This window comes from Periplaneta americana, chromosome 3 (genome assembly GCF_040183065.1).
Source record: "Periplaneta americana isolate PAMFEO1 chromosome 3, P.americana_PAMFEO1_priV1, whole genome shotgun sequence".
NCBI classification, from domain to species: domain Eukaryota; kingdom Metazoa; phylum Arthropoda; class Insecta; order Blattodea; family Blattidae; genus Periplaneta; species Periplaneta americana.
The window spans coordinates 60,134,783-60,278,961 of NC_091119.1; the positions used below are offsets into that span (position 1 = coordinate 60,134,783).

At 36.3% G+C, this 144,179-nt stretch overlaps 1 protein-coding gene and 1 non-coding gene across 2 annotated transcripts; both read right to left on the minus strand.

Moving 5' to 3' along the window:
- Positions 1 to 11,952: 11,952 nt before the first annotated feature.
- Positions 11,953 to 86,768, minus strand: LOC138696070 (lipase 3-like). The gene is made up of 8 exons (XM_069820595.1): positions 86,242 to 86,768; positions 46,023 to 46,221; positions 41,563 to 41,677; positions 36,277 to 36,523; positions 21,045 to 21,203; positions 15,923 to 16,007; positions 13,813 to 13,955; positions 11,953 to 12,440 (listed from the first exon to the last, which is right to left on the minus strand). The coding sequence occupies exons 1-8, from the start codon at positions 86,389 to 86,391 to the stop codon at positions 12,291 to 12,293; spliced, it is 1,248 nt and encodes a 415-aa protein (XP_069676696.1). The 5' UTR covers positions 86,392 to 86,768; the 3' UTR covers positions 11,953 to 12,290.
- TRNAS-GGA (transfer RNA serine (anticodon GGA)) lies at positions 31,100 to 31,172 on the minus strand. Its single transcript has one exon. It is a non-coding gene; the product is annotated as a tRNA-Ser (tRNA).
- Positions 86,769 to 144,179: the final 57,411 nt, after the last annotated feature.

Below are 144,179 nucleotides of genomic sequence, written 5' to 3' on the forward strand. Positions count from 1 at the left end.
TTACAAAAACTTGCAAACTCTACTTTGGCTGTCCGCTAAGTGATCAGGACATGCTTTTTTTTTTACTTGGTTGTTTAACGACGCTGTATCAATTACGAAATTATTTAGCGTCGATGGAATTGATGATAGCGAGATGATATTTGGCGTGGTGAGGCTGATGATACGCCTCATGTCCGAGAATGGGAGACAAAAAAAATAACTACTACGTCAGAAGAAGAATCAATTACTTCCAAAATTCCGATTCTCTCTACGCTCCGTCCCCTCTCAAAACATCCCGAATAATTGACTTTGAAGAAAAATGTAAGGATTAATAGAGTATTGGATTCTGCCAGGTGCACCGACGTACAAAGAAAAGTTTAAACATAGGTCATGGAGAAGTATGAAACATAAATTCACATGGCTAACACACAAAAGTTAACTTCACAAAATGAAGCAAGCTGTTGAACAATAAGACAATGTTATGAATAAAATTAAAGAAGTACACCGAAGAACACTTTGAGGAATTCTGTCTGCGGCGGTCGCCAAATGAAATTGTAAAAGAAAGTTACATAAAAAATTGCACTGACAACAGCTCGTGATTTATTAGGCATAGATAAAAAAGCTTCGACTCAAGTCCTTTCTGGTTAGGCCTACATCGCATTAAAAAGCATTATAAAATTGTCAGCCGCAAAATATCATTGTAACAAAGCGTCAGGTACACGACAGGACGCTCTTGAACAATCAATCCAAACTTTGTCTCGAGTGCACGTCACTCGTTGACACATACAAATTGATCATGTATTTAATGCAGATGAATGTGGATTCCTTGACGAAATGCCTTTCAGCAGAACCTTATAACGTCAAGGAACCAGTAACATAAATGGTGAAGTGCAATCCAAAGTGGCAACAGCACATTACTACACTATAATTTCTAAAACTGGAAAACTGATGCCAAAGTTACTACTGATTCTCCAAGAACCAAAAGGTATAAGTGTAAGATTTGCGGAACACATTTTACAGACTGATAACTTTGTAGAAAAATGGACTTCGTTAGGAAAAATTACCAAAAAAATATGGACAGAATTCTTATGAGAAATATTCCTTCCTAATTCTGCAACATGCAGTCTTCTGCTGTTGGACTCGTATGGTGCCACTACGACGAAAATACAATTAAGCAACTGTTAGTTTTAGAATATGACTATGGTCTTGAAAAACTAATGGTGAAAATCATATCGCCAAATACGATTTATGAGTTGTAACCTTTGGACAGGTATTTTTCTCGAATGTACAAGCATATGATTCGACACATTTCCAATAATGTAATTTTGACGATTGATCTGATACAATAACAACACAATATATTGAAACTACAGTCGCTTGTTCACCAGCAGTTTCTTTCTCCAGAATTCCTACAGGTACATCGGTATGGTTGAGCGTTAGCTGAATTGGCATCAGGAGTGAACAAGGTTTTCAGAACACAACGGAGTACTGTATCCGAAATGTACAAGGAATATGTATGACCTGTGTAAGATCAGCTTTTATAAAGTGCGGATGATGTACTGACAGTTTGTTTCCAACATTTTCTTATTAGCTGTCACTGTTGTGCGACATTGTTCCCGGATAAAAACAAACACAGATTCTGGAAATATGATGCATTAAGTAACATCATGACCATATCATCGTTTTCCTTTTTATGTATTAATCACTAGTTAAAGATATGTTCTTTACTGCTGAATGCTTCGTGTTCTGCGCGTGTATCGCACTTAATAATTGCAGTCGAGTTACGAAATTTGAGGATTGTTCATATTTTCTTATGCTGATTCCAATAATATTACTTTCATTTCCTTTGTTTTTTTACCTCAGGTGAAAGTTTATTTGTAAGTTATTCTATACAGCGAGTCACAGTTCGAGCTGAGAGGTTGATCATGTTCGGTTTTGTGGCTAGCTAGAACAGCAACTTGATTCCGAACATTGAGTGTCCTGCTTGAACCGTTAAAAAATATATAACGTACAAAAGTAAACGGTTGAGCTACTAAATCTACAATTTAAAATACGCTAAATCAGGGATGCAGAACTGGGGAAGAGAGGGGTGGAAGCATGGGGAAACAGTTTATTCCCCAGTCCACAATTGTCCGGTCTTCAATGGACATATTTGTGATGTTTGGCAAGCACACTGAGTACATATCACTTCTCTCCCTACTATGTCCAATGACGCGAGGGTTGAAGGAAAGGGATGAGTTACATGTTCCGGCTTGTGACTTCTGCCATAATTGTATATAGCACAGTTTCGCATCCCTGGGGAAAATCAAAGTTGGCTTAAGTAAACATTTCAAGAAATCAATACATTATAATGAATCAATATCATAATTATCATAAGAATATGACCATAAAAAAACTCCTTTCGATGACATTAGATCTTTCAACATCTGCAAACGTTCTCTCTCAGCTAGTTCATCATACGTGTCTAGCTTTGTAGTGTCTTCAATATTATATTTGCTTGACATGTATTACACAGTAGACATGTTGTACGGTCGTTTGTATATAAAAAGTATCTATCATGCCACGGACTACCAGATCGGATCTCCTTATCCCTTCTTTTGCTAGATTTCACGCGGTAGATGAACCCGCCACTGATCCAGTTTTCCTGAGAGGCCTATTTAGTCAAGACACGGAGCAAGCAGCGGGTACCCACACACCGAATGTGCTCTTATGCCGACCTCTCATCTATCCAGATCTTAATGGAGAAGCCTTAAATTTTTAATATAACCTGCCTTCTTCCTGATGTATTTTAAATGTATAACTAATTTTAAGTAGGATATGAGTGTGTTTAACCCACAATTCCTATATAATTTTTTGGGCGATCAGTACTCCAGCCTCTTTTCAGCAATCTATTCCTTGAAATTTAATTTATTCTGTTATGTTGTTGTTGTTTAGTCAACTGTCAGAAGACAGATCTGAACCTGACACGTGATACCAACATGACACCAGTTATGAGGCAACTAGGCCAGGAGATAATTTGGTAGGGTATGTATTGTTTCCCCCATGTATTGTTTCTATTCTCTTAATACGAATTTACCTTTCATTCTTTCTGTTCTTCCAGTCGCTGATGGCGTTTAATTTGTTCCAGTCCTTGCTATTGTAGTTGCTAATGCGCTCTCTTCTAGTTTTATGTGTTCTTAATTAAATTAATATTAATATTGTTCCTGCTACTTATCTAATCCTTCTAATGTCTGAACTAGTTTCATCAGCTTGCATTATATTTTCTAATCTTATATATTTGCAAAGCAAAGTGAAAAGACAAAGCATTAGCATTTGTAGAGGTGTATCAACCTTTGGCAAAGATCTGCGAAAACGCAAACTTGTATTTTCAAGAGTGTAAACGCATTTTATTGCTTTGCGTTTTCTCTTCAATTCGCTTCTTCAGCTAAGTGTGATGATAAAAATTCTGTCGATCACTGCTCTAGGACAGAGTGGAGAAGGAAAGATCTCTAACGAGAAATTCCAAATTGTAGAATCATATATATATATATATATATATATATATATATATATATATATATATATATTTATATGTTGTTCTCAGTGTTAAACGTGAACAAAACATGAGGAGTTATTTCTTGTATTACTATTTTGACGAAATTACAGAGGACGGAGGAATGTTACATGGATTCTGACTGACTGCAAATCGGTAACACACAAATTTCATCATTGTAAATAATATAATAATAGTAGTAGTAGAAGCAGTAGTGGTAGGGGTAGTAGCAGAAGCAAGAGTAGGAGTAGGGTAGGAGTAATAGCAGCAGTCGTTATACATGTCTGATATAATATACGATTGTGCTTCTAATGTATACGATTACACAGTTTATAATACATATTCAGCCCTAATTCAAACATGGTAACTGATCGCAGATTAGTGGCTTCATTTGTGTTGAAAACATTCTATATTGAAGGAACAGTGTCCTAAAATTAATTTCTTCATTTTATTTCTGCAGTTTTTAACTAATTTACGTGCCAGTGCATGAAAATTGCTACTACTTGATTGTTACACCGAGGGAACGCATTTTGACAAAATTAATGAAGAGTCTGAAACATTAATTTTCATGTTAGTTTCAGACTAAAAATTGCGGCATTTATATGCGAATATTTATGACAGTGATCAGCGAAATGTCTGTGTGTCTAGTTTGAAATGGAAAATTTGCGTAATGGTATATATTTGACTTGTTACTTCTAGTAAAACAGGTCTTACATGGGATTTTATTGAAGTTTTCGATGAACTGTGTTAAAAAATTTGATTTACACAGACGTGAGCTTCAACAATGTGGATAAGCCAGTAATCGCATTACATCTGTGCCTCACTCTTATTGGAATTCGTGGGACTGTAGGATTGTTGACACTTATGTGCTAGAGCCAGAAACATCCTCGTTACTTTCTCGTTTGTAGTTCGTCAGTGATATTCTTCCGGAATTGTTAAAATACATTTTTAGAGTTCCTTGGCGCAAGTAAAATAAAGTAACATAAAAGTGGCGTAAATAGTTTTAGAAGTATTAAAGCAAACTATTGAAAATTAAATTTGTAGATCTCATAAATGTTTTGCTACTACAAGCGTTATTTCTTCGCTGCACTCCTGCGAAACTAATGACGTAATCTGACTGTGCAGACAAAATAAGTCCACAGTACGTATTACGTAAGTTATTGTTCTAGCTATTTTGTTTTTAAATGCGTTAATATATTCAAAATATGAGGTCTACTGCAATTAGTGTCAACTAAAATAAACAAAAATAAATTTGATTTATATGAAGGTGCATTGTTTCTGCAGTGTGTCATTTTAGAGTCGTAACAAATATAATGTATCATAGTCGGCCATAAAATAAATTTATTTTGTAAAGCTTATCTCTCGAAAAGGAAGTATATCTGCTTCTAGTCATATTAAACCTTTGTTGTAACTCATCGCGTTGAGTATACTTGTTACGATATTTTCATTACAATATCAGACTTTGAAATTGTTGAAGATTCATCTTTTCGTGTTCATAGCTTGCTAGTTTAATGATGGAAAAAAGAATATGTGAAAAATATTACTATAAAGAAATTTTGATATAATAATATCAGCATTGTTTCAATTGAATTTGTGTGTAAGAAATTATAGGAGAAGCGGTTATGTTTCTATATAAAACAGCTCAATTAGTTCGATATGCAGATGATATTAATTTGATGAGAAGAACAACACGAATAGTTAAAGAAATATTTGAAGATTTAAGTAGAGAAGGTAAGGAGATTGGTCTTAAAATCAACGAACAAAAGACGAAGGTAATGGTACAGGCTCGGAGAAGGAAATATACAGACGAACAGCTCGTCCCAGAAGGATCCAAAGTGGAGATAGTGAATGAATTTAAATATCTCGGCATACATCTAACCAAAAAAATGAGGAAATGGTAGAAATACAAGCAAGAATACAGACTGCCAATAAAGCATATTTCTCAGTATTGTACTTCCCATCTTCAGAAACAGGGACATAAACCAGAGATTAAGGGGATGCGCTACTGAAAAATGACCGTTTTTGAAGAAAAGTCATGTTTTTTTTTTTATTTTACTCTTCATATGCTAAATTCCAATGCTCCATTACCACAACTATAATATGCACTATAAAAAACATAGAAAACTCTTGTCTTAGATTCCAAAAAACGGTTTCCAAAATAAACGTGTTATTTTCAAATTTTATTTTTAAAAGAGTTATTTCTTGACTTAGATCATTGAAATTTTCTTGATTAATTCATAATAATGATCATAATATGCTGTTAAAATTTCAATACATTATCTCTTAAAATGTAGAAATTAGAAAATTCAGTAGCGCATCCCCTTAAAGGTAATGCTATACAAAACACTTATTCGGAGTATAGTGATGAATGGAAATGAAACGTGAACCCTCTCAAAGAAAGCCGTGGAAAAGATGATTCCTTCGAAAGGAAAATCCTGAGGAGAATTTATGGACCTGTATGCGTGCAAGGGGAAGGGCGAATTAGATATAATAACGAATTATACTCCTTGTATGGAGAACTACCCTTGTCGCATGTTACTCGGATTAAGAGACTCAAATGGGCAGGTCATCTAATTAGGATGGAAGAACATCGAGTCCCAAAGAAGGTATTTTTAGGAGACTTCGGAGGAGGAAGACCGTAATAGATGGGAAGATGGTGTTTGCCAGGATGCACTACAAATCCCCAAAATCCGAAATTGGAGAGCAACTGGGAAGGCCATGACCCGAAAACGGGGCGGCGCGCCATAGAAGAAGAAGAAGAAGAAGAGGAAGCGGTTATGTTTAAAAATAATCTCACGAACAAGTTCTCTTATTTCACCATCTGAAAGAAAGAGGAATTATTCAGAATTAAATCGCAATTCACCATAAAGTAAAATAGAAGTTGCCCATTTTAATCTCGCGGATGTAGAGCGACGCGGCAATGCACAACGTAGCTCCACATATGCGAGTGTGGAAGAATAAACTGTATGCACTTTACTAGTGGATGTGTAACTTTTATTTCTTCATCTTAAAAAGATGTAGGAATGAAGTATTTTTTGTGCTTACTTTACAGAAATAAATAATTTGGTAATAATAATTACTAGTCTTAGGGATTCGTAGTCCCTTTCCGTCAGGTTGACTGCACACAAACCATGCAGTCCTTGCAAAGACTCAATGCAAAATAGTTTCGAAGCAGGTTCTTGGAGAAATGTACAGCTGTCAAAAAAAAAAAAATAAAAGTGGCCGCACTCGTGAACAGCGAACATTTTCAAAGTCCACTTCGGGTCGCGGCGATGTTACACGATGCATGTGCTTGTACAAGCAGTTCCGGAACTATGAAAGTGTTCCATATCTGTTCCTCGCAGACCAGCGGTAGGGTGCTTATTTAATGATTCAAAGGTTCTGGATTCGGGCCTTCTTCAAGTTTTCATTTTATTTTTTAATCGTTCTTTAGCGATGTAAATGATATTCAAATTATCATTTATATCCAGTTATCGTTCTTGATGGATATCACGTTATTTATATTTTGTTATCGTTCTTTAGAGATATGAATAAAATTCAGGTAATCATTTGTATTCTGTTATCGTATTATAACGATATGAATAATAATTATTATTGTATCTCCAATGGGGGTTAGCCCTATTTTACAGATGTATGTTAGGGCTATAGTTTTATAAATAAAAAAGATAAGCATAAAGAGAAACGGAAAAGGAAATTAAATTAGCTTACGCGATGTAAACAAAACATAAACAATCCGTAAATTAGGCATTGCGATTGCAAAACAAATATCAGTTATCAATTTGAAACATACAAAAACATTAACAACACACATACGTAACACTTCTATAACACAAATATGCAGCTTTCCGTACCATACATCATAAATTAATACACAATAGTCACACAGACACAATCAAACTATAATTACGACATTGCGACGACATCATGCATCCCATAACTGACTCACATACATAACAAATCAAGCATCCGTTGCAACAAATACACTTCAACATAGTAACCACACTTTTAAAAGTTACAAATTTGGCTCCAAGAAGAATAAATAGGACACTGTTACTAATTACTATTCTTCTACAATTTCTTAAATATATCTCTAATAAATCTGTGAAATTCCGATATGAATAATATTCACGTTTTTTATATTGTTATAGTTCTTTAGCGATATAAATAATATTCAAGTTATCATTTATATTGTTTTCCTTCATTAGCATTATAAAATAATATTCAAGTTATTAATGTTGTTATTGTTCTTCCGCAATATAAATAATCTGTATTTTATGTAAGTAATTATTATAACACAAATAAACATATTTCTTTGTAAAATAGGTTATTTTATTTAGATAATTAAATACGTATTATATAATATCTTATATTAATTAAACAAACCGATATTTATCATTCATATTTTGTTATCGTTCTTTAGTGATACTGTATAAATAATATTCAAGTTATTTATATTGTAATCGTTCTTCAGCGATATAAATAACATAAATTTAATATTAGGTTTGGAAAAATCCAGTTGCATAATACTGGTATTAGTTTTTCTTTTTGTATTATTACATTATACTATCTTGAACCACAATAAAATGAAAAGGAGTAACGAGGAATTGAACCTGAGACGTTGACATCTAAATTCCGACGTTCGTCGTACGAGGCCAAAAGTGTGGGAACATTTTCGGAAAAATTGGCCCAATCACACTCTAAGATTTTCTGATGATTCGTAGAAGCTAGTCCAGGATGCGGAGGGCAAAGGCTAATTGAGATTTCCCGATCTCTGATAGGGTCAAACATCCTGATAGAATTAATATTTAACCCTTGCCGTGAACTTTCGGTGAAGTCCGGAGGGCCCAATTAGTCAAATCCACTCTCCTCATCTCCACGCTTGGGCCCCCTGGAATTTAATAAGATGCGAAAGAGAGAGTGGTGTGCGGAAAGTAACGGGATGTTACCGCATTTAGGCCTGTCCTTCCCAAGAAAAACTGCAAACATGAACAAAGGAAGCTTTTAATAGAAGAAGAAGGATCTTCTGCGGACCTCTGGAAAAATAACTAAGGAAGAGACTAGTGAAGTGGTTTGTGTGGAGTGTGGCATTGTATGGGGCAGGAACATGGACATTACGACGAAATGAAGAGAAACGAATTGAAGCATTTGAAATGTGGATGTGGAGAAGAACGGTGCGTGTGAAGTGGACAGATAGAATAAGAAATAAAATTGTGTTTGAAAAAGTGAGTGAAGAAAGAATGATGCTGAAACTGATTAGAAAGATAAAAAGTAATTGGTTGGGTCTCTGGTTGAAAAGAATAATAGACGACATTAGGATATGTGGATCATATGCGGAGACTAAGAGGAAGGCAGAAAATAGGGAAGATTGGAGATTGCTGGGTTTGCAATGAAAGACCTGCCCATGGACAGAACACTTATGTATGTATGTTCAGAATGCCTGGAATATCGTGTCTAAAAACAATCGCTATTTGCAAAGACTAGTCAATTCCATGCCCACTCGACTGCAAGATGATCGAGATAAGAGGAAGATAGACTAATTAATATTGAATTGTGGCTTTTTGTTTTGTATTTTGAACGCTTAATTGTTTGAATGTTTTAAGGCCGACGCCAGTAAATTTGTTTTGTTTATGCCACGAAAGATATTTTTATTGAGAATAAAATCTTGTTTCTTTCCATTTGCAGCCACAATATCATAATGATAAAGTCATGGCATAATATATTAATGAACCTGATGTTAATTACTAAAATAATCGTAAAAGAGAAAGGAGCCATTATATATAGTTTGTCTCTCTCAAAAACAGAACAAAAAAGAACATAAAAAGCACGTGGTTGTAGTCGAACGCAGGACCTCGTGAATAAGAGGCCTGAACGCTACCATTATGCTATCGATAACACACAGAATACTTCAATTATAACTGTAGATATCAGGCAACGTGGTCCAACAACATGTAACATCGCCTGTCTCCGAATTGTAGCGAAGATACCCGAAGGGAACTTTGTTTCAGGAGAGCGGCCACTTTTTCTTTTGACAGCTGTACGTACAATATAACAACCTGCACTTGGCGACAGCGACATCTGAGGTTACTTGTACGTGCACTGAACTCTGTGACGTATCTTTCACAACCCATACAGCACAACTTCATTTCCTTCATTCTGAGTTAGGGACTACGAATTCCTAAGACTAATAATTACTCATACATAATGCAAACTGCCTGTTCACTTAATGTCTTGTAGCCCACATTGATAGTTTGGATGAACAATTTCGTTTCTTACACTCCTTTTGAGTTCATCTACGATGTTAAGAAGCTCGTTGCATTATTTCAGAATAGCTCTGTGTATACAAGGTGATTCACGAGGAAAGGTAAAAAAAAATAGGATACGATATCTTAGGCCATTTTGAGTGAAAAAGTTCATATGAACATAGGTCCGTTTTCGAACGATGGCGGAGCTAGATACATTTTGTTGATAAAACGTCTCGCGCCAATGTGAATCAGACGTTACCATATGCTGCTGACGTAAGACGTGAGACAAGTCACCGATCGCAATGAATGACGTAACATTGGACACTGTGAGCGATGTTGTGAGAGAAGTTTATTCACCTCACAAACCGGGTGGTGGAGCATTACAAATGTCCAATCGCCTGCCCTTGTCTGATGTAATGATATAGAACCTGCACATAATACAGGGACATCATTTTATTTTTACTAACATTTTTAATATTAACCTGTCTATACCTTTAGAGAACCGGAAACACCGTTCGCTACCCCCTTCCATTACTGGAGTTCGATGATACTGGCGTAAAACACAAACACATCACTTTACTTAGGCATAGGAGGTAAGAAAAGTAGTTCGTCCATTTACGTAAACTAGGAAATATCGCAATTTTGAATTCGATGATTTTCATTAGGTGTTTGTTTAATCAAAATGCAGTACTGTAGTAAGAATAAGTGTTTTTACTCACGAACTGAGTTATCCATGCGAACGTATTCCTTATGCAGTGTATATTATAATTATACTGTCTACAGCACATTAGCGTACAATATAAAGAATGAAGTTCAATTGAAAAATAATCATAATATGGATATTTAAACACATTTTTGAAAATGGTGGCCGTTCATTTCGATACAGGCTTCAGTTCTTTTGTGCATGTTATCGCACTATAGACTATTGCATCTAATTCTAACTGCCAGTTTTGTCCTTCGTACTAGTAACTCATGTTGAAATAATTCTGTACCTACTCTATACAAGAGTACCTTACGTACAGTAAATTCAATCTTCACTTCTGCCCGACCCACACAGATAAAATTACTCAGACATGCTATCTACTGTCCGTCCAAGTGGTTATGTCGCAGGATCGTTGAAAGGGGGGGGAAATCACGTGATAGTTAATTACTTAACGAGGCCCTTTTGTTTAAGTTATTTTAAACAGTTGTATAATATTACGTAAACGTCCAATTCCTAACAGAAATTAATATTTTCAGAAAAGAGCTAAGACAGCCCAGCTTTTACAGAGGGGCGTGCAAAAGCTGGTGGGGGAAATCGGGATGCGACGTACGCAAACGAACAATACCTGTACGAAAATATGGTTAAATATTGAAGCTCTTTCGTCACTGGAAAACGCGAACATATTTCTGGAACGTACCCTACTTATTAACTCAGTGTTGTTTACTATATGCAGCCCTGATTCTGTCTGGAGGACAGTTGGAACTTCATTAGTAGAAGGGGTGGGAGTGAAGTACATTAAAAAACTCAGGTACAATAAAAATTGAAGTAAAAATAAAATGATGTCCCTGTACAAATTAATACACTATCACTTATCAGTTCACAGCAGTTCAGTCAACTACCCACAGTACAGTAGTTATACAGGTACAGTTATCGGAAGTGTTAAGTCGTGTTTTTCAAAATGCCTTATAAATTTTCGATTGCGGAATACGCCGATATTATGTATGTTTATGGTTTGTGCGATGGAAGTTCCTTGCGTGCCGTCGCTGAATATGAACGACGCTTTCCAAACAGAAGGATATTAGATCGAAGAGTATTTATTTTCTATTGGATTGGATAAAAGACTTGGTATAGCAAAGGAAGGGGAAACCAGAGAGGCGCTAATCGACCGTATTTTGGATGCTGCACGCCGCATAAAGAACAGCCACGAGCAATTCCCCCGAGCGACGAGCGCGATTCACGCCCGAGTGCAACAGTGCATTGAAGCAGAAGGAGGTACAGTAACTTTGAAAATGTGCGGAAACATTGACCCAGACGTCTAGAATATTAGATATGTATGCATATGTGAATATAAACTTTAAATTTGTCCGTTATCCGTCTCTAAATGCGAGTTAGTACAATGGAATCTCAGAAGTTTTTGTGAAATCAAAGAGCCATATCTTCGTAACCGTTCGAAAACGGACCCATAATATTCATATGAACTTTTTGACTCAGAATGACTTCAGAATTCACATCCTAAATTTTTTACCTTTCCTTGTGAATCACTCTGTATGTATATGTCTAAACTATGGGATAAAATTCCATATTTTATGTTCACTTCTTCTTGAACTCGCAGTTTTTCTGCTAACACTATGTATTACAATTACTATATATTATAATATGAATAGGCTTAAATATTTTTATTAATATAGTTGAAACCGTTGTTTTTGAGGTTATTTTGTTGCTTTTCCGTCTTAGGGCAGTCTTGCACATCTCCGCCTGAGTTCATCGGTTTCATCACTGCTTGATAATCACCATGAAGTAATTTTCATCCCTTCCCTGTTATTGCGTACAACTGTTAGTATATTTCCGTGAGTTTCAGAATGCGGTCGAACACCAGTGGTCTGCCTTCATTAGCCAGTACGAGATCTATATGATTGAATTTGCGTGGTAGATCTTGACTTATGGCCGCCACGTTGGGTAACTGCTTAGACAGATATTTGACTCCCTGTAATCAAGAAACAAGAACAAAATAAGTTTAATATTAACCTGTCGTTCTAAACTGAAAGGATGGCGGAGACTGGTCGTCAGGGTGTTAGCGCTTAGGTCGGTGGGTCGTATAATCTTTTCGCTGTAAAAAAAATCCTAATATAAACAATAGCACGTTACTGAAGTGAGGCTTCATTGGCAGCTGTTTGGCGCCATAGATTCTCAGTACGTGTTTCCGCCTACTGTTGTACATTCTGTTTCATGTTAAACATTTCCCGTTACTCGTCAAGTAGGCCTAACCTCACTACTACTCATTCGTTTGCTTGGGAAACATTTACTTTATAATTACTATAATTAAAATTCACTTTAACTTATTATATACATTAAGGACTATTTCTTTTTCTCCGCTTTTGAGAGGGTTTCCACTCTTATGTTTAATAACCACACACACCGAGGATGCAGAAGCCATACTTCAGTACCACGTGCTTACGTAAACAACTACGATCTCAAGTGACGCCAGCTTGTTACAAGAACAGACTACCTCGCTATTACTGTTGGTATTCACCCTCGTTCATAGTACGTAACAAAATATAAAAGTAGCTTTTCTTTTACATAGCGTTTTACATATAAGTGAAGTTATATGTTTCATCGTATTTAACAAATAGAATTCAATTTTTTATTTTCAAATAATACAAGATTATGGTTTCCAAATCGAACTATATTTCCCTGCGTCATGTGAGTGTTTCGATGAGGAGCCAATCACGGGTATGACAGCAGCGTGCTTATGTTTACATTAGGATTTTTCTTACAGCGAAAACAGTATAGGTGTAGTCGGTGGGCATGCAACTCATCCCAGGGGGCGTGCAATAGACCTCAGGGATGTTTCCCTCCCTCCCTCACAGAGAGAGAGGGAGAGAGGGGAGAGGGGAGGGTGGAAGGGGGAGAGGGAGAGGGAGAGAGACACTCTAGAAAAGCCCCTTGTAACAACTGCTTAATTCATCACGAATGATTTTCAAACCCGGCCACATGGATGGAACATCGCAGGCGCGACGTTGAATTCGTCACAAATACACGCGACTACCCGACAACAGTAAACTGAAGGCGGGATATTTTGCTTGTATCTCTGTATCAGATACAGGGTTCCTTTATGTGCCGTAAATCTACGACACTAGCCTCCCAACTTCAGTGCGCTGCGGAGAAAATCATATTAAGGATTTTGTCATTATTTAAAATTCATTACCTCCGGCCGGTATTAAACCCACGAATTTCTCGTCCAAAGGCTAACATGTTTTAGCAGAATAATATAGTATCTGCATTTGTTAAACATTTATATAAAATGATGCGATGTAGTTATCTGTAGTTGCCTTCATATTTGCATGTGTGTAACTCACCTCTGGATTTAGAACCAAGTCGCTTTCACCGTAATGCAAAGATACAGGAGTCGTTATCTTCTTGAGGTCATAATCTGGAGCTGACGGCTGCCCGTAGTAAGCTTTATTCTTGATAGGTCCGTAATCAAATTGCTGGAATTTACCTAAAATATATGTTAGAAAATATTTTAGTTAACCGTGTTGGCAATTTAGTTGTTTTAAGTCAGTCTCATTTAATATTTTCAATTTTTATTTTATTTTATAATAATAATAATAATAATTGCATGAGGAGAAAAAAACTCACATCCAACATCTAAAAACATGTGATTTATAATGTAATAGTGATAGTAGACCTAACACTCTTGAAAACAGTTCATTGTAGATATGAGATGGAACAGACCTGTCAATATAACTGTAAGACAATGGATTATTTTCGTGATAAACTGAGTTATTTTTTGGCTGTGAATAGTTCTCATTTTAAGCGTCTGTGATAATTTGTAGTTAATTATAGTTAGGGGCGGATGTTGATGGAAAGTCATCTTATTTTTCACATTGGACGATGCCTATTAATATATAAATCATTTCTATGTTAATATCAATGTAAAAAAGTAATTCCTTATATTGCATTTTTTGAAATTTTTTGACGTTTTTGAACTAATAGGTCATTTTAATTTTTTTTTCGGAATTTTTGTCACTTTTAATACTTTGAAGAACTTTTAAATCATTTGGAATGCATTTTACTTTCTTCTTTACCGATAGGTCTGTTAAATCATTTCCTAACCAAATAAGTTAGTAGTAATTACCAACTGAATATTTGAATAACAGTGAAGTTTGAGTTTTATAATTTGGAATAGACTGTAAAGTCCATCCCTCATTCTACTGAAGGCTTCACTTCACACAACGGAAGTAATATAAAATGCTTGACAACAGCTTAGTTTAAGTGAGGACTTTGCCAGCTACTGTTATTTTGTTGGTACAAGGGTGTCTTTAGAGTTTATGTTTGGAAGGGGGGACACTTTCACCACGTCCTGGATAGGACGTTGTGTCCTCAACATGGTTCGATCGAAAGGGGTGTCTACTCTAGTAGACGGTATTTTTAACACAAAGATTGCAAGAATTCACGCTGTGCTTACAATTTGTTTTGTCATTCACACTCCCTCATCTGGAAGATCTGGTAACAAAAGTGAAGCACGGAAGGAGGAAATGGAGAATGAAAGCACTGACATGGACCACTCCTATTTGAAACACATTGTAAACTCTCATTGAAATCTATATCTTTCATTAAAAACCTTCATTTTGTTGCATGTTCTTTTCTTTATCTTAGCCAAATTCCAGAAAGTTGCCTCCTCTCTCCGAGTTGTGCAGGGCAGTCATTGAAACAAGGTGATTAATTTTTAAGAAGTTGCGGTGCGAGTACGGTGAATAATATTTAAATGTCATTTTCTTTTAATATTGTCATTTTTTTTCATTATTTTAATGGCATTTTAATGATCATTTTAAGTATATTTTTAGGTCATCAACATCCGCCTAGACTTATAGTGTTTTGTTTAGTTTTGTGGCTTACTCAACATGATTGTACATACTTATTTGTCTCAAGTTTTAAGTCCACGAAACAAGTTTAATAAATTGTTAAAAGACATGAATGTGAATGGGTAACGTTTCTACGCATTTATACGTAAAATTTAATGCAGATTCGGAATATGTAAATTCTAATATAGGTTGTCATTAAAAAAATTAGTTTACTGTCACACCCTGTATGTCTGAATAACTGTTTTCGAACACTGTCATAATATTGTATGGTTTATCTTCAACATTTTTTGTATAAAACTTTTTTGTAAAATTAAAATTTAAGAAGTTATTAACAAGACTCCATACTTATCGTTCACTCTGTATAATAAAATAGCTATAAGAATTCATTTGGATATGGGTTTGATTTTCGTTTACGTATTTGAAGGAAATATTCACTTTTAACAATATGAGAAAATTGTTTGCAGTTTTTGCTTGGATCTAATCGCTAACACTGCCATTGGTCAGTCTGTAGCGATAATTAAGTTTCTTAATAAATTATATATAGGCCAGTAATTTTCTATAGGAAAGTAGATTGAAGAGATTGTCTACTATCTATTCTCACCTGATTCTATGATCTGTGAATAGTGAATCACAGTCTTAGTAGAGCCTCCAGCAAGAAGGTGGGCTACATAAACAGGTAGCAAAGTCTGTGGATAAAACAAAGAATCGTGAGTAATCAATTTAATGTATGCAGTTTTGCAGTTCATTTTGAAGAAGTTTTTCAGATAAGTCTTTGAAATACTATAAATAAATTTAATGATATTCCGCCAATGACTTAACATGTTATACTTAAGGTATAGAACCTTTATATTTTATTTATTTAATTCAGGGCTGTAGAGTTTATCTTTAGCCGTGATAATGGCAACATACAATATTCAAAAGTGAACGCCCATAAGGACCACCTACAAAACAAATAAACAAATATACAAATAAACAAACAAACAGTGAGAAGAGTACATAAATAGATATATAACATGAAAGGAAGAGTAACAAATTTTATATTTGGAGGGCCATCGTCTTCTCTCTTGCTTTCCAATACTTCTCTACCAGTGTTGTTGAGGACAGATTGGGACAATCCATTAGATGGTCTGAGTCCATTACGATGTTCTGGTTGCAGAGTGGGCAGTTAGGATTCTGGAGTAAACCAATTCGGCATAGATGTTTACCCAAGCAATCATGTCCAGTTGCTAATCGGAATTTGACAACTGCTTCCCTCCTTGGCCAATCTGGTACCGAAGTTACATTGTCTTTCCATTCAGAGGTGCTTATAATGATAATAATGATGATTTATTTTAGCTGGCAGAGTTAAGGTCGTAAGGCCTTCTCTTCCACTCAACCAGCAAAAAGTATATGTTATCTTGCAGAGATTTTTTTATGAGTGTCGTTTACCTTCTGTCGTATGATGGTTGATGCTCGATTGTAGGGTACTTCACAAACATAGGGCAGGATTTTAGTGCCTTTTTTGCAAGATAATCAGCTATTTCATTCCCAGGGATACCACAATGGCATGGTATCCACTGCAGGACCACTTTTTTGTTTTGCTCAGTAAGGTTCCTAATTATTTTTCTGCATTCGTGTATATCAGGACAAGGTGGATGGTTAGAGTTGTTGCTGGTGGCGGAAATTGCAGCTTGGGAGTCACACAGAATTATAGAATTTGAAAATGTTGATAACCGAGGCAATAATTGTTGGAGAGCAGTTTTTATGGCTCTCACTTCTCCATCAAAGGCAATGTTGTTTCTGCCCAGAGATAGATATGTTGAGAAGAGCCTACAGTATATGCCACTTCCAGCAGTGCCATCTCTTTCTGTGACCCGTCTGTGTATGTGTGTTGCCATGGATACCAGCGAATAGGGATTATAAAGAATGGACACTTCGCGTCGGTACCTTTGATGTAGCCGGACTGATTTCAATTACCTTCAAGCCAGCTAAAGCGTCAGATTCTGCTTTCTCCCTAGAGTTGGCGCTGACATCACACCAGCTAGCAGTCGACACAGCGGAAATATAACACGTACAATTAATACATCTAGATACATTATGTACTCAAATAAAATAAATTGGATCCATAAAATAATAAATCCTTCATTAACTGCAATGTTTAGACTCTAGAGTTCCTTTATAATGAGAGTTGAGACGTTGACCCCAACAACAATTAAAATGTGTAATGATTTGATAGCGCTGAAAATGGAAAAATAAAACTCTTACGAGAAGTAAAACCATATACCTATATTATATTATTATACAAATATTAAACGAATTCGATACTTAATTTTATAATGTATTATATTATTTTATAATATAATGTATTATATCTGAAATATAAAATATTATTATTACAACTAGTTTGTCACTGAGAAATAAGGAAAAGCTGTTAACTTGAATTTATTTGAAACAAAGCGTTACTGGATTATGCAATAAGGTAGGCGATGTTTGGATCCTGTGCCTCAACTCTATTCTCAATTATTATCTTAGCATATGCTCGATTACACTACCTCTAGCGCTTGAAAGTGGAACTAACCGCTGGCGCACAGAGAAACAAAACACAGGAAAATTCGCTCAGTGTCCATTCTTTATAATCCCTATTCGCTGTGGATACCTCGTCAGAATAGTTTCTGTGGCGACGGCTCGTAGAATGTCTCGAGGAGTATCATTTTTGTTACAGTCCTGAGCTAGGTCAAGAATGTAGTCTATATCATCCTGTTCTAATGGGTTTTCTGGGAGCAATAATGGGCATAGTTTAAAGGATATATCTAGTTTTTTTCTTTTTCCTTCATAACTTTTTGTAGAAATCCCTCTTGCGTCTTTAATATTCGGGGTCCTTGCATATTCCTGGGGTAGTCAACACCGGGTAGGCGGATTAGTTTTTCATGGATTTTAAGTGCAGATTGGACAATATCAGTCTTCATATCCTGGTTGTTTGAGAGTACAGAACCTTTATATTACATATTTAATTGTTGGTATTAACGTTTTCGTCACTTTTACTTGCGACATCATCAGATTCCATATTTTTTACATTCATAATTATTATAGCCCAGAATTTTAGGTGCTAAAAGTTACGGATGGCATTGAGTGTAGATGAATGGATGTGATGCCCGTGAGGAAGGTTTTAAGCCTAGTTCACAGGAGTTCGATATGAAATAATAGACAACAGAGTCACAAGGGCTGGATGATGGATCTTGTAAACCGTGCGCTAATTTGTAAGTGGTGGTTAAGGGGATTAGAGACCTTTAACGGTACCAAAAGGAAAATACTGAATCACAAGAATGACGTGTCAAAGAAGTGGGGGCATCGCTTCTATTTTATAAACTATACTGAGGAACAATATTAACTTTTAGCACCTAAAATTCCGGGCTCTATTCATAATATAATAACCTCTGTTTTTGTGTAGTACCATTGATATCAATAAAGTTAAAAGCTTAAAATAAATATACACAGTTTAATATAAAATTACAAATCTTCATTATTTAAACTAAATTAAAATTTTTTGTGAGAAATATCATATTAAATTATGAAGGTAGTTAGGTAGGTAGGAAGTTAGATAGGCACGTCGGTAGACACGTAGATTGATATGTAGATATGTAGCCAGGTAGGTTAGATAGGTAGGTACTTAGGTAGGTAGATACGTACAGCTGTCAAAAAATGGCCGTACTCATGAACAGCGAATATATTTTAAGTCCACTTCAGATCTCGAAGATGTTACACGATGCATGCGCTTGTAGAATTGCACTTGAGCAGTTTCAGATCATACATACATGCATACATGCATGCATACATACATACATACATACATACATACATACATACATACATACATACATAGAGACATACATTACTCCATTTAAAATATCAACTGTCCCCCCATGTCCCATGAGTAGGGTCCAACGGAATGCAATCCATGATGCAATTTGAAAGGCCCATTCTCTAATGTGATTTGGATAAATCAAAATGTAGTTTTATTGATCCATTGAAGAGAAACTAACTTGTAACAACTTATGTGGGCCACCTTGTATATGCCTATGCAGCGTGACGCACTGAAAATTGCCACTTTATTATATTCTAATTGCCGATATCGACGAGTTGTTTTCACTACAATTAAGGACACATAAGAGCTAACAAAATCTAGTGTTAAAGAATGAATATTAACCAGATAAAATACTATTTTCAGCAGAAAGTTTTATTTTTTAATGGAACAAGAGTCATAAGTGTAGCAGAAATTGAACTAAATAAAGTTAGAATGATAATAACTTTTACCGTGTGTTTCTAATGACAATAGTTAAGGAAAAATCGGAATTAAACTTTTATCCTTTAGATGAAATGCCTGTATGATACAAGAAAAACAAATAAACGGTAACAAAAAGTGACAAGGTTATTTTGTTTACTGCAATAACAATATAACGTCATTGTAATGTTCTTATATTAGTATTCTGTTTACTCATCATTTTACTTTTATTGAATTAATGTGTGGTTGATATTTATAAAATCTGGTACTTGCCAATGAAAAAATTGACATGATTCTGGTGTATGGTGAATATAGGAAAAATGCAATGCTATCTTGCGAATTGTAGAATTGTACAGTCAGAAATATTCTGAGAGACGTCAATCATCTCGAAGAATATCAGCAATCCTATTATTTTTTAATAATCTTTAAATATTTTGTATTATTAGAACTTTCTACAATTTGTATGTCGCCTAATCTGACAAAGTGTAACGTACATAACAAGACTTAATAAAGATGGATAGCTAGAACGTGATTCAGTGAAGGAAAAAGTTGCATCAGTAATATAATTCATAGGTTTATATACTGTAGGTCTATGAATGATTTCTTAAGATCTGTAAATATCTTTTAATGGCCTTTTTAGGGATCCCTAGCGTTTTCAATAAATCAACTACAAATTTTGGAATTGTCCTACTTCCTCCTATGAGAAGTCCTTTTACTTTAATCCAAGAGATTTTGTATTTCTCTTTGAAGTAGGCAATCATTGGATCGTAAATCGCCCGTTTTTCTTGATCTGCTCCTTCTGATTGACTAGAGTGGCCTGAATTCTAATAGTGGAGTCCAAAATATAGGCTACGCGATGTCCTATGTATAGTTAATGTAAATTATGTTAGTCTTTCTAGTCCCTTCTTGCTAAGCTATGCATCGGGCTTTCCCGAGAAAAACTTCTCGCACCCGCTTTGTTCATCACAAATTCCTTCATGACCCAGACGGGGATCGAATTTGGGTCTCTACGGCAGAAGGCAGAGAGACTAACTCGGTCACAGGCTCATCACGGAAACTCTGCTTACCCGCCGTATACTAGAATTGAAGGGTTCAGAGCCATAGTGGGCCAAGTGCCATTATTAAAAACGCAGATAGCAAGGGTTCAAGTTAAGCGAATACCATAGTTTAATGAAGATTGTCATATCATTTAGTTTTAATGTGTATACTTAATATTACTTGCTATATGTTTCCATTGAATTATGGTAATAAATTCATTTTAACCCTTGTTTTCTATGGTTTTAGTAAATGGCTCTTGGCCCACTATGGTTCTGAACCCTTCAATTCTGTATCATCATTGAACATGTAGCTTACTGGCTGTCATAGTTATTCTAACCGCTGATCAGGAAGAAAAAAATGTTCGAAGTACAATAGTCTCCCTCTATAAAATACACTGTTTTAGTTAATGAAATTCACCATTACATACCTTATTCAGTTGTTGGCTGTCGTCTCCATAAGCTATGTAGTAGGCGAGGACACAGAGTTCATGTGTCGGCGCCCCCACACGACACATGTTACCAGTGAGGTTCGCAAATCTCTTGTTGTATGGAAACAATTCCCATATACCTGCAGACGTCAGCATTCTCTGTTAAGAACAAACAATATTATTATTTATTTTAATAATAATAATAATAATAATAATAATAATAATAATAATACTTTATTGATGGAACAAATATACATATTGATTTTTTATATAAAACACTAGCACCCCAGAAAGAGTAAGTTACATACTCGTGCTCAGGGGGCATTCCACATAATGTTAAGATATTTTATTAAATAACAGAGTAGAAAGTAAAAAAAGAAGAAGAAAGGAAAAAAGAAAAAAAGGAGAAGAAAAAACACAGATATCACAATAATTGAACTTTAAATTTTCTCTGTTAACAGCAATTTTTAATTATTTTTTTTTAAATAAGGAGCATTAGCAAAATGTACGGTTTTGCATTTCATTTATTTAATACTATACACTTGAGCTACATTAGGCATTGCAGTCCGAAAGAGCACACAAAATTAAGAGTGTTCATTGAGCACAATAACATCAATAAGTGGTAAAATACATACAGCATGTAATAATAGGGTCTATATACAAATAGAAAATACAAAAGTACACGAATATTAGAGTATCAATTTTTAACTCAATTAGCTTAAACAATTAAATAATTAATCTGATTTGTTTCTTAAATCTATGCGTGTTAAGTGTACTTAGCTCAGGGTAAGCTCTAATTAATGCATTATAAATTTTGGGTCCAAAATTTCTGCTGTGTTTTAATTCAGCAGTTGTGTGGCATTTGGGAGTATTTAGAAAGAAACTGTAGTTTTGTCTCGTATGGTATTCATGAGGATCAAATTTAAATTTATTGTAGTTTTTATGGAAGTAAATCAGCAATGTTTGTTTATAAATTTGTTCTAGTTTTGACACACCAAATTCCTGAAAAATTTAATTTTTTTGGGTAATCAAAAGGTTTATGTAGACAAAGTATGTTTGGGAATTTAGCTATTACCATGTTATAAAACCTTGGGCCGAAGTTGCTACTGTGATTATTTGCTACAGTTGTAGTACATTTAGGAACTGTCAGCATATGTTTTCTGATCTTTTGGTTTTATATTTGTGTGAATGTTCTTGTATTTAGTATTTAATATTTATTGTTAATAGTTCACAAAAGGTCATAAACTTTATAATTTAAAATTGATCTATATACAAATAGTAATTAAACATAATAAATATACAATATAACATCTTATTTTCTTACCATGTATCTATTTATGTGAATATAAATTAAATATATTTCGGTTTTTATGTACGAAATTCAATAATACATTGTTATAAATTTGATGGAGTCAAATACTTTAAATTCTGAATAAATCAGCTCTGAAGGATAATCAAGAGGTATATTAAGGCAATGTTGAAAGACTTTACACAGATCGATACAAGTGGCATTTTGAATAATTTCAAGGAAAAATTGTTCCGGGGCCGGATATCGATCCCGGGACCTCTGATTGAACGTACCAACGCTCTACCAACTGAGCTACCCGGTAACTTCACCCGACACGGTCTCAACTTTTCCCTTTATATTCACACAACTCGCGTGGGCTGACGAAACGCCAGAGACCCACATCGAGTGCACACAATCTCTGTGTGACTTGGAATTGTGGTTCTTTTTTAACGTACACAGTGACGTATATATTATACAAGTGGTATTTTACTTTAACCTTGTTAAAATATGCATCAGGCACTTGATACATATAAAATACTGTGAAATTTCTGGTAAAATACAGTAGGCCTAGTTGTTGTAAGGCACATTTCCCCCCAGTACTTAAGTTTTTGTCGACTTCTTGATCAGAGAATTAGAGTACCTAGATTTTGACCTTCGTAGGGGATTGTAAAAGATAGAAGATGAGACAAACCTATCCTCTGTTAGGTCACTCATATGGGCCCATTGTGCCACTCCTTAGTAACTCCTCAGTAACTTGTTTATCACTAAAGCCATCCAAAATGCTAGACGAAATTTAAAGTGCTAGAAAAGTGAGTGTTACTGATGATGGCCATGACAGTCAAACATTTCCCAGTGCAGAGCATCCTAATGACTCAGTGACAGAAGATGTTTCACTTTTTGCTTTTCGACTTGAACTCACGAGCCAAGATTCACAGCATAAACTCGTTATATTATGCAAGTGCATCTTCATTGTACTACGACATGCTAGAATTTGTACAATTGAAGCGTTGGGTCGAATAACGGTCTATGTTACAATCTGCTAATTGTGCAGGAGGAACAAAAATGTTAGAGTAAACATTGGTAATTTCGTGATAATTTCATGAAAATTAATTTAAAATGCAAATGTGTAAATATATCCTTATTCCGATTTTTTCATCTAAAAGACGATAATTTGCTGTACAAATCTGGAGGCATAAAAGATTGGACACGTTCTTGAACAAGTGCCAAAAGCCACTTTTAGAACTGAAGCTAAAAGGTTGGTTATTTCGTGATAACCTTGGTAATTTCGTGATATTACATTGATAATTTCGTGAGAGGTAGAAGAATTGTGGAAAAATTCATTAAAGTCAAATGAAATTCTCATTTATTGTTACAAGACTTCAAACATAGTAATTCCGTCTAATATTCATAGCAAGAAAACAGAAATACGTATTAACACATAATAAGAATGAAATCAAAGTAAAAATTGAAATTGAAGAGGGATCTTCTTTGCCCTGAAAGGGTAAACACTTTTATTACGGACTTTACTATAGCCTATTTTACTAGGGTAACTCCAAAAGTAATGCATAACGTTTGTTTAAAAATTATATTTTTATCCTACAGCTTTGCTGTTTTCACAGAATGTGGATACATCCTTTAGGAACAAAATGTCACTTTTCCACATAATCCCCGTCCCTTTCTTATCTTCATATTTCTAAAATTCGTATTGTAATACAATTTTTAAAATAGTATAAAATGTAATGCTTAATGCTCAACAAAATTTCGCCTCAAGCAGCTAAGATTTCTATCAGTAAAACTAAGCCTATATGGCGACTACAGCTGTATCTAAAATTCCAAAAACATTTCCTAAAATTTCATTAAGCTATAATAAATCATTGTACCAAATATAATAGGTTTACCTTTAGTAATAAGCCTGTAATGTAATTACAAACATCTACAAAATTTGTACGCCTGAGAAGTTGACGCTAACTTGCTCTCTCCAAATATAAAAGCTCACTGAAGCAGCTACAATAGTCACTCAAAGCGTAGCTGTATGTTTCTGGAAACCGGACAACATATGCAATCCCTTGGCGGAAATTTGAACCTCGTAACACCATTGGTTAGTTCACGATAACTCAGGGAATTAAAATATCATGTGCTAGAAAAAGGAATCTATATTTAATGAGTAGGAATAGTGATGATCCTCATGTTCTTAATTACTATAAGAATTACTGTAAAACTTTGACAAAAGTTATAAAAGATGCAAAGAAAATGTATCTGAATGAAAAAATACAAAATTCAGATAATAAGATTAAAACTATTTGGGATATTATTAAAAATGAAACTAATCGATATTCAAAGAGTGAAAATATTACTTGCATTAAAATCAATGATAGTAAAATAGATAACCCAAAATCAATTGCAAATCATTTTAACGACTTCTATATAAATATTATTCAGAACTTAAACATTCAAGATTGTGCAGAAGATGCTGCACTTGGTTACCTAACTGATGCATTTAACACTGAGTTTTTAGGTCTCAAATTTATTCCCACTACCGCAGCAGAAATCATGCATGTGATAAAACAACTAAAAACAAAATATTCCTCTGGATATGATGAAATTCCAAGTAAAGTTCTGAAAGCTTGTTCTGAATATTATCCCCTCCTTTAAGCTATCTATGCAATTTGTCAATGCAATGTGGTATTTTTCCAGAAAGACTCAAATATTCAATAGTAAAACCAATATACAAAAAGGGAGATAAATGTACTATTGCTAATTATAGACCCATATCATTATTAACAACATTTTCAAAAGTGTTTGAGAAAGTTATGTATAATAGATTATATCATTACCTGGAGTCCAACAATATATTAGTTTTAGAACAGTTTGGATTTAGAAAACAAAAATCGACAGAGAATGCTGCTTTTAGTTTGGTGGATGAAATACTAAATTCATTAAATTCGAAACTACATGTAGGTGGGATTTTTTGTGACTTGGCTAAAGCATTTGATTGTGTAGACCATAGTATATTAGTAAAAAAAATTGAAGTTTTATGGTATTAAAGATGAGATGTTGGGTTGGTTTACATCGTACTTATCAAATAGAAAACAAAAAGTAGAAATAAATGTACCAAATAGTCATAAAGTTACTTATTCAGAATTTAGAAATATTAAACATGGTGTTCCGCTGGGGTCAATTTTAGGTCCATTGTTGTTTCTAGTTTATATTAATGATTTAGCCTTGACCATAAACAATTCATCCCATGTAATTTTATTTGCAGATGATAGAAGTGTAATTATTTCAAGCAAACAATACGATCATTTTATAAACACTTCTAATACAGTGCTGAATCTAATGAATGAATGGTTCCATGCAAATAAACTAGCACTTAATGTTGATAAAACCAGTGCAGTCAAATTTAGTACACACAATAGTGCTCAGGTTTCCTACAGTGTTCGATTAAATGGAACTCATCTCAAAGAATCTATAAGCACAAAGTTTCTTGGTTTAGAATTGGATAATCACTTGAACTGGAAAACGCATATAGAATGTATTACTCGTAAATTGAGCTCTGCCTGTTATGCATTAAGATCCTTATCTACTATTGGTGATATAAACTTACTTAAAATGTCATACTTTGCATATTTTCACTCTGTAATGAAATATGGATCAATATTCTGGGGTAACTCGCCTGAAGCTAAACACTTCTTTTGTTTTACATAAGAAAGCTATAAGAATAATGGCCGGTGTGCATAAAAGGACCTCGTGTAAAAATATTTTCCGAAACTTAGAAATCTTGACTTTACCTTGTGAATATATTCTTTCCCTAATGATGCTGTATATTAAGAACCAAGATAAATTCAGTACTAATCAAGACATTCATCATTTTAATACAAGACATAAATCAGATCTTCATCTGCCTTCTGTTAGTCTAAGCTGTTTTAAAAAAGGAGTTCGCTATTCATGTATAACAGTCTTCAACGCACTGCCTAATTATCTTAAAGATTTGAAGAACCACGAGAAAAGGTTCAGAAAAGAATTAACCAAATTTCTACTTACTCATACCTTCTACACAATTGATGAATTGTTTATGCTTGTGAATTGAATTATTCTACTTAAATGACATGTACAATTTTATGTAGCTCAACTAAAATATGTTTTTATATTGACTTAATCTGTTTACTATGTATTGTATTTTTTTGTTTAGCATAACTGACGAATTGTACGAGTATGTACTGTAAATTGAATAGTATACTGTATAGGTCAACTGATGAATTGTTTAAGCTTATAAATTGAATTAATCTACTTCATATGAATTGTATAGCTTAACGAAAATAAGTTTGTAAATTGAACTAAATTGATTGTATATGTTTGTATAGTTTGGCTGATGAATTGTATATGTTCTTAAAATGATTACTAGTCTGTGTAGCTCTACTGATGAATTGTATATAGACCTACTGTAAATTGAATGGTAATATGTATAGCTCAACTGATGAATTGTTTATGATTATAAATTGAATTAATCTACTTGATATTAATTGCACAAATTTGTATAGCTTAATGAAAGTATGCTACTTTGTATTGTATATATTTGTATAGTTTTGGCCGATGAATTGTATATGCTTTAAATTGAATAGTAATCTATAAAGCTCTACTGATAAATTGTTTGTGTTTGTAATTTGAAGTAGTTTGCATGATATGTATTATCAGTTTCTGTATATCACAACTGGTTGAATTGTTTATGCATTAAATTTAATTAACTTGTTTTGTATTATACATATAGCTCAACTTATGAATGATCGTTTGCGTTTGTAAATTTAATAATCTGATTGGCTATGTATTGTATACTTTTAGTAGAGCCATCGATGTAGCTCAGTCGGCAGACTCGCTGGGCTGCTGATCAGGAGCTGCGTTCGGGCTTGGGTTGGATCCCCCTTTGGTCTTTGGTTTCTTCCGAGGTTTTCCCCAGTCGTGGGACTGAAGCCGGATGGTCTATGGCGAGTCCTTGGCATCAACCCCTTTGATTTGATTACCCCCCTTTGATTTGATTACCTGGTTGGGGTTTTCCGAGGTTTCCCCCACCAAAAGGCAAATGCCGGGTAATATTTTGGCGAATCCTCGGACCTCATCTCATCTCACTACAAAAAAAAAAAATGCACAAAATTGTAAAAATTGTAGATAATTACTAAATTGTAAAACTATAAAAAATTGTAATTGTAATATTGTAAAATGTTGACTTGTTCCACATCTCAAAGCTTCATTGCTCATGTAAGATCTATGGAATAAAATAAATGAATGAATGAATGAATGAACGAAAGAGCAAAGAAGAAGTATCACGAAATAACCACTGCCACGAAATTACCAATGTTTACCCTACAACGTAATTCCGCTCATAAATTTACTATCGGACGAGCAACATAGACCGTTATTCCATCAATATGTTTTGTACACTAGCGAAGTATACGATTGTAGCTATTGAAAGTCATATTACACATCATAGACGTTTGTAACATTTTTAACTCCACAGAAATGCTACTGGGGAATACAGATAAACAGTTTTATGCAATCAGAATATTATGAACTATACAAAATCAATGAAAAGGTTAAATTATGAACAAAATGTTTATGACATTTATTTTTAATTGCTATATATTAATATGAATTAAGACCATGTAATTTATTAAAGTTACACTCAATGTTTTATTATGAATAAATATGCAATATTGATCAAATAATGACACTATCATTAGAAAATAACTGCAATATTGAGATGTACGGACACCTTAAATTAATGAAAGTTGTAACAATAACAAATGAATAAAGAAAATTAAGTATTACAGTTGATAAATTCTTGGGGGATGGAATTTGAAATCCTATCCCGGATATGCAGTACCCATCTCAACAGAAGGCTTATCTGTTAAGTATAAATTTTTATTAATAATGAAGACCATAATAATCACAGTTTTTAAATGATGACTGTAAGAAAGTAATACATTTTAAACAGCGTCTTTCTGACATCAAGAGCAAGCTGTGAGCACATCTCCTTACAAGAATTTCCACAAATCTGTTCCTGAAACGAAATGTTTTAAAATTCCAAGATAAACTATAGTGACAAAACACAACATAGACAAACTAACACTAGGTAAAGTGTAAATTAAAATAACATCTAATAAAATACTTCAAAAATAATAGACAGGAACTTACATTACTTGGGGGATCTTTCGCATTAACTTGCGACTTCGTCTTCCTTCTTGTATACTCAAGACCACTATCTCTCAGCGACTTTCGTGACACTTCATTCCACTCATTAATATTAATTTTTCTGGATCCCTTTTTTTTTTCTAGATTTATTTAGCAGGTCAATATCTACCGTAGAAATCGTCATTGTCTTGCAGTCACCCATTCTACGTAATAGTTCAACTGAAACCTGATACACAGAGTTCAAGTACCCAGTATTTGTAAAGAGAACACATTCCAGTGCAGCAACTCCCGATACGATGTAAACAACTTAATACGCTAGAAGTGACTAGTCACATACTGTAGAACGTTGTTTCAACCAAGAAATTCATGGTTGTAACTCGTGTAGAAACGCTTCTGATACAGATATTGAGAAATAATTTTTGTTATAGCTGTATAAGACTGTGCAGAGCATTATTCCATTAAAAACTCGATTTTTAAAAATTGTAACATAACCGTTATTCGGCCTAACGCAACGCTTCAATTTATAGATCGTAGGATTTTACGAGACAAATAAATGCAAGGATTTTTTATCTGTCTTTGGAGAGATTCTGATGTAAACGACCTTCCTTTACATCAAACTATGTTGTTTACCTAATATTAGGTGAATTTTGTGCAAGTATTGTTGGGTAACATTATGTTGATTGGTGTCAGAGAGAAGATGCGAAGATTTTTGCTGTCTCATATGTCTTTTTATTAGTCTGATTATCATTATATTCGTTTAGTCACATAATGTCGATAGTGATATCAATAGATTGGTTAGTCATTTTGTTCAAGTAGGCTATTGAATTTACATCGTGCATTATTTGTACTAGACCCCACTTTCGTTTACAAAACTTGCTCATTTGCCTAGTCACGTATTTAGGCATATTTGTAGGTAATGAGAGGAAAATCAAACACGTGCTATGCCTTGAATTGAACCATCAGCTGTCTCTCGAGGTTCAATGCAGTGGTTAGAGTAGAACCACTCGGCACTCAATTTTTGTTTTGTTTACGGCAGCGGTTCCCAAACTTTTTCAGTCACGGAGCCCTTTTTGAAGCAAAAGTTTCTCGTGGAGCCCCAAGAAATGTTTACTTTTTAGTTTTATCTGTCTACGTTCTATGAAGCATATTTCACACGATACATAAACGGAAGCATGAATATGAATATATATAGTAAAAAGGTACTGGATATAATTTATTTAAATCTACAAAATGATATTAACAAGTAGTTAAGATATTTAAAAAATGTTACAATTTTACATGTACATCCGAAGTTAATGTGAAGAATGTGCCTGTTTCTTGCGACAGAGTTTGTCAATGTCCGATGTCATAGAAGTCAGTTGAAGACGTATACCGTCTTCTGTGTCCAAACAAGTTCGATATTTTGTTTTTGTAGCCGTGTACCTCGAAAAGGTCGTTTCACTCAGGTACACAGTATCAAAAGGCAGTGAGAGAAATTTAGCTTTTGAGCTTAATTGATATTAAAAATCCTCCCCTAACTTAGCCCAAAATTTGGGAAATGGTTTGCTTTTAAATTATGCCTGACAGTGGCTGTTCGAAACCATGTCTATAAGGACCTCATATTTGAAGCAGTGAGGGCTGCTGATTTTGACATCATTGGAAATGCATCTACAATCCACTCATACTTCTTTAGAATCGATTCCTGAGCGTCCCTTGGAAAGTATGAATTGATATTTTGAAGGAAATTGTCAATGTGTTCTTTCATTATTGCTATGAATGAGACATTCATTGTTATGTTAATTTCTGTTATAAAGTTTGAAGTCAATGAGAAACGTAAGATTCTTATTGTCGACGCTTTCTATGTAGAACGCTATCTTTTTCTTCAGTGCGACAATCTCGTCATCAGCATCGAATATAGTCTTCCGTTTATCTTGTATGTATGTGCTGAATTCATTTTTGAAAAATGTCTGCCAAGTAACAAAATTTGTACAACCATTCCTGATCATTCAAATAATCTGCTAGCAAACTGTTCTGGTAATTCAAAAGTGAAAAAAATTCCGTTCGAAGTTCATGTAATCGGGACAACGCTTTACCGCGCGACAACCATCGCAGTTCTGTGTGTAATATTACTAACAATGACTAGTGTATACTACCCATATCTTCACACAGGATTGTAAGTAGCCTACAATGCGAAGGTCGTGGCTTAACAAAGTTGATAATTTTGACGGCTTGTCTAGTACCTGTTTTAATAACGCTGGCATTTTTCGTTGCGAGGCGTGTTGATGTAGTACACAGTGTTTACTTGTGCAGTTTTTAAAACTTCCTTGAGCCTTGTAACACCGCCAGCAACAGGACCTACTATGGCCTTTGCGCCATCTGTGCACACGTCAATGCAATTGTCCCACGGTATCGAGTTTTCAATAAAGAAGGAAAAAAATTCAGTATCGCTTGTAGAGGATGGCAATGGCTGCAGAACAAAATATTTCATGAAAAAACCTGAAAATTCATATTGCACAAACATCATTAACATATTATAGATTTATTAATTTGTCCTACAGAATAATATCTGTAATATTGACAATTAATATTTGAGGAGAAAAATTCGCTCCGGCGCCGGGGATCGAACCCGGGTCCTTGGTTCTCCGTACCAAGCGCTCTGACCACTGAGCTACGCCGAATTCAATCCACAGCACCGGACCGAATCGTCCTCCTTCAATGTTTCCCTTTGTGGCCTGACTCCAAGTTAGGCATATATGTTGACGTATATGTCCAATGTCAACTGCCATTATATTAGGAGCGCACTCAGTTGAGTGACTTGTTTGGCCGGGATTCCGCAGTTAAGTGCACAGTAATCTGTACATACATATGCACTGCAGCTATGAAAATATTATAGATTTATTAATTTGTCCTACAGAATAATATCTGTAATATTGACAATTAATATTTGAGGAGAAAAAATTGGATTAAATTCGGCGTAGCTCAGTGGTCAGAGCGCTTGGTACGTAGAACCAAGGACCCGGGTTCGATCCCCGGCGCCGGAGCGAATTTTTCTCCTCAAATATTAATTGTCAATATTACAGATATTATTCTGTAGGACACATTAATAAATCAATAATATTCTCATAGCTGCAGTGCATATGTCTGTACAGATTACTGTGCACTTAACTGCGGAATCCCGGCCAAACAAGTCACTCAGCTGAGTGCGCTCCTAGTATAATGGCAGTTGACACTGGACATATACGTCAACATATATGCCTAACTTGGAGCCAGGCCACAAAGGAAAACATTGAAGGAGGAGGATTCGGTCCGGTGCTGTGGATTGAATTCGGCGTAGCTCAGTGGTCGGAGCGCTTGGCACGTAGAATCAATGACTCGGGTTCGATCCCCACCGCCGGAGCGAATTTTTCTCCTCAAATATTAATTATCATTAACATAGCTAATCCGGCAAAGACCGTGGATTTGTCAAGTTGTAACGAAAATTTCATTTAACTGATGCGGGAAATCATGATTTTTTTTTTTTACGTATTTTCATATATTCTGGATTCGATTATGCACAGTGTTATTTGATAAGGGCACACTGGAAATCAAGTTTGCAGTTTTCTCGTCCACCGTGCACTTCATTACCTTCACTAATAGTGGTTTCATAAGAGTTTCAGCAAGGGTGAGGTTTACCAGCAAGAGCCTGGTCATGACTAACCAAGTACGACGTTTTCAGTGCTTTCTCGCTGTTTGTTTTTACACGAGGTGAAATTTTGTCTGAACTGCATGTAGTTCGTCTCTTTTTCTTTCGAAGTAGTCTGCAGTTTTATTTGTGAATTTTTGAATTGAGAAATGCCGTCTAAGCTTGGCAGGGAACATAGAATTATTGGAAAAAACTTTGTTACATATCACACACTGTGGACGTTCATCAGCAAACTCAGCGAATCCCATGTCCAAATATAAATCACAATATTTTCGTTTGTTACTTTCAATACCTCTACACTAGGCATCGTAGACTCTGAGACAGGATCATGTTCAACATATTCCGAACTCAATTTCCAGGAATTCGCACTATCTTCTTTGAAATTAAGGTTATAGCTGTTGTTATCTCCCTTTGACTGAGCACTGGTTGATGGCTAATGACTCTTAGGTCTTAGGGAGCCCGTCTTAAGCCGCAGTTCCTGTTCAACGAAAGTTTAGCTAACACATCTGGTATCAAATTAACATGCAGATATACAGTATATATATTTTTGAGGTACGTAACGGTCAATAGATGTAGATTCCACGTACCACGAATAACAAACGCTGCCTGCCCAGTATATATATAAAAAAAAAAACAAATAAATTTCTAGAATCACTGAGTACTTGGCAAGCAAGAAAGATCGAGATAGTTTCAGTGACGAGTAGATCTAATATTAAAGCTTCCATGTAGCAAGAAGAACGCAAACTACTTTCTCAGAAAGTATTTTTCGCTTGATGGAAGTAGTTTCCCTTTTCCCGCTAGAGATTAGATGGAAGCAGCAATTTTTGTCATCTTCATAACTTCTGCGGACGGAGCCCCTGAGAATCAATCGCGGAGCCCTAAGGGCTCCGCGGAGCATACTTTGGGAACCGCTGGTTTACGGTATAGTGGGCGCCAGCGATTTTGGCAGATTGGTTTTGTTAATGTGAACTCGAGAGCGAGTTACTCACCGCTGCAATATCGGTTGTTATCTCCGTCCTAGCTGGAATGGGTAGGACATAGGAGTAAACATGCACGCCCGAGTATTCTATTGGACTCTGGACAGTCATCTCCAAAAACGAACAAATATTACACGTACTGGGAGACGTACTGTAAAACCATTGCGAACGAAAGTCGCTTGCGGCACGCTACAAATTATCCACTTGGACTGTACTGTGGTCCGTTTGTATGTTTCATAACAATGATACTAGTGGAGGAAAGCGTTATCGCCAACTCATTCATGTAGGGCAACAAATAGCTCATCAACTGGCAATGTCAGCAAGGTCATTCGCCAGAATCGATGGTTCCAACTGTATAGGTCTCGCAAGCACGGATTACCGACGGAAAGAATGCGAATCAAACACTGCGATAAGGAAGAGCGGGCGACAGGAAAGGTCACGAGATAGCTTGAATGATATTCAAGAGTACAGTCGAAAGAGAAATGACATCGATAGAATCAATCTTGCGTTGTGATAGTTACATTACGACTTTAGTTTGTTCCATTGCATGTGAATACGTGTCTTGTATCGCACGGTATTATTATTTCATTCGTAAACATGTGTCGCGCGTTTAATTAGCTTCGAATTTTTCTCTTGCTACGTTCTTTATTTCCACAGCGATGTCCTCATTTGTTCATCTTCTTGGAAGAGACAGTACTTCCATCGGCTCGCACCTCTCCTCCCTCGGCGTGCCTACATACACACGTCAAAACAGACAGCAACGACACCATTGGTTTTCGGTAATCGTTTATTGCTCGAGCTATAATACTTATGAGTCGACTAGAAGCCAAGTACGTAATATAGTTCCTTACTTTTCAAAGGGAATCTGCAAGAACAAAATACTGTACGCACTGTATGGTATGCCGGGCTTTGTTACACATTTACGCATGAAAAAAAAATGCTGCTAATTAACAAAACTATGGATTTAACTTCATAAAATGTACCTGAAATATAACATATTCTGTCTGTTTTCTTCTGCTATTGCAGTTATATGCAGCACATACAGGAGGAATGTTTGTTTTTTGTTTTTTCGTAGATCCTACCTCCGTATACATAAAGTTGTACGTAGACGAAATTATACAGAATGTTTTCGGGCTAGTGTTACAAACTTTCAGGGATGATGGGGAAGGGCACATGTACCAATTTGAGATCAGGAACCCCGGTCCGGAAATGACTGAGTCGAAATTTATAAACAAAAATAGTTTTGTGGAAATGGAATTGTAATTTGGCACCACGTGCCCTCCTTCCCTTAACGTTTGGAACAGTCGTGGAAAGATGGTATGGGCCGGATGTCTTCTACGTGGGTAGTTTGACGGATACAATCTGTGAGCTTGTCTACTGTTCCCATTAGCTCATACACTGCTGTCTACAGACGTGCATATCAGGACCGATTATGTCCGTTACACATTATGTCATCTGCATTGCTTTAGTGTAGTTTCCTGTCCCCACCCCTCAGATACCGCACTGAATGGAATGCTGTGAGACAACGTAAACAACGTCAGATGAATACAGTATGTGTAAGATATACAGATAAATACACATAAATAAGGTGTACAGAGGAATAAAATTATTTAATTTCCACACCACTATTTTTGGTTGTAAATTTCGACTCACTCATTTCCGGACCAGGGCTCCTTATCTCAAATTGATACATCTGCCCTTCCCCATCATCCCTGAAAGTTTGTAACACTAGCCCGGAAACACTCTGTATAACTGAGGGCGCTTATTTTATTACTGCCGTATTTCGCCGCGGCACCGCTAAGAGCGCTGTACAAGCCAACTTGGCCAATCTATAATCTCTTTTCTAACTCGTTGGTATATAGACAACCAGAAGGGGTGGAAGGACAGAATAAGAGAAATAAAGAAGGTATAGTGACAAGACGAATCTGTGTCGGTGGGCTTTATATTATATTTGTGTACTTATTGTAAAATATACTGTTAAGGTTTAATTTGTGTGACCATTATTTACGCTAACCATTCTCGACAGATTCATTTTTAGATTAAATCAGGCTTTTAGTTCATACGAAATTGCTGAACACAGAGACACAATATACAAAAATCTATTCCTTGTATAGTTGCAAAATCATATTTTAGTGAAACTTCTGAACTAGCTCGCAGTATGACAGTGTAGAGCCCGATCGCAAACTCACCTGCGTGGCACCTGCGCGAAAGACAAATTGGCATCCACTTACATGGACTCTTGGAGTCTTGCTCGGGGGGTGTTTGAATAGTACGCTCTATTAGTAAGCAATCGCTTGCACACACAGAAACTCCCCCCCCCCCCACAGAAGCCTCAGAAAGAAGTTCGCGCAAGTTGGTGCCACGAGTTTGCAATTGGGCTCTACTTTGTACGTGGGGTGTAACTTTAATAGTGGCAACACTGCTGTAAAAGCGAAACGAGACGGAGTTAATTGTTGTCACTTCTACCACATGTTAGTCTGTCTTCCCTCTTCCCCCCGTAAAAGGACTCTTCCGTCCGACTCACAGCGCATGCGCTGTGGAGAGTTGAAGTTGATGTCCTGTTAGTTACAGCTCTAAGCGGTTGTGTTTCGCCATGTTTACAAAGCAGGAGCAGCGATTTTGGCTGAATGTTAATGCACAGTATTTCCGTAAATTTTTAGCATAATCTGAGACCAGCTTTGCGAAGAAAGCGACCACACGTTTTTGCAGAACCCTCCCATCATCATTTTGCAGGATAACGCAGGGGCGCACACGGCACAGCCTATAGCTGATTTGTACTGTCGCTGGGCGTGGGAAGTGCTTTTCCATCCACCACATTCACACCGGACTTAAGCCCCTGTGGTTACGACTTAATCCCAAAGATGAAGAAACCACTTCGTGACGTTCGATTCCGGACTGTTCCCGATATTCTGCAGGCAGTAGGGTGGTCCATCGGAAACATCAACAGAACAGGAGCTGCTACAGGGATACTACGACTTCCACATCGCTGGCAACACGTTGTAGACAATACTGGTTACTACATTGAAGGATTGTAGAAGTTTCATAGATATATTTCTTGTATATTCGTAATAAATAAATAGTTGCCATTATTAAAATTACAACTTGTGAATAATGTGAACCCACCGCTATTTGTCTTCGAGCGGGAATAGTGGCTTGTAACAACTGGTGGCTGGGCTTCCACAGAAAGGCAACAGGAGCGAGGGCGATTCCCAGCCTCAACTTGTCGTTGTACTCCGGCCGCATGGACGTCATCACGAAGAACATAGTAGTCCCCATCGAGTGTCCGACGTAGTACAAGCGCTTCTGTCCTGTGGTGGCTAAGATGTGGTCGATCGTGGCCGGCATATCATACACTCCCATTTCATGCCAACTGAAAAATAAAATTCAGTTAACTTTCTTCGCTTATAGATTGTCTTCATCATAACTTCCCCAATCATCGTCACCGCCTTCATTATCGTTGTCATCATGATCCTCGTCATTGCAACTGCCGTCATAGCAACTGTCATGATGATCGTCATTGTCACCATAGTCTAATTGTCATCATGATCATCGTCGTAATCACATCAAGATTGTTTTGAGCGTGATCGTCTTTATCTTAAATTTCCATTTTGATCGTCGTTGTTGTGTTACCAGAATGACCATTTTGTAATCGCCATCATGATTGTTGTAATCGTAATAGCCGTCTTAAACTTCAGCCTCGCGATCATATTAAGATTACATCATCGTTTCTGCACCATAATACTCTTTACCACAAACTTCATCACGATCGTCGTTATCGTAATGGTCGTCTTGATTGTTGTTGTAATCTGACCACATCCTAGCCACCTAAGGACAGAAGCGCTCGTACTACTTTGACTCTCACTTTGAGAGAGGAACAGAGGTTAAGAGTGGAATAATTTCAAGGGAAAAATTGTTCCGAGACCGGGTATCGATCCCGGGACCCTTCGCTTAGCGCACGTATGCTCTACCGACTGAGCTACCCAGGAACTACTACATCCGACATCGTTCCAATTTTTACATTTATATCCATACAACTCAAGTGGCCTGAGAAGCCGCCAGAAACCCAACTTTGAGTGCACACAAACTCTGTGTGACTTGAATTGTGGTTTTCTGTTAACGTACCTACATTATCCAAATCTGGTTTTCAGGTGAAGCTCTCTGTGAAGCAGGCTTCAATAATTTTAAGGGTCCCGGGATCGATACCCGGCTCCGGAATAATTTTTCCCTTGAAATTATTCAAATTTGCTTCACAGGGAGCTTTATCTGTAAGTCAGATTTTCAGAGGTTAAGAGTGTTTGAGAATAAGGTGATTAGAAAAATATTTGAGGCTAACATATGAAGTTACAGGAGAATGGAGAAAGTTGCAGAACATAGAACTGCACGCATTGTATTCATCATCTGACATAATTAGGAACGTTAAATCCAGACGTTTGTGATGGGCAGGGCATGTAGCACGTATGAGCGAATCCAGAAATGCATATAGAGTGTTAGTTGGAAGGCCGGTGGGAAAAAAGGTCTTTGGGGAGGCAGAGATGTATATGGGAAGATAATATAAAAATGGATTTAAGGGAGGTGGGATATGATGGTATAGACTGGATTAATCTTGTTCAGGATAGGGACCTATGGCGGGCTTATGTGAGGACGGCATTGAACCTCCGGGTTCCTTAAAAGCCATTTGTAAGTAAGTAAATAATAATAATAATAATAATAATAATAATAATAATAATAATAATAATAATAATAATAATGGTTTATTTTAACTGGCAGAGTTAAGGCCATTCGGACTTCTCTTCCACTCAACCAGTATGATACATAATTACTACATTACTATAAACAAATCATAATGAATATAATACAATAACAATTCCTTCTATCTTGACAACACACCAATAAAATAATAATAATAATAATAATAATAATAATAATAATAATAATAATAATAATAATAATTATAATAATATAATAATAATAATAATATAATATCATAGACGACATTAAGATATATGAATCATAATTAGGAAACGAAAAGAATGGCAGAAAATAGGAAAGATTGAAAGACCTGCCCTTGGACAGAACACCGAATGAATGAGTAATAATAATGTCATACCTAAATATAATGAAATTATTATTAAACTCGGTCATGATTACAATTTAATTAATTAATTCATTAATTCATTCAGTGTTCTGCCCAAGGGCAGATCTTTCATTGCAAACCCAGTTTTCTCCAGTCTTTCCTATTTTCTGCCTTCCTCTTTGTTTCCTCATAAGATCTATATAATTATCTTAATGTCGTCTAGTTTGCAGTTTTTCTTGCGAAAGATAAATGCGGTAGCTTCTCCTTGCTTTCCGCACACCACTCTCTCTTTCGCATCTTAGAAAGATCTCAGGGGGCCCCAGCGTAGAGGTGAGGAGAGTAGATTTGACTAGGCCCTCCGGACTTCACCGAAATTCACCGCAAGGGTTAAATATCCGTTCTATTAGGGTTTTTGACCCAATCAGAGACAGGGAAATCCCAATTAGCCTTTGCCATCCATGATTATAATGATAGCTTTAATTTGACGGCGCCCGTAGGAAGTCGTTTAGCCTTTCTTGAATGTATGATAATTATTATCTGGCGGCCCCTAATCTTGTGAGATAGAGAATTCCATTCACGGGGGACTAAGAGGATGAATAGTGGGATGTTCTATGAGAAGAAATTGCTAGGATTATCGTAATCGTCATATGGCTCGTAGTAATTAGCCTACCATAAATTACTCTTGTAATCGTAAATGTCGTCATAATCGATATAATCCTAATCGCCATCACGATCGTTGTAATCGTAATAGCCAATTTAATAGCCAACAAACCTCCTACATCTACATTAAGTATTAAATTCCATAACTCTAATTGTTGCCTTATACAGTGTAAATGTCCGATTATTGAGAAGTCCTCTGAAGTTAAATATTTAAGCATAATTTTCGACAGTAATTTAAAATGGAACCAACACATTAATTATCTTTGTAATAAATTACGTAAAATAATATATTATTTTGCTTTATTGAGGAATTACTGTGTCAATAAGTTTATTACCCACAACATACTTAACTTTATTTCAGTCAGTAATTATGTATGGAATTATAGAATGGGGTAGCTCATTTAAATCCAATTTTAATCCACTTTATTTATTATAGAAGAAAATAATTAAAATATGTCTTCATAAACCTATTGATTTTCCATCTCAAAAATTGTTTTTAGACTTTAATGTTCTTAATATAAGACAAATTTATTATATTGTATTAATAAAATTCATACATAAAAATTGAAATAATTTTGAATTGTATTCGCATAGTTATGAAACGAAAAGTAAGAATTGTTTAAGATTGTTTGGACCAAAATGCAACACTGCTACATTATTTAATCATAAGTGTAATTTAGGCCCAAGAATATATAACAAATTTATATTTAAATATCCTAATCTTGCCAATTCTAATAGTTCTAGTATTAAATTAAAAAAAGTTATGTATGGATTTTATAAAAATTGAAAGATTGTGAATTTAAATTTATATATTCTTATTGCATAGTAGACATTGTATTATATACATCTTAATTTAAATTCAGGAATCCGCCCCTGAGCACGAGTTCTACTCTTTTAGGGGCGAGCTAAAGTTTTTCTATTTATATTATATTTTGTTACAATTATTAGCAAAACAAATAAATAAATAAATAAATAAATAAATAAATAAATAAATAAACAAAAAATAAAAAATTGTCAGCATCGCGATCACATCAAGATTACATCATTATAATCATAACCAAGATCGTCTTTACCGCAATCATCATGATCATTGTTATCGTAATAGTAACCAGAATTGTTTTTTTAGTTAGTTGTTTAACGACGCTGTACCAACTACTAGGTTATTTAGCGTCGATGGAATTGGCAGTAGCGAGATGGTATTTCGCGAGATGATGCCGAGAATTCACCATAGATTATCTGACATTCGCCTTATAGTTGGAGAAAACCTCGGGAAAACCAACCAGTAAATCAGCCCAATCGGGAATCGAACCCGCGCCCTAGCGCAACTCCGTATCGGCAGGCAAGCGTCTTAGCCGACTAAGCTAACGCCGATGATCGTCATTATCGTAATCGTCATATAGTTCGCCGTTGTAATCATCATCATCATCATCATCATCATAGTCACATCATGACTGTCATGATAATGGACATCCTCAGTGTCCTTCAGAAACAGAATTTTGGGTATGCCTATTCTGCCGTTCTACAGGCACTTAACATTTCCAACGTTCCGGAATCGCATAGAAGTTCCATCTTCAGAGTAAATTGGTAACGAAGTAAAGGATCGCATAGAATGTTGGAACCATTAGGCCTGATTCGGCCAAAGGACTGGGTATAGGGCTCTGTCTGTTTCTCAACACCATCACCATGAAAGCCTGAAAATTTACATAATATTTGTCATTGTAATCATCATGATGATCATCTTTGTCATCGCAATTATCATGATCGTAGTCGTATTTATTGTCATAGGACTATATTAGTTAAAAAAATACCTGTAAGTAATAAGTTCATGTTTTCTTCAAATACATCCCTTGCCTCTTAATGCCGTGGTCACAATTACTTAGAAATTTCATATCTGCGCCTTCTATTAATATCTCACGGTCACCACCATCCCTATCTAAGTACGAGTACAACACTAATCGTTTTCGAAATAATCAGCTGTATATCTGACTGCCTTTTAGTTTTGCTAGGCCTCCTGGCATGTTTACCCGGACATGGTGATTTTTAATCGAAAACCGGACAGTTATCAACCCCATGAACGGGAATTTTGTCTTTTTTAAGCCAACTGTGAGACTTGTAAGACTTAAGAAGTTGAAGAAATAAACGTTTATTAACTGCTAATCACTGATTACTTCCTTTAATTGCTCGAATATGATCGGTTAGAGGTTACCGTAGTTAACCTCCTGTTTAAGTTCTAACCGAGGTCGATGTACCGTAAAAATGCTTAACTAGTGATTAGGTGACAGTTTTAACCGGTTGTTACACTAATCGACGTTGATGCATGTGGCCAACAGTGTCTTCTTTTTAGCGCCTATACCTACATTCGACGTCTATTAATGATCCTGTATGTTTTTGTGGGTATAGCGTACATGTTAAGCAAACTTGGCGACGTATTGTATCATACATACTCGTATTTAAAAATGTGTATCTCTGTTCGTAATTCAATTATTTATCAGTGTTTTTAATTTAAATAAATTATTTTAAGCACATAAATCTATTGTTGAAGAAATGTTTATTTATAAATAATAAAAATTTTGTATCGATTAAAATTCGAGTGAATTTGTAGCTATTAATTTAACTACTAAAATATTTAGTTCATTGTTTGTTGCTTACTATGGCGATATTAAAACACAACGTACCTGAAGTTCCAAAACTGGGCGGAATTTGTTGACAGCCTCACATGTTTGTGCGAATGTCTGTTTCCTCTGATGTTCGTTAACCAAACGTCAAACCCAGCATCTGCCAGGATTAATCCTGCAGCAGAAGGAATTAAAATGAATCCAAAGTCCTTTCAGGATGAGCAGCAAAGTCATTTGTATTTCTTTTCATTGGAATGAAGTAGATTTCTTAAAAATTAGTGCTGTGTGACTGGAAAGAAATACAAATTTGTACAGATCAAGAAGGTGTGAAGACAACATGTGTCATTGTAATTGTAGTTATCACGAAGTAAATCAATAATTCAGTCTGTGAATAAATTTCTTTCTCAAATATTTACTTAATATTTTTTGTCGGTAAGTATGCAGTTATATAAAGTATTATTTATTATATAAGCTCGCACATTTATCGTGTTTCGTGACATCTTCCTCTTTAACTTGAGTACAATTTCTCTACAATTTGTCTAACTGCAGCTATAAGAAGAATTAGTTTTCTTGTGAAATAAGTTCCGAAACTATTTTTTAACTTCACTTAATTGTTTTAATATTTCGGCACCATAGCAATCAGAGCAATATGTGTAACGACACACCATTCCTAGTAGAAACCTGTTGATGAAATTTTTGTCGTATTATACCTACTACTATTTTGAGTAGCTAGACATATTGATTTCATGTTGTATGATTTATCCGATGAGCAGGTTGTAATACAATGTTAAAATTGAAAAATACCGTCTAGTACACTAGATAAGTATAGACGGTATAGACGGTATTTTTCAATTTTAACATTGTATAGACATATTGAGCACAACAAAGCAGATGACCTATCGGGTAATATTATATAAACCTGCATGTAGTTCCCAACGTTGGGGATCTTAATTCCCAGCACGCCCAAAAGTCTTCTTTTATACACTAGTGTCGTGCAATGTTCGAATATGAGAGGAGATATATTAATATACTACAAACGTCGCCCTGCTCCTTAGGCATCCAGTAATACGTAGAAGTGAAGCATGTAAACTAAAATAATCGAGTCCGTTGAAAACCGGTAAAGCCTTGGTTTTTCTGAACCGACGCATGCGACGTGCGAGGTGCGAGGCCCGCCACGCACAAATCCGGACTACACGAGAGATAGTGAGTGGTTTCTATGGCTGCGAGGCGCGCAGACCTCGCATCTCGCAGTTATAGAAACCACTCACTATCTCGCGTATAGTCCGGATTTGTGCGAGGCGGGTCTCGCACCTCGCATGTAGCATGTGTCGGTTCAGAAAAACCAAGGCTTAAGGGGCCTTATGTTCGGTTCATGTTTGCAGAGTCTCTGTACAGCTTCTCCCTTCGCGTTTGTTTAATCTTTTCCTTTTCTTACATATGTCCGATGCCTTTCTCCTTAGTTTCTCCTCTCCCTGCGCCTTTATGTGTCAACTGCGTCAGGATGTCAGGCACGTGTCTTGTGACGTTACGCATAGTAATGACTAATGAAGTAATGAGTATAGGTAAATTTTATTGTATTAATGTGAATAAACATTCATAAAACTATATGTATAAATAAATCATTCAAAATATATTTAAAAAACTCGTATGTTCATAGTACCGACTAGTACTGTGCAATCTTCGAACATGAGAGAGGAAACCAAGACATTATAGACTTTGTCCTATTCCATATGAAAACCTAATCGCAAGATATGTGCTCATATCTTTACGCAGTTTAAAATAGTGTCCTGCAACCAAGACATTACTAGCTTTGTCTTATTTCATATAAAAAAAAACTAATCGCAAGTTCTTTGCTAAAATCCTTAAACGGTTAAAACATGGGAGTGGAGGATAGCGAATATTTTTATGACAAGGTGAAACAAACACGACATACCACCTTCTGCAGAGCGAACGTCGGCGAATATCGAACTTTGTCATACGTACTGTCGCTAATATGTTCATCATCCGTATAGTCACACAAACATTGTTACAGAGAAACTGTGATTTATTTGAATATTATATGAAGAATGTAATTATGTCTAATTTCTGTCAGTAATTGATATGGTAACAACTGTCGTGTATTTTTTTTTAATATAATGTGATTTACTTATATATACGTATATTTCTGTAGATAATACAAATTACCTGCCCCTACATCTAACTAAAACTTCACAAGATTTGTTCTAAATCCTTATGCATCTAAAATCATGAAGGGATGGAAGGGGAGAATAGAACAGGCTAGAGTATTTGAAGGGGCAAGTTTGAGCGAGCTGGACAGATGCGCTTGTTCAAAGTAGACTTTAGTTCTTGTCACGCTTGACGAACAGGAACCGAACATAGCTCTTGAAATGCACGACACTAGTGTACACAATCATCGTGAAAACCTAAAATTTCACTCGAATTTACTAATTAGAGATGTTAAACTATTTCCCGATGGGCATACGACGGCATCCTAATTATAGTCTCCCTTGTTGGTACGGAAACTTACGAAATATATTATTGTGTCCCCTTGTTTCATTTTAGCAAGGTGCTATAGGGCTGTACTTGTTTTGTGACGATCTGAATCTCTTTCACTCACATACAGTGTCTTCGATTTATTTGTTACAAGGTTCGGGAGGCGATAAAAAATGTCACAAGAAACAGCTTTTACCATAGTCAGCATAGCCCCAATGCGATACCACTGACCTTTCACGACATGTTAGACAAGTCTTTTTACATGTGCCCAAGACGGATTGCATATTCATTAAGAACTTCTTTTAAGTATCATGTTCAGCCGATGTTGGCTGTCATTTCATAGAATTTATTTCTGTTGTCAGAAAGTCAAAAACGTCGTTGAGGTCACAATATTCCCGTTCAGCTATTTCTGTTCTTCAACCATGATTGCCTTTACATTTTGTCTTGCCCTTCATAATCAGTTGTAGAGCACGACAACCATAATTACGCAGAATGTCCCGGATATGAAATCTTTCCATATTAGTAGCTCTTAATAATTCACTATCTATGTTCGCTTTTCTAGCACTTCTATATTAGATTTTCTGGCAACCTAACCGGATGCATACGAAGATCTTTTCGAGTAACCACATTATAGCAGCTTCAAGTAGATTTCTGATATTTATCTAGAGTCCGACCACGAAGATAGCTTACATAAATTTTCAGTCACTACTTAAAAGTTACGATATATGTACACTGACGTTCAAAGATATCTGACCTACGATTTTATGATCGAGTAAGCGAAATTTCTAACCATGGGATAAGATAGGACTAAAGAATTAACAAATTGATAAACTTAGAAATAGTTCCGTTAGTTCTCAATAAGTGACACCATTATTGGGACAATTAAAATGTGTCGAGGGGGGGAAGTGATGTAGATTAAGCATAAATTATTCTAATAATTTTATTGACAATATCAGCGGTTTGCAGCTAAAGCCAGTTTTACAATTAGCAGAAGGGGATGAAATATTGAATTCTATAATGTGCGTATGTTTATGTACGATTGGCGACACTGACTATTATCTTAGCCATCTATTCATAGAAGTAATAACTGAAGAAGCCACACTTACACCAACAAATTATCGATCACTATCGATTAGTAGTCGCCCTCGGTAGCGTAGTTGATATAGCACTGACCTTCTATACTCGAGGTTGCGGTTTCGATCCCGGCATTTAAGTGTCGATGGCATTTAAGTGTGTTTAAATGCGACAGGCTCATATCAGTAGATTTTACTGGCATGTAAAAGACTCCTGTGAGACAAAATTCCGGCACACCGGCGACGCTGATATAACCTCTGCAGTTGCTAGCGTCGTTAAATAAACCTTAATTTAATTTAATTTAATTTAATCGATTAGTAGGGCCAGATATCTTTGGACGCCAGTGTACAAAGTGATGGAGTGGTTAGCCTCTCTACTTTTCACCGTGGCGACACGGATTCGATCCCCGTCTGAGTCAAACGTCTCATCCCGAAATTTCCCATTTAGAACGTCACATGTTTTTTCAAAGCTCTTTTGAATTTTTTAAGGAGATCTTTCAGTATTTATAGTCGTACACTCATGTTAATATCTATACCAATAAAAATCTCTAATTCAATAAGAAAAGATGAAATGCATTTTTGGTGAAAGCATTATCTTCTTCTCAATCGAACAATAATGTATTCAGAAACCCAACAACGGTGGATTTTTTTCGTTATTCTTCGTCAAGTGGTTCAAGATGTTTCAACCAGCCAGGCAGAAATTCTAAATAATTCAAAACACTCAAATCAAATTTCTTTTGGAAGATACGAAAGCCTGCAATTTCCCTACCAGGAATCGAATTAGGACCTACTGGATTTGTATCCAGAAAACATTACACTACACTAAAACATGCACGCGGTTGTTAGGACATCGTTCTGGGAGACTTTCTAGAACAGATTTGTTCTGTATGTTGAAGAGTAAAAAATAGTTTTATACGTTGCAGAAGATTGCGACCAGTAATTGTGATGTCTTACCCAAGGATTTCTCTCGTCCCATCAGGATCCACAGATCAGACGCGCCGAGCAGACCGTGCTGCAAGATGATTGGGCGTCTTCCTCTCGTAGTGGAGTTTGTGCGTCCATGAGGAATACGGAAGTGGGTGAGTAAGTAACCATCCTCTGTTTGCACTGTGTGCTCCTCCACTGGATATCCATATTTTCGGACAAGTTCTGGCTGGAAAGAAAAGAGTGAAATGAATGTACTGTTTTTTAAATTATTTTTCTTTTTGCACTTAGATTAAGCACAGAGGTAGAAATGGGAGGGAGATTTGGAGACAGATATACAATACAGAGATTCAAACAATGATATGCAAAGACTTAGATATAGATATTCAGACACAGATACAGCATTCATATATACAAAAATTCAGACAGAGACAGGTATAGAGATTCAGATTTGGATAAGAAATTTCGATATACTGTACATAAATTCAGACAGATACAAAAATTCAAAGAGTTACATACAGATATATATATATACAGAGTGTAAGGGGAATAAGTGCCATTATTTTAACTGATGCTTATTCATGTTATAAGGAAGAAAAAAAGTCTTTACAATTTTTTTCTAATTGATATATTTAACTTATTAAAGTTAATAATAATAGACGTTTTGCAACGTTGCTGGTTGGGGAGGAGGGAGTTCAGGAAGTACACAGTACAGCTCAAACGGGGAGGAGGGGTTTTAGAAGTACGCAGTACAGCTCAAGCGAGGAAGAGGGGGTTTACAAGTACACAGTACAGCTCAAACGGGGAGGAGGGGTTTTAGAAGTACGCAGTACAGCTCAAGCGAGGAAGAGGGGGTTTACAAGTACACAGTACAGCTTAAGAGGGTGCAGACATGCCGGTACAAAACAAATGCTCTGTTCTAATGCAGGAGCGACCATGATAATACTATTGTTTACATAAAACGAGCAGCAATTACAAACTTTCAATCTCATTAATAGAACATTTATGGTAAATTTACATTTTATGTAACAATATTGCTCCATTTTTTATTGTACGCCTAAAAAAATAAACAATAATGGTTTTCTGCACAAAATCACAAGAACTTTTTTTCTAATGCAACATTTTAATCTCTCTCGCTTCCGTAAAGCAGTATCATTTTTAAACAAATTTCTGGTTGTGTGATTTTCAAAACGGGTTAAGACACTTCTAGTTTCTAAAAATCGTTGAGAAACTGCTACAAAAGTTCGCTGAATAGGTATCCTTCTTTGAGGAAAACGTTGACGATAAATTCTTCTTGCCTCATTTGAATTACACGACTTTCTCCATAAATTAATAACATATAATATTCCTGAACTGTAAATGACATTGTAAGTTGTTTATCGAATACCCTGTACTGAACTGTCATCAACTCTGCAGCAGAGAAATTTAAGCATGTATTTTTATTTAATTTCACGAAAACGTAATAAAACACACAAATATTTATTTAAACTAATATTAACTCTTTGCTAGATATACCTACTAATGTAATTGTTCTCGTAATTTTACTAACGATATAAGCAGTATAACGAAAATAAAATAAAAAATACATTTTTTTAGGAAAACTATCAAGTTTTGATCCAATGTTGTATGGAGATTTTTTGATCCTGTAGACCGTCCCCGACGACTGTGAAAAGGACGGCACTTATACCCCTTACACCCTGTGTAAGTACATATAGATATTCAGACAGAAACAGATATAGCAATTCAGATAGATAAAAAGCGTCAGAGAGAGAGAGAGAGATAGTTGGAGATAGTTATTTCGACATACTGTACAGAGATTCTAACATACACAGAGATTGAAGCAGATGGACAGATTCAGAGAGACAGATATAGGAATTAAGACTTGCAGATATATGTAGATCAGACAAAGACATAATATACAGCAATTCATACATAAATATGTTATGATACGTATACATATGCCGTTTATTACATGGTATTTATGTTTGATATTGGCATGAGCTAATATAAACCTTACACAATTTATCCCTGAAACGTAATGTACCATATGTTTCGACACTTGCCGACATCTATGTCTCGCTCAGATGTAAACACCATTGAGCAATAGGCCTATATTCCATAAGGCACGTGTTGAATTGCCGTATACTTTTCAGTTATTGCGCTCTCGTGATTATGTCTAATTAACATGAGTAGACCTAATAAAAAGAGTGGTGCCAATGGGATAATGTAGAACTTATACATTTGTAAACCAGAGTTTTGGGATGTGAAAAGTAAAATATACAGAAATAGGGTAAAGAATAGGGATTGTTTGGAGGTGATTAGCAACATACTTGGAACAACTATAGAAGAAGTAATCAGAAAAATTCACTATTTAAGAAACCAATACAAAAGCGAGCTAAAAAAGGAGGAGGTTATGGAATACCAGCAAATCATCACTATTTGGTTCTTCCATTTCGTGGATACTATCGTAACTTCGTCTTTATGTTTGAGTTAGCGTCTTAACGTGACAATGGGAAACAATGGTCTTACAACAATAGATGAAAATCTCTTTTATAATAATAATAATAATAATAATAATAATAATAATAATAATAACACTAGTCTACGATGAAATTCCTGCCTCCAAAGTTTTAATGTTTTTAGGGCATTTTTAGCATGCTGAAATCAAATTCAAAGCCAAGAAGTTCCGATCACGTACCATTTTTTTTGTTATTTCAATTTTCTTATAATATATTACGACAATTTATAGCGTAATTATTTAAACTGTAATACTTTAACATATGTAGGTTTAGTATGTTAGGACATGAAAACCAAATGTATTCAACATATTTTTAAGCTGTTTATATTGAAAACTAAGGACACTGGATGTTTCTTAGCAGATAGGGGGTGCAAGGACATAAGGAAGTTAGGGCGAAATAACGTGCAGCCTTGTCATTATTTTTATTTGTGAAAGATAGAAATGTCAGCCACTCCTTGGTGAGAGACTGAACTCAACTCGTCTAGTTTCTCTCACATATACCTATGGAATACCTATGGTTTGGAGAGAGCATTCGAACCATAGTAATGACTACTACTTCTGTTCGTGTGATGTGAAGGGGTACGATTCTAAACATAAAAATCAAATCGTGTATTCAGTTGTTCGGTCAGCCATTTTACTTGTGCCTAATGTACCAATCCCTGTGTGACCAGAAAATCTTAAACAAACATCATTCTGTTGGTACTGACAACGTGAAATAGGTTTTAAATACTTTTTCTCCAAAGATTATAATCTTGTATATTGCAGTAATGTAAAAGAATTTATGCTAAAACTTGGACTTCCAAACTATGACCTAAGTGAATGGAGACTGTTCATTGATGCTTCCAAGCGAAGTTTAAAGGATTTCCTCCTTTATAACGGAAATATTTTTGGTTCAGTGCCCGTTGCCTATTCAGTAATCCTAAAAAAATCATACACAAATTTGCAACTGCTGTTATTGCGACTAGACTATAGGAACACAACTGGCAAGTTTGTTATGATTTCAAAATTCTTACTATGTTGCTGGGTCAACAATCTGGTTTTATCAAATTTCCATGCATTCTTTGCCTGTGGGATAGTAGGGCATGAGTTGATCATTGGACTATGAAAGACTGGCCACCTCGACAAAATTTGGAAGTCTGTTGTAAGAATGTTGTGCCCCAAAGCCTTGTGAGTTCTTCTAAAGTTGTGCTGCCATCTCTCCACATCAAGCTTGGCTTAATGCAGAGTCGTGCAGATTTGTCCAAATCCACGGGCTTCCCCTTCGCTGACCGCAACGGGCTGAGCAGTGTCGCACGGAACTAGCCCGTGCCGTCACCCTGCACCACCGCACGGGTCGCGGCGGACTGCTTGTGGAGCGGTTTAGTGCGGTGGTCTTGTTTGTATCAAAGCATGAGCCCAAGCTTCCGCTATCAGTTACTTATGAATTGAGTTGGTGCGGGTTTGTGCTTGTATGTACGGTTCGATCAACGATCAGCTACTGTTTCAAACATTTGATTTCTGTTTTTCAAGATGAGTTCAAATAATGGTGCATCGCAAAGAAAATACAGTCTCTGTGAGGCTGCTATTACACTATCAAAATTCTTTGACAAAGAATATTATGCTAAAATATTACATCAAAGATCTTTGATAAAAGATAGGATTTGGGGTATATTACACTACATGAAATCTTTTCAGAAGATTTTATCAAACATGACCTAAAATTAGGAATAAATCTCTCCTAACACGTCTTGTTCCACAACAATGAACACGCGTTCCCTGGATTTGTTGATACTAATATTTGCGCGTTAAGTTTACGATTTGTTTACACTGTTATTTACTCGTTAAGTTTATAACACCATGAATAAATATCTGGTCAGGGCTTAAACCATGGATTGTAAGACGTGATAAGAGAGGTATAAGCTTACATCTAAACTTATTGAAAGAGCTACAATGAGAGGACTTGAAAAGTTATACAAATTATTATAAAATATTATTTACTTACAAATGACTTTTAACGAACCCGCAGGTTCATTGCCGCCCTACATAACCCCGCCATCTGTCCCTATCCTGTGCAAGATTAATCCAGTCTCTATAGTCATATCCCACTTTCCTCAAATCCATTTTAATATTATCCTCCCATCTACGTCTCGGCCTCGCTAAAGATCTTTTTCCCTCCGGCCTCCTAACTAACACTCTATATGCATTTCCGGATTCGCCCTAATAATATTAATATTGTATTATTAAAATTATTTATTTACATTTCATTTGCTTCATATTCCGATATCAGAATTTTTGTGGTAGCAACAATCCAGTTATATTTGCGTTCCGCCATATTTGTTTCAAGGTATAGAAATCTTTTATCAAAGATAACAAGCTGCACTTACATTTAATAAAAGATCTTTTATCAAAGGAACTTTTACAAAAGAAAACACATTACACTGTCATATATTGTATAATATATATTTTATAAAAAGATCTTTGCAAAAAACTTTGATAGTGTAATAGCAGCCCGGAAAAACTTCATCACAGACACCGGCCGTGAAAGCATACTTTCTAAAATACAATCTCTCTAGATAAAAAGTAGTGAAGGAGAAAATCGCTGCTAGAAAGTTTAAAAATACAAAGTCGGATGAAAATTTCAAAAAGTACCATAGGGACAGTTTTTAAATCTGTGTTAGACAGCAGTGGAAAATATTTTAATTTTGTACTGTGTCCTGTATGCTTATGCCACACGCCAAGCGCAAGCAGGAAAGGAGTAGAATGCAATCAACTGGTGGGATGACGTCACCGCACTGCTCAGTGCGGTGGGCTAACCTGGGCTGCGTAACCCAGAGTGAAGGGGTACGAAGCGGCCTCGCCAAGCAGTGTTAGTCTTGGATGGGCTGGGCTGCTTAAGCATTAGGACTGACAGTCCTGCGCTGAGGGCCAGTCTGCAGGACTCTGGCTTAATGAAACAGCTTGTAAAAGCTTTAAATAAGGAAGGAGGCTGTTTTAAGTACATATGTGAAAAATTTCCACTACTATCTGAAGAAAATTGAAAGAAGATATATATTTCATGGTCCTGACATAAGAAAACAGCATTTAAAAACAGTATGGATGAAAAGGAGAAATCAGCATGGATGTTGTTTTGTGAAGTTGTTTTAAAATTTTTTGGCAACAAGGGTCCTAATTACCGAAACATTATGGCTAACATGCTTGAAGCATACAAGGAATTTGGTTGTAACATGAGTATCAAAATTCATTTTCTGTTTTCTCAGCTAGATTATTTCGCCGAAAATCTAGGATTTTTCAGCTAAGCGTAAGATAAACGATTTCACAAGGACCTGCAGGAGTTCGAAAGAAGGTACCAGGGACGCGGGAGCATTAGTATACTTGGTGATTATTGTTGGATGTTAAAGCGTGAAATACCTGAAGAGAAACATAAAAGAAAGAGGAACAGGAGGACTTTCTCAACTAAGAAGCAAGTGGTGTAATTTTTTGTGTGATACATTGTGCTAATTTATACTTCCAATAGTGAAGTAAACAAGACAAAACCAAGCAAAAACACTCTAGCGACATGTATGAACAACTATACACATAATTTAAGCAAGTTGTGTCTTTTAAATATTGTTTTTGAATTTGAAATAAAAAAGTGAAGTGAAAACGTTTGTGATGAAATTCACGTAATTACAAAATACATTTAAAGTGATTTTGCACACAAACCTGACGTGATAGAAGCAAACGGATTAAAAATTCGGATTCAGCACATCGACATTATATAAAATCACATTACTTAGTTTAGGCAACAAACACAAAGCTGAAATTCGCAGGCTAATGTAATTTATTGGCAGAACGAAGATACATATTGATTTTTTTAATATAAGAACTCTCTAGCACCCCCAGAAAGAGTAATTTACATACTCCATCTAAGTTCATGTTAAGACATTTTATTGAATAATAGAGTAAAAAGTAATAAAAAACAAGAAGAAGAAAAAACACATATCACAGTCATTGAACTTTAAATTTTCTCTGTTAGCAACAATTTTTAATAGGTTTTTTAAATAAGGAGCATTAGCAAATTGTATGTTTGGGAATTTATCTATTATCATGTTATAAAGCCTTGGGCCGAAGTTGCTACTGTGATTATGTGCTACGGTTGCAGTACATTTAGGAACTGTTAAGGATATGTTGTCTGATCTTTCGGTTTTATATTTATGAGAATATAAATATTTCGGTTTTTATGTACGAAATTCAGTAATACATTGTTATAAATTTGATGGAAGTCAAATACTTTAAATTCTGAATACAGCAGCTCTGAAGGATAATCAAGAGGTTTATTAAGGCATATTTTTATTATTCTTTTCTGTAACAGAATTATTGACATGAGGGGGGCAGTATAAGTACTACCCCATCCTATATTGTCGTATTGTAATGTAGCTTGTACTAATGCGAGATAAATCAGTCGTAAAGTGTGGACAGATAAGTACTTTCGTAGGATGACAAAGTAGTGAATAATTTTTCTTAATATATTGCACAGAAAAAGAACATGTTTATCCCAACGTAAATGTTGGTCGATTATTATTCCGAGATATTTAACTTGAGGAGATTCATTTAGAATATGACAGTTACAACTATTAGAAGAACAATTGGATGTATGAATTTTTAAACACAAGAGCGAATGAGGAGATTTCATACCAACAGATGTTAACGAAAATGGTTTGTATGTACTGTATACTGTAAATTATGTAACAAATACTGTTGTGAATTGTTGGCGTAGGCTTCCGCGGCCGGTGTACATGGTCTGTGGAGAAACTTCCGGGCTTATACTGCGTTGCCTTGGTGCTAGAGTCGACGGCAATTCGGAAGGCGGTAGTCTGCTAGCGTTTGGGTCGAGAGAGAGAGAGAGAGAGAGAGACATAGCGGGCAAGGCAGCGTACAACATTGCCACATCGTACTTCACGATCACGTGCAATACAAATAGCGCAGGAGAGAATTTAAATTATCAAAAGACAATAATGACCTTAGCCGTTGATTACTGTAAGCATGACATCAAACAAACCCTCTTCCCTTCACTAACAATATTCTTTGCACGTTTCTCAATCCCACACCACATGCTTCTACAGTCCTTTTTGCGCATTGGCAACGTTGCAATCAGCATCAAGATGGCCGGCAGCGTTCTGCTTGTCAATATTTTCAAAATAATTATACACCTTAAACACTATTTTCCGTGCCTGGCTGTGCAATACTTGTCTTTTTAGTCTCTTCTTTCATTTATTTAGCTTACACATACACAAAAAATGTTAGTTTCACTTATTCATTGTATTGAAACACTCACACGTGAACAAACGAACTCTGGAAGTAGTTGTTATAGACTGATTCTGATTGGTTCTACTGTACAAGCTTGTGACGTCACATACCAGAAATGCTACGGTGCAAATAGCAGCCGACCTCCTTCCGAACTGCCGTCTAGTCTAGTAACAAGCCCGGAAGTTTCTCCACAGACCACTATTGTGAATTGTCTGACTATTCATAGGTTGTCTTGAAGGAGTTCAAATGTGCTTTAAAATAATGTAATTAAACTTTTGTGAATGAGATAAGGGTGGAGCGTAACTAGTTGAGGAGTGTAGTATAGAATACATCAGAAAGCAGAAAGTTACGGAGCCCTCGATAACAAATTCAAACCATAGTGAAGTAAAACTGAAAGAATTGTGTAATGAAGATTTGGGAAGTCTGCATTCCAAACCACAAGATACCAATGCAGACTGCATATTTTGTGGGAGTCAATTTTTTTAAGATACTAGTGGAGACGTTTCGGTAAAGCGTATTCAGCGAGAGTTCTGGTTCCTTTGAAGATGCAGAATGTGAATCATACCTAGCTATATATTTGTGATTTTTGTGAATAATATTATTTTTAATTGTTTCGTTATCAGTATTCCATATACCCCTCCCTATTCCATAAACCCATCCTTTTTTCTATCTTGAGTCTTTTTAAAATTTGTTTATAGTAGACATTCTGTGTTTTCTATGTTTATGATGTACACAAGCTTAATAAATATACTACGCATTACTACGAAAAACTGTCTTTTCATACGAATATTTGAATAATAATAATAATAATAATAATAATAATAATAATAATAATAATAATAATTATTATTATTATTATTATTACTACGGTATTATTTATTTATTTATTTGTTTATTTATAGTGACAGAGTTAAGGCCATAGGGGCTTATCTTACACTCTACCTGGTCACAAAGTATACAAGCAGTGAAATTTAACAAAAAAGTTAAAGAACAGAATGTACTTACTACTACTACATACTGCCTTTTAAGGAACCCGGAGGTTCATTGCCGCCCTCACATAAGCTCGCCATAGGTCCCTATCCTGAGCAAGATTAATCCAGTCTCTATCATCATATCCCACCTCCCTCAAATCCATTTTAATATTATCTTCCCATCTACGTCTCGGCCTCCCCAAAAGTCTTTTACCATCCGGTCTCCCAACTAACACACTATATGCATTTCTAGATTCGCCCATACATGCTACATGCCCTGCCCATCTCAAATGTCTGGATTTAATGTTCCTAATTATGTGAGGTGAAGAATACAATGCGTGCAGTTCTGTCTTGTGTAACTTTCTCCATTCTCCCGTAACTTAATCCCTCTTAGCCCTAAATATTTTCCTAAGCACCTTATTCTCGAACATCCTTAACCTATGTTCCTCTCTCAAAGTGAGAGTCCAAGTTTCACAACCATAAAGAACAACTGGTAATATAACTGTTTTATAAATTCTAACTTTCAGATTTTTGACAGCAGACTAGATGACAAAAGTGTCTCAACCGAATAATAACAGGCATTTCCCATATTTATTCTGCGTTTAATTTCCTCCCGAGTGTCATTTATATTTGTTACTGTTGCTCCAAGATATTTGAATTTTTCCACCTCTTCGAAGGATATATCTCCAATTTTTATATTTCAATTTCGTACAATATTCTGATCACGAAATATAATCATATACTTTGTCTTTTCGGGATTTAGTTCCAAACCTATCGCTTTACTTGCTTCAAGTAAAATTTCCGTGTTTTTCCTAATCGTTTGTGGATTTTCTCCTATCATTTCCACGTCATCCGCATAGACAAGAAGCTGATCCAACCCGTTCAATTCAAAACCCTATCCGTTATCCTGAACTTTCGTAATGACATATTCTAGAGTGAAGTTAAAAAGTAAAGGTGATAGTGCATCTCCTTGCTTTAGCCCGCAGTGAATTGGAAAAGCACCAGATAGAAAATATTGCAAAAAATAAGAGCATAACAAAATCGACATTAAAAAATATGAAAATAGTACCATAATAGAAAAAAAGTAAAATACAGATCTAAAGATTGGAATATAATAAAAGCAACTCAGTCAGTGCAATTAGTTAACAGGAAAAACGTAAGGAAGAAATACATCAAATGGAATGTAATAGAATAATAAAAAAGTGAAACAAAATATGAAATTTAAATAAAATCCACAATAAAAAGGGTATGATAATAAATTCATCTGGTGCTCAAGAGAGCAAAAAAGAAAAGGAAGGAAAAGATATATATATTTTTTTTTTGACAAAACTATTGCAGAGAAAAGGGCTTATAATTGAAAAGAATCTGAATTGAAAAAGTACAATTTTACTTTAGACAATAGGATTAAAAAAATAAAGTGATATTCCATATCACCCACCTTTCTTCTATGTTGTAATGCCTGTATTCTGTTTGGGGGTGAAAATGAATAGCGATCATCTTCTTTTGAGGTCTGTGTCAGAAAAAAATTTGGCAGAAAAGCCGAGAAATATCTGCTGTAAAAAAGATATAAGGTAAGCAGATTTTTTAGCTTATCTGGTATTTACATCTTAGATTCGCCAATGACAATAACAGAAAAATCTAAGAACTTATTTTTCCTTGGTTTCTTTGATACATTACGTGCCTGAAATATTTCCTTCTGATATCCACCTTATGTACTAATGAGATCAGACGTCAGCTAATGATGTAATTAATCAGAAACAAGTCTGTGATGTGAGCCTACATTTTTTGTCCACTTACCCTTCGTGTTACGTTCTCTTTACGTGTATGAAGAAATGTAAAATGGAAAAAAGTATGCGGCCTTCTATAAAGGAGTTCTCCTTGCTTTGTGTTGAGCCTAAAGAGGTGTGGTTATTGATCGAATTCGAGGGCAGTTGGAAGACACATAACTGCAGTTCATCCATTGTGCTGCGGTGGTTGAGTGATCAGACCTTCAGTCTGTCACGTAGGCGATTCAGGTTCGAGTCCCGGTCATTCTTGATTTTTCATTCATTATGGGGGACAAGGGCGTGGTTGATGTTTTTATGGGGCTTCTTCTATTTCTCTACATGAAGCATATATATATATATATATATATATATATATATATATATATATATATATGTCATTCCATCAACATTATTCCATTCCGTCATCATTCCATAGCATTCCCTGAACGCCGCAAAGTGTGCAAAAACCCAAATCTAGATGGCCAAAATTAATAACTTCTTTGGATTTCAACGGATTCTTACGAAACTTTGTACAGATCTTATAGGTAGCACATATTTTTTGTGTACACACTCTGATTACGTTTGAGTAAGAGGAACTACCCCTTTATAGTAGGTGATTTTAGACAAAATTAATAACGTCCCTCCTATCTAACAGATTTTTATGAAACATGATACGAAAGCTACAGATAGCATATATTTTTTGTTTGCATAAGAAGAAATACCCTTTATAGGGAGTGCATTTACACAAAATTAACTTCTCTCCTACTTAAAGATTTTTATGAAACTTTGTACACGAGTTACAGGTAGCATATGTTTTTGAGTACAAACTATGATTACATCTGTGTGTTACCTGTAGGCCTAATTGTTGTATAAAGTTTCATAAAAATAAAACATATATTATATTATCAGAATTCGTGGGGAAAAAAAATGTGTGCTTCCTCTAACTTCTGTATAAAGTTTCACAAACATCTGTTAGATAGGAGAGAAGTTATTAATTTTGTTCAACTACTAAATTTGCGTTCTGATCCACGGTGAGTTTGTTAAGGTTAGATAAAAATGTGTCCAATGTATTTTAACGTGAAACAGTTGCCGCCGCGTTACCGAATGCCCCACCACTGAAAAAAAAAATTACTGAAAAATGCGCAAGAACACGCAAATTTTAAGACAAGGATTCAACACTAAATGATGCTGTATAAAATGGTAAGAGAATTGTTGTAACCGAATGTGACCGACTATTCCAAAACTCACATTATATTTGGAGAACTTTAAGAAAAATATATTTTTCAATTGTAGTATTTAAACCATACTGTAAGAAGAAAAATACTTTGCAAAATTGAAATTGAAGTTACATTAGTAAGAACGCACCTATCTGAACAGACTACATGTCTAACAACACAAATCACTAACAACTGACATGTATTCACTCACATATTAAGCCTCTCTGTCTACGACTGAACCGAAGCGAGATGTGTTTAGAAAGAACTCGTTGTTCATACCCTTCTAAATATAGCTTGCCGCTGATAAAATAGTAAAAGCTATTTCTCACAGCATTCTACAAATGTTAAAGAACATGAATTCCTATTCACCTATGCTTAACTTAAGTCAAAATTTGATTTTTGTCCACCTAGATTGGGAAAATTGCACACTGTGCGCCGGCTAGCGACACAGGGAGGGACTGATCTAGGGATGAGTGGGGTTGCCTGCTCGAAACCTGAGTACACAGCGAAACGTAGTGTGTAGGTTTGGGAATGCGCCTAGGTTGAGGTTAGCGCAATAGATTGTGAAAGGTAGCAGTGCTGGGCGTAGTGACCCCTCCCGAAATTCAATTCAATTCGTGCACTGTGTCATCGCGTGTGTAAAGACTCGGATACAGAGCGCAAGCTTGGAATTCTGAGCCATTATGAGAATTAATTATTTGTTGAATTACGAATGGGCACATACCGCGTGGTAATGTTGATATAATACAAAAGGGAACAACACAAGTTACACAAAAATAAATACAAAACACAACACAAAGAAGACAACAAAATACAAAACGAAACATAAAGTAACACACCAATGCAAAACAAATCAAATAACACAATTACAAAACAATAACACAATTCACTCAATCATAGTTCTCTCTCCAAGGACAGGTTTTCCACTGCAAACCCAGCATTCTCCAATCTTTCCTATTTTCTGCCTTCCTCTTAGTCTCCGCAAATGATCCATATATCTTAGTGTCGTCTATCATCTGATATCTTCTTTTGCCCCGAAGATTTATCCCTTTCACTATCCCTTCCAGTGCAACTTTCAGTAGGCAGTTTCTTCTCAGCCAATTCCCTTTTCTCTTCTTGATAAGTTTCAGTTTCTAACACCGCTTCATTTCTTATTCTGTCTGTCCATTTCACACGGTCCATTCTTCTCCATATTCACATTTCAAATGTTTTTTGTCGCTTCACTTCACTTCTTCGTAAGGTCCATGTTTCTGCTCCAGTACAATGCCACACTCCATACAAAGCATTTCACTAATCTCTTCCTTAGTTGTTTTTTCAGAGGTCCGCAGAAGATGATCCTTTTTTTTTATTAAAAGCTCCCTTGGACATTGCTATCCTCTTCTTGACTTGCTGGCAGCAGCTCATGTTACTACTTATAGTACACCCCAAGTATCTGATGCTGTCCACTTGCTCTACTGCCTTATTTAGAATTTGTACGTTTGCCTTCCCTATTTTCCTTCTGATAACCATGGTCTTCGTCTTGTTTGCGTTTATCTTCATCCCATACTGCTCAAAGCTGTCATTTAGCTCCAGCAGTATATCCCTTAGTATTGTCTCCTCTTCCGTCAACAACGCCGTATCATCTTATGCACTTTATTCTTCTTTCTCCTACTATCACCCCTCCCAGGTGTAATACAATTATAAAACAATAAAATAAATATAAAAGCACAACATGAACACGACTCACAATTTAATATAAAGACACAACACACTTAAGACTTTAAAACTCACTAAATCACCATTAGCACTAAGCTGAAGAAAGCACTAAGCATTCATGCGACACTTGCAACGATTATATAAATCTTAACCAATTTTAACACTTACGACACACTTGAACACTTCGAACACTTACACTATCCTTAATTGCTTCCAAAATCTTTTGCAGCACTAAACATTTGCAGTAAACACAGACAAAGCAGCAATACGAAAAACATAAGTAGAATACAAGAAAATGATAAAAGCAAAACGCTATAATTAAATACATATTCATTTTATATGCACTTACGTAATATTTACTTAATAATACTTAATAATAATAATAATAATAATAATAATAATGGTTTATTTTAACTGGCAGAGTTAAGGCCATTCGGCCTTCTCTTCCACTCAACCAGTATGATAAAAATTACTACAGTGCTATGAATATAACATAATTAATACAATACAATACAATACAATACAATTCAAAGCAATACAATACTACAAATACAGGACAATATAATACATAATTAATATAATACAATGACAATTCTTTTCGTCTTCACAACACCAATAAAATAATTATGTAATAATAGTAATAATAATAATAATAATAATAATAATAATAATAGTAATGATAGTCATATCTAAATTAAATTAAATTAAATTATTAAGCTCGATCACAAGTTTAATTTCAATTTGACTGCGCCCGTAAGAAATCGTTTAGCCTTTTCTTGAAAGTGGTTATTGTCTGGCAGCCCCTAATCTTCTGAGGTAGAGAATTCCATTCACGGGGAACTGAGACAGTAAAAGAGGATGAATAGTGGGATGTTCTATGGGCAGGAATTGCTAGGATTTGGCTCTCCTGTGACCTGGTGTTTAGATTATGACTGGAGGATAAGTAGTTAAACCGGGAACGAAGATAATTTGGAGTAGAAGTGTGGAGAACTCGAAACAGAAGAGAGAGCGAATGAAGTGTTCTACGGTTACTAAGTTGCAGCCAGGATAAAGATTTAAACGAGGGTGTAATGTGGTCAAATTTGTGAGCATTACTGAAGAATCTGACACACATATTGTGCACACGCTGTAGCTTGTTCGAAAGGTCAGTTGTCAAGTCTGTAAATATTACGTCACAATACTTACTTACAAATGGCTTTTGAGGAACCCACAGGTTCATTGCCGCCCTCACATAAACCCGCCATCGCTCCCTATCCTGTGCAAGATTAATCCAGTCTCTATCATCATATCCCACCTCCTTCAAATCCATTTTAATATTATCCTCCCACCTACGTCTCGGCCTCTCAAAACGTCTTTTTCCCTCCGGTCTCCCAACTAACACTCTATATGCATTTCTGGATTCGCCTATAATTGCTACATGCCCTGCCCATCTCAAACGTCTGGATTTAATGTTCCTAATTATGTCAGGTGAAAAATACAATGCGTGCAGTGCTGCGTTGTGTAACTTTCTCCATTTTCCTGTAACTTCATCCCTCTTAGCCTCAAATATTTTCCTAAGAACCTTATTCTCAAACACCCTTAATCTTTGTTCCTCTTTCAAAGTGAGAATCCAAGTCTCACAACCATACAGAACAACCGGTAATATAACAGTTTTATAAATTCTAACTTTCAGATTTTTTGACAGCAGACCGGATGATAAAAGCTTCTCAACCCAATAGTACCAGGCATTTCCCATATTTATTCTGCGTTTAATTTCGTCCCGAGTGTCATTTATATTTGCTACTGTTGCCCCAAGATATTTGAATTTTTCCAACTCTTCGAAGGATAAATCTCCAATTTTTATGTTTCCATTTCGTACAAAATTCTAATCACGAGACACAATCCTATAGTTTGTCTTTTCGGGATTTAGTTCCAAACCTATCGCTTTACTTGGTTCAAGTAAAATTTTCATGTTTTCCCTAATCGTTTGTGGATTTTCTCCTAACATATTCACATCATCCGCATAGACAGGAAGCTGATGTAACCTGTTCAATTCCAAACCATCTCTGTTATCCTGAACTTTCCTAATGGCATATTCAAGAAAGAAGTTAAAACGTAAAGGTGACAGTGCATCTCCTTGCTTTAGCCCACAGTGAATTAGAAAAGCATCAGATAGAAACTGGCCTATATGGGCTCTGCTGTAAGTTTCACTGAGACACATTTGAATAATCGAATTAGTTTTTTGGGAATACCAAATTAAATAAGAATATTATATAAAACTTCTCTCTTAACCGAGTCATATGCCTTTTTGAAATCTATGCATAACTGATGCACTATACCTTTATGCTACCATTTTTTCTCCAATATCTGTCGAATACAAAAAATCTGATCAATAATCGATTTATTACGCCTAAAAGCACAGAAATGATCCCCAATAATTTCATCTATGTACGGAGTTAACAATGATAATAATAATATAATAATAATAAATAATAATAAGTAATAAAGAGTAATAATTAGGTCTATTAGTATTTTATTAAATAACCTACGTAATTTTTTGTCCTTTAATTTTTAGAGGAGAGCTTTCAAAAGCAGCTGCAAATAGCTGGATCCAGTCTATTATGGTCCTGTTTAAAAAGGAAAACTTCCCTATATTGGTCTTCCGTTTCTACTTTTAATTTTGTGATTATGATCTGCTGATGCACCCATTGTATCCTAGATGGCTATGTGTTGCCAAGGACTGCATGCGTGTGTGGAAGCAAGAGGAGAACATTTCGAACATTTGTTATGAGTTTCGGAATTGATTAACATTGCAACACTTGCTACCAAGCTGACAATATCTAACATATTTCATTATGTTCTTTCATTAATAACTAAAAAACTAAGGATTTTCGGATATATGTCTATGTGAACTTTTTTCTTGCTTTGGTGTGAGGAACATGCCCCCAAGTTTTGTCAAAGTATATCTGAAAAACTCTGTATAGTAAAGTTACTTTTATCAAAAGTATTTTTGCTGAATTGTTGGAATATGCCTTCATGTGGTTCAAGTTATGACTATTAGGACACACGTATACAGGAAAGAGCAAAAGCTCTATCCATCATGATTTGGTACGATTAAGCACAAAATATTTTGATCGTCACACATTTCCTCAAATGTAATAATTTATTTATATTGCATCCCAATTTCGGAGCAAATTCTGCAGTGTAGTTTTCTTTTTCTCTTCTTATTAATTAGACGCATCCAAATACACTTTGTTTTCGAATTCGGTATTTCTTCAAGAAGTACCACAGTGGGATTGTCATCAGCCTAAGCTAAGACTGAGGTACAACAAGCAGAATTCTATCGACTCTTAGAAAAACAAAACATTGTAAATTACTTTGTGCGAGATCGTGCATATTTGCTTGCTTCCCGCACAAAACCAATACGCGGTAAGATGTGAAATACCATATTTAGTATTCCCAACGTAACACACATAACAATTTCCCTATTCTTACCGCTTAAGCGTCATATTCATTTTACTACTTTAGGCTTTTAACATATTATTTTTAAAGACGTTCAATATAGTAATAATTATAAATTGGAAACTTACCACTGCAATTTCACCTAAATTGCACTGTTTTTAAATATTTGCAAAAATTAAGTAAACTTTACAACACCACAAAAGCTACTGCATTTGTAATGCAAGTAACATTAAGGAAGCCGTGAAAAAATCAACAAGATTCCAGACTCATCATAGACTGGGGGAAAAAAAGACAGACGTATATCACGGCCTGCTGGAGTATAGTAAACACAGAAAACATTTTATAGGAACAATGTTGAAGATAGATATATTTGTTTTCCAAAGTTGTCGTCATTGAACAGAAACCAAGATGAAGATTTCATTGCAACTAATTAGAAATTCCTCTTTCAGGTATGTAATAAACGATCTTCGCACAAAATAATGTACGATACACGAGCGATATGTTTGTTCTCAAGTTCTCGGAAATTAAAAAAGCTCAACTACGTTTCGCTTTTTCAATCTTTTCCTCGAACATGAAAACGTCAACATACCGCTCTTGTAACGCATATTACTATTCCATACAAGAAAGACTATCTTCCCTCTTAGCAAAAGCTCTTTTCACAAAAGGAGCTTTGCTATCTTGGTCTCTGTCTTCAAACTACACGTAGCTATTGGACGGAATTTGTTCATATTGAGTACTTAAGTCTTAAGACCATTTGCACTTTCTGGAGGTTAGCATTTCTTGCCCAGTGGCGTTATAGCCTCTTTTCTCAAGACAGAGGAAAAGAACTAATTTAATTTCGATATTTTCCGGACAGATGGCATGTCTTTCGAGAAAGATGGGTGGGTGACATATGGAATTAACTGATAAGAAAGGGTACAGAAATGGTAAGGAAACGAGTCGTGATTCGGCATTCGCCTGGAGAGACTTCAGAAAATCACGAAATACCCAAGTTAGGATAGCCGGCTCTTGGGACCTTCCGAATAGAGGGAAGACACGTTAACACTACACTACAAGATTTTCTCAGAGAAATGTATTATCTACAGAACTATTTCTATAGTTGCGTTGTGATTTTATTCCAAGTCTTATGGCCTCTAAAACGAAATTGCCACGAAAGAGAACAAAATGTGCAGTAGGGTGGAGTGAAAATATTAAGTTTATGGAATCAAAATGTAATAACAGGAAAACGTTGTGGCGTGATATCATAAAGAACAATGCAAAATGTATTTTCTCTAGATTAATACTTAGAGGTGCCCCAAGAGTATCATATTTTGAAATTTTCACAAAATTTTGAGATTCAGATTTTTTTAGGGAGAGAACATTCTCTAGTGATTTAATCTGAACAGGATATCAGGGACATGTTTAAAAAATACATGTTAAAAGACTTGGCATATTTTTTGTCCCTTGTTGTTTCAACTTGAAGTGTCACAAAAACCTCAATTTATAAGAAAATTGGGAATAATCAACTCTTAGGTATGATATAATTAATATGATAAAATTAATGGAAATTCATTCTTTTTATATTGCAGGGTATTTAAATCAGAATATCTCTCATTAATACAAGAAATCTGACCCACTCTGTATTCGCAATTCCAGAGGGGTTGAACCCATGACAATTACCTACCTATCATGACGTAATGAAATATTATCTATAGGTCAAAAATGAATTAAAATCAGACTTCAAATCAAAAGAATTTACTGTTGGAGAGATTTCAGAAAGAGTTGCTATCAAAACTAAGAAAATCCAGGTAAAAGCATAAATTCCGAAAGTCAGTCATATAAGAATATTAAACTGATTCGTGCTTACCATGATCAATACACAAACTTAATGAAGCCTTGTAAGAAACGACATAGTGACGAAACTAAAATGACAACATTGAGAAATTCAAAGAAGAAGCAAACAAACTATTTGATATATGCAGTTGGAAATGCAAAAAAAAAAAAATTAATACTGTAGGCCTAATTGTGATAAAGACCGCCGTGTTCCAAAACAAGAAAGAATGTTTTACTAGAGCAAAGAATAGAAAGAAGAATGATAATTGGACCTGTTGATTTAGTTACCTTACTTACTTACTTACAAATGGCTTTTAAGGAACCCGAAGGTTCATTGCCGCCCTCACATAAGCCCGCCAGCGGTCCCTATCCTGTGCAAGATTAATCCAGTCTCTATCATCATACCCCACCTCCCTCAAATCCATTTTAACATTATCCTCCCATCTACGTCTCGGCCTCCCTAAAGGTCTTTTTCCCTCCGGTCTCCCAACTAACACTCTATATGCATTTCTGGATTCGCCCATACGTGCTACATGCCCTGCCCATCTCAAACGTCTGGATTTCAAGTTCCTAATTATGTCAGGTGAAGAATACAATGCGTGCAGTTCTGTGTTGTGTAACTTTCTCCATTCTCCTGTAACTTCATCCCGCTTAGCCCCAAATATTTTCCTAAGCACCTTATTCTCAAACACCCTTAACCTATGTTCCTCTCTCAGAGTGAGAGTCCAAGTTTCACAGCCATATAGAACAACCGGTAATATAACTGTTTTATAAATTCTAACTTTCAGATTTTTGGACAGCAGACTGGATGATAAGAGCTTCTCAACCGAATAATAACAGGCATTTCCCATATTTATTCTGCGTTTAATTTCCTCCCGAGTGTCATTTACATTTGTTACTGTTGCTTAGTTACCACTCAGAAGAAATGAAGTCGACCTGGTTGGCGAGTTGGTATAGCGCTGGCCTTCTATGCCCAAGGTTGCGGGTTCGATCCCGGGCCAGGTCGATGGCATTTAAGTGTGCTTAAATGCGACAGGCTCATGTCAGTAGATTTACTGGCATGTAAAAGAACTCCTGCGGGACAAAATTCCGGCACATCCGGCGACGCTGATATAACCTCTGCAGTTGCGAGCGTCGTTAAATAAATCATGACATTTTTTTTAACAAGAAGAAATGAAAAAGAAAACAAGAATAAATTCTAACTAAAAAAATTAAATGAGCTGAAATGGAATTTTTGTCATTCTTTTTGTAAAATACTATATATATTATCCCTTTGGATGCCCTCTAAAATACTGTATACAGCAACCGCACTTTAGAGCCTTCCAAATAATGTTTAAACATGTGATTTTACAGCAATTCATTAGCAATGCAATGAAAAACAAATAATAGAACAAATACACAAGGAGGCAAAACAAATTATAATTTTAAGAAACTTCAAAACCCTTGGAGCACCTAAAAATTTAAATATAGAAACTCCATATTTTTCACATTCCTAAGTTAAGTGAAAATACAGATTTTTGCAACTACCACAATTAGAAAACTGACAAAAAACAATTTCATGTATAGATTCACTCCACCCTGATACGCAGCTAGCTGACTACAAAATAATTCCAAGCGGCATAATTAGTTACAACGATCCTTTTTTGAACAGGAAAATGTCTGCATAATATACAGAGTGTCTCAGGAGAAATGTAAAATAATTCAGGATAATGTAGTTTTGGTTACTCCAGATCGAGTTAACCTTATATAGCCTACCTATGTCCATAATGTAACGGTTGGGAAGTTATTGATGGTCGAACTTTTAAATTTAGAGATGCATTATAGACATATTTCTACGTTTTAGAACATTGTAATAGGATACATTACTGAAAATGCTGCATCTTGCATTGCTTCAATAAGTTTATTTCGTAATTAAGTACAAAGTAAGAAAATATAATAATTCCACAATACTAATCACTAAGGTTGCCTTTCTTGTGGATTCCATGAATTGTAAATTCATATTAGGTACCGGTACCGGTTCTCTTTCCGACCTCAATGAAACACTTGGTGCCTTATCATTTCAGATAACATCCGGTAAACACGGGAAAACGTCGACTGTATTCCTCAACAACAGCCAATGCATTACCATCACAAAATCCATAAACAAAAAGCATTTATGCATATTCACTATGCGAATACACGAATTAAATGCCACGTGAACGTGTATTCAAGTTGTATGTGTTGCGCAGGTCTTGTGTAGCTTAGATGCTGCCGTGTGCAGAAGATTTGGCAAACACGTCAAGTATAGTACACAAAATATCAAGACCAGGGATGCAAACTGTGCTATAATTGTGGCACACTTCACAAGGCGGAACACGTGACTTATTCCTTTCTTTCACCCCCACACGTCATTGGATATGGTAGGGGAAGAGCAAATATGTATTCAGTGTGCTTCGGACGTCACAGATATATAATTCAAGGCCGGGGGATTGTGAATGGGGAACAAAATCTTTCCCCATGCTTCCACCCCTCTCTTTCCCAGTTCTGCATCCCTGCTCAAGACGTTCTTGTATTTCACCCCCAACTGTTACATTTCGGACATAATCGATGTAGGTTAACCCAAACTTACATTATCCTGAAATGTTTACATTCCTCCTGAGACACCCTATATTTTATATAACTTCCGAATCAAATCACATTAAACGAGGATAAAGGACGGAAAACGATTGAAAAGTATGCGGGCTCGCGTCCTTCTAAGGAGATTTGGGGTGAGGGAAAAATCTATTTGAGCTCTAACACAGCAAGCCACTTATTTAACTCTGTTTGTCGCCGTCTCATTGGAGGAACCTAGAGAAATTTTGAAGGAAAAAGTCGAATAGCAGGACAGAGCTGCTTTTATAACCAGTATCGAGTGAAGGGCGAGAGGATCTGATTTCGCGGTACTGCTGGCTATTTGACAAGTAATGTGAACTTAAAATATTATTATAAACCACTAACTACACTTACAATTTCCTGTCGCTTTTAAAAAGCCGATTTTAGTAAATAAAAATAAATAGGAGTTTATAAGATGCCTATACTGTACAGTAGGTATAGCTGTTTTATGTGAATTTGTGAGAAATTACTTACACGAGCACAACATCAGGATCGGAATAAACTGTAATGATTATAGATAAAGTTAGATATCATACTTCTCGGGATTATAAAGGTTGCATTTTGCATGCAATGCATAAAGCGAAAGTTTGTCATAAATAATTTTGGGTTTCCAGTTGTTTGGAATAAAGGGTTGTTTCCGATCTCTGATAACGAATTTGAATGACATCATGTGCGTCATGAGTCACACGACAGCTGAACTGTGGCGCGAGGTGACAGATCAGTAGTGAGTGATCTCATAGTCAGAGTGCACGGCGACTCACAGCAGAAATTCCCAAGAAAATCGAGCCTTTTTGTAAGTGGTACATAACAACCCTTTCCAATGCCAAGTACAGTTAAGTGAAAATAACAGAAGCCTGGAATAAACAAGGTTTCGTTATTTCCAAGAAAGGCATCTTCTGTGTACTTAATGAGATTGGTAAAGCTCGAATGGAATTAATTTGTATCATCTCTTGGGGTGCGGCGACTTGTGACGGGGAGTGGATTTGCTTGCTTATTCCACTCCGAGCTTTGCCAGTCTTATTAGGTACATACAAGATGCCTTTCTTGAAAATAACGAAACCGCTGTTTTTGCAAGTTCCTATGATTTTCACGTAACTGTACTTGACATCGAAAAGAGTTATGTACCCCTCCCAAAAAAGGCTCGATTGGGCATTGCTGCTGTGATACACCGTGCACTCTGATCATGAAATCACTCACTACTGATCTGTCACCTCTCGCCGCAATTCAGCTGTCGATGTGATTCCTGACGCTCATGACGTCATTCAAATTCTTTATCAGAGATAGGAAACAACCCTGTAGTCAAACATATGAGTGCAACTAAGTAGGCAACCTTTCAGTTGTGATGCTTCATTCCCTCGGTCATGGAACCTGCAAGTAATTCCGAAATTTTGAAGATATTAAATTGCAAGAAGCTGGGGAAAACGCAAAACCTTAAAAGTTTTTTTTCTGAAAGTATATCTTCTTATTTTGATGCCCTATGAAATAAGTAATTTCAGTATGTTTTTCGAATGTGAAGTTCAGGGAAACGAACTAGTGTCCGGAATATCGTTAGCAACACGACAGAACTGAATAATTCTTGTGTAACATGTAAGATATATTATGAGAACATATTATGTGTGTCATCATCGTGGCACCGACTTCTTTCCTTGGACTCGAAGTTGAATCTCAGGACGAGTAGCAGAATAAGCAAGCCACGGACTTTTTTTTCGTCCTTCACACTGAAATTTCCTTTCCTTTCTCTTGCCCAAATTCGTGATGCACTCGAGCGTTCAGTTCTGCCTTGACCTTGTTGGCACCAGCTGTGAGTTCGCAGAAGTGTGGGTTCCGATCCCGACTCGCGAAGGACAAAAAATCGTTTTTAAGTGCGGGGTTCGAATTCCGATGACTGTGCTGGCCCAGAAAAGCAAGGCCCATCCTCTTTCATGTTTAAGTGGCTCATATCCTCTTTTATGCTTACATTTAAGTTATCAGTTTCCTTCAGTGCCACTGAGAAATGAGACATGAGCACACATACTGTAGATATTTCAGTTAATCTCGTGAATCTTTATAGAATCATTTCTTCTTGAGTTTTGATCATTGACCATTAAAATACGGAAAACATAGCGTCAAAATAATCGTTCTTGGTGGTATAATGATTATAGAGGGTGCCTTTAGATTGGGATATCGCAGTTCATATCCTCTACTCGCAGTGGGATTTAAACAAAAACAATTGTATAGTGAAGATTTTATCGTTTGAAAGTTGTGGGTCCCCTGCAGAAGAGTTGCTAAACATAAAAATAATATTCTTTTTAAGTAAAGGAAGATTGATAAAGGCAAAATTATATCTTGTCATTTCTCGGTAACTAACGGATATTGGAGGCTTCTGATAAGAAAAAAGAGAGAAAGTGTTGGATCAAAATATTTCTTGTATAAGGATAGTTTGGTCGTTCTCGCTGGTATACCGGTTATCAGGTTGTCGTTGGATTCGAGATTCGAGGGTTCAAACCCGGCAGAAAGCTACTGTTTCAAAGGGCAATAAAATCCTTAGCAAGGTTTCCTCTGAGAAAGAAATAAAGCTATGGTTAGCGTGTCGTTGATTTATGGCGGGTTATGGAACACTGTATCTGAGAAAGGTCTCCAAGAAAAAATGTATACGCTAAATCTCAACCATGTCAACGCTGAATAAGTTCTTAAATTGGAAACGACGTTTAATAAAAATTACTGCTACTACTACTACTACTACTACTACTACTACTACTACTACTACAACTACTACCACTACCACCACCGCGATTACTACTACTACTACTACTACTACTACTACTACTACAACTACTACCACTACCACCACCGCGATTACTACTACTACAAGTACTACTACTACTACTACTACTACAAGTACTACTACTACTACTACAAGTACTACTACTACTACTACTACTACTACTACTGCTACTACTACTACCACCAACGCGATTACTACTACTACTACTACTACTACCACCACCGCGATTACTACTACTACTGCCACCACCGCGATTATTACTACTACTACTACTACCACCACCGCGATTACTACTACTACTACTACTACTACTACTACTGCTACTACTACTACCACCAACGCGATTACTACTACTACTACTACTACCACCACCGCGATTACTACTACTACTGCCACCACCGCGATTACTACTACTACTACTACCACCACCGCGATTATTACTACTACTACTACCACCACCGCGATTACTACTACTACTACTACTACTACTACTACCACTACCACCACCACCGCGATTACTACTACTACTACTACTACTACTACCACCACCGCGATTACTACTACTACTACTACTACTACTACTACTACTATTACTACTAATACTACTACCACCACCACCACCACCATCACGACTACTACTACTACTACTACCTCTCCTATAGGCCCTATTACTACTATTACAAATACTTCTAGGATTACTACCACCACTAATATACAGGATTTTGCTGTAACGATATGCGCCGACGTACATGCATAAGATGTGCGAATTGGAAATAGGTATGAAAGATGTCGAGATCTAACAAGAAGTAATAGTTGGGTTGCCAAGTGCTTAAGACTGTAAACCAGTCATATAAACAGGATATTAAATAACATTTCATTCATTACTTGACACAAAATGTGAGGCATCATAGCTTCAACAACTAATCACATTCTTACTCACAAGTATGGAAGATAAGCATTGATGACTTTATTGATTAAGTGCTCAGGATTGGAAGCCAGCCAATCTACCGTAACACTAGTTGATTGCTACAATGGAGATCTCAGGCCTCATAGCTTCGAAAACTGACCATATGTCTTCAAAGTTATGCATAAAGAAGTGATCGTAAACAAAGCCGCATTTTACGGTGATGTTCATTTTTTTTTTAATTTTGCATAAAATACAACAAAAAGGATACAGTATCATACTTGAACTGTGGTATAGCATGTAATGATGGTAATCCCACGATACATTTTTCATTAAAACCTCTTTAAATGTGAGCATGAAGGCGAGTTGTATTAGTTAAGTAGAGGTCAGGCAATGAACTGAACCTTCAGTGAAGCTGAACTTTGATTTTTGGTTGAATAAACACTAATCTAAGACAATTTCATATTGATATAAGATGGATTTAGTTGATTATCTCTCAAAGTTGAAGCCGATTGAACTTATTTATTAATATGGAAGAAAAATTTGCTCCTGTACCGGTGATCGAAGCCAGGATCTTCATTTCCATCTACTGAATGCTCTACCACTGAGCTACGCCGAGGCTCCATCCACAGCACCTGATCGAACTCTTCTCCTTAGTTTTTCCTTTTTATTTTAGCCTACTCTACATTGTAGTATGCCATTTAATTAGTCATTAATCTTTATAATACAGGAGCGCACTCATACGAGTGTATTGACTTGGGCAACCGGGAACCAACAGTTAAGTTATGTAGTAGTAGACATTTAGATCTATATGGTGATATTACTTTTTAAGCCTACAGAATTCTCTGTTATTGATTGAACTTGTTGAGCAGAAGCTAAATAATTCTTCTTCAATATAAAGGAGAGTAAATACTAAAATGGTGAGTGAAGTTTTAATTTTAATTGTGTATATGTAGAGAAATTTCTGTACTAATAGCTGACGTATAATTATGAGCATAATGTTGTAAAGCATTGTTACATTGGTTTGTAGGTTATGTTGTTTCTACATTTCTCGTTCCTTTCTGTTTTATAACAAAACGTCAGACATTTCCAGTCTCTTGGAATTAAATTCCTAGAATATAGAAATCTACAGCAATTTGTTTTCGAACTCACTAAAACCAGAGCGCTCGCAAAGTGCAGTCTAAAGGACAGCAGTTCGTAACCTTACCCGTGGCCTTGACATGCCTGATTGGTTGTAAAATCATTAAACATAAATTAGAAATGAGTCATCCATTTCCAATACCTGTTATGTCCTTCGAACAAAATTTTACAGAAATCGGGAATATCTGTCATTTGTTTCTAAATTTGCTTTTCTGTAATTTCTTTATTTAGTTATATACGGAGATTTATTCCCTTCTGAGCTATATGCAGTGCTGAAATCATACTGTAATAGTTTATTTTTAATTAAATATTTTAGGTTGGACTTAAACGGTGTTAGATTCTGTAACTGGAACATAACGGACTTTGTAACTGTATTTGACTATTCAAGATGGCACACAACAAGAGATATTATATAAATGCATTTTAGATGAAAATCGCTTATTTATTGATTTATTATTAATAAAAAATATCGAGTAGAATCAGTCTGTTACTATAGTATATCACTAGCAAAAAATGCAGGTGGAACATAATATTTGTACAAGTAGTATGATTCATGAGTGGCACATTATGTGAGTAAGTTAAACAAACCTTTTAAAAGGTTATTTTTGAAAACACAATTATTACGATAAAGTGGATGAAAGCTAAGAAAATAAAAATAATTTTCATAATTCTGCCTTTCTAATGAAGTCTCAAATTCAATTATAATTAGTTAATAGTCAGTAAGTTTCAAGATAAGGCTTCTTGCTTTAACTTGCTCCTTTATATGGACAGACACTCTATCAGAAGGTATAAACGAGTGGCCAACGAGGAACAGTAGAATAATATTCTTTACAGTTGTTGAAAATTCTTTGGCTATCCACGAGCATAACATACTCAACATAATGTTTTTATTTATTAATTTAACAGAAATTATTTATCGAAGAAAGTGTAATATAAAGTTATTTGGAACTGTATCTTCTATAATGCACTGTTTTCTACAGGACTTAACAGGCTTTGTTCCTGTATACTCTTATGGACATGACGTTTTATGGACTTGTAACAGTCAAGGACTTAACGGGTTCTGGATCTGCAGCCAACATTCTGTCGTAAATTTGAATAATAAATAACACATATAGTGCCTGTAAATGTGGCTTAAATGGTGTAAGACAAAGCCATCTATCAGATGATGTATAAAACTAAAATTTGAATTTTTTTGGACTTAACGGTTTCTGGAAATGGGCGACTCAAATAGCTTTACTTTTCTGGATGCTCATTAGTAGACTTCGTGGAATTGCCACGAGAATTGCAAGGTTTGCTGCGCACGCGGTGTAGACTGTATGAGAAGGGGGCATGCAAAGGATGGAGTATGCCTCTAATGTAAACACTGAGCAGTATACTGCGGTTACAATAAAACCTGTATCCTGCGTTCAAGAAATATAATGAATGATCTTTGAAGTAGGAAATGTCTAAACATGTAAATATACAATTGTTTTATAGTGAGATATATTAACTCTTAAAATTTAATGTAAGATAGTCACATCATCCTTGAATATGTGCATTGCAGTGAAGACTTACGTACATTTTGAGCGACTGCAAAGTAACCCCCTCCGATGGTCACTTAAACAGTTTTTATTTTGGGGAAATGTACGTTCAACATCACACGATGTAATACGTACATATTTGAAGAACGGAAAGTCACTACTTTTTAGTACACCAACTTCAGATGTCTTGTCGTGACCTGATGGTACATGATTTAAAATACGAAGTTGTGAACAGGCAGAATTTTTAGCAATAATGTTTCTCAACTTACATTTCACTTTTTCTGAAATTAGTGAATTGTTATTTTGGATAACGGTTTGTAATACTTTATCCACTATATTAAGGGCTTCTGAGAGTTGTAGTTTAGACGATTCTAACAGGATGATGCTTTTGGACACGATTTTAAAATTAGAATCAATGAACAGAATATCTTCCAATAGCTGATCAGAAGGCAATGATTTTATAGCTGCAACAGCGGAACTGTCTGTTCTATCCAATGCATCAATTACCTCCATTATTTTTCCGTAATGTTCTGCATAGTAATTAACAGCATCCAACATGTTCCCCAACGGGTCAAGACTGGCTGCGGGGGTAAGGGTTTTTCAGGGGCAATTGTTTGGAACAGCAACACTCTCATTGTAGTATGTTTGATTGAATTCTTGTCTGCACGAACAAATGTTAAGCTTTGACCATTCCAACGACAGTAATGCAAAAACAAGTGCTTACATAGGTATACATTAGCTATAGCTGTTCTATTTATTTGGACCGGTCACAACTCTTAACATGAACTGCTTATACTACGAGACCGGACGGTCGCTCACCTCCTCTATACTACCGTGCATCGGCAACCTGATTGTATGCTGCGTGTGGCAATTCAACGAAGTCTATTCATTCGTATTCGAATACGTTCCTCTGTCACCATAACAACACATACTTTCTTGTGCAAATGAAATAACCTTGCGGATTGAAAAGGGCGATAGGGTACACTGAAATGGAAAAAAACAGATCCTACATTACCTTTTGAGGTTAAATACACGGTTAGCTATAAAATTAAGTTTGAAGTTAAAGTTTTTAAGAAGAACTGCTGGCTATACTAGATTAGACAAGAAGAAAAATTAGGATATTTTGAAAGAATTAAATATTGATCCAATTTTGGAGAAAATTAAAAATTATGGACAGAAATTGAAATCTCCTATACTAAGGATGCCTAGAACCTAGAACATGGTTACCACGCCAAGTACTAAATTACCGCCCTTTAGGAACAAGATCTTTGGACCATCCACTGAAGCGATGGAGTAAGACCGTAACAGGCAACGTGATAGGAAGAAAAAGAAGAAGAAGAAGAAGTTTGAAGTTTCAGCAGTCAGACAACATCGCCTCGAATACACACTTCTCGTGATACAGATGTAAGAGAAATCGGTAACCCGGTGTGTCTCGCTAGATGAGCTGTTCTCCCTGGCGCTGTGTTGCAACCAACGTGCAATTGCTTGAATTTAGAGGTCTTAAAAATTAAATTAACACGAAAACCATCCACAATATTGAAATACGCCAGGGGGATAAATTATTTTTAAAGCATATTATTTTACGGCGCTTTATCAACATATTAGGTTATTTAGCGTCTGAATGATATGAAGATATATGAAGGTGATAATGCTGGCGAAATGAGTCCGGGATCCAACGCCGAAAGTTACCCAGCATTTGCTCATATTGGGTTGAGAGAAAACCCCGGAAAAAACCTCAACCAGTTAATTTTCCCCGACCGGGAATCGAACCCGAGCCATCTGGTTTCGCGGCTAGACACGTTAACCGTGGCCCCACAGGTGTGAACGGGGATAAAAGGTTCTTTATTAGATTTTCCTATCGATATGGACAAAAATCACGATCCTAATCGCAATAGTTACCGAATAAAAGGTTATTAAGCGTTTGAGAAAAAACATTTTTTTCTGAAACAAAGAAAAAAATTATTCTTTCCACCAATATGCTATTATAGCTTTTCGTTACATACAGCATGAGCTATTCGCTCTAAGAATCTGCATGGATATTTCACGTCCAATACGTAGTAAATATGCATCCATAGATAGTGCTAACCACTAGGATCGCTACTATCGCCTCATCACAGACAATGCGAAATAGTACCGGCACAGTCTATTGTTCTTAGTATCTTCAACAACTCAAAGTCGCCCTCGATAGTTGGTATAGCGCTGGTCTTCTATGCTCGAGGTTGCGGGTTCGATCCCGGCCGAGGTAGATGGCATTTAAGTGTGTTTAAATGCAACAGGCTCATGTCAGTAGATTTACTGGCATGTAAAAGAACTCCTGCGGGACAAAATTCTGGCACACCGGCGACGCTGATATAACCTCTGCAGTTGCGAGCGTCGTTAAATAAACCATAATTTAATTTAATTTTTAACAACTCAAGCTTCGTGACTGCATATACTAGACTGTGGTACTAACAACTGTTTAAAGTGGTAGATTGTTTCTGCCGAACCCTGTACTATTACTACAACTAGTAGTAATACATGCAGGTTTTTAGGACTTAAATTTTGCCGTTTATGTATCTGAAAATGTAATCTTGTACCTATGCTAAAAAAAAAAAAAAAAAAAAAAAAAAAAAAAAAAAAAAAAAAAAAAAAAAATCTCGGCAGGCGCTTAGGTAATAAGTGGAAACTTAAATTTGGGTATATTATTGACCTGCTCATTTCCTCTAATAGGCCTATATCCTCTCCATTCATAACATCAGATAATTCACATAGAATTGCAAAGCCAGGATTTTTTTAGCGCATTATTGTATTTACCCCCAATTTCTTCATAACCGTTCCTGTTACACTTTGAAGTTTCGTTTCTGCTTCCATAATGAGGGGAATTTGCTCTGAAAGGGATTTTACATTTTCTTCAAATATGATTGTGTACTGAGAGGAAAAGGATAAATTATAATAAGCTACACTGCATTTGAAGGTCAATAATGGAGAAAGATTACAAGAAATGGCTTAAGAAAACAGAACAGAGTGGAGAAGAAACATTAAAGTGCAATAAACTTTGCATACAGGTATTTATACACTGAATACCTGTGCAAAGGTCTTGGCCTCTTCAAAGCCCATCTTCAGTACGCCAACACTTGTCGCGTCCTCGCACTTTCAGCCGATCCTTACGTCACAGCCACTCGAGATCTCTTTACTCAAACCACCGAATGCGTCAAATCTTTGCAGTTGACCTAGGCATTCGACGTAATTGAAGACCCACGAACCAGTTTGTATGACGCTCGACGTATGAGGAAAAAACTGCGAGAAAAGGAATTAGAGTAGTGGACTAACCTACCTCAGAAAGGCCTTGGCGTAGATCTATACAGCGACTTTACTCCAGCGAATTCTTTGCTACGACATCGTGAAGGCCTAACCTCTAGCGAGTGGCGCGAAGCTATTAAAATGACTGCACATGTGTCTTCAGTACGTTCCCTTCCGGGCAGGACTCGGGATGCCACAGAGAGCCAGAAGCACTTGCACCTGTCCTGGGCTCTTGTCCGCACGGTGAAGTACTCCGTAACTCACGACACCATAGAATTCGTTCGATGATTGCCGAACAGTTTAGATCAATAAATCTTCAAGTGTTCGAAGAAGTACACGGACTGGCAGACAATGGCAGTACAGACATGGTTGTCATCCCACCAAATAAAAACAATGGCTACATCATCGATCCCACCATTAGATCTGAAAAACAAAAGAGCCAACCTGAAGATGTAAATAGGGGAAAAAAGCGACATCTATGTACGTACCGTTCCATATTTTATGGACAAAGACGAACTACAACAAATTGAAGCAATATGCCTTACGGTTGTAGCGCGCGGATCTATTCCCGGTTTCTTCTTCCAAACCTGGTAACGTTTCGGCCTACAGAGGAAGGCAATAGAAGACATCGTTTTTGCAGCTCTGAAGGGATCCATATTTCTACTTCGAAATCATCTCTACGGTCAACAGCAATCTTCAAATAATTAATTAGTAATTATTTATTCAATCATTTATTGTCATTGTTGTGTGACTTTCTTAAACTTAGACATAATTGTTAGCTTCCAACTGCCTATTGTAAAAGATGCTCTGTCTTCGTGGCACTCTATTAATACAGGGAGCTGTTATCGCTTAGATAAATAAATATAAATGCATTCATTCATTCACTCATAGTAATCTGTCCAAGGACAGATCTTTCACTGCAAACCTAGCATTCTCTATGCTTTTCTATTTTTCAGTCTTCCTCTTAATCTCCGCATACGATCCATGTATTTTAATGTTGTCTATCATCTGATATCTTTTTGCGTCCCGAACTTTTCTCGCGTTCACCATTCACCCTTCTTTCCAGTGCATACTTCAGTAGCCAGTTTCTTCTTAGCCAGTGGCCCAGCCAATTTTTTTTTCCTGATCAATTTCAGCATTATTCTTTCTTCACCTACCTACTCTTTCTAGTACAACTTCATTTGTTATTCTGTCCGTACATTTTACACGCTCCATTCTTCTCCATATCCACATTTCAAATGCTTCTAGTTGTTAATGCTTGCAAATTGAATATTAATATGCTTTCTATGTATTGTATACTTTTTTTTATAGCGTTTGGCATGTTCCACACCTCAAAGTTACAGTACTGATGTAAGATCTATGAAATAAAGTAAATACAATTAAAGCATTAAATGCCTCCGTTAAGGGGTAGACGTTACGAACTATACGCATGGGTGTTAATAAAGTTACATTAAGGTTTCAGACTCCGGATTCCGCCAGACATGTTTCTTCTTTATTTAAGCAACCGGCCAGATTGTCTTAAAATGCAGAAATACATTCTGTCTTTCAGTTAAAAAAGGAATTAGTGAAAATTTGTAATTTTTGCGTAATTCCGAAATGTTGTCATTGCCGAAGTTTTCCTTCCATAGTCTACAGTAATATAAAAAATTACACAGTTAATTGTATGTAATTGGCTATTCACTTTTAAATTTTGTTAATATTCAAGAAATGTAGATATTATATCATGCACAGTATGTTCCATAATCTTTGGGGCACTCCCATAACTAGCGTATTTTAGTGTATCTAAAATAGTTATGTTTTTACGCTAAAAAGTGTTACAGAATCTCGCAGTGACAATAAGCTACGTTTTTAAATGGAACACTCTATATTTAATTCAATTAATTTGTTTGCACTCTTCTTCCTGATTCAAATGACATAAGCATGAAGTACCATAACTTTGTGTTAAGGTCATTAGCAAAACGAAAAGAATAGAGATCATGTGTAAGTTACGTTTTTTATCTATATCATGAAAAATATCTTTGAAATTGCTTTCCTTCTTCCATAGTAAACATTTCAAAACTATATTTTCCAAATTCTCTACATTTTTCGGTGTGTGTAGTATACTTCTGATTTTAAGTTTTCTCATAAAAATAAATCTAAAATAATAAAATAAATCTTGAGGGCGTGCTGGCCATTTTATTGGTCCATTGGTTCCAACCATATTTATGAGATATTCATAAATGACTGCATTGTGTGCTGGTGCACCATCCTGTTGAAAGAACATTTTGAAGTCTGTCTTGATGAGGTAGTTCTTACAAAAAGTTAACTAGAGAACTGTGAAGAAACTGTAGATATCAGGCTGCCGTTGAAATACCTTAATAAATTTATGAACATAACAAGCGTCGATCTAAAATCCCACACCACACATTAGTATCATATATTTGATTATTGGTTTCGCACCCCATGGGGATTTTCTGCAGCCCATTTATGTTCATTATGCCGATTCACTAAGTATTCCATTATTGTGAAATATTGCTTCATCTATCCATAAAACTTTAGATAGGAAAGTGGAATGATCATCTGCTCTCACCGTCATTTCAAAAGCAAATTCATCATAATCTGTATCTCTAAGACCTTGTACTAAATGCAACTTGATGGAGTGCAATTTTTGCTGTTTCAAAATTCGATATATAGAATTTTGAATTATTTTGCAGTATCCCTTAGCCTATGCATATCTGTGGGTTTTGATCAACACACGCTAGTATTGCTACTGAATAATTTTATTATCATCACTTCCTTCTTATATCCTGGTTGTTTGTTATTTGAGGTTAAGAAGTACGTAATAATCATATCAGTACAATAATTATGAATCTTCGAGAAGTTAGTAATCTAAAATTCTTAATAAGCGGAAAATTTTGATCTTTTATTATTAGGCTTATAGATCTGATTGTCCACACCTGTGAAGTAAAAGTTAGCGCGTCTGGCCGCGAAACCAGGTGTCCCGGGTTCGAGTCCCGGTCGGGGCAAGTTACCTGGTTGAGTTTTTTCCGGGATTTTCCCTCAACCCAATATGAGGAAATGCTGGGTAACTGTCGGTGCTGTACTCCGGGCTCATTTCACCGGGGTTATCACCTTCATCTCATTCAGACACTAAATAACCTGAGATATTGATACAGCGTCGTAAAATAACCTACTAAAATAGATCTGATTCAAATTCATTGTTACCTAATACATTTCTATTCAGTTATGTTAAGTTATTGTTCATTTGTTTTGTTTTTCAATATTTAAATTATATGATTTATTCGATTAATCGAGCAAATTATCCAGCTATTATCTTTGGTGTTCATTAGTCCGCCGAGTTAGCTCTATGGTAGCGTGTCTGTCTCCAGACTAGCAAGCCGATTCTCGGCAGAGTCAGATATTTTAATGTAAAATTTCTACCTCGGGAGTAGAAGAGATGGCGATGCACAACTTCTAATCACTAAATTGTGCACCAATATGCCTGGGTTAAATCCCAAATCTCTCCGCAGTGCATATGAAGAGAAGACATATGTCACTCTTGATAGTGATTCATCCGTCGGATGGGGACGTTAAGCCTGGCGGCCCCTTTGGTACTATTCGACAGGAGTAGGCTACGTGCCGGCACCGGGTTTCCCCTTCTCCATTCCTCCCCATCATCCTCACCCTTTCCCTACAATACATTTACACGAACATTTACACATACACTAACCCTAGTACACGATATAACTCTTCACAGTTATACATCATGCATAACGTGGCCCGCCAAAGTGGTGTGCAATTTGAAAATGGGTCATAGTCCTGCCATCCATCCGCAGTATGTGGAACCCGAATCACGTTAAATGAAGTGGGTAGGCATTAGACACACACACACACACACACACACACACACACTTTGGTGTTCATTGCAAGTTAACCTTCAACGAAACGTCTGAAATAAAACATATTCTAAACACTATAGATTGCTCTAAACTATTAATGGAAACAAGATTATAAAGCTGCTGTGAAGTTGAGGGTGAAAGTATCGTTAGTGAGCGTGTAGCACAACAATAGTTTTGGTGTTTCAATAATGGAGGAGATATTAAAGATTTACAACGTCCTGAAAGATATAAGGTATGGAATATTGACAATATACAGAGATTCTGAAAGAAAATCAGAAACAAGTACTCGTAGGTTATCAAAAGAACTTTGTGCTTCAAAAGATATATAATTACATTAAGACGCTTAGACAGTCTACAGAAGTTGTAGAGCTGTACCCCATGAAGTGACACCTGAACAGGCTCAACACAGAGTGGGTATGTGTTATCAGTTTATTGCTAATACCATGGAAGGTAGATTTATCAGGAGAATTGTCATATGCTATGAAAAATGGGTATATTACCGCAAGTCTGACACCTCAAAACAGTGGCTCGATCCCCGTCAGCGTGCCAAAGTCGACTTTAAATAAAATCGATTCGGCTCCAATGTAACGCTATGTGTTTGGTGGAATTTTGAAGGTGTAATTCACAGAGAGTTTCCCTCCTCCCACCCTCCAAACGGACGTGCAGTCGATGCGGATCTTTATTCTCAACAGCTAGAACGAGTTCATGAAGTTTTGAGAGAGAGGTACCTACCCGGTATTACGAGTAGTTGATCGAAATAGAATTCTCTTGCAACAGTGTAATGCAACCGCTTGAAAAACCATGGAAATAATCCAGGAATTTAGATGACTCAAACCAATATCACTACAGCATATTAGTCTATAGGCCTAATCTTGCGCCTTCAAATTATTATCTGTTTTTATCCATGGCCCACTTCCTGCATGGAAGAAATTTTCAATATTCGAAAGCCGTTGAAATGGGTATCACCGAATTCTTCGCATCAAAAACTGGAAACTTTACTTGACTAAGGCGAGTGGAGCCGCGGGCGTAATGTGAACTATCGCGATGCGGTATTATGAGCGCAGGAGCAGTAGCGCCAAGGGTCCGGGCTGCAGGACTCCACTGGCCTTGGTCGAATAATACCGTCGCGGGATAACAAACCTCGCTTCAAGATGGCTCAAGACCATAGCTGATGTGATGACTTTTAATTTGAAGATTAGATTGATTTCTTGTCACAACATATTCCAACTAAAATTTTGCTCCAAAATCGACATTACTTATGACTTACGAGACAGTGTATTAACTGAGCTCTTATGTAGCCGTTCAATAAATGTTACTCTTGATTCCATTAATTAATCATATAATTTCTGCATTTAAATGCGAGGCAAACTTTAAATCCTTTTATCTCAAAACTTTATGTTTGAGTTGTGCCACTTTTGCAGTTCATGAGCGACATAATCATAAAATGTTATCACATTTTTACTGTTTGGCGAGACGTTTGGAACTGCACACACAGGTCTTTCTTATTTTCGGAAGTAGGCCTATACATAGGATTTTATAAAAATTTTGCCACTAGTTTCTAAAAGGTTTTATTTGACTGTATTTTACTGGCATTCTTATTATTCTTATATCTTGCATTTTTGCTTCCCTTGCCCTGCTTCAGAAGTGGTATTATAAATAACCTAAGGTATTATTGTTAGAAATGGCAACTTTAAATAACATTCTATACTTGAAGTGGTACCGGTAAATATAAATAATATTCTTCATCTGATTATACCTAAGATATATTTGTTGGCAGTATTAACTATAAGCAACATTCTGTATCTGACCATATATGTAAGGTACTGAGTGTCCCATATAAAAACTGTACGCCTCACTCTCACTGCGCCTGGCTACTGCGCCCCGTTCGTTGGTCTCACTGCGTTCATATTTGGCTACACTGTACCCCATGTGCTTCTTTATGATAGATGAAGCCTGGTTTCGTCTGTCTCGATATGTTAACTCACAGAATTGCAAATATTGGTCGCAGGATAACCCACATATTGTGCATTAAGAACCTCTTCACCCAGAGAAGATAAAGGTGTGGTGTGCAATGTCAGGGATGCGCATTATCGGCTCCAATTTTTTTCAATGAGACGATCAACAGTGCAAGTTATCTGCAGATCTTTGAGTCTTTCTATACACAATTCACAGAAAATGAAAAGGAGTATGTCGTCTTTCAAGAAGATGGTGCCAACTGTCACACATCCAATCAAAGGTCCACAGCTGTGGAGTAACGGTCAGCGCATCTGGCCGGGAAACCAGATGGCCCGAGTTCGAATCCCGGTCGGGGAAAGTTACCTAGTTGAGGTTTTTCCGGGGTTTTCACTCGACCCAATACGAGCAAATGCTGGGTAACTTTCGGTGCTGGACCCTGGACTTATTTCACCGGCATTATCACCTTCATTTCGTTCAGAAGCTAAATAACCTCAGATGTTGGTACAGCGTCGTAAAATAACCCAATAAAATAAAAATAAAATAAATCCAACCAGAGTATGGCCCGAATCAGCGAAGTGTTTCCTGAAAACAGGCTTGTCAGCAAAAACCTGTGACCTCCTCTATCGCCGGACTTAACATCCTATGAGCTTTATTTATGGGGAGTTCTTAAATGCAAAGTGTATGCTAACAACCCTAACGATAGACGAACTGAAAGAGAAGACTACAAATTAGATAAATAACATCTCACCTCAAGAATTACACTGTGATAATCAGAACATTGTCGTACGAGCGCAGCGATGCCTGGATGCGGATGGAGGGCACTTTCAGCACTTGTTAGAAATGCCATATTTGCATAGGAAGTTGATTGTGGAAGTAATATAATATAATAGAGTGACACATTCGAACGGTAGTGAGACGTACCGATTTTGTGTGGGACACCCAGTATGTTTGTAAAAAGTGGTAGCTAGAAACAACATTCTGTATCTGCCCCTATCTAAGGTATGTTTGTTAGGAATGGTATGTACTATAAATAACATTCTGCATCTAACATACCTAAAATATGTTTGTTAGGAATGATTGTTTTTTGTTTAGTCAACTGTCCGAAGACAGCTCTGAACCTCACAAGTGATACAAATAAGGCACCACCTATGAGGCAACTAGGCCAGGAGATAATGGGGTAGAGTGAGCAGTTCCTTTTTCCCTTTATTAGGAATGGTAACTATAAACAATATTCTATATATGACTATACCTAAGGTATGTTTGCCAATATCCTATAAAAGACCGTGAAGCGGACACTTTCTTAACTGAATAGCTTCTTGACATAACTATTTATAAACGGCTATCAAAATATTTTCCGTACCTAACAAATGTGCTACGACGTTCCCTACGTAGTGCTATAAACTAAGAGGGAAGTTTCCACAGCTACCAACCTCAGATAACTAAAAGTATTGAAGATTCAGCAACGTACTATAAATTAATAAATATATAAAACTGAATAGTATTAAATCAGTGAATTCTTCCAATAATAATAACTAGGCTTCGTATTCCAGCTACCTATAAACTGGAATGAGGTTGCCTGATTCGAAGTATATGTGACGTCACAGCGCAGGTACAAATACGTTCTTATACAAAATGGTTACGCATCTTCCTCTAGAAAGTAAAAACCGAGATGCAGTTATAGTGAGTAGTCTTATCGATCACTGCTCTTACTAGTCGTACTATTTAAATAAATACATCTTTATGTCTGATCGAAGGTTCATTGGAGAGGTAAAATGCCTTAGGTAAGACGCTCGAGCGTGTAATATTGCAGGGCATAGTTGAGGATATTTGAATCTATATTTTCAACTGTCAATATTAGACAACATCACATATAAATTGTGCAAAATAAACGTAAAAGTGACAAAAAACAGTGCATTGAAAGACACTGCAATACTAAATGCACAGAAAGTGTGTTGAACTTAACAGAAAAGAACCAGTATGATTAAAATCTCAAAATGATGAAGGCAATAATCCGACGTTTAGCATTGATTTGTGTAGCATACCATGATGTTCAGTGCCAACATCTCAATTAATAATTTATCTACATTTTAGGGAATTTCTAGAAAAGTATATAGAAAATAAGTGGGTTTTTAGTGTTGAGCGACATAAATAGGTATCCTAATGAAACATGGAAAAAATATCAGAAAATAGAAATATGTTATACTACATCATGCACCAATAACGTCATGTCCTATTGAAATAATTCCTGGCAATATAAAATAATTTCAAGTGACATCCCATATGTCCAAGTTCTGTAACTTACGAATGCACGTTATTATTCATTGCAAAGATCACGAAGAAAATGAACATCAAGTCTGAAGCATGTGTTTACTAGTATACATAGCTTCAAAATTCGGGAGTTGACTGTACTCCACGAACATGCAGTGACTACCTGTTTGTTTATATCTTTATCCGTTCATTACCTGTACTATATACCCAATGTGTCTTTAACTTCAGTCTTTAGGTAGCTGGAATACGAAACATAATAATAACTATAACGCGAATATATGCATAACGTGTCTGTTATACCAGTCATTTAATTAAATTTCCTTTCTCTTACGGAGAGAGACTTGACTAATTTATCATAGTTGTAGGCGTGAAGCAACCCAACGATGTCGAGCCCGGATCATGTTCACTTCTCAGAGTAGTTGTGAATTAGAGTCTTGCAATGTTCGAATATGAGAGAGGCAACCAAGACATTAAAAACTTCGTCTTATTTCATATGAAAAACTAATCGCAAGATATTTGCTAAAATTCTTAAGAGCTTAAAACATGAGTGAAGGACAGCGAATATTTGTATACAAGGTGGAACAAACATTACATGTCTCGTTCTGCGGTGCGAACATCGGCGAATATCGAACTTCGCCATACTCGACAAACTTGAACCGAACATAGCGCCTGTAATGCACGACGCTATTGTGAATAACGATCATTGAAATGAAATTGCACGAAAAATTCAGTAATAATTATGAAATTCCCAGGATTTGAAAAGTGTTTGCAGAATGCTAATTAAATAAATGAAGGGTTCAGAACCATAGTGGGCCAAGTGCCATTTACTAAAACCGTAGAAAACAAGGGTTAAAATGAAGTTATTACCATAATTCAGTGAAAACATATAAGAAGTAATATAACATATACACATTAAAACTAAACGATATATCAATCTTGATTAAACTATGGTATTCACTTAACTTTAACCCTTGCTCTCTCCGTTTTTAATAAATGGCGTTTGGCCCACTATGGCTCTGAACCCTTCAAATAGCTAGGGCTATGTAGGTTAAAAACTGCTGACAATGTTGTTTACTGAATGCTTGAGAAGAATACTGATATAGGGACAGAGCGACAAGATTTACTTAAAATGCGTTAGGCTATTTTATAAAATCGGTACAGTTGGTAAGGCTGGCCTTCAGGATTTTAATACTATGCTAGGTATTTTATTTAAAAAGTACTCACAGTTGACAGAAGAACGTTAGAAAGAACTTCGTTCTTGGAGCTGGAATCCACATTGTTACGCGTCGATTTCTCATTTGATAGTCGTCTGATCATGCGTTGAGAAACAACCAGATTGACAACGCATGAAACGAACAAAAGTTTTGTCAACATTGTCAACAAAATATCTACGAGATCACTAAACGAAATACAAGCGAATTATTTGGTGTATCGTCTATAACTGTCACTGCCACTTGACACTGCCACTGTTTTGGTCCGAAATATTTCGTAGAAAATAAACTGATTACACTTCAGTCATATATTTTTCTAATTAATGATCAGTTATAACAAATTATAATCTATTAATAGACCTTTATTGAATAAACGTTTTTGTTCATTGTTTGGTTTACGATCGTGTTTGAAAGAGAGTTCATTTAATGCAGAACATGTTGAAGAAAGAGATACCTATCCGGTGCTGCAACTTCACCGCCTGGAAGAAAAATTAAGAAGCTGACATTGAAAACTCCGTGTTCCTGCGTTATATACAACCGCAGTTCTTACGTCGGCTGCCACGTGATTTGTGCTGGGACAATATTGTAGCCAGAGACGCGTAATTAACGGGGAATTCAGAACCACTCCGATCATATCGCTCCTTTCTTGTGTCACTTGATTCAGCTGCCGTCATGTCCGAAGCTGATTTTTCCTTAGCCACAATACCGGTACATTAGATGACATGAATCCAATATAATGGCACTTATTTTCTACTAACACTCGTGCACTACGCGGGCGACATACACACTTTCAGCTGGTGCGCCGCCATCTCCCGTCGGTATTCAAAATGCCACTCATTTACTGATTTCTTACCAAATGTGTCAATAGCTGAATTTCCAACAACTTCTTGTGGACTGAAATAAGCAGCATGTAACGAAGAAAGTTGTCCAATTTCTGTGGATTTTTACTATTAACAGTTACGCGGAAGAGCATTACTAGTAACCAGGGATAGGATTTATACGTAATAAAATGGCTAAATATACATACATGCATGCATACATACATACATACAGGCTAAAAATTTTGGAATTATGTAGTAAAATATGGACTAAAATTTGTATAAAAATGGTGCAAAATAAAGTAAAGAATACCTGTATTGCATAACATTGTTTTACTTATAAAAGATCTTCCATACTGTACATAAGATCATAATGTTACAGATGACGACTTAGGATCTGATGGCATTTTAACTGCTTAACACTCCGAATGAACAAATATATAAACCGCAGCAGATCGTCAATGCCAACGTTGCTCTTTTTCGGTTGCGAGTGCACGTGAATGCACACAGTGCTTTGTAAAAGCAACTGAGTTGCTCAACACTGATCTAGAGCATATATTGCTCCCAGAGTTTCTTGAAGTTATAGGTATCCCCAAAATGAGTGAATAATAATATCACAAATCACAAAATAAAATTTTAAAAAACTTAATGTGATAGTTATAATCAGGGTGCGAATTAAGATTTCTAATGAAGGGGGATAGAAACCTAGATAGCGAATACCATACATAAAATTATTATTATTATTATTATTATTATTATTATTATTATCAGGGAAAGGATTTATATGTAAATACATATTTACTTATAAAGCTAATATAATTTATATTTTGCATTATCTTTATGTTTCACAATGTGTAGGGTTGAAAAATCCTACTTTTATTTTCCATATTTTTCCATATTTTAGAGTTTAGTACATATTTTCGTTAATTTCCATATATTTTCCATATTTCATATAAAACAGTCCATATTATATTAGGTTTAACAATAAAACAAAACAAAATTCCATTAACTTTTAAAAATACATTTCAACAATAGAGATTTAAACACATGTTCAGTAATCCCTTTAACATCAGAGTTATTTGAAAATTAGCAGTCCTATCAACAATGGGAAAGTAAGTTACAAAACTGTATTAATTTAATTTAAAATTTTTAACAGACTTCAGTTGTGCAGCTCAACAGTTAAATGCCAGTCAGAGTACACATAGGTTCAGTTTTGTAAATCATACTATAAAGACGGTAAATATGCCAAAAGTACGTCATTCAGTCAATTTAAAATCAAAACTAACAAGTTACATTTCAGAATTTAAAGAAGATGGTTTATCAACTGACAATAAAATATTATTTTGTAATTTGTGTCAGTGTGCAGTATCATCTACACAAAAGTTCCTGGTGCAACAACACATTACAACTAGTAAACATCAGGCCAACAAACAACTAAATTCCAAGCAGAGACAATTGTTTTTAACACAACCAACAACATCGAATGTAAGATCTGAGTTTAACATCGACCTGTGCCGTTCTCTCATCTCTGCTGATATTCCTCTCTACAAACTAAAGAATAAGGTCTTCAGGGAATTCCTTGAAAAATATACTCAACATACAATCCCGGATGAGTCAACACTTAGGAAGACGTATGCTCCATCCATCTACGATGAGACAATACAGAAGATAAGAGATGAAATTAAAGATAGTTCAATTTGGGTTTCCATTGATGAGACTCCCGACAAAGAAGGTAGACTTGTTGGTAATGTAGTTATCGGTTTGTTAAGTGAACAATATTCTGAACGAATTCTTTTACATTGTGATGTTCTAGAAAAGTGCAATAACAAAACTATAGTTAAACTGTTCAACGAAGCTATGGGTATCCTGTGGCCAAAGGGTATTATGTACGAGAATGTGTTATTCTTTATTAGCGATGCTGCCCCTTATATGGTCAAAGCTGGACAAGCATTATCTGTTGTATATCCTAAATTGACTCATTTTACTTGTGTGGCGCATGCATTTCATCGTGTGGCAGAAGTGGTCAGAGACAATTTCCCTAAAGTAGATTTGTTGATTTCATCAGTGAAAAAAGTATTTCTCAAAGCTCCCAGTAGAGTTAACGTGTTGAAAGAAATGTACCCTGAAATTCCATTGCCACCAAAGCCAATTTTAACTAGATGGGGTACATGGCTAGAAGCAGTTGAATATTATGCCGAACATATAGACTCTATTAACAATGTTCTCCTTGCATTGGACTCTGAAGATGCAGTCTCAATTGATACTGCGAAAACAGTTACCTGTGACATAAGTGTGAAGAATGACTTAGCTCACATTCAGCATACATTTTCATGCATCATAAAAACGCTCAAAAGTCTCCAAAATAGGCACCTTTCACTATCTGAAAGTTTTGAAATTATAAATAGTACTGTGGAACAACTGAATCGTGGTAGAGGTAAAGTTGCAGATGCAGTAAGAGCTAAGGTGGACACTGTACTTTCAAAAAACCCTGGATATGAAGAACTACAAAAGGTTGTTGCTGTGATGAGTGGTGAATCAACAGTGAAGATTAACTTGGACTTATCCCCAGCAGACATTGTGAAATTGAATTATGTACCAGTTACTTCTTGTGACGTCGAACGCTCTTTTAGTCAGTATAAATCTATCCTCAGAGACAATAGAAGAAGATTCACTTTTCAGCACTTGAAAGAAATGTTTGTAACCTATTGTTATGGTAACAGACAATAAAAATTGTGTTTTGTTGAAACTACATTGGAAGATAAGGTACGTCCATTATATTTTTTGTTTAGTTTGATTAAAATGTACCAATATTTAACGTACATAGTCATTTTTTTATAATTTTAAGTCCATATTTAATTCCATATTTTGGTAAAAATCCATATTTAATTCCATATTTTGGTAAAAATAACTACATATATATTTACATATTTCATATATTTTTAGTCCATATAAATCCGTTCCCTGATTATTATTATTCATAAAACAGTTATATTACCGGTTGTTCTGTTGGTTGTGAAACTCGGACTCTCACTTTGAGAGAGAAACAGAGATTAAGGGTGTTTGAGGATAAGGTTCTTAGGAAAATATTTTGGGCTAAGAGGGATGAAGTTACAGAAGAATGCAGAAAGTTACACAACGTAGAAATGCACTGTATTCTTCACCTGAAATAATTAGGAACATTAAATCCGCACGTATCAGCGAATCCAGAAATGCTTATAGAGTGTTAGTTGGGAGACCAGAGGGAAAAAGATCTTTGGGGAGGCCGAGACGTAGATGATTTGAGGGAGGTGGGATATGATGATAGAGACTGGATTAATCTTGCACAGGATAGGGACCAATGGCGGGCTTATGTGAGGGCGGCAATGAACTTGCGTGTTCCTTAAAAGCCATTTGTAAGTATTATTATTATTATTATTATTATTATTATTATTACTATGGCTCAACGCTTGGTTCCACTGAGTTGCTTGTCTTGCATCTTCTTGATAATAATAATTATATCCATGAGCAAGCTTAAGATAAGATGTGTAATTCCTAAGTAAGTTATTGATTGTTGTCAGCTTGCCAGTGATGAGATTACGTCATAATTATTTTCTTTGCTTACTTTATACTTTATAAAGTATACTCGTATTAAAACAATTCTATTTTGTGAGGGGGTTAGAAGTTATCCCTGGCAGGGATGTTAATATGAATTTATGAGAGGGCGATAACTTCCCAACGGGAGGAGAAATCCCTCCCATTCCCCCCGTTAATTCGCACCCTGGTTGTAATAATAATAATAATAATAATAATAATAATAATAATAATAATAATAATAATATAGAGAAACTGATTGAATATTACGTGCTAGTATAGTAATGAAGTGAGCTATTAAACTCCAAGAACAGAAATCAGCCTTAAATCATCGTCATGAAGAGAAAGATGACATAAATAAATGTAAGGAAGTCAGCTATCTAGTGGCGAACGAAATAGCTCGTTCTCTTAAGCCTTCCAACGAAGGAGAGTTTTATAAAAGCGTAAGGATCAAAGTGGCTGAAATAATTTGTCCAATGAAAATTGTTAATTAATTTTGAAAAACTGCGCATTTCTCGAATAAATATCGAGAAGAGAATTCAGGAAATTATTGATTGTGTTCATTGAGGAATATTTAAAAAAAAAGCAAGAAAATTTATATATATATATATATATATATATATATATATATATATATTTTTTTTTATTGGTTCTTGATGACAGTAGTGACATTACTGATACATCTATTTTTATTCGCGGGGTTGATGAAGAAATCAATGTTAGTGCACGAACCACCACTGGTTGTAGTTTTCATGGCATGTACCTCTCCCCCATCTCCTTACTTCTTAGACTGCCTCTCGCGTGTGATCACTGTCGTTCGAGTTTTGGTCACCGCTGATATAAACCCTTGTTGCTCCTAACAATGTAAAGGTCACCAGCGTAGCTCGGTCGACTAAGACGCTTGCCTGCCGATCAGGAGTTGCGTTCGGTCAATTCTCGCTAGAGCTGATTTCTTGATTGATTTTTTCCGAAGTTTCCCCAATCGTAAGGCGAATGTCAGATAATCTCTTGTGAATCCTCCGCCTCATCTCGCCATACGCCATCTCGCTATCATCAATACCATCGACGCTAAATAACCTATAACCTAGAATTTGATACAGGTATCGTTGAATAAGCAACTAAAAAAAATGATGTAAATACGTATTTTGATAAAACAATAAATGGCTGCCGGTCTATTTCGGAGAACATCTTAAAATAATGTAAATGCGACCTTATGTCCATACAAGAATGGTAGAGCTGATGGAATATTTATATGAGCTCCAAGCCTGTTGGCCACTTTGTCTCACTAAAGGAAACAAGCTAGAAAGAAGACGAATCTGCTAGAAATACATAAAAGGGAACTAGACTACGTATATTCCAGCGCACAGCCGGCCCGCGCCGTGGTGGACTGTCAGTGACTTCATCTCCCACAGAATTCATTTAGGTCTGAATACCGTGTGCCTTTACTCATTTCGACCAAAAAAAAAAAAAAAAGAAGAATTTTGTTTGATAATATTTAGTGCAGGGATACAGAACTGGCGAGAGAGAGGTGGAACGCATGGGGAAAGCGTTGGTTCCCAGTGCACAGTCCACTGGCGTTGAATGACGTCACTGTGACCCGTACGCAATCACATAACACAGCCACTGAATACAATCCCCTTCCCCTACTAAGTCAATGACGCGGGAGTGGAAGGAAGGGATTAGTGCCGTATTCCGATGAGTGATGCAACGCCGCAATTGGCGCCCAGTTCTGCAAGCCTCATTTGAAATAGTCCGTAGTATTATTGTATTCATTGATGCTTTTAACTCAGTTCGATGGTGTTCGAGTGACGAGAGTTGTCATTTTTTTGTGCAAATGGATTTTGCTCCTCAGGAGAAAACACAAGCTAAAAAAAACTAGCAGTTGATGTGTATTATTTGTGTAGAAAATCATTTGCAATAAGGGTCCGCTGTTTAATTTTCATTTAAGTCGAAACTCATTTTTGTGACTTACGGTGTATTCCTTTACCCGAACACCATCGAATTGTTGTACAGCGTCGATAATTCAACGTGAGCAATAAATGATAGATCAATTTTGCCTGGAATCCCTTATCAGGGACAGGATTATTTTATTTACGTTACATCCACGACACGGGACCCACAACTTAATTTTTCCCCCAGAGGAAGCCATGCTAGAGATTTTATCGTCCTTTAAAATTCATCACCCTCTATCAATTTGAACTCACGAACCTTTGATCCAATAGTACGCATGGCAACAGCGAGACCACCAGAACGACCAGTTGAAATATCTGTGAGAATAATGAATGAATGAATGAATGAATAAATGAATAAATAAATGAATAAATAAATAAATGAATAAATAAATAAATGAATAAATAAATAAATAAATGAACGAATAAATAAGTAAATGAATGAATAAATGAACGAATAAATAAATAAATAAATAAATAAATGAGTGAATGAATGAATAAGCAAATAAGTGGGTAAATAAGTAAATAACTAAATATGTCAATAAATAAATAATAATGTAAATAAATAATCTAAAGAAACAAATATATGAGGTGTTACGTCAGAGATAGTCACAAGCCACACTTCGATGGAAATCAAGATTTTGCTGTAATTCTATTCTCTACCTATACTGTAGATGTCTCCAAAACTGCATAATTTGCTGCAATCCGGTTGACGTATTGAGAAATATAAGGAGGTGTTGTTTTCTCTTTCATTCTTTGGCTTCATATTTTTCCTGATACAGTGCGTTCGTAGCTCGGCCGGGCCTTTATAACATAACCTAAATAATATAAACAAGTGTTAGAAAAGTTTTAATTAGGGATGATGAAATAAACAAGAAAACTTTTAATTAATGATTATGAAATAAAAAATAAACATGAATAATTTAGAAGGAACAATTATTGAAAGTACAATTTTCAAATTTGAATGTTTTAGTGGTCCGGCCGAGCTACGAACGCACTGTACATAATCACAAGCCACCAATATAGCATCTGTAAGGAAGAAGCTTGATTTTCATTCCGTAGTATGTGATAATTCTGAAGTAAAAACTGATAAATTGGAAAGTGATTTATCCATTAATGCACTAGTGATTCTCTACTGAATTTGAACTAAATCGGACTCAGAAAATGAACAGGTAAGGGAATGAAAATACGACTAAATTTAAAGCATAACCACGTCTGACATAGTGTTTCCCTTATTAATTCTGATATAGGTGAAAGGTAAAGGTAAAGGTATCCCCGTAACATGTCATGAAGGCACTTGGGGGGCATGGAGGTAGAGCCCCATGCTTTCCATGACTCGGCACTAGAATGAGGTAGTGTGGTCGGTACCACGCTCTGACCGCCTTTTATCCCCGGGAAAGATCAGTGTAACTTATTGTGAAATATGAAATATATAACCCGTCTGACGAAACATTGCAGTTTTCAAGTGAGGGCGCTGGTGTGTTGTCAATGCGCTCCGCTCAGCCTCGATGCGTGGCTAGTCAGCTGGAGAAATGTTGATACAGTCTGATAATAAAAACATCAACAGCTGTTATGAACATAAATACAATTACGAACTGCCTTCGTCTGCTGTATCTGTCTTCTACCTGGCCCATCATAATCCATCTCATCTTCATCACACTCTTCATCACTACTCACAATGCCTATATTTATTACTATCCTCTCAACTTCCTCTTCCATTAACGCGTCACGACGCCAGTATTCGTCCTCGATATGTTTAACAGATTGGCAGCATTTTATCCAGTCTTCTTTGTGATTTCGCTTATTGATTGTGCGATCATTTATTTCAAAACTGGTAGGGAAATGGAACCAACATTTTTAGATGCTATGTTTTGTTCACCAAATTCCAAACAAGTTTTTTTTTTGGGGGGGGGGGGGGGATTTAGATCGTAGTGGTAGGGTGGTAGTCGGAGTACAGTAAGCCCATGTTCTTTTAAAATCCTTCCACTGTGTATACAGCTTGCCGCATGTTTTGTCTATTTCTATTAATTCTCATTTGGTTAATTCTGAGTCTGCAGTGAGATTTTGATTTTTTAACCATAAAATTATGTCCGCTTTTCTACAGGCCATTGCTGGTACGTTATTTTCTTGTACTGTGTGATTCGATGCATTATCTAACACAACACTGCACTCAGATGGCAGATTTGGTATGAGATGTTCCTTTAACCATTTATTATAATTTTCGTCGTTCATTTCATCATGATAATCTGCAGATTGAGATTTGGAATCATATATCAACTCGGCCCCAACTACTGAAAATCGAACAGGAAACAGTGACGGTGAAAACATTCAATACTTTATTTCGGCCTAAGACTTTATAATACAATTACAAACCATTTTCCAAATTTGAAATTTTTTAAAATTGAAGCTTTTAATAAATAAATTTGTAAAATTATCCACGATATAATATAATATTAACAAATGTATTTTTTTTTACCTTTTATTTCTATCTACTATATTCTTGTTTTTATTGAATATCACTGGCTTCTGTCGAATTGTCAATTTATATTAAATGTGTATTTTTCTCTCTTTTTCTCTTTCTTCTTTATTCTTGCTCTTGTGTTGTATTTATTGATTTGAATTAAGTTACTTACTGTATTTAGTAAAGTGTCCTTGTAAATTTTATGTTATATTATTATTGACTAAAACCACACCGTACACACCGCCTGGCTCTTACGGTAGTGGCTAGAAACATTTTTGTTTTATAAATGTAATTTGTATTCAGTAGGTAGCTAGTTCAAATAAATAAAATAAAAAAATTAATTTTGTTCCCGTCACTTCATGTGACGTGGAAATAAGTTTCTTTCGTTTCAAATCATGTTTAACTAACAGACGAAGAAGGTATGGGTTCGAAAAATATTCTAATGTATGTAGTCATACACTGTAATAAAATATACAGAGCAGAACTGTAAATTTGATATATTTTGCATGTTTATTTATATATATGCTATAAAATTACGTGTTTCAACCTACCATAATATTATCAATATGTTGTTCCAGCCAGGAACCACTTTTATAGCAGACCTGACAGTACCTCTGTGCTGGAAGCGGGAGTTTGTTGACATTGAAGTCCGGTCGCTTAGCCACGTCCAAAGACACAAGTCCCCAAGTTCCGAGCTTTGGCAATGATTCTTCAGACGGGTTATACAAAACTAAATAAAAATTCATTATTTCTTTTCATGTTAGAGTGAATATAAGGCCGTACACTGAAATATTTTGAGTTGCAATAGTGCATATGGGTTGTGGCTCTATCTGATGCAATTTTTTTTTCTGATGGCATCAAAATCTATGATTAATGAATTGACGTCTTCTAATACTACAAAATAATGAAAGAAAGGAGTTCCGAGAAATTTTCGACACAAAATTTAATATTGGGTTCAAAATACCTCACACTGATACATGTGGCAATTGTGATAATGTTCAGAAAGAGTTGAATGATGCTATACAAACACAAATGCATGTGACAGAAATAAGAGCAATAGAAGCAGTCAGAAATCTTCACCATGCACAGGATAAACGTGGTCAAACAGTAATAAAATACCTTTCTGAACTTGCTAAGAATAAGGATAAAATTTATGTCGTTGCAATGGACTGCCACAGACATTACCTACCCCAAAGTTAACTATGAGTGCAGTTTTTTTATTGCAGAAATGTTTGGTCATACAACTTAGGGATACACGACTGTTCCACAGGTCTACGTAGGGTAAGTTATATGTTTCTCTGGAGTAAAAACCAGGCTATAGTCCGGGTCAGCTTACTTCATACCATAAGGGTAAAACCTAACCATTTTTCCCCAATTACTACGTATGCTAGTGGATTGTGGTGATTTTCTAGTTTGCAGGTTGAATTTTCCTTTGCCAACTTCATTTCGAATTTCGATACTGACAAATACTACAAATGGTAGTGATTTTGTAACTGGTATGTTGGCAGCTGACACAAATATCGACAATATTTGTCGGTACTGGAGTTCCATGAAAATAAAATTTTACTGGATTTCTGAGCTGGTTACTGGAAGCTAGTGAAATTTGAACATACTAATAATTAATTAATATCAATATTAATATTAATACATAATAGTTATTTTATGTGTTGCGTTGTGGTTATAATTCAAGACTATAGTCAGGTAAGTTTTCGGAGTTAGGAGGCTACTAATAATTTCATGTGGTCAAACAAAATATATTCTTAGGTTAGGTCTCGTGAGTCAATTGTTTGGTCAAACCAATGAATTTCGTATTACCAGACAAAATATTTGACATGTTGATCCCTTTCTCGTATAGTTTGCCTACGAAAATATGTTACAAATTATTGAATTATTTAGAATAACCTTCCAACATAAAGTGCGGTAAGTAAGTAAGTCATTTAGTACGAAGAATCGTGTGATATCTGGTAACAGTTGGCAACACTGACAAGACGGCAATATTTGCTGTTTAGGAACTGTTCTTATGTGACCCTCACTATAGAATAGGAGCAGATGAGGTGGGGAGTTGCTTATTGAAAAAATTTGCAGATAGCTGATCTCAAATCTGAACATCTCGTAAAATAACTGATAACTGTAAGGGACAACAAAAATTGGACGATTGTAGCCCTGGAGAAAACACTAGTTGAATGCAGAAGATTTAAATACAGTATGTTACCCGTTGGTTCCCCCAAGTGTGTCATATCAGATTACCCTGCGGCCGTGATTTCGGACGATTAGAAAAACATGCATGAACAAGCACAGGCATTTATGACCCGAATGGCTGAGCTGATGTTAACCAAGTCGTTTGTCAAAGTACCTTTCATTGTCACTGTGGTGCAAAGAGAAGATTTCAAGGATGTGGAAAGTTTGCAGCCTAGCATAATGAAAAGGACTGTTTACAATAATAAATCTGTTCGTTTTTCGGATGCGTCAGCTTCAAGTTTGAAGAGAATAATCATAATAATTTTCAGCTTGCTCATTTGTATATTCAAGAAAATAATTAAAATGCTAAGTTCTCATGCGTAGAAGAGGCATATATAACCCCTTAAATACCGTTCAATATGCCTGAAAAGTACAAGAAGCCTTTGATAATAAATAAAGAGAAACTACAGGATGTACTGTCACTTTTATTTATTTACTCACTCACTCACTCACTCACTCACTCACTCACTCACTCACTCACTCACTCACTCACTCACTCACTCACTCACTCACTCACTCACTCACTCATTTACTTATTTATTTACTTACTTATTTACTTACTTATTTACTTACTTACTTATTTACTTCCTTACTTATTTATTTATTTACTTATTTATTTACGTATATATTTATTTTGTTATTTATTTATTTGCTTATTTATTTATTTAATTATTTATTTACTTATTTATTCATTAATTAATCAATTAATTAATTAATTCAAGCAAAGCCCAATTACAATGTTCATGACAGACAAACTAATTTAGAAAACATAAACAAGGAAAAGGGAACATACACTATTGAAAACTGAAACAAAATAGAAATAAGAGAGAAAAAAAAAAGATAAATTGAAATAAGGTGTGAAAGTAGCTTCAAATTAACTAACAACAATATTCTGTAAAATATGGTAACAAATAATTCTGTATCTAGAGAAATTCATATTGAAAATATTAACATTCGGATGAGGATGTAATTTATTGTATAACTATAACATTTGGAAAATTAGGAAATTCTTGTAGGATTCAGTATTTGCTCTTGGTATGTAAAATAAATTTCGAAATTTTGTATTAAGCTTAGGTGCATATAAGATTATATAATAAAATAAACCAACACAGACCTACTTATTGTTAATAATAATTTTATAAAGAAAGTTTAAAGATTGACAATTTCGTCTAATTTGCAAACTAGTAAAATGGAAATGAAAACGTTGAAGCATTGTAGCATAACTACATGACATTCCAATAGATAATCGGCATTTCTTTCATGCACTGGAAGGTGGCAACAAGAATGATTTGAAGGTTTATGTTGGTTTAGAAAGATTTATAAAGCATTTTTAATACGTTTGTACTTTGATCTTATGTTATGTGATTATAATAAACTTACAAACTTTAAAAAATAGTAAATTTAATATTTCTGGAGACAAAGTCATAAGCAACCACTAAAATAACCTACATGCGTGTAATATATTTTCATAATAATTAAATAGTGAAAATAATAAAACAATATTTACTTCTGTAAAATGCTTCAGAAAATATCAGAGAATATGTCTTAAAGACCTTGAAACACATATTAGACAATTCTGATTTTAGCATCACTCCAAAGTTTTAAAATGTTATCCTGTAAAATTATGATTTTGTGGTTTGTGACTGTCTCTGACGCAACGCCTCGTATATATGAATAAATACGTACATTATTTGTTTAATGGGAGGGCCCTTAACTTGCCGTTAGTCACCCTATTAGCGTGGCTCACAGATATTGCTATTATCGGGAAGCATGGACCACGTAACTCGTTAGAGAGTAATCAGATGGCACCAAAGGCGATGAATCTACGAGTACATTGCATACGTAATAAATAATGATTCGATGATGATGATGATGATGATGACGACGACGACGACGACGACGACGACGATGCTGAGGATGAAGAAGAATTGTTGGATGTCGGAGGGAAACCGAAGTGCCAGGAGAAATTCCATGTATTACCTTGATTAATGAAAGTTAGAGATTCAGGGTGGATCATCCGGGATTTAAACTTGAACCCCGTAGCTTGTAAGTGCGTTTAGCCACAGTGGCGGTGAATAAATTAATAAATATGAAATATAAGATTAGTTCACCTTTCTCAGTCTGTTGTATGAATGCATCATTTTGACTTGTAAAAACAACAACAACTAGACAGAGAACACTTTCAGAATGGAAGAAACATCAGAGCATTATTTTTTTTAGTTGGATATTTAACGAAGCTGTATCAACGGCTAGGTTATTTAGCGTCTATGAAATTGTGGTAAGGAGATGGTATTTGGCGAGATGAGATCGAGAATTCGCCATAGATTATCTGACATTCAGGTTACGGTTGGGAAAATCTCGGAAAAACCCAAGCAGGAATCGAACCCGCACCCGAGCACAACTTCAGATCGGCAGGCAAACTACTTAGCCGACTGAGCTACGCCGGTGGTATTATTGAAATATTAATAATTTATTGGTAATAGGCATATCGAAATATTACTTGCTTACTTAGTTAAGGCTTTTAAGGAACCCGCAGGTTCATTGCCGAGCTCACATAAGCCTGCCATCGGTCCCTATCTTGTACAAGATTAATTCAGCCTCTATCATCATATCCCACTTCCCTCAAATCCATTTTAATATTATTATTCCATCTACGTCTCGGCCTCCCCAAAGGTCTTTTTCCCTAAGGCCTCCCAAGAAGAAAATTAGATTACTGTATCTCTACAACGAACGAAACCTGAAAGTCTAAGTGTAAATGAATAATAAATAAAAACCAATTTGTTTACCGCACAAAGGAAGACCTTGGAAAAGAGTAGTGAATGATGAGGAAAAAGGTATGCTATAGTCTAATTTCTGGCCGATGATTAAGTCCGGTTGCATAAAACTGAAGATATCTCTTCCATAGCTATCTGTTGCATAAAGATGATAATAATGTTTATCTGTAGTTTGTGCATTTTATTGACGCATCCTCGACCGATTAGGTAAAGCGTCTCTTGCCACATCCTGGATCTTGACTAGTCCGAGTGGACTTCTAATTTTTTTTTCTAGTTACTTCTGCGAGAAGTCGCTCATGCTAAACTTTCAAACATTTTTCTTTACTCGGTTTCTTCTATTTGGTAGTGAAGATTCTTGCGTCGCGAACTTACATTGTCAGAGTTGATCTTAGAGTTGTACTAATTCTTTTGTAGTCCTTGATCACTGACGTCAAACGATTCTTAGAACCCAGTAATTTCATTTCCGTACTAACAGTAAACTGTGAACATCCTTGAAAAGTTGGTTTATGGAAATTTTTGGTCCACGCCTTTATTTTCTCTCGGTCTTAGTATTCTCTCTGCGCTTTGTTCAGATATCAATTCTGAAAGTCTGTTACTTCATCTCTGTAGCGGAATTTTTCATAAGATGGAGAAAAAAAAACTTGCAAATTGAACAGAAGTAAACTATGATTTCACCACTATTGTATGAGAATAGTGAAGACATAGAAGAGAATTTTGAAAGAAAATTTATAGAGGTGTTTGAAAATGAGTGAATAAGTTGGAACATTTAGGTTAGATTACATCGAAAATTGATAAGTTGTGACGATGAAAGACACAGACTTCGTGAGAATAGTATGATAGCTGTAAGCCTATTTAGATAAAGAACAAATTATTGGGAGATAAGGATAATAGTTAGAACATTAAGTAAATAAATAAATAAATAGGTAGCTAGATAGATGGATGGATGGATAGATTTTTTAAGTAAATAAGCAAATAAATAAGTGAAAAATAAATGAGTAAATAAATAATCACATAAACAAATAAGTAAATAAATATATAAATGAAAGTAAATAAATAGGAAATAAATAAGTAAATGATAAATAACTAAAAATAAATAATAAATCATTAAGCAAAAATAAATAAATAAATAAATAAATAAATAAATAAATAAATAAATAAATAAATAAATAAATAAATAAATAAATAAATAAATAAATAAATAAATAAATAAATAAGGGAATAAAGACTTGAATGAATAAATAAATAAATAAATAAATAAATAAATAAGTGAATGGGTGAATGAATGAGCTAATGAATGAATAAGTAATGGAATGAGTGTATAAAAGAGTGAATGAATAAATAAGTGGATGAATGAATAAATGAGTGAATGAATGAATGAATGAATAAATAAATAAATAAATAAATAAATAAATAAATAAGTGAATTAATGAATGAATAAATGAGGAGCTGGGTGCAAGAAGGGCATTTTAGAGGATGTGCCCTTTTTGAGTAAAACGTTTTATTGTGTTCTCTGATATGTTATGCATATGGTCACCAAGTTGTAGTTCAGTATTGTGAGCATAGAGGTCAGGAGTACCCAAAATGTAAAGGCGTGCATAGATCATATTTATTACGGTTTGAATTTTTAACATCAATTTTCTCAAAACTTGCATTTGAGAGAAGTGCCTTTCTTGCACCCAACCCCTCATTAATAATTGAATGAATGAATAAATAAGTGACTGATGAATAAATAAGTGAATGAATGAATAAATAAGTGAGTAAATGAATGAATGAATGGATAAATAAGTAAATAAATAAGTGAATGAATGAATAAATAAGTAAATAAATATGTGAATGAGTGAATAAATAAATAAATAAATACAGTGGACTCTCCTAAGTTCGACAAAACAATTGAAAGTTCAGTCCAATAAGTGTAGTGGGTGTGGCAGGTGAAATGAATACAAATTCGTATTGGTTATCCATCAACGAATACAATACTGTACTTGCATTTCTTGCCCGCTCCGAGACGTGTGTATGTGCTTCTAGTACCACATTGATTTTCGACAGTTCCGTCTCACAAACGGCACAATTCTCAAATAGAAAAGGAAGAGTTCATTAATTTAAAATCAGTGATCAATATGGGTGTCCTAATCAATATAATATTCTGTTTTCCTTTAACAAAAGTATCACTACAATTCACAGAACCAATTCCCATTCAAATGGCAAACCCATTTCTTAGTGCCAGTATAGGGGCGTGTCTAATTCTCCTACGTAAGCAGTCGAACTATAGTATGTCCAACTTGATTTATTTATTTATTTATTTATTTATTTATTTATTTATTTATTTATTTATTTATTTATTTATTTAAATCCAGCATCAAAAGAAGCAGGCTTCCAATTACAGGTGGCTTACATAGATACATACACAAAATACATAATATAAAAAAAAACAAAAACAACACAAATGAAAGAAAGAAAATACATAACGGTAATAGATGCTAGAATATAATATTGCAGTTAATATAGTGCCAAACGTCAATATAATGATGCAAAATTATTTAAAAATTATAGTAAAAACATTATAATACACGTCTTCATAATTTATTCTTTTAAATATTGTATGAAATTTTTCAACTGTTAAACTGAAATCTAATTGAGAATCATAGTTTAAAGACAGGGAGAAGTAAGTACGGTATTACACATAACAAACAATGGAGAGTTCTTGAAGAAAACAGTTCTAGGAATGGGAATAACAAAAGGTTGCCAATGTCGAACTTAAGAGCTTCCGCTGTATAGTATAATGAGGTACTATATCTGAATTAAATCAGAAAACTTAGAAAATTAAGTAAATGAGTATAATAAAGTGAATTACTATGTCTGAATTTAAAAATAAATAAGCACGTAAATAAGTACATGGTAAAGTAGTGAATGAGTGAGTGAATAATAAATAAAATAAGAAATAAATAAGAAATGAATAATAAATAATAAGTGAAATAAATAATAAATAAAATAAATAATAAATAGACAGATATACACAAACAGGGAGACAGACATATACACAGACAAACAGGCATACAAATATGCAGAGAGACAGACAGATAAATAGGTAGAACAAACTGAAACCATTACATACAACATTTTGTAAGAATGCATTTATACGAATATGCCTGTACAATCAGTGGCATCGCGATAGCAAAATAAATTATAAAGCTCCTATTATTAGAGGACCGCTGCATTTCCGACATGTCTTTCTTCAGTAAAATTATATACTGGACGGTATTCTATACATTGTATTATACAGGGACATCATTTTATTTTTACTTCAATTTTTATTGTACCTGAGTTTTTTAATGTACTTCACTCCCACCCCTTCTACTAATGAAGTTCCAACTGTTCGCCAGACAGAATCAAGGCCGCGTATAGTAAACAGCACTGAGTTACTGAGTATAGTACGTTCCAGAAATATGTTCGCGTTTTCCAGTGACGAAAGAGCTTTCAATATTGAATCATATTTTCGCACAGGTACTGTCCGTTTGCCTACGTCGCATCCCGATTTCCCCCACCTGTTTCTGCACACCCCTCTGTAAAAGCTGGGCTGTCTTAGCTCTTTTCTGAAAACATTAAGTTCTGTTAGGAATTGGACGTTTACGTAATATTATACAACTGTTTAAAATAAAAGGGCCTCGTTAAGCAATTAACTGTGACGTGATCCCCCCCCTTTCTACGATCCAGCGGCATAACCACTTGGACGGACAGTAGATAGCATGTCTGAGTAATTCTATCTGTGCGGGTCGGGCAGAAGTGAAGATTGAATTTACAGTACGTAAGGTACTCTTTTATAGAGTAGGTATAGAATTATTTCAACATGAGTTACTAGTACGAAGGATGAAACTGGCAATTGGAATTAGATGCAATAGTCTATAGTGCAATAATATGCACAAAAGAACTGAAGCCTGTATCGAAATAAACAGCCATTATTTTCAAAAATATGTTTAAATATCCATATTATGATTGTTTTTCATTTTAACTTCATTCTCTATATTGTACGCTAATGTGCTGTAGACAGAATAATATACACTGCATAATGAATATGTTCGCATAGATAACTCAGTTCGTGAGTAAAAACACTTATTCTTAATACAGTACTGCATTTTGATTAAACAAAAACCTAATGAAAATTATCGAACTCAAAATCGCGATATTTCCTGGTTTACGTAAATGGATGAACTACTTTTCTTCCCTCCTGTACCTAGTAAAGTGATTTGTTTGTATTTTACGCCAGTATCATCGAACTCCAGTTGTGGAAGGGGGTAGCAAACGGTGTTTCCGTTTCTCTAAAGGTATAGCCAGGTTAATATTAAAAATGTTAGTAAAAATAAAATGATGTCCCTGTACATAGCCTACATGTACCGTCGAAGGAATTTAATTGCTCACTTGCCTCTATTCCAAACTACTACTAGTGCGTGATGTTATAAGGAAGAGGAGGCTTGGATATTTCACGCATTAATGAGTCGAGGACACAAATTAGATGCGGAGGGGAGAAAACCGGAATTTCCCGATACTAGTATAAAGCTATAAAACGAGATTTCTAAGGTCGCTGTAGAAGCCACACGCAAAGACAACAGAACAAGAACTGATGACAAATAACATTGTAGAAGATTTAAACAATTTAGCCTAATCAAAATCGGGAACACGTTTAGATAGGCTATAAGTTAATATAAGCTGCACGAGACCCCGAAAATAGCACTTTATTGTAAATTCTGAGTAAAGACAGTGGTGTAAAGCGATGCTGAGACCAAGTCTGAGGCTCAAAGAGGAGTATGGTAACCTCATCTTTATGTAATAGGCCTACCAGTAGGCGAGGCAAATAAAATTGATATTACTATGTCTAAGTTTTATTATTCCCAATGTATTTTTTTCGACATTTTCTAACCTGATAGTTCAAGAACACACATTAAATTTCCTTGACTTGGGGTCAGGATGACCCATACTTCAACCTCAGACGTTACAAGCCAAGACATTCACGCCGTACGTGAGAATCAAACTCGTAGCAGTGAAGTGTGTTCCTTCAAGGCTGATTTTTACGACAAAACATCCTAAGGTTGTGACATGAAATAATGTTTGTGATAAATAATAATAATAATAATAATAATAATAATAATAATAATAATAATAATAATAATAGTAATAATAATAATAATAATAATAAAGGGGCGGATGTTGATGACCTAAAAATCTACTTAAAATGATCATTAAAATGCCCTTAAACTAATAGAAAAATGACAAAATTAAAAGAAAATGACATTTAAATATTATTCACCATACTCGCACCACAACTTCTTGAAAATTAGTAATCTTGTTTCAATGACTGCCCTGCACATCTCGGAGAGAGGATGCAATTTTCTGTAATTTAACTAAGATAAAGGAAAAAGAACATGCAACAAAAGGGAAACATATAGATTTTAATGAGGGTTTACAATATGTTTCAATCAGGGGTGGTCCATGTCAGTGCCTTCATTCTCCGTCTCCTCCTCCTTCCGCACTTCACTTTTGCTACCATATCTTCCAGATGAGGGAGTGTGAATGACAAAACAAATTGTGGGGCAGCGCGCATTCTTGCAATCTTTGTATTAAAAATACTGTCTACTACAGTAGACATCCCTTCCGAACCATGTTGAGGACACAACGTCTTATCCAGGACATGGTGAAAGTTTCCCCCCTTCCAAACATAAATTCTAAAGACATCCTCGTACCGACAAAAGAACAGTAGTGGTCAAAGTCCTCGCTTAAACTAAGCTGCTGTCAAGCATTTTATATTACTTCCGTTGTGTGAAGTGAAGCCTTCAGTGGAATGAGGGATGGACTTAAGAGTCTGTTCCAAATTATAAAACTCAAACTTCACTGTTATTCACTTATTCAGAGGTAATTACTACTGACCTATTTGGTTAGAAAATTATTTAACAGACCTATAGGTAAAGAAGAAAGTAAAATGCGTTCCAAATGAAATAAAAGTTATTCAAAGTATTAAAAATGACCAAAAATGCCGAAAAAATATAAAAATGACCTATTGGTTCAAAGACGTCAAAAAATGCAATATAAGAAATTACTTTTTTACTTTGACATTAACACAGAAATGATTTCTATATTAATAGGCATCGTCCTAATGTGAAAAATAAGAAGATGACTTTTCATCAACACCCGCCCCCTAATAATAATAATACTACCTGCATATTCATTACTATCCTTGTATACCATCTGAAAACAAAAAATGCTATAAATTAAAATATAAAGCTGATGATAGCTCGTGACTCAAGCTCAACTAACAATTGTATATCCACCGGCGTAGCTCGGGCGGTAACGCGTTTCAATTCTGGTCCAGAGATGCGCTCGGAAATGGGCTCAATTCCTGCTTGAGCCTGGTTGGTTTTTCCAAGGTTTTCCCCCAACCGTAAGGCGAATGTTAGGTATTCTGTGACGATTTCTTGGTCTCATCTCGCAAAATACCATCTGGATATTACCAGTTCCATTGTTGCTAAGTAAACCCAGTAGTTGATACATCGTCGTTAAATAACGAAGTATAAATTGAAGAGGAAGAGGAAGAAGAAGAAGAAGAAGAAGAAGAAGAAGAAGAAAAAGAAGAAGAAGAAGAGAAACGCAACAGACCTATGGGTACTCACAGGCAATAGGATATCGACACAACATATCAAATTTTTGAAACGTGATCGATAAAATAAGAATAAATAGTATGACAAAATATAAGATTAATCTTACAAGTAAAAATTGTCATGGAGGCAGATAAAAATTACTTTTTTTTTCGCCATGATAATAATGTCAAAACATGTGCCTATGCAAATTTTGGCCACACGAGCGCAATACCAAGGTCGTCCAGAAAGTAAGTTTGCCTGGGGCCGCTTAGAGAAAAAAAACACAATATCATAAAAAGATTTATTGAAACAGATACATCAATTGTTGCACTATTTTTCAGCATATTTATTACAAGAAATATGAAAATATACACCGTGACTCAAAATTATGGAAACATTTTTATTACCGGTATTTAAAATAACTTTTAATTATACAATAACCTAATGCGTGTCAATGCTATTGTTAGCAGAAATTTCGATGTTTTTCTTTTATTCGTACGTGAAATCTGTTTCATACTTGCTCCGTCAGGCTAGACAGTGTGGAAAAATATTGATTCCATAGCAAATAAAAGTCGTATTGCGTTCTGCAGCTAGCGGAGACAAAATCAGTAGCAACGGTGCAAAGGTTGTTACGTACTGTCTCCATCTTCCAATAACACACTCCGCCTCATTTCCATAATGAAGTCCACATTTCCGGCAGTGAATATATGTCACATCACTAGATCGTGGATTGGACATGCTACCGCCACCGACTTGACAGACCACCGGGGCTGACTCTATGCACTACTTTCTTGAGCGTGTAAGTACCGTAAGTGCTTTCTCTGCCACTGGATGTACAGGGACATCATTTTATTTTTACTAACATTTTTAATATTAACCTGGCTATACCGTTGGAGCAACGCCGTTTGTTACCCCCTTCCACGACTGGAGTTCGATGATACTGGCGCAATATACAAACTAATCACTTTACTAGGTATAGAAAGGAAGAAAAGTAGTTCATCCATTTACGTAAACTAGGAAATATCGCGCTTTTGATTTTGATCGTTTTCATTAGGTTTTTGTTTAATCAAAATACAGTACAGTATTAACAATGAGCGTCTTTACTCACGAACTGAGCTGTCCATGTGGACGTATTCATTATGCAGTGTATATTATACTGTCTACAGCACATTAACGTACAATATAGAGAATGAAGTTAAAATTGAAAAATAATCATAATATGGATATTTAAACACATTTTTGAAAATGGTGGCCGTTCATTTCGATACAGACTTTAGTTCTAATGTGCATATTAACGCACTAGTCCACACCTGTGGAGTAACGGTCAGCGCGTCTGGCCCGGGTTCGAATCCCGGTCGGGGCAAGTTACCTAGTTGAGATTTTTTCCGGGGTTTTCCCTCAACCCAATGCGAGAAAATGCTGGGTAACTTTCGGTGCTGGATCCCGGACACATTTCACCGTCATTATCACCTTCATGTCATTCAGACGCTAAATAACCTAGATGTTGGTACAGCGTCGTAAAACAACCCAATAAAATAAATTAACGCACTATAGACTACTGTACCTAATCCCAATTACCAGTTTCGTCCTTCGTACTAGTAACTCATGTTGAAATAATTCTGTACCTACTCTATAAAAGAGTACCTTACGTACTGTAAATTCAATCTTCACTTCTGTCCGATCCGAAAAGATAAAATTAGATGTACTATCTACTGTCTGTCCAAGTGGTTATGTCGTAGGCTAGTAGAAAGGGAGGAAATCACGTGACAGTTAATTACTTAACGAAGCCCTTTTATTTAAGTTATTCTAAACAGTTCTATAATATTACGCAGACATCAAATTCCTAACAGAAATTAATGTTCTAAGACAGCTCAGCCACTAGCTGGCGAATAAAAGCTGGTGGGGGAAACTGGGATACGACGTAGGCAAATGGACGACAGTACCTGTGCGAAAATGATTCAATATTGAAAGCTCTTTCGTCACTGGAAAACGCGAACATATTTTTGGAACGTACTGTTTACTATGACCAACGCTACTATGAATATATATGCGGTCTTGGATCTGTGTGGGGGACGGTTGAACTTCATTAGTAGAAGGGGTGGGAGTGAAGTACATTAAAAAACTCAGGTACAATAAAAATTGAAGTAAAAATAAAATGATGTCCCTGTACAATAAGGTCCGAAAGTCTTGTTACCCCCCACCCCCGTTGTTTGAATGTTGATGTGCATCCATTTTGAACATGTCATAGCAGATGTGTGACAATGGTTGGTACTTTACGTTCCAGCTTGTTTAGTGATCCAGAACATGTGTATGGGCATCATCATTGTCGCGGCACAAAATGATACGGCGCCATGTCCTGTGTGAAATTTTCCGCAGCAAAGGCGCTGTGATTTCCCTGTGGGGAATAATAATAATAATAATAATAATAATAATGGTTTATTTTAACTGGCAGAGTTAAGGCCATTCGGCCTTCTCTTCCACTCAACCAGTATGATAAAAAATTACTACAGTGCTATGAATACAACATAATTAATACAATACAATACAATTCAAAGCAATACAATACTACAAATACAAGACAATATAATACATAATTAATATAATACAATGACAATTCTTTTCGTCTTCACAACACCAATAAAATAATAATAATAATAATAATAATAATAATAATAATAATAATAATAATAATAATAATAATAATAACAATAATAATAGTGATGATAGTCATATCTAAATTAAATTAAATTATTAAGCTCGATCACAACTATAATTTCAATTTGACTGCGCCCGTAAGAAATCGTTTAGCCTTTTCTTGACAGTGGTTATTGTCTGGCAGCCCCTAATCTTCTGAGGTAGAGAATTCCATTCACGGGGAACTGAGACAGTAAAAGAGGATGAATAGTGGGATGTTCTATGGGCAGGAATTGCTAGGATTTGGCTCTCCTGTGACCTGGTGTTTAGATTGTGACTGGAGGATAAGTAGTTAAACCGGGAACGAAGATAATTTGGAGTAGAAGTGTGGAGAACTCGAAACAGAAGAGACAGCGAATGAAGTGTTCTACGGTTACTAAGTTGCAGCCAGGATAAAGATTTGAACGAGGGTGTAATGTGGTCAAATTTGTGAGCATTACTGATGAATCTGACACACACATTGTGCACACGCTGCAGCTTGTTCGAAAGGTCAGTTGTCAAGTCTGTAAATATTACGTCGCAATAGGGTCATTCCATATCAAATCAACAAGGCACTCAACCCGACCGACTCAGATTTCTTTCAAAATTTGAGGGTTTGTTTGACCAGCCGCGCTAACTAAAACTGCCGAGTTTCATATGTCCTGTGCTTTTCGTTTTCTGTCAGTGGCGTTTCAAACATGAAGAAAAATCACATTTTTGTAAGCACGCCGCTTCAATTAAAATTATATATCTCAACAACGTCTCCAAATAAATTTACAAAAATTGGGTGATACATTCTTAATATGTGATAGTTTTTATTACTTATATTGTTTTCTGCATGTATTCAATTACACTAAAAAAACATGGTGAAACAATTTTCATATATTCATATATAAAAATGCGTGGGTTCTATTTTAATGAAAAAAATATATAGTACGCCTCAATTAGTGATATAATGAACTGATAAGTTTCAACTTGGAATCTTCATAGGTTATAAAGATAAAAATTATTATGTCACAGCAAGCGTAAGCTAACCGTATAAGTCGCGATAATTATGTCCCACACATTCGTTGTATTTAATTATATTTGATCATATCCTTGATTGTCGCTATGTAATTTAACATGTAGTACATAATTCGAATTTTTTAAATTATTACCTGAAATAAATTATTGTCACATGGATTTTGTTAAACCTGAAGTTCTGTAAGAAATGCTTACCTTTCATTGCTGAGATGAAATAGCCTGATCATCTTTCCAGACAGGATGCTGCGTTGTTTCAACTGCATTTTAAAACTGCTTAGCAAGTATAATACCCATCCTAAACAGCAGGACTGTATGAAACTTGTGTTCCAGGCACTGCGGTGGATTTTGCAAATCGAAGAGCAAGCATTTTTTCCTCTTCAGTATAGCCTTTTTTAGTCACGAAAACGGTATTAATGTTTGGGAGATGATGCCTTGTCCAGTCGTACAATTCCCTAGGTGTAGTTATTTGTTTATCGGATGGTCTCTGGAAACTAGCACAAGCCGCAAACCTTTTAAGTGTCCCACCTACAACGTCGCATGCTCTTTTGCCATGCGATATGCAAAAATAATGCAATTCTGTTGGAAATCCAAAATCTTCTTCATGTAATGTGAGGTTCAGGAAATTTTTTTCTATTTTTATACTGAGCAGAGAATCCATCGGAGAAATACATAATTTTTGTGGTGAATTACAGATGTTTGTTTTAATGACTCCATTAGATATTTTTGAAACAGATGTACAGCGGTAGTGTCATATTTCGGGCAGTGTGAAATTATTACCAGATTTTTAATAGAGACTGTATCGGATGACGATTCGTTATGATATATTACGAAAGTATGAATGGTTGTCTGCACATTAGTCCTGTGATATGACTGAATTTCATCTTGGATTACGAAATAATAGTTTTCAGCGAAGTCGCATAACACAACAAGCAGGCATGGCTGTAGAAATGATTTCATATCGCGTAGAAACTTACTTTGTTCAGATGATATAAATGAGTGAGTCTGTAAATCACCAAGTTTCTCCAAGAGACAGTCGAAAAATTTGTCTGTGGGTTTCATTATAGTCTCAAGCGTTGATCGGTCAGTCGTCATCCACTGCTTGTAGGTCACTGATTCACTGCAGTTTTATACGAAGCATTTCTCTAAACTCTCTCTTATTTTGAATGGTTCAGGACATTCTGTACATTTCCTGAACAAGCAATTTATATGAGGAGGATTGCACACCATAGTAGCCAAGAAATGTTAAGTTGGAAAGTATAAAGAAAAATTTTCTTGAAATCCACGTAGACCTGAAACTTTAATAAATTGCTTCCGGCATAAGTTTTACATTCTGATAGGACACAGACACAGACAATATAATCCACTAACTCCAGCTAGAATACAATTTCTTGATCAGGGTTAGAATTTTTAAACACTGCATATAATTAATTTCTGCTCATTTGATTTACTCCCAGATTCTTTAATCACAACAAATATTTCTTACCAGGCATCATTCTGCTTATCTCGTCAGAACAACAGAATTCTTTAACTTTACCGGCAACAGCCGCGAGCAAGGGTTTTCCAGGTTTCGGATTTGGTGAACACAAAATTCCCTTTCCCTTTGCCAGGACTTTGGCTTTCCGAATTATGTATTCGAAAGCTGAAAGAAATTCTTTTTTATATTATTTACGCTGCAGATTTTAGGTAGTAGTGTTAAAATGGTGATTTTCTCACTTTTACCTGAATTTTGAAAATTTTCCTGCAAATGAGACAAAATTTCAGAATCAGAAAGGTCCTGGTTCCTCGGCATCTTTATATCGAAGACTTTGTCTTTTACAATATTTTCAAATTTCTGTCTCTTATATTTCCCTTGTTGTAGCCTTTCTTGTTTAATAAGGAACATACCTTGGTCAAAAAGACTTGTATTTAATGAAATTACATTTGCTGTAGGGTCGACGTATTCTTCATTATTAGAGTCATTCTGAGGATTCTGCGTAATAGCATCATATTATATTTTTATTTCTTTGCGACACATAGCGCACACCTTTTGTTCCTGTTTTAAATCAGGAAATACATTAAGCATCCACGATATAACACTTCTTAAATTTTTCCTCTAATTACAGTGCCCTGATTTCTCGAAGGGATTGCAGCAAACATAGGCCTATAACTTCAAACGCGACTCCATTACATTGCACAAAACTACCACATACTACGAAAACTAACGACACTGCACTTGAAACAGATTGCACGTTTGTATAAATTGAAGACTGTATAAACTGCACTCATGACGGCCTGACAGATCAATGACGCAGCTTACCAGACAAGTAGGAACTCTTGCGCATGCAGTGTTGGTGTAAGACGGGGTTAAGTGCTACAAATCAATACATTGATATATTTTTTTACTGATATTCCTGAAACGTTTCCAAAATGAAACTTACACCAAGGGGAGAATACTCTTACCTCTATAACATACATTTTTCGCGAAATAATTTATGTCCCGCATTTATAGATATTCAATGTTAAAATGTGTTTCACGTGACTATTCAATAAAGAATTCATTACTTTGATGCAAACCTATTTTTATTGAAACATATGATCCCTTAGCTTTAAAATAAGCCCAAGTTTAAGATTCTACCTCAATTAGAAGAGAAGTTATGAATTATTTTTGTTGACATAGTATGCGACATTTTTACATTTTTTCTCGTATTGACAGAATTGCTGTAGGGATATCGTGCATTATTGAGGGCTAAAATTTTACATAATTACTTAACTTAAGGTTCTTTACCATCCTACCAAATTTAATGAAAATCTGAGGTGGTCGGGTTGAAAAGTCCACTTTTTTGTGTTGATTTGACATGGAATGCCCCAATAGTCAAACAGTGGTAGTACGAGGGTTTGCACTAAAGTCTGTTTTAATTCTGGCGGGAGGAAGTTTGGATAATCAACGCATATAAGTGCGCACAAAGGACCAACCGTCCAGTAGGGTGGAGTGAATCTATTCATGACATTTTTTTTATCTGTTTTATAAATGTAATAGTTGCAAAAATCTGTATTTTCACTTAACTTAGGAATGTGAAAAATGTGGAGTTTCTATATCTCATTTTTGAGGTGCCCCGAGGGCTTTGAAGTTTCTTAAAATTATATATTGTTTGCCTCTTTGTATATTTATTCTAATTTTTGTTATCGCATATTTAAACTTTATTTGGAATATTCTAAATTGGGGTTGCAGTAAACAGAATTTTTGAGGGAATCCAAAGAGAAAATATATAGTATTTTACATAAAATATGACAAAAATCCCATTTCAGCCCATTTATTTTTTTAGTTAGAATTTATTCTTGTTTTCGTTTTCATTTCTTTCTGAGTGGTAACTAAATCAACAGGTCCAATTATCATCCTTCTTTCTGTTCTCTGCTCTAGTAAAACATTCTTCCTTGTTTTGGAACACGACGGTCTTTATTACAATTAGGCCTACAGCATTAAATTTTTTTGCACTTGCAACTGCATATATCAAATAATTTGTTTGCTTCTTCTTTGAATTTTGCAATGTTGTCATTTTAGTTGTCGTCATTATGTCGTTTCTTACAAGGCTTCATTAAGCTTGTGTATTGATCATGGTAAGCACGAATCAGTTGTAATATTCTTGTATGACTGACTTTCGGAATTTATTCCTTTACCTGGATTTCCTTAGTTTTGATAGCAACTCTTTCTGAAATCTCTCCAAAAGTAGATTCTTTTGATTTGAAGTCATATTTTAATTCATTTTTGACCAATAGATAATATTTCATTACGTCATGATAGATAGGTAATTGTGATCGGTTCAGCCCCTCTGGCATTGCGAACACAGGGTAGAAGGTCAGATTTCTTGCATTAATATTGGATATATTCTGATTTAAATACCCTGCAACATTAGAAGAATGAATTTTCAATAATTTTATTATATTAATTATATCATACCTAAGAGTTTTGTGATTATTCCCAATTTTCTTATAAATTGAGGTTTCTGTGACACTTCAAAATGAAACAACATATGCAGAGTCTTTTAATATGTATTTTTTAACATGTTCCTGGTATCCTGTTCAGATTAAATAACTGGAAAATGTTCTCTGGCTAAAAATCTGAACCTCAAAATTTTGTGAACATTTCAAAATATGATGATGCTCTTGGGCACCTCTAAATATTAATCTGGAGAAAATATATTTTACGTTGTTCTTTATCATATCACGCCACAACGTTTCCCCCTGTATTACGTTTCGATTCCATAAACTTCAAGGGCCATATTCATAGACATTCTTAGCACAGGCTTCCGGTGGATGATCAGCGAACTAAAGTTTTTCGTATTCATAAACCAGTGGTAGCGATGTGATATGATATGAATCATGTACAAATAATCACTCGATAGCCGGGGCTAGTTTAGCACGCTCGTAGCGCGGGCTAGCGAAATGTCTATGCATAGCACCCTAAATTTTCACTCCACCCTGTTCAGTCCAGCCCTCGTGAAACCAAGCCATAACACTCAGGCTGGGAACCACTGACCTAGAGCAGGCTAGTCCAACAAGCGCCACGGTAGCTGTGGCGCTACGGCTCGTCCACCAATCCAGTCCGTGGCGAACCAAACCCCAACCCACTTGATATGTACTCTCTGCACGTATGCGAGAGAGACAGACCAAGTGGAGCGCTCCCTGATTATAAAATATACGAGCTGTCAAAAAAGAAGAGTTGTTGCATTTTGTGTACGAAAGGCCAAAATGTATTCAGATGTAAACACACTGGGAGGGGGCAGCAACCCTTCTTGGGAAGTTAGTTACCTCGTTGCGCAATAAGAATACGAAGGCTATAATTACAGGGTGATTCACGAGGATTTACCGCCACTTACGGAACTTATTTCCGAAGACTTTCTGAGCAAAATATGTCTTATAGACATGTGCTCTAATCTCAGTATTTTCACAGTTACACTAATTTGAAGTTGTTTGTAAAGTACCTTGTTTCTTTACTTTTGAGGGTAAAAGAATGTTACAAATACAGTATGAAGTATTCAGTAGTACTATTTCTTTAATCGGCTAGTGTTCTGAAGCTAAAAATTTGTTAACTAAAAATTACACTATTCTTATGCACCTATCACAAAAATTGTTACAAATCATAGGCCCTACGACTTGAGGACTTGATTGTTTACAGTTTAATTATGCAACCTAATGTAAGTCTTGAAGAATTTACAAAAGTGGCGTGATTTGTAACAATTGTTATGATAAATGCGTAAGAAAAATATAATTTTGTAGTTAAAAATCGGAAAAAAAATCCTGTACGAAGCAACTATGGAATTCACAACACATTTCTAACTTCAGAATATTAGTTAATTAAAACAATGTTACTCCTGAATAGTTCAATCGTTTTCTGTAATATTATTATTATTATTATTATTATTATTATTATTATTATTATTATTAATTACGTGCTACATAACCTACTCATCTCAAACGTCTGGATTTAATGTTCCTAATTATGTCAAGTGAAGAATACAATGCGTGCACTTCTGTATTGTGTAACTTTTTCCATTCTCTTGTAACTTCATCCCTCTTAGTCCCAAATATTTTCCTAAGAATCTTATTCTCAAACACCCTTAATCTCTGTTCGTCTCTCAAAGTAAGAGTCTAAGTTTCGCAAGCATACAAAACAACCGGTAATATAACTGTTTTATAAATTCTAACTTTCAGATTTTTTGACAGCAAATTAGATGACAAAAGCTTCTCAATCGAATAATAACAGACATTTCCTATATTTATTCTGCGTAACAACAAAATATACAAATTTATTTTCAGGTAATCGGCAAATTTAAAATGTACTTATCCCATTTTTGCTCCGAAATATGATAAGTAATTATTATATAATTTTTATCTCTCTGGGTTTATTGAAACTATTAGCAGAAAAGTGTTACATACATATGTTGTAAAGCATACACTTTAGAAATTCACACTCATAATTATATCAACTCTTTAAAAAACTATTAACACACTTTTTTTTTCTGACACATCATCATTCATATATATGTGTAAAATATACAGGCAACATTATTGAAACAATGTCCCTCCAGGATAACTTAAACACATCATCTTCAGAAGACTGAAGACTGTCTTGCAAAGCTTCGGATATGACTGTCAATTTGTTGTTTAATATTTTCAGGAATAGCGTTTGTCCTCTTCTCAGCCCATTGAGGTAAGATTCTTGGCACTCTTGATGTGACAGTTCATTGAAAGATTTTAGAAATGAACTGTTTTGTTTCTAAGTCAGACCACTGAGACAGTTCCAGTTCGTAGCTGGTTTACTTCCTGGCATTACCTTTCCTTTGTATCTAATGCAGGCTTTGCCACGTACACGTTTCAATTTAGTAATATTTATTTTCCAAGCACTTGGGTTCCTCTTCTTTTTCCTATCTTTATGTTTGTCACCGTCTCCTGAATCATTATCCATTTCAGATGGTTCGTATTCACTTCCAGTATCCTTAAAGCCATTAAACTCATCACTACTTTGCGCCATGTTTCTAACAGCAGATTAAAAACGCGGGTTCATTACACTACAGCGTATGCGATATCTTGTCGCGGAAGTGAATCAGTGTAAAATAGGGATATATCCATATTATGATATGGCGTTGTTAGCAGAAGAGTAAATGATACTAAAGGATATGCCGCTGGAGCTAAATGATAGCTGTGAGCAGTATGGGATGAAGATAAGTGCAAGCAAGACTAAGAGCATGGCCATAGGGAGAAAAATGCAGGAGATAAACTTCAGAATTGTAAATGAGGCAGTAGAGTAAGTGGACAGCTTCAGATACTTAGTGTATACTACAAACAGTAACATGAGTTGTTGCCAGGAAGTCAAAAGGAGGATAGCAATGGCCAAGGAAGCTTTTAATAGAAAAAAAGAAGCATTTTCTGGGGACCTCTGAAAAAAGAACTAAGGAAGAGACTAGTGAAGTGCTTTGTATGGAGTGTGGCATTGTATGGAGCAGAAACATGAACATTACGGCGAAGTGAAGAGAAGCGAATAGAAGCATTTGAAATGTGGATATGGAGAAGAATGGAACATGTTAAATGGACAGGGAGAGTAAGAAATGAAGTTGTGTTGGAAAACGTGGGTGAAGAAAGAATGATATTGAACCTGGTCAAAAAGAGGAAAAACAATTGGTTGGGTCACTGGCTGAGAAGAAACTGCCTACTGAAGGATGCACTGGAAGGAATGGTGAACGAGAGAAGAATTAGGGGTAGAAAAAAATATCAGATCATAGACGACATGAAGATATATGGATCATATGAGGAAACGAAAAGGAAGGCAGAAATTAGGAAGGATTGGAGAAAGCTGGGTTTGCAGTGAAAGACCTGTCCTTGGGATAACACTAAATTAATGAATTAATCCAGTACTTATCCCTTTCTTCCACCGAATGATAGCTATATGGGATAAGATTCTAAAGCTTATAGAGGCTGATAATAGAGGAGGAGAAATCTCTTTTTTTTCTACCAAAATATACGCGAAATTGTTACAAATAAAGCATTTAAAAAAAAAAAGGTTTACGACAAAAAGTGGAGTTATCCCGTTTTTGCCCCGAGGTCTTCAATTGTACGAGTCTCTTATTCTGCATTATATAAAGAGGTCGCTTTGCGCAATGCTGGCTATATGACCAAGTAATCCCGTTTCTTTTAAATTAGTTCCATTCCTCACACGAATGGTGACGAATAATGATGATCGCCACTACCCCGTCATAGTGTCAAGGCTCCCTTGCTGTGTGGTTAAGGCATGACCGGTCTAACCGGTTAGGAGGATTTGAGTTCGATTCGCAAGGTTGTTTAGTTCTGATTTCTGTCCGTATTTTCCTCAATATATGCAAGGAAACCTACATCTTTATATTTAGTCCAAACAAGACTGGCTGATTTAAGCCAACTGATAATATTTTAAAATTTATTGAGTATGCCCCAACGAATACAACTCATATGTAGAGCTATACAAGAACACATAGGGGAAGTTCTTCCAGTACCGGACACTTAAGCCTTTTCAACTATTGTGGAAAATTTATGAACTGATTGCAATAATAGTACTGCAAATATTATCAACTTTTACTCTCACAATCTCCATGAATTTAATGACCTACTTACTTACTGGCTTTTAAGGAACTCGAAGATATATTGCCGCCCTCACATAAGCCCGCCATTGGTCTCTATCCTGAGCAAGATCAATCCAGTCTTTACCATGATATCCTACCTCCCTCAAATCCATTTTAATCAGTGGCGGCTCGTGACTTATTAAACGTATGTGCTACAACAACAACAACAACAACAACAACAATAATAATAATAATAATAATAATAATAGCACTCATCCTAATAACCAAAATTAAGGTCCATTCTCCTTCCTGTTGGCGAACGTTTTTTCACCTTAGTAGGCCTATAGAAAAATGTTATGTTTTATTTAACGACGCTCGCAACTGCCGAGGTTATATCAGCGTCGCCGGTGTGCCGGAATTTTGTCCTTCAGGAGTTCTTTTACATGCCAGTAAATCTACTGACATGAGCCTGTCGCATTAAGCACACTTAAATGCCATCGACCTGGATATATGTCTAATTTTATGAACTAGAAGAATTGAAAACGATGGGTAAAAACCACGTTTCTAATATAAAAATAAATGTTTCATATTTAAATACATTTTTAATAAATTAAGTTTTAGGTAATAAATACGTAAGTTGGCTATTCTGTTCTGGCTACTCTTTCGTGAGCACAGAAGGGACAGAAGTTTGAGAGGTTTTCGGTGCTTGCGGGGAAGTGAAAAGGGTAACTGAAGCACGCGCCTTTCTCCATGTCGACATATTTCCTGTGCTTAGCACTTCTCGCACTACAGTGGAGGGTGAATGATGAAACGTGACAAGGCGAAAGATTCAAATGCTTTAACAATATGGGATGGAAACATACGGTACCTATTTAAATTAAAGAAATATTTTTGAGGTTTCTAAAACAAAACATATTTTTCTATCTTACTTCTATTATGTGCTGTAGCATATGAGCACATAAGTACCAGCCGCCCCTGATTTTAATATTATCTTCCCATCTACGTCTCGGCCTCCCCAAAGATCTTTTTCTCTCCGGCCTCCCAACTAACACTCTATATGCATTTCTGGATTCGCCCATACGTGCTACATGCCCTGCCCATCTCAAATGTCTGGATGTAATGTTCCTAATTATGCCAGGTGAAGAATACAATGCGTGCAGTATTTAACACTTTCATGTCCTACAGTTAACACAATTTACGTAAAAAATTAAAGTTAGACAACCTTGATATTACAGTACAGCAAGAAATGGATCCCTGTATCGGACATACAGTAAACACCATATGTCGTACAATTTAAAACATAAACAAGCAATTAAAAAGAATGAATCATGAGCATGAAAGTAGACTTTTTATATTTATAAACAATAAGCAACTACATAATCATATTGATTAAACACAAATACTACAACAGTCCTTTGCCACACTACTTGATGAGACTGATTATGTGGGACAATTATTGCATTTACTGACAATGATTACATAAAATTAATCAATATTATCCGAATCGGTGCAGTCCAAATGCGCCCAATCTGCACATGAAATTCACTGTGCCCAGGATTCATCACTTCTTTTCAAACAGATGATGCATCCTGTTTCATCTCCTCTTAAAGTCGATAGTTCTCTTTTACGATTTCATTTCCTTCGCCAGATTTGCACTGTAGTTATTGAATTCCCTGATTTTAGTTCCTTAACTATGTCTATATGTATGTAACCGGAAACTTGACATTCTAGAACAATATGAAATTTACAAACATACAAAAACACGCCCACAACTCATCCTGAACACTCAACTGAATTTCAAAACACACCCTTTTCGACACAATCATAAACACACCCCACCACAAGAGGAAATCAGAAGTAAGCGCTAGACCTCACTAGGCTTCGTACAATGAGGGACAACACCTCGAATCTAATCAGCCAGGTATGTTAATACAGTAAAGAAGTTGTTAATCAATGAGATATGTTAATTTTTTATTTAATTTTCAAGAAAACCGTCGATTTTATAAAACTAGGAAGGATGAATCATTTCTTATGTACCGATTCAGCTATTCAGTTTGTTGACTTAATGTCGACATCAGTAATCTCAATGCGAAATTCATTATATGAAATAGTTATTATGTAAAAGAGGACCTAAAATTAAATATAAATATGTGTTTTGTAAAAGGTAATTGGATGAATATGGCAGCATGGACGATTTATATACACTTGTTTATTGTAGAGTTGAAAGAAAATTTCAAATTTAGCAAGTAAATAAGTTTTAAGGTTTAAAATAAACGTGATTGGTTGAAACTTGCACTAAAACTAGACGTAAGTGCAAGTTAAGCCAACATAAATTGAATAGTTATATGTTAGAATTTATTGTGTAAAATTACTAAGTGTGTATATGTGTATATGTTAGTTTTTAATTAGCCTATTAAGTTTATGTAGGCCTACTATTTTCTGAACTCTTAATAAATATTATTATAGAATTATTTCTTATCAGTTTCTCAAATGATAAGAGTGAAATCAGAATTGTACGGATAGTACTTATCGTGTAAAATATGTTAAGATTTAGGAAAAATTATTCATTTGGGATTGATACAATGTTAGAATTTTTTATCCACTATCGAAGGAATAAGCCGATGAAATCTGCAAAGTTATATTATTTTCAAGCTGTATACTAAAAAGTGTATACGATTTGCTGATGTTATGGCGTTGTTATCAAAAAAAGGAGATGATGCTAAGCGATATGCTACTGGAACCAAGTGACAATTGTGAGCAGTACGAAATGAAGATAAATGCCAACAAGACGAAGACCATGGTCATAAGAAGAAAAGTAAAAAAGGTAAACTTGTGAATTCTAAATGAGGCATAGAGCAAGTGAACAGCTTCAGATACTTGGGTGTACTGTAAGCAGTAACATGAACTATGCCAAGAAAAGTCAAAAGGAGAATAGCAATGGCAAAGAACGCTTTTAATAAGAAAGGAGCATCATCTGCGAACCTCCTGAGACAGAATCAAGGTAGAGACTAGTGAAATGCTTTGTGTAGAGTGTATGGGGCGGAAACATGGACATTACGACGAATTAAAGAGAAGCGAATAGAAGCATTTGAAATGTGGATATGGAGAAGGATGAAGCGTGTGAAGTGGACAGACAGAATAAGAAATGAAGCTGTGTTGGAAAGAGTGGATGAAGAAAGAATGATGCTGAAACTGATCAGAAAGACGAAAAGAAATTGGTTGGGTCACTGGTTGAGAAGAAACTGCCTTCTGAAGGAATGGTAAACGGGAGAAGAGTTCGGGGCAGAAGAAGATATCAAATGATAGAAGACATTAAGATACTCGTATATGGATCAATTATGAGAAAACAAAGAGGAAGACGGAAAATAGGGAAGACTAGAAATTGCTGGAGTGGAAGATTTTCTCTTGGGCAGAAAACTATGAATGAATGACTCAAAATGTAAATAAAATGGTGAAGTAGGTAACTGATAATAGTATCGGACTACACACCTCTAATGTAACGTTGAAAAATAATGTTAAAAATATGCGATCACTGCTGAAACCCATTTCATTAGCATTGGAGAGTAGAAGACTGAGCTATCTAAGAATCAGTTATTGCACGGTAAGTGTTCATGGAGGCAGTTACTGTTACTGACTAGACATTTAGAAAGAAAAATAAAGAAGGCTAGAACATGGCCATAACTCCATTATACCATTTGGCTTACATGCTATATCCACCACAACAAAAATTAAGGAAATGAACCTTACTACAGTAGGCCTATTGTTACAATTTTACAAGAGAGCGCAATCCATAACCTTTTGTTGACAATGATCATAAAACTAGAGGCTAAATCACCACAATTCCAAGAAGCTCTCTTTGCACTAGAAGTAACATTTTGAATAGTTCATTCTAAACTTAGAATAAATTTGGGCGCAGAGAAAGTATCAGAATAAATTTTCCTATTTATAGTGTTCAATAGTTAAACTAAGTTGAATGAGTACAAAATTGTTTAATTGATGATTTTTCCGTCTAAAAACTTGTCAAGTAAAATAATTGGTTAAAAATTCATTACAATATTGTAAATTTATTTCAACTCAACAATAGGATTTTATTCTTCCAACAATAATTCCTTTCTACAATTCACCTTAAATGCTGTCGTCAACAATAGGATTTTCACTCAACACCGTATTCGTTATAGCACTCCACTGACGACAATGACAATTTACTTGGACTATTACGAACAACAATGAACTGTTAATCTTAACTAATATTTACAAAGCACTATTTACAAATCAGAACCATCAGTTCTCAGTTCACAGTTCTTCTAGCTCACTCGAGTTCACAGTATCTCGAACCACAGACCTTCAGAGACAGTCCATTGTACTCGAACTCGGGTTCTTCCAACTGCTGTCCACTGAACTCGAACTCAGGTCCCTCCAACTGCGGTCCACTGCACTCGAACTCAGGCCTTCGGCTGCTGACACAGTTGCGGACGCACACTCGAGTCGAACTCCGGTACACAAGACTGGCTTGCTCTGTTCACTGGCTTACTGACTGAACTAATCATGAATGACACACACACTCCTTCGCGTCCGTAATTTATAACCACAGCAACGTAACCGAGAGACTTCGAATTCGCGATTTTTCCACTTCGACGGGCTTCTGGAAGAGTCGGGAAGGTCCGTTCCCCCTTCACTCCGTAAGCAGCTGCGCGCGCGGTCTCCCTCGCCGCGTAGGCCCTTTCCCCTCTCTTCTCTCCGCCGCGCGCCGTCCCTCAGTGCTCCGTGAAGTCCGCGCGATCTGCTCACTTGCGGGACGCTGGTCGTGAGTTCGAATCTCACGTCGCTGTCACATTGCTCCCTCCTTAGGGCTGCTCGTCCCGGGCAGTCCCTTGGTAGGCTGCTAATCCGGCCAGATGCACCACCATCATCTTCCCTCGAGGTTGTCGCTGGATGCGGTACACCACGTCGTTGATCCGGGTCACCACGCGGTATGGTCCATCCTAGGTACGCTGCAGCTTTCGTGATTTCCCTTTGGTCCTGGTAGGTCGATACAGCTACACCAGATCGCCCTCCTGGAATCCTGCAGAGTTGGCTAATCTGTCGTAGCGCACTTTCATCCTGTCGCTGGCCATATTGAGGTGCTCTCTGGCCAGTTGGCGAACTCCATTCAACTTCTCGGTGAGTTCTGCCACATAGTCAGTCGCTGGTTGGTCGGCGCTGGGTGGCATGCCAAACAGCAGATCGCAGGGCAGGCGCAGCTCTCTCCCGAAGACCATGTTTGCCGGTGTCATCCCTGTTGTATCGTGGACCGAAGCTCCGTAAGCCAAGAGGAATAGTGGGACTGTGGCATCCCAGTCTCATTGATGGTTGGGCACCATTTTCCGCAGGTGCTCTTCCACGGTTTTGATGTAGCGTTCCACCATGCCGTCGGATTGTGGGTGGAGGGGAGTGGTCTGGGTTTTATGCACCCCCAGACGCTCGAGCAATTCTTCCATCAGGTTGGATTCGAAGTTGCGCCCCTGATCGCTGTGCAATTCCCGGGGCACCCCGAATCGGCAGATGAAGTTGTCAAGCAGCGCGTCGGCCACTGTCGAAGCCTCTTGGTTGGGAATCGCGTTCACCTCTGGCCATTTTGTGAAGTAATCCATGGCGAATAGCAGGTAGCGGTTCCCGCGATCCGTGACCGGGAACGGTCCAGCAACGTCGATGGCGATCCTCTCAAAAGGAGCTCCCACGTTGTACTGCTGCATGGCTCCCCTGCTGCGTGTCCTTGGTCCGCGACTGGCTGCACAGGTGTCGCATCTTCGGCACCACTGTTCCGTGTCGGTTCTCTGATGTAGCCAGTAGAACCTCTGTCTTAACTTGTCCAGCGTCTTGTTGGCTCCCAGGTGTCCTCCAGTCACTCCAGCATGAGTCTCCTCCAGCACTTTCTTCACCTTGCTCCTGGGCAGGACAAGTTGTTCTATGCGGGTCCCTCCATCGGCCGACTCCCAAATCCTCTTCAGGATATCGTCTTTGACAGTGAAGGATTCCCACTGGGCCCAGTAGCTCTTGTAAGTGGTGCTACGGTTGGTGATATCGGGCCATACTGGTCTCTGCCCGGAATCCACATCACGAAGTAGCTGTCCAATGTTTGGGTCCTCCAGCTGCTCCCTCCTTATGGCGGCGTTATCCCATCCTGGGCTCGGCTGGGCGGCAATTGCTCGGACTGCGTGGGCGCCATCTCGCTCTTCTACTTTCAGGCAGTGTTTGCAGCCATCCGGCCACGGGCGCCTTGATAAGGCATCAGCGTTGGAATGTTTCTTCCCTTGGCGGTGTTCGGAGGTGAAGTTGTACTCCTGCAGTCGTTGAACCCAACGGGCAGTCTGCCTCTCCAGATTATTGAAGCCCAATAGCCAGGTGAGTGCAGAATGGTCTGTCCTCGGATGGAATTAATGGCTATACAAATATTTGTGAAATGCTTCAAGGCTTCCACAATGGCAAGAAGTTCTCTACGCGTCACACAGTAGTTTCTCTCAGCCTTGGATAGTGTTCGGCTGAAGTAAGCAATCACCCTCTCTTGCCCGTCCTGTTCCTGAGAGAGTACTCTGCCGATGCCTACGTTGCTAGCGTCCGTGTCAAGTGTGAACTTCCTTCCAGGGATGGGGTATCCCAGTACAGGAGCAGTGCAGAGCGCCTCTTTCACTGACTGGAAGGATGACTCCGCCTCGTCCGTCCATTGGAATTGTCGTTTCTCCTCGGTCAGCTGGGTTAAAGGCTTAGCGATGTCGGCGTAGCCAGCTACGAACCTTCTGTAATACGTACAGAGGCCGAGAAAGCGGCGCAGCTCCTGCTTGTCCCTCGGTCTCGGCCATCCTCTGACAGCTTGTAGCTTCTCCGGGTCCGTGGCCACTCCGTTGGTCCCTACTACGTGTCCCAGGTAGCTGATCTTCTTCTGGAGTAGATGACATTTCTTCGGGTTCAACTTCAGTCTGGCTTGTCGCAGTCTCTCGAACACTTTCCTCAGGTTCAACAGCTGTTCGCCGAAAGTCTTGCCCACCACGATGACGTCATCAAGGTACAGCAAACAGGTGTCGTATGTCAGGCCTCTCATTACGGACTCCATTAGTCTCTGGAATGTAGCTGGAGCGTTGCAGAGGCAGAACGGCATAACGGTGAACTGCCATAGTCCCTGGCGTGTAGAGAATGCCGTTTTCTCCTTATCCTCCGGATGTAGCGCCACCTGCCAGTATCCTGACTTGAGATCCAACGTCGAGAACCACTCGGCTCCGGCCAGGGTGTCCAAGGTGTCGTCAATTCGTGGAAGGGGGAAGCAGTCCTTCTTGGTGACGTCATTCAGTCTTCTGTAGTCCACGCAGAAACGCAGGTCCCCATTCTTCTTCATCAGCACCACAGGTGATGACCAAGGGTTGTCGGATTCCTCGATGACCCCTCTTGCTTTCATTCCCTCCAGTTGGCTGTCAATCTCCCTCTGTTTAGCTAGAGGGACGCGTCGAGGAGGTTGTCTGATTGGGCGAGCATTTCCGGTGTCGATGCGGTGCTGAACTTTCTCCTTTCTCCCGTAGTCGTTTTCAGACTGACTGAACACATCTTGAAATTCTGCCAGTAAATCGTGGACTTGTCTTCTTTCTGCTTTGCTTAAATCCCCCACCAATTCTCGAGCCAGCTCTTTCAGTAATGGGTCTAGATCTGGACGTGGTCGGTGACACTCCTCGTTATCTGCTAGAGATGTCACAGACACCACCGCCTCGACCCTACCTAGTACAGTTCCACTAGGCACCTCCTTGTCCCGATTGGTGACATTCAGGACCCTCACCGGTACCACCTTCTGATTCGGGAGTAGGGATCTGGCCACATAAACCCCATCTATCGAAGTTGTTTGCGAATCGAGGAGCAGGTTTCTCTTAGGTTGTCCGTCCAGTCTTGCCGTCACCACCATCTCGCAGCCTTCTGGGATTGTCACTTGATTCTCCAAGGTGAGTCTGCTAGCCATGGGTTGGTCTTCGACGTCCCTCAGGAACACTTCATCCTGGCCAAAACGGAGGATACGACGCCGGACGTCCACCGTTGCATCGAAGATCGGCATGGTGTCGAGTCCCAGGATGACGTCTTCAGTGATGTTGGCGACGAACACCTACATCTCCAGTCTCCTCTTTCCCAATGTCAGATCCAGGAAAACCTCTTTTTGGATGGGCAGGTTCTCGCCTGAGGCAGTAGGTAGCTCATACCGGCGCAGCGGCGTCCTCCCAGGTAGGCCACGCACGACTTCCGGTCTGGCGATAATGAGCGACGCCCCGGTGTCTACCAGTACTCTGCATGGGCGGCCTCTTATCCATCCGTCAGCAATCAGCCCATCGTCGCATCTTCTGTTAACCGTCTTCAAGATCAGCCGAGGGGATGATGATGACGACGCCGACGTGCCCCTCATCGCATCGGCCCCTTTTAGTTTTCCTGTTTGTGACCAGATCGGTCACAGTCCCTCCTCAGGTGTCCAGGCTCGCCGCAGGACCAGCAGGTGGGCACTCCTCGTCTTCGTCCCTCGAGTGATTTCGGTTCAAGTTCCTCGACGTCGGCCGCCGCGACGCTCCTAATCCGGTGCGACGTCGAGACATTCGCCGTCAACTTTACTGCCTCCATCCTGAGGGCCCCCGGCAGAGCTGCGTTGATGGTACGATGCTCGGCCAGGAGTAGCTGTTGTCTGATTTCGGGGTCTCGAACTCCGCTGCCGAAGGTGTAGGCCGCCTCTCCAGCGATGAAGTCATTAGGTAGGGCCCTGAGCGCCTTTTGGGCCAGTTGTTCCACCGCCATTGCAAATTCTTGCAGGTACTCGCCTGACTGCTGGACCATCGTTTTCAGTTGGGTTCTGAATGCTGCCGCAAGTTGATGGTCACCATAACGTCCCTCCAAGGCCGCCATAATCTCAGCGGCTGTCCCATCTTCCGGCACGCTGTGAAGAATCTCCAACGCCTGTCCTTGAAGCGCGGTCAACAGCTGGGTAGTCTTCTCCGCTGGCGTCCACCCATTATGTGCAGCGGTGGCCTCGAACTGGCGACGGAATATCGCCCAAGACGTCGTACCGTGGAACTTCGACGTCTTGACGTTGTAATGTCTGGCTGAAGGCGATGGTTCCGCAGGGCCACTATATGGAGTCCTCAACTCTGTGGCCGCTTCTTGCATGGCACGTCAAACCTCCTCGGCAACCATCTGTTTATGTTCTCTAGCCTGGCGATCCACCAACGCGAGAATGTGCTTGTTTTCCTCAGCGTGTTTGTCCTTCATCTCACTCATCTTGTCCAGCAACTCGCTCGTCTGCTTTTGACGACGCTCGAGATCACGGATTTTGCCATCGAAATGGTCTACATCCTGTCTCAACTTCGCTACTGTCTCGTTTATAGTTGTAAAATTCTGGTTTAATTTATCCAAATCGGCCTTAAGTTCGTCTTTCACGATGTCGACAATTCCATCTACGTGGGCCGAAACGCTTTCGATTTGCGTAGTGACGTCATCTTTCACTCCGCTTATGTCACTTTTCATCTCCGTTTTCACTTCACTTATGTCACTTTTCATCTCCGTTTTCACTTCACTTATATCGTTCTTAACCTCACTGATGTGCTTGTTCATGTTATCTTTTACTTCAGTAATGTGCATGTTCATTTCTGCTATGGCTTGCAGGATCTGCTGTAGGTTCTCCATTGTCGATAATATCCCGATTCTGACACCAATGTAAATTTATTTCAACTCAACAATAGGATTTTATTCTTCCAACAATAATTCCTTTCTACAATTCACCTTAAACGCTGTCGTCAACAATAGGATTTTCACTCAACACCGTATTCGTTATAGCACTCCACTGACGACAATGACAATTTACTTGGACTATTACGAACAACAATGAACTGTTAATCTTAACTAATATTTACAAAGCACTATTTACAAATCAGAACTATCAGTTCTCAGTTCACAGTTCTTCTAGCTCAGTCACTCGAGTTCACAGTATCTCGAACCACAGACCTTCAGAGACAGTCCACTGTACTCGAACTCAGGTCCCTCCAACTGCGGTCCACTGCACTCGAACTCAGGTCCCTCCAACTGCGGTCCACTGCACTCGAACTCAGGCCTTCGGCTGCTGACACAGTTGCGAACGCACACTCGAGTCGAACTCCGGTACACAAGACTGGCTTGCTCTGTTCACTGGCTTACTGACTGAACTAATCATGAATGACACACACACTCCTTCGCGTCCGTAATTTATAACCACAGCAACGTAACCGAGAGACTTCGAATTCGCGATTTTTCCACTTCGACGGGCTTCTGGAAGAGTCGGGAAGGTCCGTTCCATCTTCACTCCGTAAGCAGCTGCGCGCGCGATCTCCCTCGCCGCGTAGGCCCTTTCCCCTCTCTTCTCTCCGCCGCGTGCCGTCCCTCAGTGCTCCGTGAAGCCCGCTCGATCTGCTCTCTTGCGGGACGCTGGTCGTGAGTTCGAATCTCACGTCGCTGTCAGAATATTATATATTAAGTTTGAACTGGACTAATGTTTTCGACCAGACATTGGTCATCATCAGATTAGTATTAAGTATATAAATAAATGTTTAAACGCAAAAGTAATTTAAATAGAATTGTATAATGTTATTATAGGACCATATGTTCACCTATATCTTAAGGTTAAAAGTTAAAAGTAATGGTTGATAAAATGGATTAACACAGAGATAAAAATAACAGGTACGATAACTAAAATGTCAACTTGTAACAAAGGTCGATTTAACATAATGTTTTGTAATATGGTTCTATTTGAAAAACTTGTATTTGGTATTGTGAGGTTGCAATAAGGAATACTGTTTTTGTTGTGCACTGCTAACTCCGAAGATTCTAGTACATATGCATGTGAAATAATGACAAAAGAATAAAAGTTTTGGAGAATTTTGGAATTTAATTCAGATGTTATGTATGAGGTATTGCAACGGCTAAAAGTGTTCGAAACAGAATAAAAAGACTACAAAACCGAAAATCGCTCTTTACCAAAGGAATCATCCGTCAGACAGAATTAATGACATTACTAACGGTTTACTCTATATAAACGATACAAATAGAAATATTTCTTTTCAGGTAAAGTTATTCGCGGACGACTGTATAATACATAGACAAATTAATGATGAACGCGATATCGCCGCCTTGCAAAACGATCTTAACGTTATTGAAACCTAGTCGATAGAAAATAAAATCAAATCAATGTGAGTAAAAGTAAATAAGTCAATATCCTTCTGCAGAACGCATAAAAAACTTGTCTCAATTACCAAGTGAATGGTATACCGGAGCCACAAGTGAACACTTGTAAATACTTAGCTATATATTTTAGTGTACTGGTTTGGGAGGAACAAGTCATTAATATTACAAGGAAAGCCTGGAAAGCACTACATTACTGTATGCGTATTCTTAAGAAAGTTAACCGCAGGTCAAAAGAATTGGAGTATATAACCCTTGTTTGCCCAAGAATGGAATATGAAGCGGTAGATTGGGATCCAAACAGACAAACCCAAATTGATTCAATAGAAAAGTTATAACGCAGGGCAGCAAAATATATCAAAATGAGAAAGGGACATGGCGAAGGGATAATAAAGACACAAATGGGACACAAAGGATAGACCGACATCAGTGCTAGATTAGTGACACACCACACATAGGCAGGGCTGAGCATATTATGAAGTGTAGGTGCAGAAAACAAAAAACAGTCGTGACAAAATTTATCCTTTGTAAACCACAAAATAGTAGATAGGAACAGTTTACCTGCGGCAATTTTTCAGGGTGGTCCTTTCAAAATCAATACATTTATATATTTAAGGAAAGGTTGAAAGATTAGGCTGAGAATTAATAGTAATGTAGTTGCAGTGTAATTACCTAAGTTGTGTCATGTAATTCATTAAGTTGATATGTAATTAATTAAGGTGACCTGTAATTATTTAAGTTGACAAAACTTGGGTTTAATAGAAATACTTGTAAGTTAGGTTTATTTTCGCTTGGATATGCTTATAGTAGACGTTATTTATAGTATAGTCTCTATTTATAGTCCTAGATTTATTGCACTTATTTACCTGTTTACTTATACTTAGAATTAATTTTACGTTTAATTTATCTACGTATGTTATTTTATTGCTGTAATTTTATTGCTGTAATTATTGCAATGTTATATATATATATATATATATATATAATTTGAAATGGTAATGGAAATTACTAGAAAACGGCTCAGCGGATTTTAATTAATGACCTCTCATTTTGAAGCTTGGCATACTAGGATATGCGGAAAAATAGTAGTTTTCAGAAAAATATTAATTTTCCTACATAATTTTTCTATTTTCCAAAATCCATCTGTCGTTAGTTTTGGGAACTAATGGCTTTTCAGAATAAGACAAAAAAAACACACACACACACACACACTACAATAAATATTGTCACACGAAGGTCATGACCTGCATAACTGCTAACAAATTTAGAGGTCAGATTCTCTGACAATAATGTCAATATGTCCATCTTCATTTGTGTGTTTTTTAGAACGTCTCTATATTGGCTATTAAAGATTTCAACACTTACTAAAAAGAATTTACAGGTCTGATTCTCTGGTGTGTAATTTTCTGAGTACAGCTGTGTATTGGATATTAAAAACTACAAGACGTAAGAAGGTTTGGTGACATTTCTATTAAAAATGAAATGTTATTTTAGTTAATGCCATGATGTGAGTATTTCTCACTAATTATACACATTAATGCTATATTAATGATTTGAAAATGAAACTTTTTGGGGTTATATAAGTAGACGTAGACAATATTTTAAATTTTATCATCATTTCTATAATTACTGAGTTACGGATATATATATATCTATATATATATATACATATATATTACTAAAAAGTACGTAAGGTAATATTGTTATTAAAAATGAAGGGCGCATATAAGATTCTAAAATTCTCAATTTAATTCGCCTTATTTCCCGCATGTCAGCAATAGATTTCTCACAACAGCCTATACAGCTGAAAATATATGGAATAATACATAAATAACTTACGTCTCTGATCTTCCGCCATTAACAATTCATTACCAACTTATGGCCAATTATACGTAATTGATTCAACACATATGATAACCTTTTACGTAGCCAAAATGATGTCCAGCATTCAAAGGTATCTAATACACTTCAAAAGTTGTCAGATATTGTTGCTAGCAATCTTATGCTATTTCCTACAAAATGCAGTACAAATATTGGCAAATGAAGAAAACGTGCGATCTATAGATTTAAGTTTTGTTGATCATATTGGGTTAGATCAACGGCGATACAATAAACTTACTGCAGAGGACATTGCGGGTGTCTTTGTTTTCGAAGATGGTGAGCCACCAAAATACCGTTATGTTGTGAATGATAGACAAGGGGGCCCAAATTAAGCCCTCACTGTGATCTGACAATATATTTCCTCCTCTTCTCTTATGAATGAAAATTGCAACATAGTACCCCACGCCGGCAAAACAATCTCACTAGAATACTTTATTTTAGTTTGTACCATTTCGGATGGTGTTCGCATTCTCACACATTCATTAGTCACGCAAGTTAATCCAACAATATTTGGTAGACCAGTATTGTATGGAGGAAGTGCAAAAATTACAATTCCAAAGCAAAGACCAAATGGTATTACTTACTGATAAAATAAAAGATCTACAAAATTTTGTAGTCTCCCGATCACCTGAGCAAGATCTCTTAGCAGGAAAAAGTGATTCTGCTGTCTACATTTGAAGATAGTTCACGAAACGTGCAGCAGCTATACCAAGATGCTATGTCTGTTATTGAAAAGCATGGCAAACCTGACATTCCCTTAACTCTCATCTACAATCCACAATGACCTGAAATAGCTTCTGCATTACTTCCACACGAAGAACCCATTGAATGTCGTGACATTGTTACTTCCGTTTTCGCATTCAAACTCAAGAACTGAAGATGGGTAGGTTCAAGAAAAAGTATTTGGCATAAAAAACCATTTAGAGGGAATATGTTTCATTATTATGGAAGAAAATAACTTCCAAAATGTCTGTTATTCATTAAAAATAAATCTGAAAAAAATTTTGAACTTATAATGAAAGTAGTTTGCAGCATTTGTTTATTTTATTATGTACATAATTATTATTGAATATTGCTTACATCATTCTGTTTTATTATAGACTGAAATTAATAACTATTTCAAAGTTATTTGTAGAATAAAAGTGAAATCACGCATTAAATTACCCAATTGCGTTGATAATACATACATAACTTATATACATACAGTACATACATACATACATACATACATACATACATACATACATACATACATACATACATACATACATACATACATACATACATACATACATATGTTCTTTTTGCTAGACTTTTATGTTTCCTTTTGTCATTTTTAGTGATTACTTAGATCATGGATGCATTTTTGAAGGAAAAAGAACCGCCATAATGCATGGCTATTAAGGTTTCAGGAACTAAAGTTACACTTAAAGGTAAATTAAAGTAACAGAAGAATTCTACATATCGACGGCCTGGTTCAAAAGCGAAACAACTCACAATTTAAAGATTTGAGAAATCTATACTTTAAAGCTTTATGTTGCTGTGAAAATGAAAGAGTCGTTGAAATTACTCGAGATTCTGTTAAAGATTTTCTTTTACATGCTACAAGTTTAAAATTAGAGTTTGTTAATTGAATTTTCTCAGCAACACTAAGTTTTAAAATTCAGGTTTCTCTAAACTGTAAATTTTGAGTTGTTTCCGTTTCCCTTTTGAACTGGGCCGTCGATATGTTTATTGTATTTTACCATAAAATGTACATCAATCCAACATTAATTGCCAAAGCGAGAAAGTTTTTTTTCCTCTACTGCAACATTTTTATTTTCGGACTAAGGTTGTTTTTGCTAAAACCTCTTCAATTATTTTCTGATTAAAAAAAAGACAGACTTGTAATTCTCTAGCTTTAGGAGCTGTGCTCACATCAGTACTTGTCGTCCTTCACGTTCTTAGAATTGTAATTAGATGTGAAATATTGCATATATTTTTGCACACTGTATAATCTATTCCGAATATAAGAATGGAGTAAATGATCGCTTGGGTGAAAACATCATCTTATTAAATCAAATTAAAAAAAAACCTTGTCCTTGCTTCATAAATCCGTCCACGAATGCTTTTTGTTTACTTTCTCATTAGACAAGTATTGTGATGCTGCAAAAACCCGATTTATAGTTTTTTTGTATAAGTACATGTTTCCAGGAACTCTGTTGACGGCAGAATGATTTGGGATGTCTTCAGTCCGTCTATTTGTTTCTTTCTTTGTTTGTCACTCTGTTTTTCTGGCCATCTGCCCGACCTTCTATGTATAGTGACTTGAGATTTCTTCAAAAGGATTTGACTCATATTCAGCATCTACAACTCAATTTATCCCGGAATGACGCACAACAACATAATATACAATGTGACCCACATGAAGGTATACAAGACAATATCTCTTAAATGGATCAATAAAACCAAACGTTGATTTTTCCCAAACTTTATAACGGTAGGGGACATTCCAGAAAGAGACATTGAACGACTATGAGCGGAAAAGAAGATGTATATATATTGCGACAAATTTTCTTAAATCTTGGAACAATGGTTTGCATAATCATTTGACGATACCTTCCCTGATCTACAGTTAAACGATTTCTATGTTCAGCTTTAATGAAATAAGGCCCAATGAGACTATGGCCTGAATTTCAGCTAAATTGTGACTTTGTCGCTGTAATGAGAACGTGTAACACACTCGGTTGGCCTCTCGAATCCAAGATAAATAAACAAATGGACACCGGCAACAACAAAGGAAATAAGTGTGATGCATAATATGAAATCTGGTGTGTAAATAAATGCAAGAATAAAATAAATTACATTTACTTACTAAATACATGGAAGAGGAAATAAGTACATACATTCTATTGTAACGTTTACACTAGAGATGAACAAAACTAACTGCCGCTCTCGCTCGCTGTGTTCGCTGCATTTGTCTTTCGAGTCTCGGCTCGTCAGTTTCGTGTGCTTCGAGTCTCGCTCGTCATTCTCGAAATAGCATTTGGTCGGCGTGGAAAGATTTCGTAGCTTTGAATAACATACATCATTTAAATAAATAACATAAATGTTTAAATGAGACAAAAAGACAAAACAGAACAGTATCTTAGTTATCAAAGAGCAATTCTCAAATAAATTTGCATTTCTAAGAAACATAAAACATGTCATTAATATCTTTTTACTTGAGATTGCACACTTGATCTTAAAGATATGAAAAGAAAATTCCTAGCCTTTTAATATGGGCCTAGTAAATAAAGACTGGGGAAGGGATTATTATACACTGAAAGGTAGAGATGTTTCAAATAGGCTACTTGATTGTTTATACATATACAACAGTTGCCAAAGTAGATAAAAGTTAAGTCAGGTAGCGATTCAAGGCTGCTTGACGTTCGGGACTTTGGGAGTCATCAATATCGAGTCTTGGAACACTCACAACATTGTCGTGCGGGTTTTCTGCTATGCGGGCGCTGTTAGTCTCGCTTTCTAGATCGTTATTCATCTGTAGATTATACTTTAAACTCAAAATGGATGTCTCTAAAAGAGTAGTTGTTAATATATAATGCCTTTTAATTACTCTAAGCAGATGCATTATTATTTCATTAAGATACATGAAACGGGTGAATGGGTAAAATATATACACATGCATGCCTAAAATGTAATGGAGATTTGGAATATGTAAATTTTAATATAGGATGTCATCGAAAAAAATAAAGTTTACTGTCACACTCTGTATGCCTGAATAATTAACTTTCTTCGAACACTGGTATCATATTTTATGGTTTATCTCCAACAGATTTTGTATAAAACTTTTTTTTTTGTAAAATTAAAATTTAAGAATTTACGAGTAATATTCCACACTTTCTGAACACTCTGTAGATCCTTACAGACACAAATAACAATAGGATAGAACTATTACGCTTACGTTAATATGTAGTAAGAAGAGCATTATGTGACCGTCAGGGATTGAACACTTTTACCGTAGTATACGACATTCGCAAACCATTGTTGCTCACTAGACACTTCCGACACTGGACGGCTGAGTGCATGAGTGGAGAAGAGTTAATGTTTCAGTTACCCCGGTTACTGGGAAAACACAAACAAAAACACTTCACTGGCGAAACTATAAGTTTTATTGCAAAATTTACTATCAGGCAGTTGAAGTCCTAGTCAATAATTATTCAGTCCCAAAACATGAAATAAAAATTCTCATTACTTTATTATTAATTATTAAGAATTACAAGTGCTGGAGTGTTACCCTCTTCCACTCATTGATTTTATAGCAGGTGAAATTCTAATACAATATAGCCCAGAATAAAGTATACCGAAGTTTGATTATGTTGTACTCGCAACTCAGTGAGAAAAAGTTATTGACGGCATTATTAATTTTTATTTCAGTTGTTGCTAAAGAAGACTGTGAAAGAAACAAGATCAAAGTGGTACTCAGTATCCAAGAAAAAGAATTCCTCGGTCAGCTTTACTTTCGTTCATACGCAGTTTGTCGAGGTGGCGGAGCTAGTGTGAAAGCAGTAGGCTATGTGAACTAGAGTCGTGCACAAACGGTTACGAAAAATAGAAATTATATATTGTTATTGAACGCCTGACTCTGTAGTCAGTATGCAAAGAGCTTTCGTCTCGCGGAGTGTCTCAGTGTTCGGTTTAACGAATATTCGAGTTGTTCTCACTCTTTGTGGATGGATGGCAAAGGCAGACCACATTGCGCCATGCAGCAGTTCCAAGAGCTTTGCAAGGACGCGATTATCATCGTGTACGCCTAACATTTAATTAATAATTCTTCCTCTCTCACTAAATTCAATCAATCAATCATCCATTGATCCATCCATCGACTCACTGATTCATTCATTCATTAACTCATTGATTAATTCATCCATAGATTCATTGACTGATCCAACGATTGATTGATTGGTTGATTGATTGATTGATTCATTCATTCATTCATTCATTCATATACTACAGTTGGGTATCGTCAAAAGCAACAACGTGCATAATGAAAGTACAAGGATTAGAGCGGGAGAGTACTTTTGTTTTTCTTAGTTACTTTCTATCTTCTTAAAAAATGATTTATTAACTATTACTATTAGACTTGTTTCGTTTTTTTATTTTATTTTATTGGGTTATTTTACGACGCTGTATCAACATCTAGGTTATTTAGCGTCTGAATGAAATGTAGGTGATAATGCCGGTGAAATGAGTCCGGGGTCCAGCACCGAAAGTTACCCAGCATTTGCTCGTATTGGGTTGAGGGAAAACCCCAGAAAAAACCTCAACCAGGTAACTTGCCCCGACCGGGATTCGAACCCGGGCCACCTGGTTTCGGGGGCAGACACGCTGACCGTTACTCCACAGGTGTGGACACTTGTTTCGTGGACTTAAAACTTGAGACTAATAAGTAAGCCATAAAACTGTCCACCGTTGTGGCTGAAGGGTTAGCGAGTCTAACTTCGAACCCGGGTTCGATTCCCGGTCAGGACGAGTTGCCTGGGTGAGGTTTTTCGGGGATTTTCCCTCATTCCTATGGATGAATATCAGGCAACTTCAGGCGATTGGAACCCCACTCATCTTCGCCACTTCCTTTCCTCCCCCATCATCCTTTCCTCATCATCCCGTTTCTGGTTTTTTAGATCACTCTACAGGCGGTCTCCCGAAACTACTGGCTCTCTCGACCGGCCTCCGTGGAATGTAGCCAAACGACGTTGGATGACTTCTGCAACGAGCACCCTAGGCGGACCTACTCGGGGGAGGAGTTTCGCCTCGGACCGACAGGGGGGCCTTGGGAGAAGTTGCCGAAGCAGGAATGGTATATGGATTTCTGTTGGCTGTCGTTAGGAAGTCATGTGGTTGGGTTGGTGCGCGTAGGGGAGCTATGGCACGCAACTCATTCCATATCGAGGGTTAGCGCAATAGATCTCAACAGGTCGCAGTGCTGGGCCATCCGTGCCCCCCTCACTTAAATTCCATTCCATTCCAAGCCATAAAACTAAACAGAACACTATTACTAACCAAACTTGACAACAGATGCTCAAAATGAGAACCATTCACAACCAAACAACATCCCAGTCTATCACGAAACAGTCCATTGTCTTGTAAACAGTTAGGCCTACATGACTGATCTGTTGATAAGAGTGTTTTGTTTACTTTTATGGCTTACTCAACATTATTTTACCTACTTATTTGTCTCAAGTTTGAAGTCCACGAAACAAGTTTAATAAATAGTTAAGAGACATGAAACGGGTGAATGGGTAAAATTTCTGCACATCCATACCTAACATATAGTGGAGATTTGGAATACGTAAATTTTAATATAGGGTTTCATTAAAAAAATGAAGTATACTGTCACACTCTGTATGCCTGAATACATAACGATTTTCGAATATTAGTATCATATTTATTTATATTGCATTTATGAACTTGTATTTGCAATTTGGGAAAAGGAAATTGTACCAGAACAATGGAAGGAGTCCATAATCGTACCTATTTTAAGAAGGGGGACAAAACTAACTGTAGTAACTTTCGAGGAATATCACTTTTCTTGATGTCGTATAAAATTTTGTCGAATATCCTTTTGAGAAGATTAACTCCATGTGTAGATGAAATTATTGGGGATCATCAGTGTGGTTTTAGGCGTAATAGATCCACTATTGATCAGATTTTTTGTATTCGACAGATATTGGAGAAAAAATGGGAGTATAAGGGTACAGTACATCAGTTATTCATAGATTTCAAAAAGGCATATGATTCGGTTAAGAGAGAAGTTTTATATTGAAATTGGTGTTCCCAAGAAACTAGTTCGATTAATTAAAATGTGTCTCAGTGAAACGTACAGCAGAGGCTGTATAGGTCAGTTTCTGTCAGATGCGTTTTCAATTCACTGTGGGCTAAAGCAAGGAGATGCACTATCACCTTTACTTTTTAACTTTACTCTAAAATATGCCATTAGGAAAGTTCAGGATAACAGAGAGCGTTTGGAATTGAACGGGTTACATCAGCTTCTTGTCTATGCGGAGGACGTGAATATGTTAGGAGAAAATCCACAAACGATTAGGGAAAACACGGAAATTCTACTTGAAGCAATTAAAGCGATAGGGTTGGAAGTAAATCCCGAAAAGACTAAGTATATGATTATGTCTCGTGACCAGAATATTGTACGAAATGGAACTATAAAAATTGGAGATTTATCCTTCGAAGAGGTGGAAAAATTCAAATATCTTGGAGCAACAGTAACAAATATAAATGACACTCTGGAGGAAATTAAATGCAGAATAAATATGGGAAATGCCTGTTATTATTCGGTTGAGAAGCTTTTGTCATCTAGTCTGCTGTTAAAAAATCTGAAAGTTAGAATTTATAAAACAGTTATATTACCGGTTGTTCTGTATGGTTGTGAAACTTTGACTCTCACTTTGAGAGAGGAACAGAGATTAAGGGTGTTTGAGAATAAGGTTCTTAGGAAAATATTTGGGGCTAAGAGGGATGAAGTTACAGGAGAATGGAGAAAGTTACACAACGCAGAGCTGCACGCATTGTATTCTTCACCTGACATAATTAGGAACATAAAGTCCAGGCGTTTGAGATGGGCAGGGCATGTAGCACGTATGGGCGAATCCAGAATTGCATATAGAGTGTTAGTTGGGAGGCCGGAGGGAAAAAGACCTTTGGGGAGGCCGAGACGTAGATGGGAAGATAATATTAAAATGGATTTGAGGGAGGTGGGATATGATGGTAGAGACTGGATTAATCTTGCTCAGGATGGGGATCAATGGCGGTCTTATGTGAGGGAGGCAATGAACCTCCGGGTTCCTTAAAAGCCAGTAAGTAAGTAAGTAATTAAGTAAGTATCATATTGTATCTTACCTCCCACAGCTTTTATATAAAACTTTTTTTTTTTTTGCAAAATAAAATGTAAGAAGTTATGAGTAATATTCCATAATTTTTAACACTGTGTATATATCCATATGCAAATATTACTATGATATAACTTCCTCAAGGTGTCCTACATAATGCCCACCATTTTCGTTATTTTTCATATTATTAGATTCCGTCCATTGAAGAAAACCTAGAATTCTTACTTACGTTTTAAATGACAAGGAATGTCTTATTTGTTGGGCGCCAACGTAAGTAGGCAGATATTACAAAACAACATTATTGGCGTCGGTCCAGGGTAATTTATTAGATTATGCTTTAGTTGCCACAAAAAAAAAAAAACCTATCGTCTGACTTGGACACTAATGGTAGTTGCATTATATTTTACTATTTTCCAATGGTTTCTCAGAGTTTATTATTGAATACGATAGATATGTAACTCACAAATGATCTGTAACATTTATGTTTGTCAAGTAGAGTGACAGATTAAATATAAATATAAATATTATAGAGTAATAGCGCGTGTTGTGTAAGTACATAAAGTAATGCATAGTAGAATAAGCCACATAATTATTCAATACTTCAACCCAGTTGACGTTTGAATCCTATAGATTCAAAATCCCCTATATCCACTTATACAAATTAAAGGATTTTGACAGTAACTGATGGAAAATGAAGGGAATTTCCAACCTAACAGTGATTTTTAACAAACCTTTAGCTTCAAATTTAGTGGAGTTTTGAATTCAAGCTATATTAATCATTAGAATTCTTTCTTAGGAAGCAATATGTGGGCATAACTCAATTGTGAACAAAATGGTCCTAAGGGGTTTTGAATATAGAGGATTCATTTACAAGGCTTGGCTTCGTTTTCGAGGTCTAAACCGGGACGGATCTTTGCACTAAGTTTTACATTAGACCATACCTGCACAAACAGCGCTCAACGAGCTCGCGCACTCCTTCGGAGCGGGAGAGCCGTGGTTTCCGCTCGCCGAAACGGAGAGGAAGATTCGTTAGAATGACACAGACTTGCTTTAAAGGAGCAGTCCGCGATAAAATTCGAAATTTTGATTATATTATAGGATGTTTACCTAAGTAATCCTTAGACTAACGGCGTTTGTCTCATCTCTCTACGCCTTTTAGTTTGTGAAATATTAAAGGTCTTACTGCAAGCTCTGACGTCATAACCACCGATGGCTTCATAAGACTACATTGTAGTTCCGTTTGACATACAGTGGTGTAGAACGAGTAAATACATATTCATATGTGACAGTCAGTTATTATTAACTCACTTAGGACCTACCACATGCATTTACTGTAATAGTAATAATAATAATAATAATCCCAAACTCTATCCCACTTTAAATCCCGTGTACAATGCATTCTGTTCCATTCTGTGATTAGAACGACTTGGGTCTGATAAGGGTTCAAACTGAAAAGGTTTAATATTTTGATCAATTATAACCTAAGTCAACGTCTTCACTGAGTAAGTGAATGTATGTGAGACGTGAAATATTCGTTATATAGAGACTACAGATACTGTTTATCTCACGTCAGCAATAAATTAGTACATGGTTTATATTATTCTATTGCACCATAGTTGTTGAGTCACACGGTTTAGGCACCGGGGCTATGTTTGAGAGAACCTATAAAACATGTGGATCATCGAATTGCAGTAGTTGATAATCACGAGCTACTTCCAACACATTTCTCTGTATATCTTCTCTCCACGCGTTTTCCTTCCTGCTGTATGTTTTCTTTTCCACCCATCGTTTAGTGGCTTTAGAGTACTGGAGTCTAGAACCAGTTACATCTATTTTCACGTTGTGATTATGGTCATTATCACAATCATAGTTCTTGTTACTATTCCATCATATGGAAAGTGTTTTCTCTTAGGAATGTAAACCAATCTCTCGTTATGATATGGTTCAAGTTTGCTGGTGTGACAAAACTGATTAGTCTGCTTTAAGTCTTTTAAAGGGCAGGGTTGCATACAACATTTTTCAGAGCATTGTTGGTTCGGATCCAGGTTCGGTCCATTCCCTCTCGCTATTGTATGGGTAAATGTGTGCACATTTTTTATATGTCTCTGTTCGTGTATATTACAAATATGATTTAATACAGAAATGAAAATGTCTTCTATGTCGTCAGAATCTCCTTCACATGTAGCACATAACCACCACGAGTGATTTATGATGCTGTCTTTCCACATTTGTATTTTCTCATATGTTTTTGCGGCGGCTTTAAGATTTTTAGATAAGCTTTTTGCAATGTGCCAAATGTGAAATGATGGTCCACCATTCATATTTGGTCCTCATGAATTTCCTAATTCCTCTATTGCGGTCCGACAGAGAGAGGGTAATGTTCATTTTTTTCTTTTAGGCGATCTAGAAATTTTTCGCATGCTGCTTTTTCAAGATTGCCTACAGTTAGACCCTTCTGCAGAACTACGAAGTCTATAAGATTATCTGAATCGAGGTCCATTACACTGTAAGTGACATATTTTGCACTGTAATCAGGTGAGTCAAATTGGTCATCACCGCGATTCGCACGTTTTTATCTTTTACGGAATTTATAAGTTGTTCATGAATCTGAAAATAACTACACCTACTGTTGGTTCTACGAATTTTGAAATTATTTTATAAAATGTTGTCTTGCCGATGAAATATAGTGTAAAGTTTTTGAAAAATTTTCAAACAATCTGTACCTTATACCTGATGAATTAGAATTTGAAGTTTCTTCTTCTATTTGAAAACATCTAACTCAGTTTATGGCTCACTCACATCTGATTCACCACACACATTTCTTAGCGTCTCGCACCCTATCTCACACTGCATAGCTTTGTTTATATCAGGTTTCTGTGAATTTTCAGCCTCATCGAGAACTACACATACGTCAATATATTCAGCTATAGGTGCATCACTGTAACTTGGTATTACTTCTTCGACGACCTTTTTTCATTTATAAGCAGAGGAGAGCGTAGTACCAGAACTGTCTTGGGGAGATTATCCTTTCAAAAATAAGGGACAGCAGTTTTCTTCATTTTCATAAGAGTTCTATTGTCTTTCATTAAACGTCTTTTTAATAGAGACTATTCTTCAAAATTAATTTCATGGAAATGATTAGAACACACAACAGCAGTTTTCGATGGTGTAAAACCTTTTCTGTTGATTTTCTTCACCCATGTTTTAATTATATGCGGTAACTTTTCTCTGTTCGGAAATACATGAAATGATACCCCTTCTCCATGTTCTGTTTTTGTTCTTCCCTCTGAACACGAAAAATCACAACACCACGGCATTTTAAACTGTATTACGATACAATTTTTTCTGTTTAGTCTACTGTAGTTCAAAATCGTTCATATAAAAGAAAATAGCCCTACATAAAACCACAACGTGGTATGTGCTATTTTATGATTAAATGAAAAGCAAATTATGACTTCACTCATTCACAACTAAGTCCGAAATTCTGTTCACGTGTACTACGGCGCGAGAAGATTATTTGATACAGAACACTGCACTCGGGATGTTCTCGGCCTACTACGCTATCACACCAGTTCAGTGGCTTTGACGTCATAAGTATTTGTGCGGAGTCAGTAACTCAAGAACCATGCCTCGCATTGACATGTGGCAAATTACATTCTGCTTAGATTGAAAAACGTGTTTGATTAAAGCCAACTTAATTTTATCGCGGACTGCTCCTTTAAATAGAGGAGGGGGAAACGACCACTCAGTTATCTAGTGGAGTGCAGTGTGTAGGCCTATTCTCAGTAACTGTTTCACGTTGCTTACCTACTGCTACACTACAGTATGGAGGAATCTAAAGGACGGAACATAACATTTAACATTTAATGATTTACAGCTCGAACTTATTGATCTTCAATGTGACCTCAGAGCTAAAGATCGTTTGAATAATACTACTAGCCTGGTTGAATTTTAGAAGACTAAACATTAGCAATAATATCCACGACTACACAGGCTGGCTGTGAAAATGATTGCTATGTTTGGCTCAACATTTATATTTGTGAGCAACTGTTTTCTATAAATCAACTTTAATAAAGGCAGGCATCGAACATCTTAACTGATGTTTCATTACGATCAGTAGGCTACTGTTCCTTTCAGCTGCCAACAGCATAAAACCCCGTCTTGATGTACTGATAAATAAAAATATAACAAAATGATATTGTACATTTAAGTAGGTATAGAATTTCTATTATTTCTGTAAAATAAATATTTCTTTATTAATTAATAATAGTCCAAGATAGTTTCGCAAACACTGAACGGGAATTCATTTCATAAACACTCGCAATAGTACTTCCTTTAGTGTACATTTTGTACGAGATCACCCTTTTTTCCAGTCCACCCTTATACAGAGCGCAGCTAATATCTGCATTCCGCTCATGAGCTGTGAGCCGGCTCGGAGAGCGCAAACCTTGTGCAGGCCTGCATTAGACCATTGTGCGCCCTGTATATATAGCTGTGCGGCGATTGTCCAAGTTCTACAAGAAGTGGTCTGGGTGGTATTTGTGAATCCGCCGATGACTAGTGAGTCACCCTGCCTCAGCCCTGACAAAGCCAGTTCTCATCTCCAGATTGATCAGCTTCAGAGCCCAGAGTACCAAGCCCTTCCTATATCAGCATCCGAAACCCACTTTTCCCCCCGACTTCACTCCAGCCTATTTTTAAATACGAGTATTGCATATGTTAGGAGATGTGAGGATATGTGGAGAGTGTTGGTGAAACGAGGCTTTGTGGACATTATTGGTGAAATGGAATGA

Bases quoted from the DNA above. Each gene is read 5' to 3' on its own strand.
- LOC138696070 (XM_069820595.1), bottom strand. From the start codon at position 86,391: ATGTTGACAAAACTTTTGTTCGTTTCATGCGTTGTCAATCTGGTTGTT. The intron at 46,222-86,241 runs GTGAGTACTTTT...TTTTCTTTCCAG, and splicing joins CTAACGTTCTTCTGTCAACT to CCAGAACTTGTCCGAAAATA. The intron at 21,204-36,276 runs GTGGGTTCACAT...TGTTCTTAACAG, and splicing joins CCGCTCGAAGACAAATAGCG to AGAATGCTGACGTCTGCAGG.